General features: G+C 52.1%; 1 long non-coding RNA gene across 1 annotated transcript; it reads right to left on the bottom strand.

The window, feature by feature from the left end:
• Nucleotides 1–78,419: 78,419 nt before the first annotated feature.
• LOC141374888 (uncharacterized) lies at nt 78,420–117,103 on the bottom strand. Its single transcript, XR_012382059.1, has 6 exons — nt 116,953–117,103; nt 116,708–116,854; nt 112,354–112,483; nt 79,027–79,116; nt 78,672–78,799; nt 78,420–78,571 (listed from the first exon to the last, which is right to left on the bottom strand). It is a non-coding gene; the product is annotated as an uncharacterized lncRNA (long non-coding RNA).
• Nucleotides 117,104–142,899: the final 25,796 nt, after the last annotated feature.

Here is a 142,899-nt window from a genome sequence, read left to right as displayed (position 1 = left end):
TCCTGTCAAAAGGGAAGAGCAGCTACTCAGCAACAGCTGCTTGGCACCCGGCGTGGCCCAGTCTTCTGATTTGTCTAGAGAAGCCAGAAATGCAGGGTGTGTGCCTGCGTCTGTGTATGTGCATGCGTGTGAGCGAGTGTGTGTGTGCCAAAGAAATAGAGAGGGGGGAGGGAGGGGTTGAGCTTTCAGACACCGACTGGAGGCTGAGAAAGCTTTGCTGCTGGCAAGATGGAGGCCTGGGGCCCCCCAGCACCCTCTGCACGAGACACGCCTCCCTCCCCCCACCCCACCCCCTCGCAGGGACTAAGTGTAGGATTCAGCCGTCTGTGACCCCGGTGGCTGGAAGCATCAGGAGCCCAGCATGTGACTGAGGGGCCTAGTCACTATACTGAACGGGCCAGCTTCTCTGTTCCAGGTGCCTGTCACTGTTCCTGTTTAATTCTTGCTGGAGGCCGTGGAGACAGCTGTGGTGCCTCCCTTTCCACAGCTGCAAAGGCTGAGCTCAGAGAGGTGCAGTGGCTGTGCAGGGTCACACAGCTCACAAGCAGTCCTGCGACGCCATGCTGAGCCTTCGGGGTGATGGGGACCAGACCCTCTTCGGGGAGGGAAGCAGAGCTCAGAGCAGTGATTTGCCTCAAGTTACCCAGGAGTGAGGCAGCAAAGGACTCTCGGCTGTGGATGCTCGTTTCCTTTCCCTGGCTGCCCCTGCTTGCTCAGTCCCTGCACAACAAGCCTCATCCCCCCCACCCCCACACTCCCCCGGCAGGGCCTCCCCTCGACTTTACAGCGAGACTTTCATGAAGCACATAATCACCTGCTAACTTATCTTCTAGCTAAGCCTGAACTTTGGTCCCCCCAGGTTCTGCAGCCGGGCCCACCTGCCCCGCATTGCTGGCAGGCTGGGAAGGACTTATACCACGGCAATCTCCCTGAGCTCAGGGCTTCTGCAGATATGTAATGACACATGCAGCCGCAAGTTAGGCTGGAGCACATCTGCCCAGCGTGGCCTGGGGAAGATCTTTGTCTTGAGGCCTCAGTGGCCACAGGCAACCCTTCCCAATGGAGACCATGGTGCCCCAGGGGGGGCCTCGGAGTCACTGCTCTGTGCCCCCCACAAAAGGCTAGACCTTGAAGTCCCTGCTGGGGTGGATGGACTGCTATGTGCCTTTTCGCTCTTGTAAAGTGGGCATCAGGGCCCTGACCTGTGAAGAAGTCTCCCTGCAGTCCAGGCCTCCCTAATTTCTTTTTCCAGCCCCCTTCCCCCTCCCCGTCTCCATTCAAACCTGCTCTGGATCAGCTGCAGGAATCCCCTAAACTCACACCCACAGAGGTACAAAGCACTGAAAATGGCTTACAGGCTGCCCTTCCCAGAGTCACTTGCATTGCAAAAAATGCTATGGTCACTTTACCCAAAAGGGTGATGTCTCAGGCATCAGCAACTGGGAATTTTGAAGATCGCCTGAGATATTTTCAAATCCTACCCCAGATTTTTGTAGTGTCTGTCCCGACAGGCCCCTTTGGCAAATGATTATTTATCCTTTCATACATCACCAGTTTTTGAAGCCTTTGAATTCACTTGAAAAACAACCTACCCTAAAAACAACTTTGGATAAAGTTTAACTGTCTTGCTTTCATTATTTAAGGGGGTTGGCATGTCCTAGCCATCATTCACAAGGCTTCTGATTGGCAGAACTCTGAGTAAAAGGGACACCCCATACTTGGTTGAGGCACAGTTAGCTACGGTAGGAGCCTCCTTGAGTCTGATGGCTGTGTCAGGAGCAGGGGAATCAAGCAGCCCCGTTTCTGAGCCAACGAGCCCTGCCACTGTCTGTGGATACGCAAGCCCACCTGCGGAGGACCTGGACCATGTTGTTTCAAGAGAATAGTGTTGATTAGTTCCCAGGTCAGACCATAAAAGCTCTTTGAATCCCAAAGCATTGGTTCTACAATACTTTGCTCATTCATTTCTCACTCACTCATTTACTCACTTACTAAGCGCCTACCATATATAGTGGTGTACTAATTAGGTTTGTGGGACCGTTAGTATGACATAGACCCAGGATGACAGTGGCTCAAACAAGACAGAAGATTAGCTCTCTGTCATGGTTAATTGTATGTGTCAACTTGATGGGGCTAAGGGATGCCCACAGGGCTGGAAAAACATGAGTTCTGGGTGTGTCTGTGAGGGTGTTTCCAGAAGAGATTAGTATTTGATTCAGTAGACTGAGTGAAGAAGATTGCCCTCACCAAAGCGAGCAGGCGTCACCCAATTCACTGAGGGCCAGGAAAGAACAAAAAGGTGGAGGAAGGGCAAATTTGCCCCTGTGTGAACTGGGACACCCATTTTCTCCTGTTCTTGGACATGAATGTTCCTGGTTCTCAGGACTTCAGACTCGGATTGGGACTTACACCATCGGCTCCCCTGGTTCTCTGGACTTGGACTGGAACTACACTACCAGCTACCTTGGATCTCCAGCTTGTGGGTGGCAGATGGTGGTACTGCTTGGCTCCCATAATCATGTGAGCCAATTCCTAGAATCAATTTCCTCATATATGTATGTCCGTTTGGTTCTGTCTCTCTGGAGGCCCCTGACAAATACATTCTCCCTTACCAAAGCTCCACCTGGTATGGTGCTCAGCCCCCTCCACCTGATGCTGGGCATTTCTGGAGTGAAATCCCTGTTTGCATGATCCAAAATGGCAGCCCACCTCACACCTGTCTTCCAAGCTGGGGAGGAGGTGAAGGAGGAAGGGCACGGCCAACAGTCGTACACATCATGACCACTCATATCCCATTGGCCAGAACTTGGACTCAGGGCCATACCCAGCTGCAAGGGAGGCGGGGAAATGTGGTCTTCATTTTGGGTGAACATAGGCCAGCCAAACATCGGTGGTCTGTCACTTTGAGAGAGAAGGAGAGGATAAACCTCGGGGGACTACGAGTAGGCTCTGACAAAGCTGGTTGATAAAACAGTCACGCTCCTGCCCCAGGGGAACTCATAACCAGAGTTGAGATGGATGTGAACTGACAAATGACCCCAAGAGTTAATGGTGCCCACTCTGGTGAGGAGTACTAAGGATCGCACAGGGAGCTCTAACAGGGGACCAGGGCAGGCTCCTCTGAGGAAGGGACAGCAGGGCACAGACCCGAAGGATGACCAGCTACAAGAAAGGGGGAAAAGCTGGGAAGCAGTAAGGCGGATCTGCCGGGCAGAAATGAGCAGATCCGCCAACATTAGCAACCTGTGGCCGGCAGGAAGGTAGGTGGTACTTAGGAGGACTAGCAAGAGGGCTGCTGTGGCTGGAGCCCCGTGAGCGATGGGGATGGGGGGGTGAGAGGGGTCAAGCAGACAGGCAGGGCCTTGTAACCCAGGCGGGGTGTTTCTTTCCAGGGCAGCGGGAAGCCCCTGGAACGTTTGGTGGAGGGAGTGACACAGCTGCCCTGCAGTTTCTGGTCATTCCAGTAGATTGCCTGGTGTCTCTGGAAGTGGGGATCCTGGAGCTCAGCAAAGGTTCCAGGGGTGGAGGGGGGAAAGCAGTCCCACTGGTGGTGGAGATAGGGTGCGGACAGAGAGGCTTGCTGGGTGCCATGACGCCCTAGGCTTCTTGTGCCAAATTAGAATCACAGAGGTTGGATTTGCGAAAATGGAGAGAGTATTAGCCCAACTTCTCTGTGGTCCAGGCAAGGAGGCTGAGCACAGAGAGGGAAAGGGGCTCAGCCAGGTCACCCAGCAGGGTGGTGGCAAAGCTGCAGCCAGAATTGACTCCTCCTGACATCCTGGGTGGTGGCAGGGCCGAGGGAGGCTGGTTGGGCTGGGGTCACTGGGTAGAACGGGTGTCACCTAGCCCCTGGGAACTACCTGTCAGAAGCAGCACCAGAAATTTAAATCTGCTAATTAATTTCTAATGCCAGCCCTAAGCCATAAAACTCAAACCACACGCTGAGCTGCCCACAGTTGCCTGACAGCTGGCCTGTCTGATCCTGGCTGTCTGCTCACAATTGGTATATTAATGGCACACCACCAGCAGATTAACATGGTGACCGGGCACCCAGCAACTTGATGCCACCAGCTGGGATCACTAAAGCTGTCAGTCTCTCCCAGCTGCTAAAGTGCCTGGGCACCCCCATTTCCCCAACCCTGGGAGAGAGAACAGTCCTGTGCCCAGCACGGGGTAGGTCTTCATTCAGCCACCATGTGATGCCACTGGTTTAGCATGAGATACAGGAGAGGAAGCAGAGAAGCATGGCCGAGAAGGCGGTGCTCAAGATTTCAGGGTTAGCACAGGGCTTGAGAATCAGTGGGGCTCATGGGCATTCATCATCTGAGCCAAAGCCCTCATTGCCCAGTCAAAGAACTGGGTTCAGAGAGGTAGGAGCTATGCCCAAGGTCACACAGCACAGGGCTAGAGCTCTGACTCCCTCCCTGTCAATCTAATGCTTTTCCTGTTGTACCACATTGAGGATGTTCCTTTTCCATCATCAGTACTAATCTGAGTATCTCTTTCATTTGTTTGCTTTGTTAATTACCATCTCCTAAACACCTGCTGAGCACCAGACTGTGCTAGGCGCTGAGGTGCAGGAAGCAATCATATGGAAAGGACTAGGAGCATGAACAGAGCCATTCACCAAGGTTAGTACAATATACACTAGTGAACAGGGAGAGGGGAGGACTGGTGGCAGGGAAGATAACTCAGGAGGGATGAGCCATCATGTGCGTTGCATTAGATGGAGTTGGAGAACACTATAGTAACAACATAAGCAAGGCATTCTCCCCCTTGTAAAATTCCATGGCTAGTGTGGCGATTTTGATCTGTAAAGATCTCGGGGACCCAGGCTCCTTGCACCCTCTGCATCACTATCCCTAGAGAAAAGGCCTGGTCCTCAAGGGCCAAGATGGTGACTAGAGCTCCAGCCACCACATCTGCATTCCAGGCAGCAGGATGGAAGGACAAAGAGGAAGGAGGCAAACATATGTTTCTTGTTACAAGAAAGTTCAGTGTCAAGAACAAGGAAGGACTGAGATTTTACCCAACAAGTAAGCCTGCCACCGTTTTATGAAGGCTGGCAGAAGATGCTGGAATCATGGGTCAGAGACAAAGGACTTTATTACTCACAGCACAACAAGCTGCATGAACATCAGCATATTTGCATCATCTGCTCTTGTCCCCAAGTCCCCCGGGGTGGGGGGCAATGTGGATGGGTCCGTACGGATGCAGCACAGGCAGTGAGATGCATTACACAAAGGGAAAGCTGAGCTTAGGGAACCCAGATCTTTTATAATGGGTAGTAAGCCCATATCTGCTCTTTGCTCCACTGGAGACACTTCATCTTCCAAGACGATTCTCAATAAATATCCTGGAAAAATAGTCCCAAACAAAGGACAGTCTGTGCCTCACTCACAAGATGTGAGAGATGTGAGCAACCCATGGGGAAATTATCTCCCAATGCATGGCAGCTTTAATTATGACAGCCCCAAAGTGGAGACAGCCCAGGGTCAATCAACAGGGAAAGATGTATGTTCACACAGTGGACTACCGCTCACCAATTAAAAGAAACTACTGATAACTGCAGTAACAGGGATGATCCTCAAAAACGTTGTGCTGACCGAAACACATCAGACACAAAAGAGTACATACTCTATGATCATTTTTTAAATGAAATTCTAAACCAGGAAAAGCTAATAGTCAGGGAAAAAATCAGAACAATGGCTGCCTAGCAATGGGGAGAAGGTCAAGGATTGCCCGGGATGGGGTATGGGGAAACTTTTCTGGAGTGGTGATTCTTATCTTGATGCATTTGTCAAGACTCACTAAGGGCACACTTAAAATTTGTTCATTTCATTATAGGTGAATTGCGCATCAAAATATCATAAACAAATATACACTGAAGTATTTGGAGGGAAGTACACTAGTGTCTGCAATTTACTGCATACCGAGTAAAAAATAGGATTGTTAATGGTTAGATAGAAGGATGGATGGATAAATGATAAATCAAGCACCCCGTAGAATGTAAGAGATGGATATGTAGGTGTTCACTGAATAATTCTTCCAATTTTTCTATATATTCAAAAATTGTTATGATACAACTGCTTTGTTGGGGAAAAAAATAAGTGGCAGCAGTCTTATACCAGCTGTCCTTTAAGAAGCTTCTCAGAAGCTGCCACATGACACATCTGCTTTCATGCTATTGACCTGAACTTAGTCACATGGCCATATCCAGTTGCAAGGGAGCTTGGGAAATGTAGTCTTTGTTCCAGGTAAACATGAGTCCGGGTAACACTTCTAATAGTAAGAAAAAAAAGAGAGAATGGATATTAAAGATCAACCAGCAGCCCATACAGCATCTTTGTATGAATTAGGAAAAGCACCCCTTCCCTAGGCTCCTGGGCCCCGTTCCCCGGTGCAGCTAGGCCAGCAGAGCAGGGCCGGCTTCACCTGTCCCTGCCCCCCAGGCCACGTGTCCTCGAGCAGGCGTTATCCACATAGCATACACTTGCAGCATGCAGCATAAAGTCCGGCAACTTTATTTTAAAAAAAGGAAAAAAAAAGCTGGCTACTTAACTAAATGCGTTTACATTTATCTCAGAAATCCCTTGAGAACCAAAATGGATCTGTTTCTGTGTTGGTTTGACTTCCCATAAGAAAGCTATATTTGAGTATCAGCAGGATGGTTTACCGGTTTGCTTAGTCCGTGCCTTTGCCTCTGGACCCCTATGCAGGGGAAGAGAGCCCACAGACATTTGGAGAAATGATTTCTTTTTAGGAAAGTAGCCATTTTGTCCTCCTGAGGGCTCTGAGTTTGTCTAATGGCGAGCTGCTTGTTTCGTGATGAAGCAGTTTCGACGTGGATGCTGCCACCATAGAATAAAGAGCTCCCCCCAAAGTCTCTCAAAGAGCAAGCAGATGCCTCAGACATGGAGCTGTCACCCCACTAGGGAACTTTCTTTGGCAGAGCCAGGAACCTGCTATTCCATGTGCGCTCCCACTAGTTCCTCAGAGCGGCAAATCCCAGACCAGACCTCCGTGGGCCAGCAAGGTTTAGCATTGTGGGAAATCAATCCCCATAGCAGAGGCTGAAAGAACCGAGCCGTAGATTTTTTGATGTTTCTGGAACATGTTGGAGGCAAAAGATGAGACTTTGCAAACGGACACATTTGATGAGCATTGCATAATCCAGGGCAGAGCCTAAGCAGTAATGTCGTCAAACGGCTCTCCCTATCGTGCGTGGATGATTCATGTCTGGGCTACACATGGAATTGGAGCTGCCTGGGATTTCTGTGGAAGGCCTGGGGTAACCCTATGCTTGGCTTGTTTGAGGCCAGAAAGGCCAGGTTGCTCTGCCCCTTGCTAAGAAGCAGAGCAGGAAGCTCTGAAACATGGAGTATGGATGTACATGGGGGGTAGTGAGGTCCAGCATCCTGTGTCACCTGAGAACCCTCCTCCCTTCCTCTTTGACACCTGCTGCCCTAGAGGGAGGGACGGACACTCAGAGCTCTTAGAGAGCTGCCGCTGTCTGCTGAGGGTTCTTCCATTCATCAGACTGAGCGGGTCGGAAACTTAAGTGTCATCCTTCACTTCTGTCTTTCTGGGTCAATCCAGAATCTGACACTTGTACCATGGCTTCAGAAAGACCAGACCCATCTATTGCCAGGTATTGTCATGGTCCCCTACCTGGTCTCCCAAATTCTATCTTTGTCCCTCTACAACCTGGTCTCCACACACAATCAGAGTCACTGTGAAGAAAACCCTATATGAGGTGTCACCCACCTGCTCTAAAATGCTCCTCAGGCTTAATGACTTAGCAGAGCCAAGTTTAAACTTTGAACCATGGTCGGTGAGGTCCTTCTCAATCCTGGCTGCCATCAGAATCACCTGGAGGCTCCACAGCTCCCAATAGCCAGGCTGTCCCCCAGACTCAGCGACTCCCGGGTGCAGCCAGGACTGGAGCCAGCACCCCCAGCGCCCACCCCAGCTACTCTGCCTTGTGTCCTTTGCTCTCCCTTTGCTCCCACACACCAGCCTCACCCACCTCCTTGTGCTCTGCCTCAAAGCCACTGTCTGCCTGGACGGCTCCCTCACTTCCTTCAGGTGTCTGCTCAAATGTCACCTCCTCAGAGAGGCCAGCGCATCACCTTCTCATCCTGATCCTTTTCCCAAAAGGTGCTCTCACTACAGGAGGGCTGGGCGTCTCCTGCTGTGTTCCACAGCCCGGAGTCCAGAAGACTGCGGGCACACAGTAGACACCCAATTACGTTTCTTGTATGCGGGGAAAAATGAGTAAGGATTATAACTCTACCTAGACTAACAGAACTTTGCCTTAGAGGCAATTTTCCCCAGTAGAAGGGAGCTGTCTAATTAAAGAACAAAGGGCTAGGAACTGTACCACAGTGGTTAAGCGCCCGGTCAGGACCACATCTGCTTACCCGAGTGAAAGTCTTCATCTCTGCCTCCGGCTCTTCAGCTGTACAATGGGAATAATTGGATTTGCTTCTTAGTGTGATCTTGAAGATTAAATGCAGTAATAGAGGTGAAGTTTTGCCTCCATTCAAGGCTCAGTAGCATAATTATGGCTCAGGAACTTGTAAGCTCCAATCTGGAGCATTTAAGAGTTAACTATTCTCCGATTACCTGATTTCTGTACTAGTGAACTCTTACCATGACCAACGAGGAAAGGAGGCCCAGAGTAGGGCGGTGCGGGGCCCGAGGGTGCACAGCCCCCCGACTCCAGGGCGAGAGCCGACACCAGGCCCCCAGCACGGGCCCGCCTCGCCAGCTCCGCAGGTCAAAGCGACAGGCGCCAGCGACCCCGCCCGAGGGCGGCCGAGGGCAAGACCCTGCCCGCGGGGCGGCTTTGTGAGCCGCCTGATTTCCATTTCCCCAGATAAACACGCGGCGGGGGCCGCGACCTCGCTGCATAGCAAATGCCTCGGCTCCCCGCCCCGCGTGGGGCCCGCGAATGAGCTGATTTACTCCTATTTTGCATATTAATTGATCTAAACGCCACCCGTTCTGGGAACAATTAAGAGGCCCTCTGGCGCCCGGGGCCTCGGCGGCGGCGAAGTGGCGGGCGCCCCCTCGGGGCTGCGGGGCTGGCGGGCGGGGGGCGCGGGGCGCGCGGAGGTTCGAACGGGACAGGCGGCGCGGGAGACGCGGGGCCGCGGACCAGGCAGGGGCGCGGGCTGGGCAGGAGGTGCGGGGGGCTCGGGACTCCGGAGTTTGGGGGCTGTGGGCAGGGCAGGGGGCTCAGGAGACGCGAGGCCGCGGGCCGGGGAGGGGACACAGGTGGGTAGTGGCGCGGGGGTCGCGGGCCCTCACCAATGCTGCACGCGGGCCCAAACCAGCCTTTGTGAGGGCGCCCGGGGCGGGGGGGGGGGGCTGTCCATGCAGACAGAACCCCCGTGCGCGCCTTACTCTCCCACCCTGCCACAAAGACGCCCCGAAGCTGCCCAGGGCAAGGTGGAGGGACTGGGGCGCACCACCCCGCACCGTCGCAGACGACAGGCCTTTATATTTAGCTCTGCCAATGGGTTGTCTTTAAGACCCTTGCTTTTCCGATGGGGTTGATGGACTCGGCTGACGGGTGGAATCTGCCTTCTGCCTGCCAGGTCAGCGGCCCATGCGACTTTCTCTTGGATGTGCTGGAGCCAGGGCAGGGGCTCAGCAGCTACACCATTACTTTTTCCAGACCTTTCCACACCCCTGCGTGGGAGCCCTGGAGCTGCGACTGCCAAAGCTGTCAGCCCCCCAGGCTGACCAGCCACCCTTTAGCACCGGGGCCATCAGGCTATCTGCAGGCCGGCAGTGGAAAGGAGCTCAGAGGAAGTGGGCATCCACAGAACCCGTGTGCCTCACAACACCTACCTTCCCCAGTGCCCCCTCCCCCCTCTCCTGGGGCTGGAAACCAAGCAGTGCCCCTTGACTCTCTGCCCTGACACCCTGACACCCATGGCTCTCACCTCATCCCTACCCACACATTCACAAACCACTCTGACTTCTCTCAAGTTCCACGGCCTCTGCCATGTCCCACCAGAACAGGTACCCGGAACTTTCTTGTGCTCGCTGCCACTCTGGCCCTGTGGTCTCCTTCCCACCCAGGTGCTAGGGGCAGCCTTTCAAGAAGTAAATCAGATCCAGTCACTGCACCCCTCCATCCCATATCCGCAGCCCCTTTGAAGCCTTCCCTTTGCACTCAAAATCTATGGGCCTTTTCATTCCCCGGTGGGAATCAGCCTCCTTGCTGTCCTTCAGCCTCTACAAGCATATTCCAAACCTCTTTTGGGAGAGAATATTTAAGAGGAAATCTGAAGGAAGGCATGAGGGAGAACCAGCCAGCTAAAGAGTCAGGGGAACAGTGTCTCAGGCAGAAGGAACAGTAAGTGCAAGGGCCCTGGGGCAAAGAAGATCTTGGCCACTTCTGGGATGGCCCAAGGCCTCTATGGCTTGGTGTGCAAGCCAGCACAATGACAGGAAAGGATCAGAGATGGGCAATGGCCAGGTCTCTCAGGTAAGGAGTTGGGATATTAAGCAGGAGTGTGACCTGGTCTGGTTTACATGTTCATGAGCATTTGTCCACCTGAGTGAGAATCTTGGGGCACTTCCTCAGTTCCTCCTCCAATAGGAACTCTCTCTCTCTCTCTCTCTCTCTCTCTCTCACACACACACACACACACACACACATACACAAAGCCACACCTCCAATTTGTCCTCAAGTCCTGTGGATTCAAGCCCCAACTTCCTTCTGGCCAAGCCTCTCCTGTCTGTCACCCCTGCCATGACTTCTTGCCTGAGTGACTGCAACAGCCTAGGAACTGCCCCTACCACCACGTTCCCTGCCCCCGCCCACTGCAGCCTCACGGCCTTACCCCCACTCCTGGACTCAGGGCTCACCAGCCCCTACTCCCCTTCACTTGCTCTGGTCACTGGTACTATTGCAGCCCCTGTGCCCCATTCTCAGAACAAAGGACAGTGGCTCAGTTGACAGTTCCATCCATGTAGGAATGAGGGCCCAGTGCTACCAGACATTTAGACATTTCAGGGGAAGTCTGAAATCGAGAGTTTTTGGTGAAATCTCCAAGTTGAAAAATAGTAGATCAAGACTAAAAATGTTTTAACACAGAGAGAACCAAACAAATTACATGTAGCAAATCTAGCCCAGGCCTTCCTGTTGGCGGCCACTAGTATGGCATCTAGTACAGAATCTGACAATCGATCTGTTATTCAGTCAACACTCCACAAGTTGGGACTGCTCAGTCTCGCCTGCTGTTAAGCTAGAAGCTCAATAGATGATTGTTCCCATATCCCCTGTTTTCTTCTGGCACTTTAAGGATTTCATGATTTCATTTAAATTTTTGTTTGATTCATGTGGAATTTATTTTGGTGTTACATGCGAAGTGAAGATCTAAATTAATTTCTTTTACAGATGGGTAGCCAATTGTCCCAGTAATACGGATAAATCCTGTTTTTTAAAATGCCAACTTGATCACATAGTAACTTACTATATATATTCAGTGATTTCCTATATTTACTGAATTATATGTCTATTCATGGACTTGTACCATAGTTTAGTTATTTTAGCTGTGTAATAGATTTAAAATATATGTAAATGTCTGATAGGGTTATCTCTGCTGCTTGCATTTCTTTTTCAAATTTGTCCTGGAAAATCATGTTTGTATATTTTTCCATTTCAACTTTAGAATCAACTTATCTAGTTCCATGAGAAACCCTGTTGGTGTTTTTGTTGTGATTGTGTTGATGTGTAGATTAACTTAGGGAGAACTGACATCCTTATAATGTTGAATCTTTTTATCCAAGAATGTGGTATAACTTCACATTTGTATCCTTCGGTAGCATTCAAAAAGTGCTCTTTACATAGACTTTGCACATTTTTAAAAAAGCTTATTTCTTAAGCTGCTTTTGCAAATGGAGTCTCTTATCCATTCTATTTTAGGACCAGTTGTTGTCTTTATATCTGAAGGCTATCGATAATAGAATACTAATTTTGTATGCTGTTACTTTACTCAAATATTTCCTCATTTTCAGTATTTTTTTCAGTTGATTCATATGAGTTTCCCAGGTAAAGGGTCAAATCGTCTCCAAACAGTGATAGGATACTGCTTCCTCTCCAATCTGATACCTCTTTCCTGTTGCATTGACTGGTCTCCAGAAGAGTGGTGATCATATGGCAGTGTTTGGCCTTGGGTTAAAATACATAACTGTCAATTTATGGCATTATCCGTCTAGTCTAACTTATTAAAAGCTTTTTTTAAAAAAATTAGAATAAATATTGAATTTTATTAAATAATTTTTTAGATCATCACATAATAATGATCAAGAACCAGAATGGCACTAGACTTGTTAACTTCAACCCAGAACACCACATGCCAATAGAGAACTTCAGAATTCTGGAGGAAGATTATTTCCAACCAAGATTTATGCATCCAGCCAAACTGTCAATCAATTATCCCAAAACTGAACTTCCATATGCAGTTTCCAAGGAAGCGACTGGCATACATATTACAACAAAACTAAGGGAGAAAACCAAGAAAGAAGCTGGCTTAAGAGCTAAGAAACAAGGAACCAAGAGAGGGGGTGAAGGGAATTTCTAGGATAATAATGAAAGGAAATTTCAGGACTACTACACAGCCCAAAGAGCAACTGGTCCAGGTTGGAGCAGGAGGACAGAGAGCTTCAAGAGAAAAATAGAATTGATAGGCTACCAAATGTGTTTGAAGGTATTGCTAGAAATTTAGACATATTTGTGGGAAGAATTAGTGATATTACTAATTTAATGATATTAGTAACTTAACTAGTCAAAAACTAACTAAATGAAAACTGAGGTGATTACAAACTCCAGGGAAAACAAAAAACCTGTAGAAGACAACACCTATAACCACTATATAGTATTTTGTTAGTTGTGAATAACATATATGTAGCTATGACAGTGTAAAAACTGAGTGCTGATTTAGCCAACTGTGATAGAACTATCTAGAAAGGAAAAGTGTGGGTGTGGGTGTGGTGTCTAGTGGAGCATAGGTGGTCTTCTATAGGAGGAAGCCAGTAAGTAATATCTTAAAAAATAATGGTCAAGAATGATATTTAAAAATATGAAAGTAAATGTCAGAAGGAATATCTAAAAATGTTGAAAGTAGTTGCCTCTGCGGAGGGGGCGAGGTGGTGAGTGAAGGGGCAGGACTTCTGCTTCTCATTATCAGCTTTGTGCTACCATTTGACTTTTAAAATTTTCTGTGTAAATATTTTGATAAAAATAGAAATTTAGTTTTTAAATCTTTGTGTGTATATTACCTAAAGGTGCCCTTTTGTACCACCTCTGCTCTCAGTAAAATAAGCTGTCCAAAATTTGGACAGACCAAGATGCCAATCCCAGCTCTGCAGATTGCTAGCTGTGTGGCCCTGGGCAAGTAGCTCAGTCTCTCTGAGCCTCCATTTTTTGCATTGGAAATTTGAGATAATTTTTGTATCTACATCATATAGTTACTGAGAGGATAAAATGAGACCACTTCTGGGCCGGGCACATAGAAGCATCCAATAAAAGGTGTTTGCTTTTATGGTTATTGTTTCAATTTTACTTCTTGAATTCTTAAATGATTAACAGTGGGCAACTTGCATAACTTCTCTGAGCTTCTGAGGTAAATAAGATAATGGATGTAGAGGACCTGGCGTCTTATCTCTCTAAAACTCCAATTTCTCCTTTTTAAAATGGGAAAATCATTTTAGGGTTTTGTAAGACTGAAAGGAAATGACCTAGCTAAAGTCTCTAGCACAGTACCAAGGACATATTTATTCACTTTAAAAGCTAGCTAATGTCTAGGGCAAGCAACTTTTTTAAATCATAAAAGTTAAGTACACCTTAAACTTAAACGGTGATGTAAGTCAATTACATCTCAATAAAACTAAGAGTAAAATCACAAAGTGATGAGTATACAAAATTCGGAAAACATAGAGAAGTTTAAAAGAAAAAATCACCAGTAACTGCAATGTTTCCTGATGATATTTTTCACATCTATTTCATATTATCATATCCTTCAACATAGGCTAGATCATGCCGCATGGAAAACCATACAGAAATCTCAGTGGTTTAACAGCACAAAAGTTCATTTCTCCTCATACCCAGATCACAAGAGTCTGGGTGACTTGTAGGGGTGCTGTCCCCCGTATGGCGGCCCCTGTGACCTTCTGGGCCCCCTGCGTCCACCACGCCCCCATGGCTGCGGAGTGGACTGCCCGCAACTGAACACCAAGACGTCACCCGGAAGTGACGAATTACTTCCCTCACGTTTCATTGGCCAAAGCAAGTCACATGGCCATGCCTGACTCCAGAGGGTGAGGAAATGAACTCCTTCAGCGTGCCCGGACTTGGACGTGAGTCCGTACTGTGGGTGACTAGCGGTGATGCCTACCCCACACGTTACAGAATCGAGATCACATTGTGCCGAGGTTGGGTCGGCTGCTTTTGTCTCTTACCATTATTTCATGAACTAGTCTTTGAAAACGTGCGGCAAGCACGCAGATGGAATGAAACCACGCAATCGTGGTGACACGATTTCCCTTATCCTTTTTCCTCTTCTTCCTCTTCTTTTCCTAATTCAGGGCACTGTGTATAGGTGGCCGGGGTCCAGGCCCCAGATCTTCTCACGCCACCACTCTGAAATGCCTCCCCTTCCCCTCCTGGCCGATGTAGGCCAGGCAGGGCCTGGCCTGCCTTCCTGGGAAAGCAGGTGCGGTTCCGGGTTGTCGTGCCCTCCAGAAGTCACACGTTTGGAGGTGAGGCCAAGAGAACCTGCTGAACAACTGCCGGATTAACAACTCCACATGTGGGGTGCGGCTGCACGCGGCTCTGCTGGGGCCTCCTTGAGCAGACAGTCAGCCGGTGGTGTTAACGCGCAGTGTTAAAAGTGACACCAGAGTGGTGGAGGCGTCACTGTCAGCTGTTGCAAGAGATGACACCCGGGGCCTGCAGGGGTGGGTGAGAGCGCAGGAGCGGCAGCCCCTCCTCGCTTGGGTCCCAGGATCTGGGGGCCGGCGGGAAGAGGTCCAGGAGGAAGCGAGCTGGGCGGCCCACGGAAGGGGTGACTTTTTTATCCCCGGCATGCGCCGTGTGGGAAACTGAAGCCATGGGAATGGCGAGAAACGTGGGGAGGTCAAGAGGGTGACAGCAGGAAGGAAAGGAGGGGTCCTGGAGTCAAGAGGTCCGGCTCTGCGGAGGGCTGCTCAGTCGCGTTTCCTCCAACGACCTTTGGCCAGGTGCCCTCTCTGGTCATGCAGACAGCAGTTGTGATTTTCACAACAGAGGTGATAAACAAGGCCTAAGATTTATAATCCAGTTGTGCAAATGTTAGGGACACACTTCAAACACTTAAAGAGGAATGCGAAGTGCACTCTTGCCTGGTGTTGGGCCGTGAGGGCGATGGCCAGGGTCATTTTGATGAGGGCACAGAAATGTTCGGAATGGCCCCTTCATCCCCAGCTGCTACCATCGCCGGAAGCCCCAGAGAGGAGCTCTAGAGGGGAGAGCAAACAAGGAGCAGAGAAGGGAAGCAAGGGGAAGGAGAGTGCGTATTGGGTTCCCCAGTAGTGTGCGAATAGGGCAGGGCAGTCGCGTCGATCATTTTGCAGACGGAGAAACTGAGGCCCAGAGGGTCTAATTAGTCTCCTCTGCAACTGGAGCTAAGATCGTCCAGCCGCGTGCATCCCGCAGGAAGACCCGTATGCCTCTTCTCTCATAGGCCCTGGGGGTAGGTGTAAGATCTGACCCGTGTCCAGCTTCGGCGCCAAGTTTTCGTCGAAAGTGAAACTCAAGAATATTCACTCCCTTGAGTGTGAAACAAAACGACTCGCCTCTCGCTTTACGGTTTACAAAACACTCTTCTGTTTATTATCTCATTTTCTCCTCACCACAAACACATTATTACTGCCATTTTGCAATTGAGGAAACTGAGGCTCAGAGAAAGGACACAGTGCGTTCTTGGAGCTCCTTCCGGGTAGCTTGGAGCCCTGGCAGGCTGACCCCATTCCAGCCTCTTTTCCATCTCACGAGTGGCTCAGGACAACCCAGACGTTAGGTAATCTGCTTGCCCCGTCCCATGTCCCTGCCAACGTGCCCTGCACGAGCCCAGCGTGGGCTGATTGGACCAGGAGTGGGTTTAGAGGGAGTCGTCCATTGGCTGGCCCGCGGCCCATCAGATGTCGCCGTAGATCTGGCTCATTCTGCACCAGGAGGCCGGGGAGCTGGGCCCCTGAGGCCCAGATTGGAGGATGTGAGCCTGAAGTCTGCATGTTCCTGCTTCGGAGGTCCTCAAAGCTGCCCTCGTTTCTCCCTCCCCGCCCGCGGCGCAGCACTCCACACAGACCTTGGAATCTGTCACTCATAACCTTTCCCTTTCTCTACCCAAGGTTACCAGGGCTCTCTGCTCCGCAGGAGTCAGATCGCCCACCGCACCAGGGAAAGTCATCCTGCAGAATCCGGGGAGACTGAGTTCAGCTGCTCAGCCCCAGCAAGGCATCTTCTTCCCTTTGAGATGACACCTCTCTGGGGGGACACGGTGCCTGCCTACTGCACCCACCCTCTGGAGCTGCAAGAGCGGGATTCCTCCGCCCCACCCTGGTCTGTGCTGAGAGTTGGCATTTCCACCACTCCTGTGCTGCCTGCCCAGCGCCTGGCCTTGCGCACCCTGTGCCCTATAGCCTCCCTCGTCCTCACAAGCTCGGCCTTGAACTATTTCTTTCGACAAGTCCCACAAGCCTCCTTTCTGGGTTATACATTTAAGAAATGTGTGTGGAGTGTCCGTGGTGTGTCAGGCATACGTCCCTGAGCACACGTGGAGGTTCACCCCCACCTTCTGACTGCAGGACCTGTTTTCCTGTCAGCCTTGCCGCATGAGCAAGAGCCAGGCTTCTCTTGGGCCAGAGTTACCACCTGCTTCTTCACCTGTGCTAGCGGTCCTTCATCTGGCTTTGCTGTCCTTGTGGCTCTGGGTTAAAGGCCATGATCTCCATCGAATTCCTGGGAAGCTGGGGTTTGGTCCTTTTTGCTGCTGGGCTTTGGGTGTGTCCCAGCCCTATTAGCACAACCTGGACCTCTGGGAGATTGGGTCCGAGAAAATATGGCCATTCCAGAGAATTCTCCCGCTGTGGGCCTGGCATGGAGATGCCACTGGGAGAGTGGCATCCTGGGCGTCTGAGGCTGTTTTCGTAGCCTACAGATACTCCCATCTCCCCCAGCCTCACCACCTTCCCACAGATACCGCGTCCTTCCCTTCTCTCCCAAACAACCCTGACAGAGTGGTCTCCAGGGACAACTCCATCTTCACTCAGCAGCCCCAGTTCTGCCCCACTGTGCCTGCTTCCCACCTAACTGAACTGTCTCACCCCCAGGCAGCAGCTGCCACCCTCCCGTGGCCCTCCCCTTCCCCACAGTGGTCCCTCCCCGACTTCCCCTCAGGTCTGCGCAATCTCTCTCTCTCTCTCTCTCTCTCTCTCTCTCTCTCTCTCTCTCTCGGCCTCTGTGGTACTCCCCGAGCCTTACCCTCCCCTCACCACGTCTGAATCTTCCCCGGTAGTGCATCATGACCCCAATTTTCATGAGCTGCCTGCAGTCAGGTGGCTGGGAAATGGTAAGAGTGCCCTGCCCCCAGGCATCCCCACCCCCACACCTGACCAGCCATCCCCCGGAAATCACATGGGCCCTGGCGTTCCACTCCCCCGAGAGCCCAACACCTACCTCCCTGTGGTCTTTTTCTCCCACTGGGCCACACATCTTGAAGATGTTTCTGGACCAAATTTAAACCAAGATGTCATCTTTCACCTCCATGTGTCTGTCAGGATGAGTAAGGGTGCACATCTCATCGCACTGTGGTTCCTTTCTGCTATTTGTCCTTCCCCTTGGGTGGTTGCTTGTCTTCTCACAGCAGGAATGCTTTAGCATTTAAGGAAACTCACCCTTTGTCATGTGGGTTGCAAATATTTTTTTCAAGTTTTTTTTTTTTTTGTAGTGGGATTTTGATATAATATGCAGTTGAATTTTCACTGTTTATTTTTTGGCTTGACATTTACTGTCAATCCACTAGGCTTCCTTCTGCAGTATTCTTCTGGGCTTTTAGGGAGTGAAGGTTCCCCTCACCCTGCCCTCAGCCAAGCCCGTGGATGCATGTAGTCCATACTGGGCTTTGCCGGCCTTCCTGTGAGTGTTACCTCCAGCTTCCTCCAAAGGGGGGTGAACCTGACATGTGAGCCCCTCCTCCTGAGGATGCCCTGGTGTGGATGTAAGAAGGGGAGAGCGGGTGGCCCATCACTATCCATCTGTCCCACAGGGCAGAAGAGCAGGAGGTTTTAGGACATCCACGGGGACGAGGGGACTCTTCAGCCTGGTGGTGAGCCAAGGCTGGGGGAAGGGAGTAGAAGGAATTTGGGGGGGGTCTGGAGGCAGGAGAGATCCGTGCCAGGAGGAGAGCGAAGGACATTCCAGACAACAGTAAGAACAAAAGTGTGCAAGAGGATGGCTTATTTGGGGGACAATGCCTTGGCCCAGGACAAGTTCCTATGAGGGATGAAGGGGGCAGAGGGCAAGCTGGGGACACCAGAGTCACTCGATCAGCTGCAGGAGCGATAATGATGCTTACAGCGGCAAGAGCAGCTATGCTCCTTCCCACGTGTGTGTGTGTGTGTGTGTGTGTGTGTGTGTGTGTGTGCAGGCTCCAGGGTCCCCGGGGTCCCGACAGCAGGGAAGGGCGAGGGCGGGTCCCTGGCGCGGTCTGGTGATGCCCTAATTAAGCTGCGGGGACATTTCCCAGCCCAACTGTCACCCGCGCGCGGTGCAAGCCAGGAATGCATATTCCCCAAGCGCCAACAGAAGGAAGTTCTTCAAGAGAACGGAGCCCGAGGGCGTGAAGGGAAAACAAGCCCTGTTCACACGCAGGCAGCGCATCCGCTCGGCACAGGCCGGAGGAGGCGGAAGCGCCCGCTGCGGGGTCGGGGTGCCACGGACCCCGCGCGCAGATGCTGAGCCGCCCCGACCTGGAGGCTCTTTTCCTGCCCGGTTCGCGCCCCTCCGCGCGGCCCTCTCGGGGACCCCGGCGCGAGCCACCCCCTTCGAGGTCGTGGCAGACATACCCCTGGACCTCCCTCCTTGCTGGAGCATTCTTGCTGTCCAGCCCCCCCCCCCTCCCCCCGCAGCTCCTGGTCCCCCAAATACCCTCTCCTTCTGTCTCTGTGACCATGTGACCTCGAGCAAGTCACTCCCCCTCTGGGGGCTTGTGCTTCCTTCTTTGAAAAATCGGGTTAATAACCAACATTCCCCGCTGGCAGCCAGGATTGAAGGAGATACTCATGTATTACCGGCTCTCAGCCTGACTCGCAAATGAGAGATTTGAGCGGTGGAGAGCTGAAAAGATGTCTTAAAAGGAATTTCTCCTTTTCCTGCTTCAGAGAGTTTGCCTTCTCTTCCTTCCTCCACATGCAGCAGTGGCTACAGGATTCTCCAACAGGGGGGCATCATATGGCGCGCTCTGCCTAACCCCCTCCGCAGTTCCCTTCACCCACAAAACGGCCATCCGGGTCCTTGGCTTCGGCTTCTGGACACCTGTGCCCCAGCCAGGTCCAGATCTGGTGGTTCCAGGACCAGCCACGTTGCTCTGCCCACCTACCCTCCCAGCTGGTGCTCCCGCAGAGGCTTTAGTGAAGCGGGTGAGAGCGTGTTCTTGGGGGCCAGGTTGTTTGGAGTTGATCCTAACTTGATGGTCCCAGTAGCACCTGGCCCCTTGTAAGCTTACACTGTTTTTCACTCCGCCCCCAGCCTGCTTCCTCTAGCTCACTGCCCTCTCTCTTTACCTGTCAGTCTTTCCCCTTGATGGTGAGCTCCTGGAGCAGATAGCAAGCCTCCTTCAGGCTGCTTCCCCAGCATCTCACACAGTGCCTGGCGCACAGTAGGTGCCCAGTGAATTTAACTGACAATGCAAATGGCGGCCTCGGTGGTGTGGGTGAGCAGCCCCCAGGAGACCCTCTTTGCAAAGATAACCAACGTCTAGAAAGCCTGAAGTTCTACCATCAGTCAGTTCTTTGGACAGGACTGGTTCCATAATTTGCAGAACCTTCAACCACTGAAAATGTGGGCCCTTCGTTAAAGAGTTAAAGATTTCAAGATGGCAACAATCCAGAGCCTTAAATGGAGCACAGGGTCCTTCTAAGCCCTACTGCAGAGGGCACACACCCGTGAAGCCGCCCTGCCTCTGGGTCTTGGAGGTTAGATGCCCCAAGTGTCTCCTATTAAAATATTCCCACTGCCCCACCCCAGCCTAGGGAAGGGTAGGCGATGCTTGCAATGTGGTCATGCTCAGCTGAAGTACAGCATTTCCCTTGTAAGGAAAGAGCTTCTGAAAATCCTCGAATCAGTGGGCGAGGATGTGGCCATTCTTCCAGACAGGCTGATGAAAGTCTGATTAAAAACAAAAACAAGACCCTAAGTAGATTCTCTTTCAGGGTGACTCACAAGCTTCTCAGGCCCTTGCCCTGCCCATTGTCTTGCTAATCAGGCCTTTCTTCTGTTCCCTGATTATTTATTGAGCGCTCAGTGTGTGCAGGCAGAGGCCTGGGGGATACAGCAGTGGCCAGGGGCCGTGAAACCCCTGCCCTCCTAGGGCTGGCACTGTAGTGCGGAAGACAGACAATAAATCTAAATAATGGCACAAGTATACACTATAATGTCAGGTAGCGCTGAGGGCTATCTGGTAAAAAAAAAAAAAAAGTCAGGTTAAAGGGACAGAAAGTGGGGTGGGTGTAATGGTAGATGGGGTGGTGAGGAAAGGCCTCCCTGAGGAGGTGCCTTTGAGCAGAGACCAGAATGAGGGGAAGGGCAAGCCACACCCTGGTCTGGGGGTAGGGTGTTCTGAACTTCGGAATAGCAAGTGCAAAGGCCCTGAGGCAGGACTGTGACTGGCAAGAGCAGTGAGGGGACAGATGTGGGGAGTGTGGGAGGAGATGAGATCAGAGAGGTCATGGGGACTCGGAGCAGGCAGGGGCTTGTAGGCTCCAAGAGGAGTTTGGATCTGATACCAACTGTCCAGAGGGCAAGAGCTCATTAGTGTAACTGACAGCAGAGGTGACTCCCAATCTACTTTCCCTGGCATCCTGAGCTCCAGTACTTCGGCAGCCTCTCAGGAGCCATGGCAAGATGCAGGGAACACAGGAAATGAGAGGGCAGTGGGTTTAAATCTCTGTTCTGTGGGCACTGCTTTGGGACTTGGGTCCGATGCTTGAAGTCTTTGAATCTCAGACTCCTTTTTTGCACCCTCCAGCTTTGTCGGGAGGGCTAAGGATGTAAGGCACCTAGTGGGCAGCCTGGCGTACAGTAGGCACTCAGGGGTGCTTAGTAAGCATTAGCTAGAATGATTACCCTTTTTACCTTTTCCAGAGGGTTCACAATTGATTTTAATCACGGCATCTCTAGAATTCCAATGTCTCCGCCCTCTTGAGGAACAATAGTATTTTGTTATGTGCATTGTCTTTGAGTTTCCTTCCCGAGGGAGGAAAGGAAAGGAATTTAATACCAACCCCCCCTTTTCCCCCCCCCCCCCCCCCCCCCCCCCCGCCCCCGCACCTAGGGCTCCTAAATCCACATCATCTCCTGGCAAACCCTCAAGGCCGGGTGTGGGCACTGTTGTTCCATTTCATGGGTAAGGAAGCTGAGGCTTAGAGGGGCTCAGGGAGGTAGTAACATAGCTAGTCAATGACAGACCTGTGGTCAGCCCGGTGAAGCTGAAGGTCAGTTGGCTGCTCCTCCCACAGTTTTCCTGGGAAGGAACCTCAAGGGCCAAGGGTTATGGGCACAGCTGGGCTCAGACCCCGGCGCCCAGTGCCGGGGTCTGAATCCTGCCTGTGCTTCTGCTGGGGAGGTTACTGAGACTACGGTCTAACTGCTACGTGCCTCACTTTCCTTTTCTGTAAAATGGGAAGAGTAACAGTCCCTCCCCTGTAGGGTTATTGTGAGAAAGAAATGAGAACCAGTGTGTAACACTTAGGACCATCCCTGCCTGGCACACGGTCATCACTCAAATAAAATTAACTACTGTATTATTGGAAAGCCACAACCCCGTGTTTTCTTAGTAGTGCTTTCTGAATCAGACCCTCCAAGCTTATCCTTCCCTAGGGTGCCCCAAAGGCAGGGAACTGGGTGCACGTTAGGCGGCAGGGTCCCCCTCCAGTGAGCACAAGTGGCCACCGCAGTATGCCCCACCCCACATGCTCTTCTGCACTGGGCCCTTACATTCCCCTGGGCCAAGAGGGAAAGTTGGGTTCTCACACAGGGTCTGACCTGAGGTGAGGGGAGGCTCCACTTGGGGCTGCCTTTGGGGATCCCTCTGGGATAGCCCCCAGACCATAAGGTAAGTCCAGGGTCTGTTCTGATTTTCACACGTCCCCAGATCAACAGCATTGCTCTCGTTTCAGAGTTGGGCACACGGAGGCCTCTGAAGGTCAAAGGCCTTGCTGAAGTCTGCACAGCTTGCTGCGGGCAGAGGCAACAGTTTCAATCTGAGCTCCGCTGGGCTGAAGGAACCTCAGAAACTCTATGCCCAGACCTCTCCTTGTTCAGGTTGCGGAAGCTCAGGGTGGGAAGGAAACTTGCCTACAGACCTGCAACAGGTCAGAGATGCAGCCAAGACCCCTGACCCCTAGCAAGGGCTCCCCCCGTACCCCTTCCCTGCCCCATGCAATCCCTCTAGTGGGCATGCCTACCTCCAACAGAGACCTTGGTTCCTAGAATGTAGCCTGCCAGTCCCTCGCTGATGGCTGGTTTGTCCATGGGTTCAGATAAGTGTGTCACCGGCCGCCCCCCCTCTGTCCCTTGACCCCAGGGTCCCAGCTTTGAGACCTGCGTCCCACGCTTGGCCTGGCCCAGAGTTTGCTATGGTGCTTCTGTACTTTGTATTCTGCTTATCTCCTCGCAGCGTCAATATTTGCTATTGAAATGAATATTATTTGACTGTGTTTGAGGTTTTGCATTTTGCCCCAGATTTTGGGCCCTGGAAGGGAGACTCTGGGGTCAGGGAGGTGGCCTGGAGCTCCCAGCAGCCCCTGGGACCACAGAGTGGTCTAGGGCAGTGAGGAAATCTGCCTAGGATTCTCCCTACCAACTCTTTTTCTCACTGCTTCATCCATATTGTTAGACGCACACGCTCTTACTCATGTTCACTTCTAAGTCATCAAAAACCATTCCTGAGTGCCAGCCTCTTGCCGGGTACCTCTAGGTCTGGAAAGTGTAGGGATGCGTCAGCACGGTGTGTGGCAAACTCTTGCCAAAACTTACTCCCCTATCTCCAGCCGCTCCCTTCCTCCCCCTGCAAGATTATAGCTCCCAGGTCCACTGCAGTTAGATATGGTCAAGTGGTGAGTTTGGGCCAAAAGAACGTCATCAGAAGAGATGAATGCCATTTCCTGGGCCTGTCTCAAAATCATCTCCCACATTCCTTCTCTTCTCTGCCTTCCTGCTGGAATCAAAAGATCCCACTGGAGAGCTCCGAGGCCACGCCAGCCGAGATGGCAGCCACTAGATGGCTGTGACTATTTAAATTTAAATGGGTGCAAATGAAGTCCGATTAAAAGTTCAGTTTTCTCGACTGCACTAGCCACATTTCAAAATGTTCACTAGCTAAATGTACACAGACATCTCAGAAGGCCCCAGTGGAGGGTGCTGCTCCAAGACCCCAGGATCCTGAATGACCATGTGGAAGGCTACCCACCAACTAGAGATATCCATGTGGAGCTATGTGTGCGAGTAAGCAACTTTTACTGGGTTCAGATTAGCGGGGAGTGTTTGTTATTTACTTGACTAATACATATCTTTTGGCCTGGAGGAGCTTTCCATCTAGCAGAGAGGAGCAGATCATAAACATTCCTGTGCGGTGCAGGGATGCCAAAACAGAGAGACGTGGAGGCTGCAAGAGCCCGGGGCCTGGAAATGAGGAAGGAAGGTCGGAGAAGGTGGGCCAGGCAGAGGGAGAAGGGTGAGGCATTTTGCCTCTGTTTCTCCTCCTTGCTTCTTAAAGCCCTCCTCTCCCTCCTCCCCGCTCTCTCCCTTCTCTGGGCAGACATCATCACCCTGATCCTCCTTGGGAGGATCCTCCTCTCAGTGCCTGTCCTCTGGGGGGAGGGGGGAGCTGATTTCTTTGGAAAGGGAGAGGTGTGTCTGAGGCCGTGGAGACTGAGCAGGCCTGCAACATGCAGTCTGCAGGAACTAGAGCCTAAGGCTCCATGCTTTCTCTGAAGGTGGGAAGTAAGCCTGGAACTGGGGCTGGGCATCCTCACCACTTGGAGAGAGGAGAGCCTTCTGGAGACAGATGGTAACACAAAGGGAAATCAAACCAAGAAACGAAGAGCGATTGATTCCCATGACTCTGTATGCCTGAAAGCAGGTAACCTTGGGCTTCTCGGTTAAGTGAGCTCATAAATGCCCTTGGAGACTTATGCAAGTTTGAGATGACAGCTGTGACTTCTACACGCTTCCTTTTATCTAGATCTTTGCTCAGGTAGAGCTCTGAAAAACTCACTGATGTAGTGGTGCCAATTCATTCAAGACACCCCACTGGAATAAGTCTGATCAGAGTCATAGGCTAAGCCATGGAGTTCATGGTTTCAGCAATGATCAGTAGTAGTTGAGGGGGATGCTGGGCGTTATTTTCAGGATAGGGGGCTTTATTTTGTCCACACATAGGTGAGAGGGAGAAGGGCATCCTGGGCCCTCGGCCAGCCTACTGATCATTAGCAGAAGGGAAAGACGAGACAGACCCCAAGATGGGGTGGAGCGAACAGAAAACTCAGAGATAAAGCCAAGATTTCCTAAGTCTCTGAAGTCTGCCAAAGAGAGGCGGTCCTTACATTGGCCATCAGTCTCAGGCCAGTGTGGGGACAGTGGCCTGTAGTGAGGGATATCCCTTTCACCTCCAGGTCTCTGGGGCCCAGAGCCCACAGCCTCTGGGTCTGGGTTTCCTCCCTGAGGAAAGATTGAGCTCCCTCTTCCTCTCACGCAAGGCCCCAGGATCTCAGGGATGTGGGATGTGAGGGAAGACTAATGTGGAAGGCAGGAGGCAGAAGGCCAAGGCCCAGGCCCAGGTAGGCCACAAACCTGTGGGCAATCTTAGCATACAGCTCAGGGCTCCACGCTCTGGTCCACTAAAACAAGTGTTTTTTGTTTTTTTAAACTAATTAAGTTTTAGTTTTTTGTTGTTGTTGTTAAAGATTTTATTTATTTGACAGAGAGAGACACAGCAAGAGAGGGAACACAAGCAGGGGGAGTGGGAGAGGGAGAAGCAGGCTTCCCGCTGAGCAGGGAGCCCGATGCGGGGCTCGATCCCAGGACCCTGGGATCATGACCTGAGCCGAAGGCAGACGCTTAACGACTGAGCCACCCAGGTGCCCCTGTTTTTTTAAACTAATTTAGTTTTGTATCTTTTTACTGTTATACCAGCCAGGCTAACAGTAGGAAACAGATTATGCACTCAAAGTAGAAAGATCTGAGAGTTTAAAAAAGGAATATTTACAAAGTTAAGGCCAAGGTGTAGGTCACCACGAGGGATCGACTTCCACCTCTAGGCCTCATCGAACTCCAAGCTGCCAGAGGTTTGGGACTGTTCAAAGCCCCTACATCCCTCACTGTAGGTTTCAGGGACATAACACAGGACTCAAAGCCTTGGGTTTCTTCTCCCTGAGTTCAACCAGCAGATTGATTTAACGACAATCGTCCCCCAGCAAAGACTGGCTAAGATAGAATCCAAGCAGCAACAGGAAAACCCCCAGAAGAGACTGTCCTGTGCTTTCAGGAGAGGGCCTACTAGCAGGCCAGCTGCTCAGCAGCTCAGCATAGTGGAAGGAGGCTGAGCCCGACATGGCCTGGGAGCTGGAAGCACCAGAGACTCGGCCTGCAGGAGCCAGAGGTGGTTGGTCCCAGGATTGCTCCACTTCGTCCAGCAGGTCAGGGCCAGAAGGGCGCCAGGAGCACTGGGTCCAGTTCCCGCAGGCGCAGACAGACAGAGATGAAGGTGATGGAGTGGCAGGCCAGGGCTTTCTTGCAATCACCCTGGGATTCCTCCATCATCTGGAGAACACATTTAACGACAACTGGACACAAGTTCTGAAGCCAGATGCCTCTTTTCAGTGTCTCTGTCTTCTTACCTGTAAAATGGGGATAATAGCAAAATCTACCTTCAAAGTCTAAATGAATTAATGAGTAGAAGGTTTTCCGGGCAGGCTGGTACATATTGAGGCCTCAGTGTATTTCAGATAATTGACAACAGGTTCTGGACTAACCCTGTGACCCGCACCAACTCAGTGAAGCCCCGAACAGCTTCGGGTCTGCCTGGTTCCAAAGCCTAAAGTCCCTGTCCCAGCTCCTTTCCTCCTGGGAGCCTACTCCACACTCAGGTCTGTGTGATGCATCCGTCCGTTCTAGGCTGATCTTTGCTCTAAAACTGTTGGCTGTTTTCTCTTGCGAGACAATCTGGTGCCATGGAAGGAACCTCCATTTTCTCAGCTGAAAAACTGACTTGTTATGAAAAGAAATACATTAGTGTATTACAGCTTGCCAGGCACCAAAAAGGTCGACCGCCTTTCCTTCCCCTGGAGGGATTCCTGCAGAATCTCTGCACAGCTGTGCATCCCCTAATGCACTTGATCATCAGATTCCCATGTGGTGCTGATTAAAAAAAATACAGATTCCTGGGCCCTGCCCCACCTTCCCGAGTCAGGTTAGGGTGGGGCCCTGCAGTCTGCATTGTGTTTCAACACCTGTGGTCACCTGGCAGCCAGCCAGCTGGCCCCTGTGTCTCCAGGCTTGGGGGGGGCAGGGAAGGCTTTGGCTGGGTCTAGAGAGCAGTGTGTGTGTAGGGAACAGTGACAAAGCCCAGCCTTGGAATCACACAGCCCTGGGCTGAACCTGGGCTGAGCCTTGCGATGGCTGGATGACCTGGGGCAAGTCACTTCACCTCCACCGGAGCCTCGCTTTCCTCCTGCATCAAATGCACGTAGAAGCACCAACCCAGCAAGGCTGCAGGGCAGCTCCTCGGCCAGTTAAAATGGAACGAGGTGCGCAGTGCCTGGCACCGAGTTCCCGGCAGCGCCCTTCGCTTCTCCCTGCAGTGACCAGGAGGACTGGAAAGACAGTGATTTCCCCAAAGGTAGGGCTTTCAGCCCAGGTGCCCCTGGCCTGCTGGCACAGGAGGGGTTAACGATGCCCGCGTCCGAGGAACAATAAGTGGCCCACGGTGGAAATGCTGAACTGCGCTGATGGGGCTGACAGGGGCTATTTTCGGAGCCCAACCGCACGGCGTAATAGGATTGGAGCGGAGGCAAGCGTGACCAGAGCCGATGTTCTCAGCTACCGAGGCAACGGCCAGCCGGCTGCGCCAAACAAAACACTCTGCTCCTTCTTCCCGCCCCGCCCCCCCCCCCATGGGTTTTATCTTGACCTTCACACAGGCCACCCTGTTTGGCAGCAAGAAAAAGATTGCTTTTGATTTCCTAACTGTGGTGCGCTTCAGACGCACTGCTCCCCCACCCTTTGGCTCCAGCTTGAAGTCCATAGCACAGTGGGGAAACTGAGGCAGGAGGGGCCGAGCGGGTCTTTGTAGAGTGGTCTGGGTGGGAGATGACTGTCTCACTTCCCCTGTCCTCCCTCAGTGTCCAGCAGGTTGGGGGTGGGAATGGGGGTTGCTCAGGAGCCCCGTGCTTCCTCTTTGTCATATCCAGGCCCTCGTGGTCTTATTCTTCTATTAACACCCCTGCTTGGCAGAGGCTGCCTTTCTGCCCTTGCACACCTGGGGACAGTGTCCACCAGCCTTAACCTTGCCACACCCACCAAAGCTTGCTGGGAAGGGGAAGGCATGGAAGGCTCCTGCCTTCAGGGCCCTAATGGTCTAGATGGGATTTAAAACCCACCAAGAGGAAGGAAGGCAAGGGGCATCTCTATAGGTGCCCAGCGGTAAGGGGTGCAGGGACACCCCCTTGAGGCCCCTGGCCTGCACTAGGAGTTTCATCTCTTAATCCTCACACCTTGCAACACAGGGCTTCCTGTTCCCCTTGTCACAGGCCTTTGGCCACTTACTAAGAAGTGACAGGGTTCCTTCGCCCTTTCCTCCAGGGGCCAGGAGACCCTTGGGCTCAGAGGGGGCTCCGGGGACCTCCCCAGTGGCAGATTTCCATATACAAGCGTCCCTCCTAGCCACGATTTCAAGTCCCCGTCGTCAACTGTGGTCCTGGAGCAGATGATCCTCGTTCTGATAATGCATCAGAGAGCCAACAGTAGCCTCACGCTCCGTCACAATGCCTCTGTCATTCTCACGTCACCTCATCCCGTAGGCATTTTGTCATCCCAGAGCTACACAAGCGGAAGGGTCAGTACAGTAAGATATTTTGAGAGCGACCACATTCACATAACTTTTATTACAGTATATGGCTATAATTGTTCTATTGTATTGTTAATGATGGTTGTCAATCTGACCTTGCCTAATGGGGAAATTAAACTTTATCAGAGGCTCGTGTATATAGGAAAAGGCATAGTATATACAGAGTTTGGTATGCTCTGTGGTTTCAGGCAGACACTGGGGCTCTTGGGACACAGCTCCCTTGAATAAGCGGGGACGACTGTGTCATGAAATAACACATTTAGATAAGTGGGACTGTACATGTTTTTTTTCTTCTTTTCCTCCTATGTGACCTTCCCGGTAGTCTGCCAGAGGCACCCAGAGCCTGGGGGAGGATGAGGGTTGAAACAAGGCACAAAGAGAAAGTGAGCACGAAGCCGGACTAGATCTCCGAGCCCACAGCCCAGGAGTTCTGAGAGTCAGGCTTCTCTGCAGGAGAAAAGGTTTTCCAAGTTCTGCACGTTGTCCTTTATGTATCACATGCAACGCCTGCAGAGGTCCCAAGAGTGAGCTTTACTCCCAGCTGATGTAGGGTAGAGAGGACACAGAATGGGACAAGAAGGGGAGCTTGAGCCAGACAAGAGGGACAAGGGGGGTGGGGGGTGGGGTTTGTGGCTGAGAATGCTGTTGGGTTCCACAGGAGCCCGTACCACTGGCAGCCCAGGCTGGACCCCAGAGGAGAGAGAAAAAAGAAACTCTGTTGGTCAGAGGGGATGCTGAGTGACGCTGCTCCCTCCCCTATCCCCTGTGCTTCTGGAACCTGGGACCCAACCTCCAGAGCCCGTGCGTGCTTGCTGCCCCCAGAGTAGAAATGCCAGTGCATGCAGGCTCAGAAAGTGCTAGAAGGGCCTCAACTAGCACCCCAGGCTCCTAGGCTTTCAGCTGTGTGGAAGGGAATCAGAAGGGAGCTGAGAGTGGCTGGTGAACTTGCCAAGGGGTCAGCCCTATAACCAAGAACTGCGGAACAGCCAGCTATGCTGGGGGTCATCAGAGGGTGTTAGCTAGACCTCCAGGAAGCAGCTCCATGGAGTGGGGCCTGAGCAGCAGGGCCCAGAGCAATCCCCCTGCAAGACTTAGATGCAGTGAACAGAGCACGGGATCCCTGGCCACAGAACCGGAGGGCTTGTTGCGAGCAAGATGGCTCATCCCGCCCTCCCCCCCACCCCAGGACCCTGGAGACCAGAGGGCCTTGAAGGCAGGGCCACCTCCCCTGCAGCCTAGCAAAGGGAGGAGGAGTGGCCTCTGGAAAGCAGAGACAGCCCTGCAGTGTCTCTGACCTTTGAAAAGGCAGGTACTTAGCTGAGGGATGAAATGCACTTGAACTAGGAAGTTAACCCTCACTTGCCCAGCAAGATGAGGTCAGGTGGGGTGTTGTGTGTGTGTGTGTGTGTGTGTGTGTGTGTGTGTGTGCGCGCGCGCGCGCGCATCCTGTCGGGAATTGTGTACATTTGGAGACCCTGCCCCAGCGTGTGTCGGCCAAGGGCAGCCCTGCAGGGCTGGGTCTCTCCTGCAGACAGTGTGGCCGTAGCAGCTGGGCCTGAGGTCCCCCCAGAGTTATCTCTGAGGGGCAGGTTTGCAGAGCAAACGAAGAATGTAAACAGGATTGCAGGAGGATTAAGGCCTTTGGGCAAACAAAGTTCCCCAGCCCCCGGGGGCTCCCCTGGAAGCACCTATTGACAGGCAAACCAAGGATGCGCTAATTTATCCTTTCACTGGGGCCCAGCCACTGGGGACCCTTGCCCCTCCCCAGTGTCCTCGGGCTGGCTCACTAGTTAACCTTGATAAAGCTGGGCACAGAGTTCTGCCCTTTCTGTCCCCCCCTCCACATCCCTCCCCCATGGTGACAATGAATTAATGAGGTAGCCATGTGACTCTCCCGCCTCTGTTTAATATGCGACAGAGGTCAGAGTCACTGAAGCCCGTGTTGTCCGGGCTTGTCCAGAGAGGGAAGAAATGGCTGATCTGGGGTTTTATGTTTCTATTAATACCTGAGCACAAACGCATTGTGACTCAGCCTCGTCCTGCCCCGGTGCCCAGGGTCCGGCTCCCTCCCTCCCCCAGCCCAGGACCTGACCCCAAGGGTCCCGAAGTCGGGGGGGGAGAGGAGGAAGGGAGTACTGGAGGGTCCAAGCAGGTGTCCGGTCCAGCGGCCCACTGAGGCAGAACCTCAGGAGTGGGTCCGCAAACCAGCGTTTTAAGAAGCAGTCCTGATGACGTTTCTAGTTGGATGACAGAGTTTAGGAACGACTGGCTCAGTTCGTATGGGATATCCAGATTCAGTGGGTGAATGTTGACTGACCACATGCAAGAAGGAATGACCCAGCCCTCCAGTCTTGCTCTGTGGCATTTAGAGCCAACTCCGCCATTGAGCAGTCTGGTGACCTTGAACCAGGCCCTATACCTTCCCTCACATATGGAATGGCCTTTGGGGGAGGTTTAATGAGATACTCCACTTAAAAAACTTGCAGAGCACCTGACACAAGAGCACAGAGTAGGAGTAAGGGAGGAGAGATATATATAAGCCTCTTTATGAAGGAGTGATTCACATCCGATAAAATTCACCTGTTTGAAATGCACAATTCAATGAGTGCAATATATTTTATGACATGCAGTTTTATTAGCCTAATAGAATTGGTATTAAATTTCCTTCCCCTCTGCCCAGGTTGTCCTAGGTGGGAGCCATGGGAGCCAGGCTGCCGCATATCAAGGTTGAACACTCTTCTTCACATGGAAGCGTGTGTGATCCTGATGGCTGGCTTCTGCTTGTCCTAGCCACGGCTCTCATAAACACCCTGGCTTCCTGCCGCCTTCCTATGCTAGTAGGACCACAGCAGCTGGCCAGGCTCAGTTTGAGGGCTGTGGGTCACCATGGCTGAGCAGGTGTCTATGCCCACACCCTGTGGTCCTCAGATGGCTCTCGGGGACTAAATGGGTTGCAGGGACAGGGATGCACCTCCCTCCACCTCCAGCTCTCCAGCCATCCTGCCTTGACCCTGATCCTGAGGGGGAGCATGAAGGGTCCTGCCCTCTTACTGGGGCTCCTTCATACGGTATCTGGACTACAGAGGAGAATTCTGTGAGAACCTGGAGCCAGAAGAGATGGGAGGGGGTGTCGGGGCATCAGGGCCATCGTGCTGCCCGGCACTCCTTCTGGCAAGCCTGAGCTGAGCTATTTTTGTTTCAAGATGTCCTTCAGCAGCTAAAAAAGTCTGTTCTTCCCTCCTTTTCTTGGGACCTAATCTGAGTTGACCACACTCACTGGTCTGGCTCTGGAGTTTGTTGGCCTGCTCTTCCATATCTGTATGCGGGCCATGTGTGTCCGTGTAGGGATGTGTGCATGTACCTGTAGGACTATATATATGTGCATGCTGCACATATGCAGGAATGTGTGCAACACGCATGCGCTTTACGTATCTGAATGCGCGAAAGTACACATGCGCCAAGATCCTGTTGGTTTCCAACGTGCGGGCAGGCATGTGCTCCAATACATGCGTGTATGCATGTGGATATGCAAGGGCGTGTGTACAAGACGATTCTAGTTAAACGAATTCTTCAACAATGCTAGGTGAGTAACCACAGCTGTCAGATCAGGGTTCAGAAATGCCGACCTCCCAAGACCAGGCATGAGACTCTGCTTTGCTGCATCATCTCTTCTAATCATAACAACCTGACAATGCATTATTAGCTTTTTACAGATGAGGAGTCCAAGGCTCAGGGAATAGTAACTTAAAGTAGCAGAACCGGATCTGACTGGTTCCACAGTCTTTGCCTTGTGTTACTCCATGTTGTCTGCCTACCATGATTGGAAATACACACACACACACACACACACACACACACACACACTGCACATTTTAATAGCTCACAACCAGGGCCAGTGCGTTGCTTTTATTTTCTGTGAGGAATGTAGTTTTTGCTGGGGAGGTCACTGAAGGACTGGCCTTGGGTGCAAATGCTCAACTCAGACAACTTGCCCAAAAGGGTAGACAGGCAGATGGACATTAAGGCCCTTGGGGCAGCATCCGGCAGAGGCTCCCCGATGAGAATGAGTGGACTGTGTCCCTTTACCACAGGACAAGTTAGACCCCTACTTTAAGGACCCCAAGTCTAGCCCTGAATCCTTGGCAAGAGGACAGCCCCATGTAGGAGCCAGATGGAAAGGCTCCCCTTGCCCTTGCCTGCTCTCTACCAGCCTTGGGGAGACCCTGTTGTGCCCTGGCAGTCCCCCTGTCACCCAGACTTAAGCAGCCTCAGGAAGGGAGGGACAGAGGGAGGCCCTCCACTGGGAAGCCCTTTGGAAAATAAACATCTGTGCTTTGTGCCTGTTGAACCAAAGAGATTTGTCAGTTGCTTAAACCATCCTTCTCTCTTGTTGACCATAGGATATATTAGCCCTGGAAATGGTGGGGGGCTATAAGCTGGCTTCAGGAGCCCCTTTCGAAGAGGTGTCAGGTCATCCAAGTCATAAATCAGTGTGTGATGAGGCTTGCACTCAGGCCCTGGTTCCCCATGATCACAGTGGGCCAGAGCAGGAGTCCCAGGCTCCAGGGAGGGGGCTCTTTGCACACCACCTCCCTGAAGACTCTCAATTATCCTATGAGAAGGGGGCTTTCTGCCCACTTTAGGCGTGGAGCGGTGCCTCACTTGGCAAAGACAATGCAGAATGGGGGGAGGGGCTTAAGCCCCTCTCATTTCCCCACCTCTTGCTGCCTCTGTGTTCTGCTGCTGGGAGACACAGTTCTCCATCATCTGGAGGTCCCTGGGGAATGCCTCGAAGTGTCCTTGCTATCCTGCAGCTCAGCAATAAACCTTTGGCTTCTCCAGCCCCCCAGCCTCCTCACTCCTCAGACACACCCCAGGGCTGCAGTTCTGAGTCACTTTGGCTGGGCAGGAAGCCCAAGTCCACACCTATGCAAGGGGCTCAGGATGGGGGTCAAGAACCCTGAGATCTGGAAGGGCTCTGTCACCAAGCAGCTGGTCACCTTGGGCAATGCCTCCACTACTCCCTGGGGTCCCAGGTACCTTGGCTACACACCCATCAAGTCTAGGCGAAAATAACCACTGGCTTTGTATTCAGGGCTCACAGAGCCCAGATTCATCTCTTATTCTGAAACCCTCTGGAGGGCAGTCACTGTTCCAATCCTGGTCTCCCCTCCTCAGAAGTGCCTGTTTGGGTCCACTGGGCAACAGACACTGAGACGGGGCTAGCACTGCAAGGGGTTTATGAGGAGTAAAGGCCTGTGAAAGACAAAAGGTGGCAGGAGCAGAATGGAGCATGAGAGCTTCAGACCCACATGCCCGCATGATCTATACCGAGATGTGGAGCGAAGACCGCCCCCCAGAGTGGCCCGGTGCTGGGCAGGAACAGCCAGCCCCTAGACCCTCCCCCTGCCCCCTTCAGTACCTGGCCGGGGTGCCCCGGAAGTGCACGGCCTTGACCCGGAAGCAGAGGTGGGTCACGAAGGCGCTGCCCTGGAGGCCCGAGTCCCTGTGTGCTCCCGCAGCTGAAGGGCAGGCTCTTTCCGGAAAGGAGGTGAAAGAGGCACCTCCGTGGCTGCCACACCAGCCCTGTGACCCAGGGCATGCAATTAACATCTCTGACTTCAGCGCTGTTGTGGCCCAGCCGTGAATCTGTCGCAGCGTTGTTGGAGACCCCATTTACAAGGCCGTAGCGAAGCGGCTGCTACGTGCAGGTTATGGGTTGTGGTCACTGCTGTTATCGCCTTGGTTTTTTAATCCTTACTGGTGTGATTTCTCCCTGGGCTGTTGAGATTTAAGTCCTGGAGGGAAGCTTTCACTCCTGCTTTCTCACCCTGGACCATTGTTGGGGCGATAAGGGGCTCTCACCAACAATCTGAATTGTGAGGGAGGTAGAGGCAGCAGTGGCCATGCCTGGTCTTTGTCTCCATCCACAGGAGTGAGCCTCGTGTGATGGAAAATAATTCTGGATCTGTGGTGTTACGAGACTCTCCCCCGCCAAATTCCTATGTTGAAGTCCTAACCTAACCTCCATCACCTCAGAATGTAACTCTATTTGGAGAGAGGATCTTTAAAAAGGTAAATTAAAACAAGTCATTAAGGTGGTCCTAACCCAATGTGCCTGGTATCTTATAAGAAGAGGACATTAGGACACAGACATCTCCCAAGAGAAGATGGTGTGATCACTCAGGGAAGATGCCCACATCTATAAGCCAAGGAGAGAGGCTTGGAACAAATCCTTCCCTCATGGGGCTCTCAAAAGGAATCAACTCAGCCGACGCCTTGACCTCAGACTTCCTGCCTCCAAAACTGTGAGATGATAAATCTCTGTTGTATAAGCCACCCGATCTGTGGCGCTTTGCTATGGCAGCCGGGGCTGACCAATACGTGTGGTGACAAGGCATCAGTTAGAGTGCTTTCAGCTGCAGGTAACAAGACACCTGACAGACTGGCTTGACCCAGAGATATTTAATTACGTCATATAGCGGGAAACATAAAAGAGATGATTCCACAGTGTTTCAAGGCTCCTGCCTCTTCCCAGGTATACACTCTGCCTCCCCAGTGGGTCTTTTGTTCTTTGGGCTACTTTGGATAGGTCGTCTGGGAGGGCCTCTCTGAGGAGATGACACTTGACCACGTCTTGCAGATTGAGAAGATGCCAGCCCTGGGCAGAGCTGGAGGAGGACCTGCTCTCATCGTCAGGAAGCCAGCAACCATGTCGCCCTTGGAGCTGGGGCTCGGACACTATTGGCCACTGACTTGGACTCCCAGCCCAAGGACACCTGGTCCAATGCCTGCCTTCAGGCAGTGCCAGGCGTCCATCCAGCAGAGACAGCTCATTATATTCCACTGTTTTCCATTCCTGGCAACATCAGTTGAAGGATATGCAAATAAGAAAATCAACTGAATTTGTTTCACAAAGAACGACATTTAATCAGCACAATAAATCCTTACATATATAGTCTTTGGCAGCATAAAATGACAGTTAATGGAGAGAGAAAGGGTCGAAGGAAAAGCGTGAAGGGCAGAGAAGAAGAACAGAGAGAGAGAACTTTGGTTGTAGTAGGACAAACAAAGAGCCAAAGGGTCTTGAGACCTGAGGTTGTTTGTTCGTTCGTTCGTTCATTCATTTTTTCATTCAAATAGTTCTTGAGAGCCTACCAGGTCGTAGGTATGATGATATGACACTGAGAACCTGGGTGGGGGTGATCCAAACAGATATTGCTCCTGCCTACCGGGGACTTCCAATGCACCAGGGGGAGGAGGACAGTCACGAAACAACCTCAGAGACAAGCATGTGGTTACAGGCAATGATAAATGCTATGAGGAGGGCAGGAAGAAAGCCTTCCTCCTAAGTTCAGCAGGATGAGTGGGAGTTAACTAGACAAAGACACTGGGATTGAAGGGTGGTGGTTCTGACGCAAGGAAGAGCTCCTGCAGAGGCCCTGAGGGAGGAGGAAGCATGGCTCCCCCAGACGTGAAGGAAGGCCAGTGAGGTTATCGCACAGAGGTGGAGCGGGAGGGTAGAAGGAGGTGTGGTGGGAGAGCTAGGCGGGGCCAGATCACATAAGATCTGCTGCGGACTGGTGAGGAGCTTGGATCTGGATGGAAGTCCAGGATTAGAATTTTACATTTTAATATTACTTTGGTGTCTGGTGAGGAATGGAGCAGGTAAGGATGGGATGGAGGCACAGGCTAGCTGAGAGCCCCTTGAGCTTGTCTAGGCAAGAGATGATGGTGGCTTAGACTAGGAAAGGATTCTAGACCTCAGCACTGTTGACATTCTGGGCTGGATGTGGGGCCCACTGTGGTGCGGACTGTCCTGTATGTTGTAGGATGGTTAGCAGCATCCCTGGCCTCTACCCACAAGAGGCCAATAGCACCCTCCACAGATCATGACAACCAAAAAGGTCTCCCGACTTTGCCAAATGTCCTTCGAGGAACAAGAACTTTGGACTAGGGGAATGATGGAGAAATGGAGAGAAGTGGATGGCTCGACAGCAAGGTGGGGCGGGGGGGCAGGTGAATGGGCAGCCGAGCATGCAGGGTGCGAGAGAGGAGGGTGCCGAGGATGACTCTCAGACAACTGGATGGATGTTGCTGTTCGCTGACCTGCAGGACAAGGAGAGAGAGTCCATTGTGTAGTGGGAAGGGGAGTGGAGCACAACTGGGTTCTACTGTGAACCAGTGATGAGACCTCAAGCGTATTATTTCTTTTAACTTGGTCTCAGTTTTCCCACCTTCAAAATACAAGGTTTGTACTAGGTCTAGAATAGCAAGTATGTAAAGGTGCCACGTGTCCTTCCTGCACCGGAGGCAAATATGACTAATCAATTACGGTTCTCTGAGCCTGGAAGCTTCTTCACACAGTGCTCTGGACAACTACCAGTGGAGGCCTGGCATGAGAGACAAAACCTGTTTGCCATCCCTGAACTTGAAACTCATTTCAGTCCCTTCCAACTTGCCCAGTGTTGGCTCCTTCTTGGTAACCAAAGTAGACTTGATAAATTGTGAGCCACAGTGTCTGAGTAGGAGTGGGGACTCCCCACTGTCAGGCCAAATACTGATCTTACTATGTCATCCCCCCCATGGGTAGAGCAGCAAAACGGGAATTCTCCACTTATGCTCTTTGTTGCGCAAATGCAACGGGGCTGCGGAAGTCTCTAGTGGCAGGCTCCTGGAAGGCCCTGAAACTGACCCTGTCTCTCAGAGCCTTTGCCACTGTCCCCCCCCCCCTTGCTTGCGGTGTCTCTGAAATTGTCTGCCTGTCTCAGTCTCCATGTGGCCCGCATCCCCCTTCACCGCATTCATGCACTCTGTTGCTGTCCCCCACCAGATTGTAGCACACAGCATGGAAGTAGATGTTTTATTGTTTTTTTCACTTTTATTCAAGAACACTTCATGCTTTCTGTTAGTGCTTTAAAAGGCAGATGCATGAAATGTGAATTTTTAAATATTTGTCTTCCTTCCAATTCCAATGATGTAGCAAACCCGCCATTAGAATAACCCTACTCCTACCGTGGGTAGAATTGTGCCCCCGAAAGATCTGGTCAAGTCCTAACCTCCCTGGACCTGTGCATGTGATTTTATTTGGAAATAAGGTCTTTGCAGCTGTAGTCCCATTAAGATGAGGCGACAGTGGATTAGAGTGGGCCCTAAGCCAGTCACTTGTGTCCTTGTACGAAGGGGGAAATTTGGACACAGACGCAGGTGGAGAACACCAGCGATGATGAAGGCACAGTTAGAGTGATGTGTCCACAAGCCAAGGATGGTCAGCGACTGTTGGCAACCACCGGACGCCGGAGAGAGGCACCCTCAGCCCTCAAAAGAAGCCAACCCCGTGACACCTTGATTTCAGACTGGTGGCCCCCAGAACTGTAAGAGAACGAAAATCTCTGTGGTTCCAAACCCCCCAGTTTGTGGTAATTTGTTAGGGTAGCCCCGGGAAAAGAATACAACCCCCACCCCTGATTCCGTGGGAATGAGGCTACCATTTATATCCGCGTTGCCTATGGATTTTTTTCTCTTGGGTTCAGAGACTCTCAGTGGAGAAACAGGTCTCCCACCTTCACCTCCTTGCCCTTGGGTCTGGACTAGACACCTGCTTCTCAGCCTCCCGGGCTCCTGAATGAGAGGCGTGGGGAGGGGTCTGTGCCTCGTGGGCCCGGCCCCGTGGTAGCCAGTCTCCAGGATCGTCTCAATGACCTTGGCCTCCTGGGGTTCCCACTATCGTGGGAATGTGTTCAACCCTGCACCTGGCCGACTTAGTTCCCTTGCCTCATCCTTATTCCAGGCCCGCTGGATTCTGTCTGTATTTCAAATGCCGACCTTTTGTTCATCATGGATGTTTTTACATTAATTTTGATTTTTCAAAATATTACTTAACCTGCGGTGCTGGTTTTTTTTTTTTTTTTTTTTTTTTTTAGCATCCCTTACATTTTGCCCACGAGGCGAGGCCTCCCTTTGCCTTGCCTGGCCCTGGCCCCTTCATGCTGCAACAGCGTGGACTACGTGATGGATGGAATAAGTCGGAAGTGTGTCACTTTTGAAGCTAGGTCACAGAAGACACTTTGGCTTTTGCTGGGTCTCTTAGGTCCCTCGCTCTTGGTGGAAGCTGGCTGCCCTTCAGTGAGGACCCTAGCAGCCCTGTGGAGAGGTGGGCGGGATGGGAACCGAGGCCTCCCACCAATGGCCAGCACCAGTGCGCCAGGCATGTGAGGGGCCACGTTGGAAGCAGCTCCTCCCGCCCCAGGTATGCCCCGCCAACATATTCATGCCACCTCATGACAGACACCATGCTGGAGCCATCAGCCAAGTTCCTTCCGAATTGCTGGCTCACAGAAACCGTGAGAGATACTACATGGATATTGGTGCTTCAAGCCACTAAGTTTTGGAGTGAGTTATCAGACAGCATTATTGACAAGTACAGTCCTCTACTTCAGTGTCTATGGCATCCTTCTCCCTCCCCTTCCTGCCAGCTCCTAGTGGTCCTTCAGAATGCCTTACTTCATGTGCTGCCACTTCCAGGAAGCCTTCCTGAATGCCTCCAACTAGGTTGAGCACCCCTTACACTCTACTCTCCAGCTGCAGTGATCTATCTGTCATTCCTAGAAAGACCTTTCTCTACCCCCTACCCCACCCCCAGCCTCTGTACTCGCTGCTCTCCGTGGATGGACTGTTGCTCCCGTTTGCTTCTCCTTCTTTCAGACTCAGCTCAGACATCACCTCCTCCAGGGAGCCTTCTCTGACCCCTGGGTAGGTTAGCCAGCCTCCTGCGGGCCTCCCAAGCACCCGGTGCCGACATCATCACTTATGTTAGGGTTCTGTGATGCTGCCGTCCCGAGTGACCTCAAGCTGTGGGAGGGTGGGAAGCATGTCTTCTCGTCCAATACCTACCACAGGCCAGTGAGTGTGGGGCTGGGCGGGGGCAGGTATCGGGGAATCATGACAAGAGGTGGTTGAGGTCTCTGCGGCAGCGATTCCCAAACCTGGTGGGGTATCAGAGCCAGCTGCTGCATTTTTCAGAGGTAGAGATTATGGTGTTGGAGAGAGAGATGTCTGCCTCCAAGGACAGACACCATGGACACCAGCCAGAGTTCAGGGTCAGTTTGGCACCACGAAAGACAGAACAGCTACAGCAGGATGAGAAACCCAGAGCTGCAAAGTCAGCAGCGACAGCATAATTCTTGGTGTCGGGCGAGGGGGCAGGTGGGGACAATGGCAGACTGGCGAGATGCGCCCCTGCCAGCTCCCGGCACAAAGGTCACTTCCTCAAGAAGGTGTGCGTGGACCCGGGCTGGATCAGGGCGGTGACCCCGTTAGGAGCTCTCTAGCACGTAGCACTCCTCCCTTGAAGGGCTTACTATTATTGCAATTAGCACATTTCCCGTATGATCCGAGTCAGCCTCCTGGACAGATGGAGAATTTCTCAAGGGCAAGACCGTGCCCGTGTCCCCAGGACCTAACCATGCCTGGCACTTCGGGGATGCTCTATTTCTATTTGTCAAGGGAGTGGCTAATTGAATAATGTTACAACCGAACTTGCAGGGCGATGTGATGGAAGAAGGGAGGTAATTGTGTGTGAAAATAAATGAGTGTTGTATATGTTACACAAAAAGATCACTGGATGGAAGAAGAAGACAGCGAGTGAACCAGTACGTCGATGGCGTGGGCCACCTGCTCGGGCAGAGTGTAGGCTCTCCCCAGGGAGGAGCTGCAAGGGGTTTACTTCTTCTGTTTCTGAATCCGAGTGTGTCAGACCTATGCGGGAGGCCCTTCCCTATTTTGCCAGCCCCAGAAGAGAGCAGAGTTTTCCTTGCAAAGCCACTAGCACCTACGATGTGCCTGCTCGTGTACTGGAACCTCACCTCACTCTGCGTCACTTACAGGCAAGGAAACAGAGAGGATGGGCTCCCCGTCCCAGTCGCTTCTCACCGCACGGTGAGTGTGTCTGAGCATCCGGCAGCTTCTCCCCTTCCCCAGCCCCTCGCCCACCACCTACCTACCTGCAAGGGTAGGCCCAGGAGCCAGAGGAGCCTCCTGGGGGCCCCTGTTGTGCCCCCTACCCCCAGTAGGTGCTACGTGGAAGAGACTCTTTGCTCCCAGAGGGTGAAGGTCAGATCAGACTCTGGCCAAGGGCCCCGGCATTTCTGGCCCAGTTTTGCCTGGGGAAGCCAACTGTGCCGAAGGTCAGGATGTCTGTGGGGGCAGAGTGGGAAAGTTAACATTCCCAAGGGACTCTAAGCAACAGGATTTCCTGACCTGGGACTATTGCCTTTCTCACATTATGTGGCCAGATTGACTTCCTGCTATTATTAACGCTACGAACATGATGAAGACATTTATTTAAGAGAAACAAGGGAAGGACTTTGAGGAGGCAAGTAGGATCATGGAACTTTCTATGTTTGGAGGGCTGGGACTCCAGCATTGGCTCTACCTTCCTGGGCCATCAGCTGGAGCAAGGAACTTCACGCCTGGGAGCAGCCTCAGTTTCCTTTTCTGTAACAGGCGGGGAAGGTGGGTGGTAAAAATGTTGCACCAGAACTCACAGAATTGCTAGTGGGTGAAGTGAGGAAATTTATGGGGGAAGTGTTTTGCAAACTGGAAGGTACCATCAGAGGCTTCATCATCAGTTTTTTTTTTTTAGAAGATTTTATTTATTTGAGAGAGAGAGAGAGAGGGAGAGAGCACAAGCCGGGGGAGGGGCGGAGGAAGAGGGAGAAGCGGGCTCCCCGCTGAGCAGGGAGCCCAATGCGGGGCTCGATCCCAGGACCCTGAGATCATGACCTGAGCTGAAGGCAGCCGCTTAACTGACTGAGCCCCCCAGGCGCCCCCATCATCAGTTTTGATGCCCTCCAACAATGTGGTACTGCAAGCAGACCTTTCTCAGCTAAAGAGTCCTCAGTGGTTCCAGGAAAAAATCCCCCTCCGCGGCCAAGTCCAGGCCGCTGGTAGGCGGGCCACCTGCTCCCACATGCACCTCCCACTGGCTCTGGTCCAGTGGCGCTCTGCCCCTTGGTCCTCTCCACTCTTCTGCTTCTGTACTTCTTTGTGCTGGGAGTTCCTCCCTGTTCTCTGCGGCATTTTTCTGCATCCTATAACCCCATGGTTCTCCATGTATGGTCATGAGGCAGCGGCTGGGTACTTGTTAGAAATGCAGATTCTCGAGGTCCTATCCCAGACGTATTAAAGCAGACCCTCTGAGCGTGGGGCCCAGAAATCCGTGTTTACACAAGCCCTCCAGGGGGTTCCGATGCACATACAAGCTTCAGCATCACCGGATGGCCTGTCTCTGCATCTGGGCTGTGAGCTCCCTGCTGGCCGGGACTGAGTGCCATTTAGTGGCTCCCAGAACCTGGCACACAGAGGTCACGAGTGACCATGACATGGCCTCAGGGAATCCCCGTGCACCGCTGAGAACTGGGACTAGTGCCTCACAGACGTGGCCTCACCTTCCCACCAGCACATCGGGGCTCCCAACATCTCCCCCCCTTCCCTTCCTTCCCATGGCCCTCTCCCTAAATGCTCACAAAACCTCAAGGCCCCCTGTCTGGCCTTTTCCAGAAAGCCTCCTCTGAGTCCTAGAGTGGCCTGGTCTGCCTCCATTTCCCTCCACAGCCACTGTCTGAAATTCTGGACACCACTCTGGGCTCATACCTGTCCCACCCTCAACAAGGTTGCCCTGAAACAGAGGGTCCCTTCTGCCTGCATCCTTCATGCAAAATTTTGCCCCGCCCTGGTTTGTGTTCCCAGGAGCCCTATTGCTACAGGCTATCGGCTTCTGCAGCCAGTGTGGACTCACCGGGCAGCCTTACAAGGCTCGTCAAGGTGGGTAGGTCTGTGAGTGCTTGTGCCGACATTCACACCACTCTCCTGCTTTCCTGACCTGAGGATAAAGAAAAAGAAGACCTTCAACAAGCCGCAGAGTTTTGTCCCCCAGCTGCTCTGAGCCTCCTGGATGCAACTGCGGGGTGTGCAGTGGTGGTGTGCTGGAAAGACCCTGCCGGGCCACTCTGGCCTCTGCCTAACCCACGACTTCCCAAGGATTCGCTTTTATCTGCCTGCCCTTGCTGGTGCAGCGGATGGGTCCCTGACTCCTTCTCTCCAGCCTTGGATGGGAGCCAGCCTCATGCGGCCAGGCTGCCTGGGTCTGAATCCTAGCTGTGCTGCCCAGGACGAGCTACTCAGCCGTTTCGTGCCTCGGTTTGCTCACCTGTACAATGGGCCCGTGTAGTAACGCTTAGCTCTTAAGGCTGTTGTGCAGACAAAATCAGAGAGGACCTGCGAAGGGCAAAATGTAGAAGTCCCATGGAGGAGTCCCCAAAGCTCTTGGTCAGGAGGTGATGGTACCTTCTCCCCCGGGGAGCCCAGGGAGGGAAGAAAGGAGCTGGGGAGTGGAGGGCTGGGTTGGCCCCAGGACTGGCCTCCTCTTCAGCCTCCCCCCAGCCACCACCAGATCCCAAATCCAGCATCACACACGACTGTAAGTGGGTTGTGGGACCAGAATTTCTAACCTTTCTGGCTGCAGGTATGAGGACCCGATTTAGTGAGAAACAAAATGTTTGCTCCTTTTTTGTGCTTTCTCAGTTTCCATTGTCTGAGAGCAAACAACTTCAGCAGTGCCTTAGAATTTGTCCTCCATCCATTACGCCAGCCTCTGTGTGCGTTTGAGAAGTATTCAGACATGTGCGGGTGAGACAGATCTCTTCAGCTTGCAGACGATGCATGGTGCCCTGATGGCTTCTCTGGCAGACCCCCTACCCAGGTGCCTCTAGGCTGGGGACCAGTCGGGTCTCCAACAAAGAAGTGTTACTATAAACCTGGCTCTCCCTTACATTGTGCCCAGCAGGTAGTAAGATAAGCCCATTTCACAGATAAGAACACAGAGGCACTGAGCGCTAACTGCCCAAGACACAAAGCTGGTGATTAGTAGAGCATGGGTGAGGTCTGGGTGTCCCCAAAGCCCATGTTTTCCCCCTACTCCCCTCTTCCAGGCAACAGCAAGTGACTATTAATCTTGTCTCCCCAGCTGAGGAGTGGGAACTCCAGAGCAGCAGGGAAGTATCAACTATGGGCGATCAGTTAACATTCCCAGAGTAGCTAGAATGTCAGGTGCTTCTCCATCTGTTACCTCATTTACTCCCTCGGGCATTCAGTCAATTGTCCTATATTACGGAGGAGAAAATCAACTCCCAGAGAGGTTGAGGAACCTGCCCAAGGCCACACAGCCAGGAAGTGGCAGGGCTTGGGCCCAAATCCAGGGCTGCCTATCCCAGGGCCTAAGACGGAGGGACTATGAGTAGCTATCTTGAGCCATAAAATACCCCTCATGACATGGTGGGTATCAGAGAGCAAATTTTAAAACCCCTAATTGCTCGCCCCAGAGCTGGTCCACATTGGGACAAATAATCTGTCTCCACATAGAAAAACCTTAGGGTCTCGGGGTTGAAGACAGTGTGGGCAGGAGAGTGCTTTTTCTTCTTAATCTCCACCGAAAAGTAATTTTTAATGTGCCAAATATTGCATACTCAATCCAGTACACAGGTTTATTATGCAGAAGGCCAGTGTGTCCTTATCAGGCATTATCTTTTTGCAACAAGAAAGAGAGCAAACCCAGTAAGCATTCCCCCCAGGAGCTAGGAATGTAATTGTCTCATGTGACTTGTAATCGGTGAAGGCCTTGTCCTAACTCCTCAGCTCACCACATGGCTCCTCCTTGTCTCTTGGGGACAGTCGTCCCTGTGGAATTCTGCTCAGCACAGATGGGTCAATACGCAAATAGAGGGTTTTTGTTGCTTGAGAGCGTTTTGTTTTCTGCGCCGCTGTTCCTAGGAAGAGCTGGAACTATCCTGCTTTGCATCTGTCTCTGATTCCAAATACCTCTGGAGCAACTCAGAATCCAATGCTTCGACTTGGGGGCAAGTAGAGGGAGAAAGTGGGGAGAGCTTGGTGCCAGGCAGAAATCCTCCACCCTTCCTGTTGTGTGCCTCCAAGCAAGTTACTCAACCACGCTTATCCTTGGTCTCCTCTTCTGCAAAATGGGGAGAGTCAGGGTTCATTCAGGCGGGTCGGGGCCTGTGATCCCTAACACAGAGCCTGGCACACGGTAGGTGCTCTGTGGTCCTTCTTGAGAAGCTGCGGATCTAAAGAATGGCCACAGAGAAGGATGGCATGGTGCATGCCCCCAGGTGCCCTCGATGGCTGCTCAGGCAGCTAAGTGTTCCTTGTGGGGCATTGCTTTGATCAAACCACTTCCCTTCTCAAAAGTGCTCAGCGGCTTCCTGGCTCGCCTGAATGCAATCCAGATTCTTCAGCCCGGCCGCTAAGACCCTCATTTCCCAAAATGCCTTTTCCACCAACTGTTCTACTCTCCAAAAGCCACTTAATAAATGTTTAAAGAAAGAGCGAATACGATGAATCTAGCATTGTGTAGCTAAAAATCTTGGCCCTGTTCCCGAGAAGCTCATAAGCTAATTGGGAACAAGACTTAAGATACTTTCAGAAAGAGAGGAAATAGTTCTTTATTTTATATTTTAGTCAAGGGACTGATTCAGATCCCAAATTCTGGTCCTGATGCCACCCTAAACGTCCTGAGGACCTGCTCCGATGTGACATTTGGGGGATGCCCCTTTGGTTAAGCAGCAAGTGGGTCCTCTAAGTCGCTAATCGAAACAGCCAGGCCAGGAGGGTACTGGCAGTCTGACAAGGAAGCCGTGTCACCCCAGAAACACTGCAAGTGCCTCCATCACCTTGATCTATGCCCCACCCTTTGTCAACAGGCAAAGAGAATGTCAGAAATCATGTGTTTTGTGTTTTTTTGGCGAGAACAGTTGCCCGTTCACCAGCATGACGACGTAAGAAATAAGCTTTCGTTGGTTAAAGTCAAGGTTTTCCAGACGGGCCAATTTGGCTGCCTTATTTAGAGACACGTCCCAGCCAGGCTGCATGAACGGGGGGATCTGGAGCTTGGCCTGCAGTGCTGGTGCTCGAAGCTTGATACCTCCCCCGAGAGTCCTCGGGGCAGTTGTCCACCTCTTGGGAGGATTTCCATGGCCTGCCTGGAAGGATTCTGAAAACAGTGGAATCCTGCCCAGGAATTTGTGATTACTGTAAGTAAACTCAGGCAGGTGGTGGTGGGTGCCCTTCAAAAAGACAGAGAGTTGAGATTCCTGATGTACTCAAGAGTTTGTGCTCAGACCGTTGGGGGCTCCTCAGGAATGGAAGCTGGTTTTCTGAATGCCTCTGTGTGGAGGGATTTGGACTGAGACTTGCTTCCATTGCAACCTGATCATGAGGTTGGGGGGAAGGAGCTAACCAGCACTGACCCCAAACTTTACAGGGGCTACTCTCATCTACTTCAACTAGCCTAGGAGTAGTGTATGACTGGGGTCTTACTTAGGTCAGTCTGTTTTCAACAGGGCCCTCTCTTAACCATCATTTGCAGGGCATTTCCTGTAGGCTAGTCTATCCTGGACTCTGTGCTCCCTCTTTCTGTGGGTGGTAGATGTGAGTACCTTTATGATATTTGGGCATGAGAAATACAATTAAATCTGTTTCAACACTCCCTACTCACAAAACCTGGCAGAAATTGCAATATCAGTCATTCGTTATTCCCTCTTTACTCTCTATCTGTATATTAGGGGGCTTGGAGGTCCCCCAAGAAGCCATGGCCGGTAGTGCTACTTTGCTGCGTGGGCGGCACTGGGACCGCCCTGTGCCACTGTGGGAGGCATCTTTGCGGGTATAGCTGCCAGTCCGACTTCCTGTCCGGGGGACATCGCCCCTCCTTGGCGGGGGGAGCATCTCCTTCTGGTGGCCACACCTCCTCTGAGCTAGCCAATCAGGGAGACCTCATGCGAGCCATTGGGCTTCCATGCATGTAACCTGAAGTCCCGGATGTGAGGGCAGCCATTTCCACAGCAGGTAGTGCCACCTGCAGGTTTCTGCGTTTGCCAGACCCGGTTCCCATGGTCAGCTTGGTTTTTGTCCCTCTCCTCCTTCTTCATGGGCCATCTGGAACTGGCCAAGCCCTCTCACTCACTTGGCATACCAAAGCCTCCACTCCTTCTCTCTTTAGGACACTATAATATAATTCTTGTTGGGCCCCGAACTCCAAAAGCCCTTCAACTCATAGGGTGACAAAAGCCAGAGCTTGAGGCTCAGGTGCCTGGCTGCCCCAGAAAGCAATTCACTGACAGTAAATAGGCTAAGACAGCCACAAATTTCTCAGCAACTCATCCATTACCTTGGAGTCCTCATTTAAGCTCAGAGCAAAGCCCTGAGAAGATGATGCTAATGATCATCGCTCCCATTTACAGAAGGGAAAATGGACTTAGGAGGATTAAGTCATTGCCATTCGGCTAGTGAGTGATGGACCACCAAGCTGAATTCCAGGATCAAAGTACAGGCAAGCTGAGCTAATTCAGCGAAGCCCAGGCCTGCGGGTCAGCATCTCCCTTGAGCTGGGCAGCCCAGGTTTGCAGGCGAAGTCCGCCCTGTAGGCACTGGACACATTTATGCTCAGCCTCAGGCCCCCTGGTGTATGAGGAAGTAAACCTGATCTGGAGGCACCTTCTCCTGGGGCCCAGCAGTCATAAATGAGCCGTCGGGTCTCCAGCTCCCAGTCTGAAAGGTGGCACCCCAAATAACTCTATCTCTGGGATATCAAAGCCGGCAAATGACCCTAGAAACAGCTCTTGACAGCAGACCTGCATAAAAGCATCTCCTGGGGGTGGGGGTGCATCCCTCCAGGTTCCACTTACCTTGGACAGCATCCTTTAATGGCAGTATGTCATTTTTAGTAGTTTCTGCCTCTCCAGCAGTGAGGGACCTTCCTAGAGGGGACGCCTTGGGTCCCACCTGGTCTGCGTTCTGAGACAAGGAGGTGAGGAAGGAAGCTTTCTCCTACCCCCAGCAGACCTGGCTGTTTCATTTAATCTCCAGCCTGTTTTGTCTACTGTCCCTCCCCAGCAGGGTTTAATCTCAGAGTTAAAACCACCAAAAGCAACTGTTTCTTTCCTCCTGTGATGGCTAGGCTGGCGGGGTAAGGCATCACCATGCAAATTCGTTTGGCCCCAGGGCCGTAAGGCATAAAAGGCATTTAGAGAGCACATGAGTCAATTTCCATCAAGCCTTTGGACAGTGATGTAACCACCACTTGTCAGGCTCCCCAGCCCCAGCAGCCCTGATCCCCCAGAGCGGACATCTGGAGCAGGGATTGACAAGGGGATTCCAGAGCCCGGCCCTGCCTCCCGCCCACTGCAGCCCAGCACGGCCGCTGCCGCCAACAAGGACACGCAGTGTCTTTCTGCACATTCCCACGTACGCACCCCCTCCTCGCCCCCCTCTCAGCTCATGCCTGCATTTCCGGCAGTGTGAATTCTGACAGCTCGGGCGGGTGTCGGCCTCACTGGTACATTCCTCGCTCCACCTCGCTGCCTAAAGCACCTCCCTGTTCCGGAGCCTTCCCGCAGCGCTCCCCACCCCCACCTCCCAGCCTAGAGGGGCAAGAAACCTCGTGGGGGTCATGCTGTGTCTCCGTCCCAGGGAGGCCCTGCAAAATGGCACGCCCGCGCCACACCCTCTTGCCGAATTTACTGGACTTTTAAACACATTTATTTACTGTTTTATCTACACCACACCAAACATCTGGAGGGAAACTCGGGGAAAACCCAAGAATTTAAATGTTGTTCTGCACTGTACTTTCAAAAACCAAATCAGGGAAACTTCACATCTTTAGCCAGCTGCTTGGTGGTATATAGACCTAAGCCAGCATACAATCTGGTGAAGGTTGTGTGTCGTTGTCCTGTCCAGGTCTCATCAAACGTGATCACCATGTTTGTGACTCTCCTAAAGCTTTCAAGATGATGTCATCCATAAGGCAGGAAGACCCGCCCACTCCACAATTAGTTCAGTCACTCTTCCGACCAGGTGTGACTCCCTTTTGTCTGCTAAAGGGAAAGGCAATTAAAAGTAATGGAAAACTGAGGGGCACCTGGGTGGCTTAGTCGGTTGGGTGTCTGCCTTTGACTCAGGTCATGATCCTGGGGTCCTGGGATGGAGCCCTGCGTCTGGCTCCCTGCTCAGCAGAGAGTCCGCTTCTCCCTCTCCCTCTGCCTCTGCCACTCCCCTGCTTGTGCTCTCTCTCTCTCTCTCTCTGTCAAATAAATAAATAGAATCTTAAAAAAAAATAATGGAAAACTGGAAGATCGGACCATTGTAAAGATGAAATTTTAATATCTTAAGGGATCAGTTACTTGGATTAGATACTTTCAAAGACATACTTCTCAGCAAATGAGGTCTTCTTTCTTCCTTCCACATTTTTTTTTTTTTTTTTTTTTACTTAAGTTCTAATGTCAGGCACTAAAAGTTGGTTCTGGAATACAGTATAACACCTGCCTCCTTCCTGAAGAGCTTGGGGTCAAGTGGGATCGGCTCCCATTGAACAGAGAATCACACCCAAGTGTGAAAAGCCCAGGGAGGTAAAAGTGCGGGAAGGCCCTAGAGGTGTACAAATTGTGACTTGAAACCTAGGAATGGCTGGTGAGTAATGCCATCCCTGCTCAAGAGGCCCAGTGCCAGTGCTAGTGAAGGTTCCAAGATGTCAGCCTCCCTCCTCATCAGCCAGCATGAAGCCCCACCGCTAACCAGGCCTTCTCTTCTTTCCCCTAACTCTGCCAGGAGAATTCCCACCTTTTCATCTTTGGTGAAGCCCCTCCTGCTGCTCAGGATGCCCTCTTTCCATCTCTGCCTATTCAAACCCTGCCCGTCCTTCACGCGGAGCCTCCCCTGCATCCGAGCTGTGCACTCACACAAGTGTCCCCTTACAGAAGGGCCCCATGCTGGGTTTCATGCTCTGCTGCTGCCATCTTGAAATTCTTAATCATCTTATCTTTGAGCCTGTGTTTTGTATGTGAGGTCCAATGGGACAATGGAGCATGCTCATGAGCAGAGGAGAAAGGGACAATGGGGATGCATGTATATACAGTGTGTGTGATGCCCCATGAGCATGGGATTCCGTGGGCCCGTAATTTATGGGCGCTCAGCAACTCTCAGCACGAGCACAAGATAAGTGTATTATGGGCACTGATAGCCCCGAAAGGTCATGCTTTCCGTTTGGACCTGAACTTGTTTCCAATGCAGAAAGAAGGCCCTGGTGTTCTAGGAATCGGGACCAACTGAGGAGCCCAATCACATGCTTTCTCACTCTGTTCCTTTCCTGTACCAGCCAACCACTGATACTGGCCGTGATGCCCAAGGGAAGGGGAAAGATAAGGCAGCCCGCAGTTCCTTTTCCTTCCGGGCTTGCCTTTCTCAGCAGGAAGCTAAAGGTAGAGCGTGTTGGTGGAATAACAAGAAATGAAGTAGGGGTGCCTGGGTGGCTCAGTCGGCAGAGCATCTCAGCTCAGAAGGCAGAGCATCTGCCTTCGGCTCAGGTCATGATCTCACGGTCCTGGGATCGAGTCCTGTATCGGGCTCCCGGCTCAGCGGGGAGTCTGCTTCTCCCTCTGCCTCTACCCCCCACCCCCTGTGCTTGCTCTCTCTCTCTCAAATAAACAAAATCTTAAAAAAAAAAAAAAAAGAAGTAAAAAGAGTTGAGTTAATGGCGGGCTGCCTCACCGCTGTCCTGGTAAGAACAAAATACACATGCATATCCTAGCTATGAAACACAGTCTGGTGATTTGGTGATTCTGCCTGTGAGTTCATGTTCTTATATTTACGTGTACAACTGGCATTGCCCAGTACAAAGGTGAACGTATGATGTATGCAAATGCTTTAAAATTTTTACTTTTATTTACTTAGGATGACATTAAATAGCAAGCAATCACCCTGACAAGTTGAGAGAGAAACCACAGGAGGGAAAAGTTTTGCATTTTAGTGTGTCTGGTGACACTATTTCCTGCCTTTTAAGCGGGGGACCCCCATTTCCACTTTGCACTGGGCCCCGCGCTTGCATTTGCAGCCAGCCCTGCTTCAAAGCGCATTCGAGGGATCCCCTCTGGAACTGCTTCCGCCTGCAGTCATTGCTCTAGGCCCCAGCAACAAGAATTTTCGCTGCTGCAGTGACCGACATCCCTTTCATTCTGCGAGATGCTCTTGTCCTCCCCTCGTTGTCTTTTTCTAATGACATTGCACTACCTCACGGGACTGTCAGGAGGCACAGATGGGTTCTGTAACTGGAAAGCTCTGGAAGAGGTCTTTGTTGGATTTAATTGGCATTGTACACAGTAGGTACTCAATAAATGCTTGTTGCATGCCATTGATTGAACCTTAAGGCCCCTGAGTCCAGGGACGGCATCTTGCACTTTGGGGCATTTTTTGCAGCGCTTGTGTGGAACAAGACACGCTGAGTGTTTGTTTACTGATGAAGAGCTGCTTTCAGCGTGTTGCTCAGGAGATGCCTACTCCGTGGATAGCGCAAGGCACATTCTAGCTCTCTCGCTGGTCTCCGCGAATTAAGTGGTCTAAGCTAGGTCAATCAGTGTGAACATCAGGCTGTTACTGGGAATAGGAGGAGACAGACCCTCTCTCTCTCTGGTCCAGGGGTGTGAGGAGATGTGGCATGGGTTGCGGCAGTCATTCCTGATACCCCGCCAGCCCGAGCCAAGGGAGCAAGCTGGCACACTATAGGAGGAAGGACAAAGGGAAGGATGAAGAACAGCACCAGAGCTTAAAGCCATTGTGAGTCACTGGATCCACCTGTACCTGAAGCCTACCTGGCTATGGGAATTTTCATTTAGGTGAACCCACAAATTCCCCTTCTCAAATATGTTATTACTGAAGCCAGTCTGATTGGTCATCTCTGTCCCTTGCAATATTGATGGGACTGACAAACACAACAGAAAAGTGAAGAGAATAATTTAAGGACACACAAAGACAGGCCTAGAACCTGAGTGTCCTGCCTCCCCGCTCAGGAACCATGGCGGTAGCCCTGCCATAATGCCCCCAGCTGTCAGGGCCAGACAGGGCAGGTCTGAGTCTTCCCTGTGACACCACACTGGTTCCCACTTAGAATCATGACAGCAAGTGGTGTGCCCCCAGGCAGGGCATCCGCAGACAATAACGCCACCGACAGTGGACCCTGAGACTTCATGAGGCCACCAGGAGGGAGTGCGGGTGGCAGCGCACTGTGGTTAGCTCAGGATAGTCTGTACTCAATAAACTCCCAGGGATGGATCATAGCGGGCCACAGCCCAGCTCTCTCATTCCTGCCCTGTGAGCACAGCACAGTGCGGGGGGGGGGGGGGGCCACTGGCCTTTGGCCTCCTGAGGCTTAAAGGAGCTAGGTCAGCCACTCACCTTATGTTTGGGCATATGAGGCTCCATAGGTACAAGATGCAGACCCTCGGCTGCACCAGCCCTGCTCCCCTCCAGGCTGCTGTGTCCCCACGTCCAACAACCTCCTTCAGGTGTTGAGGATCAGGGACCCAGGGTCCTGCAGTCCCCTTGCCAAGCTGGGTGCTTTGGGCAGGTGCAAAGGAGGAAAGGAAGAGCTTGTGAGTCCTATATGATTTCTCAAGGCTCCCTGGAGGGGTCTCTTCCTGAAGACCTCCTGATGAGGTGGCCAGATGAGGGAGCCTAGGGAGAAAGGTAACAGTGTGCGGAGCCGGTCGCTGAGCTCGTCCCCATGGGCAGCTGCCGGGGCTCTAAGGCAGCAGAAAAAGAATGAACTCGGAGCGCTGCAGAGTCAGGAATGGGCCTGTGAGCACACAGAGCCCAGGTGGGACCAGGAGGGTGGGCGGGGGGGCTGGGAGAGGCAAGGGGGAGGAGGTGGGAAGGCACACAGATGGTGGAGGGGGGTAGGTCCACCTCTCTAGGCATTCCTGCGGGAGACCTTGCAGGAGGAGACCCTGTGGGGGCCCCGGGCTTGGTTTGGCAGGTTGAAGACCCCTGGCCAGGCTGATGAAGGGGGTCTCTCCCCAACACAGGGAGCTTGCAGAGCCAACAGCCCTGTGAAGAGGGTCTGGATTTTGATGACAGGCAGGCTGGCAGGGCCCGGCGCAGTAGCCTAGAGCTCCCAAGGCTTGGTCCTGGAGGCTCAAGGCAGATGCGATGGTCCCAGGAGGCTTTCCTTATGGTTAGAAACGATATCCTTGGGTCTTTTTGACCAGTCCCTTGGTCAAGTTACCTAACCTCCCTGAGGCTCAGTTTCCTCTTCTGTGAAATGGGTATGTAACCTGAGAGCATTGCTTTTGGTCTCCACTGAGATCACGGGTCTGGCACAGAGAAGCACCTTCAAATGTAAGGCTCCTGCCCCCTCGTTACCCAGCTTCCTGTGTGCCCCTCTGGTTTTCTCTAGTTCTTCACCTACTCTGCCTACACGCATTGCCTGCCTTGGGCTTAATGGAGCAATGCAGGGAAATGAAGCCCACATGTCCATCAGCAGGCACTAAATCTCCCCAGAAGACATTCCTTACTGCAGCAGTAATGCTGCCGGCTCTGGGGAAGGGATTACACCATAGGGCAGGCTCCCCATCCCGGGAGGCTTAAAGGGCCAGCTCCTGGACTCCCTGCTCCAGCTGGGGTGGTCCTTGCGGTGACAGCGGGCCTCGCCTTACGTGGGCGCAGGCGTGTCAGCAACAACAGAAAGAAACAGGCAGCGACCCCACATGGAGAGAGCAGTCCGTGGGTTAGGGCACCAGGGCCCAGGCTCTTTACTCCACTTCTCTCAATTCACAATCTGGCTACTGCTCGCCTGTGTGGCCTTGGGCAACGTCCTCCCGCCCCGTCTGCCTCAGACCGCTCACTACAAAACGTGGCTGGGGATCCCATCTGCCTCCCAGGTCTGAGCATCATCTCGTTGCTCCCGCTCCGTTCGCTGACGTCCAACTGCCAGTGGAGAAACAGACTGAATCTCCGGCTTACTTCAGCTGCTCTATCAGTGGTCACTGCGGGGCAGTTGCTCTGGGCACCAGGCAGGACGTGGGATGGCTGGGCCCCAAGCATCTGGGGGGCCTGACCACTGAGCCGGCCAGTCCCGCCCACCAGCCGTACTCTGACGGCTGGTCCAGGCAGTGGTCCGGCCAGCCTCCCCGGGGCAGTTCGGTCACAAATAGAGGGCTGCACCAGAGCTGATCTTTGTTGAGCCCCACCAGCTGAGGAAGGCCCCTCACCCCCAATCACCAGCTCTGCCAGCATCCCGCTTTGGAGAAGAAGAACCCGAGGATCAGAGAGGCTCTGTGCCTGCCCCAGGCAGGGGCGGGGGGTAGGGTGTGGGTGCCAGGAGTTAAGCTCGGCTGACTTTGAGGCTGGTATTTCTCCTCTCCAGCCCAGATGTGTGGCTCAGTCTAACGCGTTCCTCACACCCAGAAAAAGAACAAAAGAATTCAACACAGGGCCCGTCCTCTGGGCTGCAAAGCATGGCACTTTTATTTATGATGACCAGCTGACCAAGATCAAAATGACCAGTGGAAGAAGCCAGTCTCTCATGGATCACTTTGTCATCAGATCTTTCCAGAGAAGAGAGTGTTTATCTGTCGGAGTGGGGGACAGGCTCTCTCTTCCTTCTGCAATGACTTCTGAAATTATTGGGGGATTTAATACAGTAAAATCCTGAAGAGTATCAATTGCGTTTAATTACTGAAGACCTTGGTCTTTCCCCTTTTTGCTTGCTGTTGGGCTTACTGCCTCTTGTTGTTTCTTGAAGACCCGATAGGGAGGAATCATGAAAATAAGGTGCCCCTATTAGAGAAAATATAGGAAATACAGAAAAATGGGGGCGGGGAACGCTTTACCTACCACCCACACATAACTAGCAATCTGTTTGTGTTTTCCCCTGTATCAGCCTCTGATTCATTTTTCAGCTTCCCTATGAGGCTCCTGAAGAGTTGGTTAAGGTGCAACCTGTGCCCTCAAACAGCTCTGGGTGTGCATTGGTGTACGGGTTTTTCTTTTGCTTGCAGTTTCAGTCACTTCCTGGGCACCACATCGGGTGTCCTCGGCCACCACGAGGGACACCAGTTCCGGGCCAGCTTCTGGAAGCCTCATACCGGAGAGCGTGGCCTCTGTTAGACAGCGCTGCTCCTTGTCCTGTTCTGCGTTTGCACACGCGCAACCCAGAACTGCAGCGTGTTCTGTCCTCGGGTCACCCTTGACCAGTGGAGATGGAAGCATGGACAAATGGTCCTCCTTTCCTCTCTGGGGTGGACCTTTCTAGGACACATTTTATAAGGCTCTGATGGGTGGAGCACCAGTGGCCCACGGCAATGATCAGCCTCAGACCGTGTTCTTGAATTGGCTCTCCCCTTTCCCTGTCGCTCCCTCTGGATCCTTCCCTGTAGCCCCTGGCAAGAGCTCCCCAATAAACCACCTGCATGCCAACCTTTGGCTCTGTTCCCAGGGAGTCCAGGTTAAGTCAGCGAGCGATATGCCACTTTTGCTTGAAAAACATTTAAAAATTTTTAATGTGTTCCTTTAGCTTCTGTAACTCTAGCTTCGGTAAGGACTGAATACCGCCCACAGTGATCATACAATATCAGGATCACATTTGATTCCTCTTTATCAACAAAACATAGAAGAAATGATGAGGGAAATCTCCATTACCAACATCAGTAAAGTCTATTTGCCTTTTTCACTGATTTATTGAAGGCTTAGCTTGGGAGAATGATCTGAGACGTCAACTTTTTGTGTTGAAATAATTTTAGATTTATAGGAGTGCAAAGAAAATGTAGAGAGCTCTTATTATAGACAATGCTTTGAATGGCTTTTCCTGTTTCACACTGTAACATGGTTTTCCATGTGCAGTGGGAGGCCGTGCCCACCACCGGCCCGTTGTGGTAAACCCCAGACCCCAGCCACCTACCTGTCTTCAAAGGACAAGGACGTGCGCCCACGTGCAGGCTCCGACAGCAAGTGGGAGTCTGGTGGGGGGCCTCCTGGGCTTCCTTGATCTTCAGAGAGGAAGACCTTATTCTTCCTTGGGGCACGCTTGTGTCTAAAGGTGAGCCTTGGAGCAGCTTGGAACAGACCAACTGCTTGAGGGACCGACAGGGTCATCTGAGCGGAGAGCTGGAGGAAACGGGGGTTTGCATGACCCTGCCTCTGACTCTGTGCGATAGCACAGTTTCCTGCTGTATTCAGACCATTCCAACTGTATACGGTATTGTTGGAAATCCTTTGTAAGCATCATCTGAATGGCTGCCTGATAGTCCAGCTAATGAATGTGTCTTAATTTATTTAACTCAACCCCTCTTAAAGACATTTAGGTGGCTTTCCATGGTTCACTATTAGAGGTGATGCTATGGTAAGCATCTTTGTGTGCAAAGCTTGTCCTGTATTTCATGATCCCTGTATGAACTACTGGTTATAAAACAGTTTAAGCCTCTTGACACACATGGTCAAACTGCTAACAGAATGACACTCCACCAGCCAAACACAGGAGTGTAACTAATCTCAACAGCACTGGCTTTTCTCAGGTTTTTAAAAGCCCCTGCTTCTTTGGTCATTGAGAAACAGAAGAATATCGGGGCGCCTGGGTGGCTCAGTCGGTTAAGCGGCCAACTCCCGATTGCAGCTCAGGTCATGATCTCAGGGTGGTGAGATCGAGCCCCGCTTTGGGCTCCACAATGGGCGTGGAGCCTGCTTAAGACTCTCTACTCCCCCTTCGCCCCCCCAAAAAAGAAAAGAAACAGAAGAGTATCAATTGCGTTTAATTACTGAAGACCTTGGTCTTTCCCCTTTTTGCTTGCTGTTGGGCTTACTGCCTCTTGTTGTTTCTTGAAGACCCGATAGGGAGGAATCTTAGTCCCTATGAGATGCTGATCCCCAAGTGAGGGCTGGCCCACCTTTCTCCCCCTTCTGTGCTGCCTTTCCTTCTCCATGTGATTCCACACAGCTCCTCAACCTAACACCGCCCCTCCCCCCCGCCCCTGCACACACACACACACACTTTCTCCCAGGCCCTGCCTGTGTCCCACACCAGAGGCAGGGGTAGAAGCAGCTTCATCTTTCTGCCAACTCCTGCCAAAAGCCTTGTGCAGAGAAGGATTCTGATGCCATGTCTCTGCTCCTTGGAAAAGCCCTCGGTGATTTGTGATGACGCTGTGGTGACAGAAAGAAGGATGGCCACGCATACACCACATATTTGTCTTCCTTCTGTGGGGTCCTGCTCACAGCTCTGTTGCCAAGCTCCTCCCAAATCAGACCCCAAGAGATGTGTCCAGAACAAATCACTCCGGGTAGTGTCTCCCAGGCTTTTTACTGTGTGCAGTCTCTGTGGCATTGGGATATAAGGACACAGCTCAGGGGCCTGCGGAGTCAGGTTGTCGTGGGGGCCCGTGAGCAGGTCCTAAGGAGAGGATGGAAGGTGCCAACCCCAGTGATGTGGAGCGCTTTGTGAAGCCCTTTGCAAGATCACGGGCTTTGCAATCAGGCAGCTTGGGGTTTGAGTCCCCACTTTTTTTTCCTCTATGGTGTGAGCTCTTGCTCTGTGCTTCTCTCTGAAAAATCCTGGTGTGTCTGTAACCCCCTGGGACCATGGCCGTCTTGTGCAAGCTTAGAGGGGCTGCACGGTGGGCCCTTGGTGCGTCCCCATCCTGTTTAAAGGGTGGCTGTGCCTGGCGTGCAGTAGGCACTCAACAGGCGAGGTTCTCTCCCTTCCTGGTGAAGCCTGTTTGGGACCGTTATGTATAGGAAAGCACTCAGCAAGTGGTCAAGATCATCATCAACGTTAAGTATTTGTAGAATTAGTCACAATACGTTTTAAGGACAGTTGGATCCCGCAATAACCGATCTTAGCTTCACTGAGCTAGTCGTTCTGGTGACGTTTCCATTCACTGAGCATCTACCCTGTTCTGGGCCCCTGCAGGTGCTTTACAGGCATAATTTTGCTCACTGTCCCAACAACCCTAGGAAAGGGATGTTTTCACCCCATTTTCTAGATGATGAGGTTGGGGTACAGAGGATAAGCCACCTGCCATGGGCACTCAGGGGTCAGGGAGCCTGCGTTGGGGCCCAGCCCATGGGACAGAGCCCGCGTTTTTCCAGTTTTGTCTTAGGTGGGCCAAGGTTCTCCTGGAAAGCCGTTCTGGCACCCTCTCCTCATTGCTCCCTGAAGACTGGCTCCCCAAACCTGGGATCACTGTCCATCTGCCTCAGTTCTTCTCTGGAAGGAGGTTGGAAATCATCTTTCTGGGACAACCCCTTGGCGCTTCCTGATGCTCACCGGGCCCCACTGGCCAAACTCAGTTGCTCATTATTGCCCAGTGGCTTGAAGGCCCAGGGGGGTTGGCTGCTGGGTGGGCACGGTGCAGTTTTGGAAGCTCCCGTCATAGCCTATGGCACACTGGAGGTCCTGAAGACCCCTTTCACAGCATGGCATCAGGCTCTCCCCTGTGCTGACACCTGCTGGCTGGGGGAGATGCTCATCCAGTTCCCAGAGGTTCTGGGGTCTTGGCCTCCCCTTGCATGTGTGTTGAGGAGGATCTGGGTAAAGCTTGAAGGGTCCAGGTCATGGATGTGACCAAGGAAGCACCTTGGTGCTGGGGAAGGGTTGCTGCTCAGTGGCCACACCCCAGTCTACCCCCCAAAAGCCTACTATGTGAACCAGCATCAGATGGGGAGCACCAGCCTGTGTTAGAGCACTAGAGGCGGACTCCCCACCAATTACTGTCTCCTCAGTTTGGGGCCCTGGGCCTGGGGCACAGAAGGGTCAGAAAGTAAATGCACCAGGAATGAGGAGGGTGTGGAGGGTAGAGTCCCAGACATGCTCCCATGGATGTTTTTTGAGTGGTGACAAGGGGAGTGGCCTTGTCAGCCCTCCCTTAGGCCTTTGAGCCAGCCCAGCTGCAGCGTACAGCTGCTGGGACCGCCTCTGGGACAGCTGTTGGGCCACCCCACAGCCCTGGTGGTCTCAATAACTCCCATGCTGCTCTCAGCTAACAGTCCTTGAGGCTTAGCTCTGTGACCTTAGGGGCCTTCATGCCTTGGAGCTGCCCATGGGTCCCCTGGTGTCAACTGTGCCTTTCTTCTGTGAGCCTTGACAGGTTGCCCGGATGCCTGGAGAGATCCCAATCTCACCTTTGTTCTGGCACCCCCAACCGCATTGCTTGGCTGATCCTCTCTGGCTGGGCCATGTGGCAGAAATGGCAGTACCCCGAGTCCATGGGCTGATGTGGCATTATTCATTCATTCATGCCTAGACCTTTTCTGAGCCCCATGGAGTGCTGGGCAGATGAGGTGCTGGGGATGCCAATGTGAACAAGGCCAGTCCATGCGCCCAAGGAGCTCACATCACATTCAAGTCTGAGATGGTGCCAGTCAAGCCAAAGCCACTTTGAAGCCTGTCGGTGCTCCATCTGGGAGGATGGGCCCTGAGCTGGGGAACAGGACTCGGGGTAGGTGGGATTTCAGCCTCCACTCTCACTTCACCCCTCTACTGGCCCAAGCTGCAGGGCCAGACATGCATGAGCAGGGATGGAGCTATGTGGACAGTTCAGGGAACAGAGGGAACCCAGGGCTGCAGACTGTGAGGACTCCTCAGTTCCCAACCCACCACCATAGACCCAAGATGGCCAGAGCTGGAAGGGCTCAGAGAAACTGCGCTGCCCACTTCTGTAATTACAGCTCGGGAAACTGAGCCACACAGAGAGGAAGATCACATGGACAGTTAGGATCCAGAGATCCAACTTCCATCCAGGGCTGCTCCCACTTATCTGGGTTGCACACTGGGACAAAAGCACAGCCTCAGGGAGGTGGGTGAAACACGAAGGGAGGAAAGCAGAGACAAAGACCAAGAGGAAAGAAGGAAGCCACACTTCCTTCCCAGCGGCAGCCATGGGAAGGCCAGTCCCCAGCCCATTCACCATCAGGGTCCTAGGGGATTATGTCCTGCTCTCTTCACGAAGCCCTGGGGAGTCTAGCCCTCTGGAGGCCTTCAGGTGTCACCTTGAACTTCTAAGGGCAGAAGCCATATCATAGCCCCGTTCTTGGGCAATGAGGTGGAGGGCAGGATACCAGGCACAGCTCCCAGCTTCCCCTATGATAAGGAAGTGTCTCCAGCCTTGGAAAATCCCAGGGTCACTTGGGGGCACTTCAGGCTTCAGAATGATGCCTCCAGCCAATGGATAGTCAAATGCCCACCGCTGCCCTCCTCCCGAGGAGCAGAGGGGAGGGGCTGGCTTGTGAGCCAGACAGGAGGGACAGCCAGCTGCCACATGATTTCGGCAGGGCCCCATTATGATGGACAAGCTGTGTCCCTCCCCAGCCCCTGGGAGACTTCATCTTGTCATCATCATCATCATCACCAGCAGCAGTCGGAGAGGGAACTCAGCCACTAAAAATGCCACGGAGCCAAGTGGCCTCCACGAATCTACTCCAAGCCCCCTTGCTGCTTTGGGGCCCAATGGGAACTCTAAAGGACTGGCATTCCTTACCCCTCACATGGAATTCTACTCCCTTGCTCCCCGAAGTGAGGCCCAGTGAGGTCCAGTCACAGCATGAGCACCACCTGGGAACATCTGGGAAATGTGCATGGTCAGGCCCCACCCGGAGCAGCTGAATCAGAAGCTGCATTTAATGGGAATCTGTGCACCTTGAGTAAACTTGTTATGTCAAGCAGCTTTAGATTTACCAAAATGCTGTGAACAGAGTACAGAGTGTTCCCATGTACCCCACACCCAGTCACCCCCCATTGTGGTTCTGAGGACATGAGCATTTAAGGAACCCTGCTCTTCTCCCTGCTTCCTGTCTCTCCGGGTCCCCCATCTATTCCCCTCCCAACCCCATGGCTGAAGCCAACAATAGCTTATCAGAGTCCCCCTGCCCCACCCCCTTGGGAACTTAGTGATGTCATAGGGTACTTTGAGAGGCTCAGGGTATGAAGCATCTATTCCGTCCCTGACACATGGTCATACGCTTCACAAACATTATTTTGTAATCCTCAAAACATCTTTATGAGGCAGGCACTGTTAACCCATTTCAAGGATGAGGAACTGATACACAGAGAGGTTAAAGCAAAGCCTGGATTCGAACTCAGAGCTGCCTGCCTGTAAGCCAGTGGCCTCCCCATCCAAATTGTCTCAGGGAACCATATTTTTCCTGGATGGCTGCAGGCAGGCCTGGTTCCAGGAACTCTGGCCCAGCCAGCTGCAAGTTTCCCAATCAGCCCTCCCCTGGGATTTTCTGGTCTGCAGGGCTTTGAGGGAGAAGCTGGCCCCTGGGAGACACAAAAGGTCAAGGAGTGATCTCAACTACACACAATCCCGGGTGGCTGCCCAAACTCACGTGCCTACAAATACCAGACGCTCGTCTAGCTGCCTGGGCAGGACTTCTTCAGCCTAGATGGACAGAATGTTCTGGCAGGGGCGGACTCTGGAAGAGGCTTCACAGCCACCCAGCTGACTGAGATGTGTCTTCCTTTGGGGAAGGGTCGGGGGGAGGCTGGGAGTCCAAGTCACCGGAAAGAGAAGGAACCCCCTAAAGAAGGCCTCTGGCTGTTTGAGGACCTTACCAAGTTCATTTCTTCCAGGAAGCCTTCCTAAATGGAGGCCAACCCCCACCATTCATGGGTTTGTTTGTTCATCCACCTTTAGGGGAGTCCACTGACCTCAAGGACAAGGAGGCATCTGGTGGGTGGTTCCACCACTCACCAGGTCCACAGCCTTGAACATGTTATGTTGGCTTGCTGACTCTCAGTTTCTGCACCTACAGGGATTGGTGGGATTACAGTATCTCCTAACTTGCTGTGGCTCAACCACACCCCGACTTTGTGATTCTTCTTACTGTAAATAAGACCACAGAGTAGCCACAAAAATTCATGTTCATAAATTCTTTAAAATCTAATAAGGGCATGTAGAGAACTTGAACTGACAATATGGCAGACTGAATTAATGTGAAACTCCCCTTCTGATACAAACATAGAGAAATGTTGCATACGAGCTAACATTTTAAAAAATAATTTAAATACAGAGCTGACCTTAAGGAGATGGGAACTCCCAGTGCCAGTAACAAATAAAGAACACAAGCCAGGAACATTGGTCAGCTGGGGTTGGTGTTGCAGCTGCCCATGGCCATTTCCAGCCCAGTTAGAGCCTAGTGGGGTTGGGGACTGGGGTTTAATGCCCATGTGGGGATAGAAGAAATGGCCTGGGACCTGTGGAGGTGGGAAGGGAGACCTTTGCAAAAAGCTAAGACACTTGAAAGGCAGCCCCCATCTCTGAAAGTGGGACTAGAGAGCTCTGTCCACTAGCTCAGAAGAGGAAAGGAGGTGTGTCCCCTCTGCTCAGGGCTCTGAATGAGATTAGAAAAGCCTCCTGTGACAAATCAAAAGTTCAAGCTTGTGCCAGTTGGAGGTGTAGGGCTTAAAGGCATAGCAGTAGGCAGCCTCAAGCAAGAACCCCAAGATGAGAAATTAACACAAAACCTATCAACAGACCGAGGGAACCCCGTGAGGCCCTAGAATGAAAAACTGAACCACGCTGCAGAGCCATTCTGCCACCTGGAATAGCGGGACTCCCTCAGAAGATACAATCCCTGCTGAAGATGAGCTTACAATAAACAAGCTGAAGCTTCCAGGGAGGCAAACCTGGCAAAGGTGAGCCCACAGATACTGCAGATGGGAAGGTTTGCACCCCTAGAATAGGAACAAGGGAAGAGTATGAGGTAGACTACAAAAGAAGAGTGCTTCAGATAGTCACAGATAAAAGGACAAGAAAAATTAATGAAGCCCTAGACACTATTACAAAAAAGGGAAAAGCATGAACTTTTGCTAATGGACCTCTGCAAGAAGTTCTGCAAATGGAAGGTACAGTCAGTCATTGAAATTAAAGACAGTTGAATGACCACAACTGAAAAGAGAATTGGCAAACTGGAAGAAAAAAAAAAAGTGTTATGGGTGGAAAAATTTTTATTGCATGGAAACCTGATCAGATTCAGGGAATCCATATGTCTCTAAATTATAAGCTAAGCAAGAAAAATGTGGCTGTGTGTGTGTGTGTGTGTGTGTGTATTGGGAGAGGAGATATGCATGTAAGTGTGAGTGTGTAAGTGTGCATGTTGGGGAGGAACACGTGTGAGTGTGCACGTGTATGTGCATGCACTGGGGGGCACAGGTAACATGGACACAGTGGTGTGAGTCTGTTCTGTTCAGAGATGGCTGTCATGTCCTTGCTTTTAGATTATGTCTTATCTGGTAGAAAATTTTTCAGCGTGTTTTACAATTTAGGTGACCAACTTCAAGTATTTTTGACCATTCTATCAAATCTCCAGCAATTACATTTGCCCCCCTCTGGGATGTCAGGACCCCACGTTGGGACATTGGGGGCATGCAGGGACCCTGTTAAAGGCTTGCCCATGTTCGCACATGTGAGGAGGGAGCCTGGGCTGGAGGGCACCGCTGGCTGAGAGAGCAGTGAGCACATCAGAAAGGCACCCCTGTGGCTCCTGGCTCTGCATGCTTCCCCTGTACTCCACCCTCTCCATCTCTCATCTTTTCCTCATCATTTGAACAACCACGGAAAAAGGACTTGGGGAGCTTGCTAAGGGAGAAGCAGCCATTGTGCTCCCTGTCTCCCCACTCATGATTCAGCCCTGCCCTGCACAATCCTCCAAAGGAAAAAAACTTTTTTTCTTCTGAACTAAGCAAACAATATAGCCAAGTTATTGTGCCTTTTTAAAGTACTGAAGAACAAGCTTTGTAACACATCAAAGGAAAACATTTTCACCGTGAGCAAAATGCATCCCTTCCAAAGAGCATGGAGAAGAACCCTGACCTTCGTGGCAGCATGGATAGCAGTCAGGTGCACCCTTATGCTTGGTGACTGAATGCCTGTATGACCTTGGGTAAGTTACTGACAAATGGAGATACAAAGTAGTGCCCACCTCCTGGGGTTGAGGATTAAATGCAATAAAGCCTGTAAAACACTGGTGTGAAACTTGAAGCTGTCTTGTTGGTGTTCTTGTTATATTAACATCATTGTGGCTGGCCTTGTTCTCCAGCACTGCATTTGGCTGCCAGCTGGGGGAGGGCACCCGCCATCACCACCACTCTGCTGGGCTGTGCCCAGGATTTCAGGTGATGTGTGCACCATGCCTGCTCAGTGGTTGGCCAGGCATTGCTCACAGGGTGCACCGCACTAGCCCCGTGACAGCCATTCACTTCTCTTGGACCTCCTGGCTGCCAGAGCACTGTTTAAACCCATGAATCATGTCACTGCCCTCTCCCCACCCCAAACCTTCAAAGGCTTTCCAACCCACTTTGAATAGAATCCAATCTACTTCCCAGAGCCTACAAGAGATGAGCCAGCCTCTCTCTCTAACTCTTGCTCTTCTTTCCTCGCCCACCACAGCCACACTCAACCTCAGGGCCTTTCCACGTGTTATTCCTCAACATAACTCTTTGCAAACTTGACCCTCTTCTTCCTGGTTTTTCCTTGAAAAGGTCTTCATTGACCACTCTAACTAAACCCTTTCCCATCCAACCTGTATTAACTGACTCAGTAGCCTATTTCTTTCCTTTAAAGCCCTGGCCACAGTGTAATCGTGCATTGTCAGTTTATGTGCTTGCTTTCCTTCTTCCTCACAGGACTGTGCATTTTCGTTAGGGAAGGGACCATGTCTGCTGTATTGTCACCTAACGCAGCACCTGACGCATAATGGGGATCAACAATCTGGGGTCAGAGAACACTGAGTTAAAAACAAAACAAAATATTTTGTAAGTTCAGGCGCCTGGGTGGCTCAGTTGGTTGGGCGACTGCCTTCAGCTCAGGTCATGATCCCGGAGTCCTGGGATCGAGTCCCTCATCAGGCTCCCTTGCTCAGTGGGGAGTCTGCTTCTCCCTCTAGCCCTACCCCCTCTTGTGCTCTCTCTTTCTCACTCTCTCTCTCAAATAAATAAAAGAAATTTTTTTTAAATACTGTGTAAGTTCAAGTTTGGAAATAATTGAGAGATTAAAATTCTGGCAGATGGTGATAAAAATACCAGTTTAACATCATACTCAACAGTGAAAAACTAAAAGCATTTCATCTAAGATCAGGACAAGACAAAGATGTCTATTCTCCACTCTTATTCAACATAGTACTGGAAGTCCTACCCACAGCAATCAGACAAGAAAAAGAAATAAAAGGAATCCCAATTGGAAAGGAAGAAATAAAACTCGCTATTTGCAAATAGATGACATGATACCATATATGGAAAACCTTAAAGACGCCCCCAAAAAACTATCGGAACTAATACATGAATTCAGTAAAGTTGCAAAATACAAAATTAATATACAGAAATCTATTGCATTTCTCTACACTAATAACAAAGTAGCAAAAAGATAAACTGAGAAAGCAATCCCATTTACAATTGCACCAAAAAGAATAAAATACCCAGGAATAAATATAACCAAGGAGGTGAAAGACCTATACTCTGAAAACAATAAGACATTGATGAAAGAAATTGAAGGCAACACAAATAGAAAGATATAACATTGCTCATGAATTGGAAGAATTAATAATGTTAAAATGTCCACACTACTCAAAGCCACCTACAGATTCAATGCAATCTCTATCAAAATAACAATAACGTCACAGAACTAGAACAAATAATCCTGGAATTTGTATGAAACCACAAAAACCCCAAATAGCCAAAACAATCTTGAAAAAGAAAAACAAAGTGTTTTGCTCCCAGATTTCAGGTTATACTACAAAGCTACAGTACTCAAAACAGTATAGTCCTGGCACAAAAATAGACATATAGATCAACGGAACAGAATAGAGAGCACAGAAATAAACCCATGCCTATAGGGTCAATTAATCTAAGACAAAGGAGGCAAGAATATACAATGGAGAAAAGACAGTCTTTTCACCAAATGGTGTCGGAAAAACTGGACAGCTACATCCTCAGGAATGAAACCAGACCACTTTCTTGCACCATACACACAAAAAACGCCCCCTCAAAATGGATTAAAGACCTAAATGTGAGACCTGAAGTCATAAACCTCCTAAAAGAAAACAGGTAGTAATCTCTTGCATATCAGCCTTAGCAACGTATTTATGGATCTGTCTCCTCAGGCCAGGGAAACAAAAGCAAAAATAAAGTATTGGGACTATACCAAAAGAAAAAGCTTTTGCACAGCAAAGGAGAATGCCAATAAACAAAAGATCAAGAAACTGAATTGGATAAGATAGTTGTAAATGACATATCTGATAAGGGTTAATATCCAAAATATATAAAGAACTTACACACTCAATAGCAAAAAAAACCTCCCAAATAATCTCCCAAATAATCTGATTTAAAAATGGACAGAGGACCTGAATAGACATTTTTTCAAGGAAGACATACAGTTGGTCAACAGACCCATGAAAGAATATTCGACATCACTCATCAACAGGGAAATGCAAATCAAAACAAAAGGAGATACCACCTCACACCAATCAGAATGGCTAGTATCAAAAAGACAAGACATAACAAGTGTCAGAGAGGATGAGAGAGAAAGGAACCCTCATGCACTGTTGGTGGGAATGCAAGCTGGTGCAGCCACTGTGGAAAACAGCATGGCAGTTCCTCAAAAACTTAAGAATAGACACCGTACAATCCAAGAATTCCACTACTGGGTATTTACCCAAAGAAAATGAAAAAAAATTAATTTGAAAAGATACATGCACCCCTATAGTTGCAGCATTATTCACAATAGCCAAGATAGAGAAGCCACCTAAGTGTCCATCAACTGATGAATGGATAAAGAAGGTGTGGTATATATACATAATGGAATATCACTCAACCATCAAAAGGAAGGAAATCTTGCCATTTGCAACGATGTGGATGGACCTAAAGGGTGTTAGGCTAACTGAAATAAGTTAGACAAAGACAAATACCACACAATTTCACTTATATGTAGACTCTAAAAAAAAAAAAAAAAAACCAACAGAAATGAACAAATAAACAAAACAACAGAAACAGACTCAAAAATACAGAGAACAAATTTGTGGTTGCCAGAAGGGAGGTGGGGGGTAGGAATAGGTGAAGGGGATTAAGAGGTGTACGCTTCCAGTTATAAAATAAATCAGTCATGGCCGTGACAAGTGCAGTGTAGGGAATACTGTCGATAATACAGTAATAATGCTGTCATGTGACCGAAGGCGACTACACTTACCTTGGCGAGCACTCAGTAATGAAGAGAACCGGGGAATTGCTATATTGTACACCTGAAACTAATGTAACACTGTAGGTCAACTGTACCTCAGTAATAAAAAATAAAGAGGTGGACCGGAGCTTGTGGTTGTGGTTAGTTGTGTGGTAGCAATGGAATTGAGCCCAAACTGGGCTCACCGCCCCCCTCCCCACCACATCGTTGGTGGCTCTGGAAAGCTCAGCCAAGTGCTGAGTATGTGTTTCTTGTGGATGGGCCGCCTCCTTCCTGTGCATTCTACCTTCCCGACACACAAGAAGTAGATGCTGGATAAAATACAGGAAGCCTAAGGAGACTTGAGTTCAGTAGAAGTAAGACATTAGCAAACAGAGCAGTAGGTTGATTTAGGGAAGCATGAGGGACGCCAGGAGGGCCTCCTGGAGGAGGTGCCATGTGTGTCCAAGAGGGAAGAGAGCTGGCCAAGGTGACCTTGACCCATAGAGACCCAGCGTCTGGCCCTTAGGCCCTCCCTCAGGGCCAAGAACAAGGCGCAGTGTGACCTGGTCCCAGTCTCAGTCACCACCTGAGAGTCCCCAGGGTGTCCAGAGATTGCAGAGGGCAAAGGACTAGCAGTGTTTGGGAATGAGTCCCCTCCCTGCCCCCAGCAGCTGGGGGATCAGCCACATCTCCTCTCTTTTCCAAGCGGGATATTCCAGAGAGATTAGGCTCCGGGATTAGGGGATTGAATCGTGGGCAGGCTGGAAGAGCTAAAGGTACAGTACCAAAAGAAAAAAAAAAAAAAAGCTAAGCTGGGACAAGGGGACCGTACCAGGGCCGTGCACAGACACTGCAGGGGGACGTGGGGCCCCGGAGGGCTGCCGGGAGGTGACAGCCTATCACAAAGACAAAAAGGGGCACATCGGCGTCCACGGAGCCCCATGTGTCCACATGGTTATATGCAGTGTTTGTGTATAGAGGAATTTAGAGTAGACACACTGTGTATTTATGAAGACACACACACGTACACATAACATGTACACACATACCTGACCCTCAAGTGTGTATTTATAGACAAATCTCACAGAGTACACGGGAACATATGCTTTGTGTGTATTGGTGTGTGTGAGGTACATTCAAGCACATGTACCCCAAGATGACATGTCTAGTTATATACATGGCATGCGCCTGCTGTAAGTGTACGTGTATAGCCACACTCACCCAACACGAGTGTGCACATGCATGGTGCTTCTATGCAGACTTCGTAGTGAGGTACACATATACATACCCACATAGGATGTCACTCTTTGCTGTGTGTATACTCCGCAAATGGTACACCTACGTATCAGGTGTGTGTATGTGAACCCCCTCCGGCGCCTCATGGGTGTCCCCATACATTTGTGACCTAAAATCAATCCAGAAAGGAAGATAAACTGGAATCTACCCATTCCCTGAGAAGTACTGCAGGAGTCTAGTCTCCCCTCCCTCCCACAGGGAGCACACATGATTTATACGAACAATTGTAAACAACGAATCTTCCCTCTTCGGGAGCTGCTGGCTTAAATACGCAGGTTCCCTTCTAGGAGCAGGTGATGGCGTCACAGCCAGAAGGAACAATGCGTCCCCAATGGGACCCTGGACAAGACGGAAGCTCAGGTCTATAGTAGGAAGCAGCCCTTCGTCCGAGAAAGGGACTTTCTGCTCTCGGATGTTCTAGTATCACACCCAGCAGGGAAACAAGGTCACCAGGCCACAAGTCTTGGCTGCCAAGCCTGGGGACTCCCTGCTCTTGTCTCCTCTCCGCGGCCCCCGACCTGACCTCCAGGGCCTTCTTATTTAGCAGCAACTGATGTCCATGTTCCCCGTGGACACGCATCAGACGGCAGGAAAGCGGGACAGCCATGTCCACGCATGGGAGTGGCCCCCGGAGGCAGCAATGTCAGCTTCTCTGGAAGACAGATGGGCATCATGCTTCTCATCCAGACTTCAGGACTGTTGGAAAACCCAACCACAGCCCTTAGTTCTTTCTAAGACAGTTTCTATAGCTGCATTGTTCGGGGAGACACCCTGAGCCAGTGCTGAGCCCTGCTCACTGGGAGGGACCCCAGGATAACAGCTCAGAGGATGGACATGGCCCGATGGGCTTAGCCTGCTGTCTGGCCTGGGTCCTGCCTCCTTTGCCACTTCTTAGCCTGTCACTTTAGCTTTTCTGGGTCCTACTTCTCCAATGACACCTGTCTCAGACGGTGGGTGGAGAAATTAATAGCATTACTATGTTGAAAGTGACTTCTTCCTAGACTGTAAATTCCTCCATATATGCCATGTGATGACAGAGACATCAGAGACAGAACCACCTAATCTTCCAGATATGATTTTCTGCCTTCTAAAAATTTGATTTGGGGACGTAAGAGGATATGGCAGATCATTATATAAACGGCCCCTATCAATCCCACTTCGTGGTATACATGCCCCTGTGCCCCTCCCCGCCATCCCCGACCTTGACTCCAGACTTGGCCATGTGATTTGTCTGGTTAGGAGACATCATCCGGCATGATGCCGCGGAAGATCGCTAAGCACTTGTACACCGGGGCTTGCACTCTTGGAAAGAAAGCAGGGCTATGTAAGGAAGTATGACTATCCCGCTGGAGGGGCCAGAGACAGCAGAATCAGGTGCTCCAGCCAACAGCCTTAGGTAGATGCCAGACAGGTGAGTAAGGCCATCGAGGACCATCGGCTCCGTTGAGCCTCTAGATGACTGAAGCTGCAGGATGGAGCCCAGTGAGACCTGCCCCAGCTGCGGGATCATGAGAAAACCAGTGCTTTTAAGTCACTAAGTTTGGGGCAGTTTGCTAGTTGGCAATAGTGACTGATATACAGGGCATTCGAGGCACAGACGTGCCTGTATTCTGCCCAGAGTCAGAGAGGAAGGTAGTGGGCGAGTTAAGTGTAGGACTCGAGCACCCAGGATTCCTCTTGCCTTCCCCAGTCCCCGTGTCTATTTACAGCTTGAAATTTCAAGGGCCCAGGAGGAAAGTATTGGTTTGGGAGGGGCCTCAGAATGGTACCTGTAAGGAAGAGTGAATGACATTGGTATTCCAGAATACTGGAAAGGGGGAAGGGCTTACAAGGTAGGTAGAGGGGTTCAGAAGGGCCAGAGGGGAATTTTCCCCTCAGAAAGGAAACCAGCATGCAAGGGGCTCGAGCTGTGGGGTCAGAGGGAAGGGGTCAAAGCCTGACTGCCCTTTCCTTCATATGCTCCTTCGGGCAAGTTGCTTAATCTAGGGAGCCTCAGTTTCCACATCTGTAACATAGGCAGAGCTGTGCCCGGCTAGCGGAGATGCCCTGCCCCACTCCAAGGCTAGGGAGCATGCAGGAAATTCTCCTTCTCTGCTAGGACCTGAGCACCTCCCTTGTGGGGCTTTCAGAGCAGGCTGTGTGGCAGCCAGTTCTCCCGGGGTCTTGCAAAGATTTGGAGTGTTTGGACCAAGTTGGTGTCATGGGGCTCAGGGTCTCCTGAAGGTGAACCTGGGTGAGGAGGAGGGAGGTCGGAGGGGGAGGAGAGACCCTGCCCTGGGGCCTGTTTTCTGTCTATTCATGCAGAGTGCCTGGTTTAAAGGCAGCTACATCCCCTCGAAGGTGTCATTGATCCTGGGACCCCGGACTCTTGTCAGTGAGACCCCGCAGCCACACCCTCTTCACCTTCGATGGCTGCCCTGTGGCCAAGAGGTCAAACACGCACATCAGAAGGCTGCACTTCCCCCAGATGAGCCCGCCCTGAGGTCCCCTGTCAGCCACACCAGAGCCTTTGGCCAGGCCTGGAGGAGGAGAGCAGATCCCTGGCCCCTCCTGAGACCCGGACTCTGCACAGCCTCACGCGTCCCATGGGTGGATCCGCCAGCCCTAAATGAGCACCTCTGCTGGAAGCTTCCTTCCTAGTCTGCTGTCATTCGTTTTGTTATTATGTTGGCCTCCCAGGGCTGCTCTAACAAAGTGCTCTCACAGTGCTGAAGGCCTGAAGTCCAAAATCAAGTTGTGGGCGGGTCCTGCTCCCTCGAGGCTCTGGGCAGAACACTTGCTTGCTTCTTACCAGCTTCTAGTGTGGCCACTGCTCCCTGGCATTCTCTCCTCTGTCCTCACATGGTCGTCTCCTGGTGTGCCTGTCTCTTTGTCTCTGTCCCCTTTTCATACACCAGTCTTTATTTTCTTAAAGATGTATTTATTTGAGAGTGAGCCAGTACAGCAGGGAGGGGCAGAAGGAGAGGGAGAGAGAGAATCTCAAGCAGACTCCACGCTGAGCAGAGAGCCTGATGCGGGGCTCGATCTTGCCACCCTGAGATCATGACCTGAGCCGAAGCCAAGAGTCAGATGCCTAGCCAACTGTGCCACCTAGGCACCCCTCAAACACCTTTCTTATTGGCTTAGGGCCCACCTCACTCCAGTTGTTTTTACTTGACTACATCAGCAAAGACCCTGTTTCCTCAAACAGGTTCCATTCACAGGTACCAGAGGTTAGGTCTTCAGCATACCTTTACAGAGGACACAACTCCACCCACAGTAAATAATATGTTGAGCGCTGCCATATGACAAGTCTAATAACAGTGATACCATCATCCTTATAAGGTACTTACTTGTACCGGGGACCATTCTAAGAATTTTATGATTATTAATCAACTGAAACCCTTGCCACAAGCCTATGAGTAAGTGTGATTGTCATCTTCTCTTTACAGTTGGGGAAACTGAGGCACGGGGGAGTGATCAATGGCCAAAGTCACAGAGCCAAGCGGGGTAGCTGGGCCAACCTAACCGTCACCCTCAGCTGTTCATCTCGTGGTCTGGCCACAGGTTTTTGACATTATGAATTACACAGGCTGGCCCTGTGGTTTTCCCACTGCTTCCTCTGCAGAGTTTCTGACATTTTATGCACTGGATATGGGGGGTGTGAGGCATAGACCCCACGCTTGATCTCAGAGTCTGTTCATGGTCAAGTCAGAGGGAAACTGAGGCCACAGAGTGAGTTGGCCCAGGGCCAGGGCTGGGTCCCAGGCCTCACCGCCCACCCCACCCCCCCTCAGGGCAGGTTCTTCCCAGGACCACTCTCCCCACCCCCCATGTCACTTGCTCCTAGAGAGGACGGTCACCAACCGCGGACAGGCATCATTTTCGACAAGCCTCTTGAATGGAGACAGGAAGAAGCAGTTTGGGGAGAGCCCGCTCTGGAGGTCAGGGCCACCTTTGGGGGTGGAATTGCCCAAGCTTTGCCCATCTCTCGCTGTGGCCGCCCCCACTGCCATGCCAGATGTCTCCGGGAGATAGGCCTGCGGTCAGCCTCCAGGCCAGGGCAGGGCTGATCTGCTGCCCTCCCCTCGGACAGGGATTTCACACCCAGGAAAATAATTTCCTGGTAAGGAGATTAGAAGGCATCGCCCGCTTTCGGGAACAGGATGGGGCCCGAGTGAGGCAGGAGAGGAACAGCGGGTGAGGCTGGGGGGCAGGCGGGGGCGCGGGAGGAAATGTCACTGTCAATCAGGGCGCTGACCCATCTAATCCAGCCTCCCAGCTCTCCTGATCCCAGGGACAGATGCCGGGTAAAAAGGTGCAAACTCGGCGGGCCGGGCCCTCCCCGCAGGCCTGCAATACGGGCCCCTCTGTGGAGAGCCAGCTTAATCTCGCCAAGAGCTAAGCTGTCCAAAAGGCGCTCTCGGCCTTCTCCCGCGCCTCGTGTGCGGGGCCTGGTACAAGATGCCAGGCACAGCGGATTCCCTTCAGTCAGGGGACTCACGCCCTTGGTGGGGCTGTGACGAGGGTCGGGGCAAGACCCTGAGGGTCTTGGGGCACTCTGTGATGTCACCCGGGGCCTTGTGCCAGTCTCTGGCCTTACCCATTCATTCATTCATTCATTCATTCATTCATTCATTCACACAAGCTTTTACTCATCTGAGGATCAGAGGGGCTCCTGGTCCTGACAAGGCTTGGTATGTAGCTGCTTAGGGATTACACCTCCGCCATCCATCCATCTGTCCATCATCCGTCTGTCCATCCATTTCACTCTGGGCTCCCAGGGTGGCCAGGCACGGATGCACAGAGCAGTGGCAGCAAGCCCCGCCCCCGTCCTACGCAGACTCTGTGGAACTTTAACCCGGGATGAAAGGGGCTCTTGACCAGGAGCTCTTCTCCATTTGGTCCTCTTCACTCACATGCCACGCAGGACTTTAATTAAATTCACTCCACCAAGAAACCACTTGGGCCCCTGGAGATGCCAGGACGAAGTGGCTGGGTTGGCCTTGCCCACTAGGTACTTGTTCAAAAGAAGAAGCCACCTAGAAGCCCAGCAGAATGTGGAGGGCAGCAGTGACAAGCCACAAGGGGTGGAGGAGGGAGAGATGCCCTGGCCACCAGGGCCCAGCCCTTTGATGTTCTTTTGGATTCGCCAGGAGGTTCGTTCATGGTATCATTTGGGGAAAAGGCTGCGGTAAGGCATCTCGGGGACCCTGGAGCAGAGTCATGGAGCGTTCGGTGGCAAGGAGTGAGACACAGGCTCTGAGGACTGTGGGGACACTGGTAGGAACAGATGGGGTTGCATTTGAATTTGAGACCATCTGGGAAAACTCCAGATGCGGAAGTGCTGTACATATCAGTGACGGTCGGTGTATATATCCCCGTGTATGTATTTGCTTGCAGCACAACTGTGAAGTCAGTGCCTTGTGTTCAGTCTAGTTCAATCCAATCCAATACCTCACACGCTGTCTGTGTTACTCTGGGCAAGAGAATGCCATTCTCCGGGGGCTCCCAGGGACAGCAGTAGACAGTGCTGGAAGACTGCCTTGCCAGCATCACTACGGAGTAGCAGTTAGGGTCGCAAACTCCGCCACTGGGCTTCCTGGGAGCAAATCCTGGCTCTACCACTTACTAGCTGAGTGACCTTGGGCACATTTTCTTAACTTCTCTTTGCCTCAGTTTGTCTATCCATAAAATGGGAATAAGATGATTTGGGTCATTTGGGCTGTTCACAAATAGTCTAGTCCTTCTTTGGGACACATGACAGGATCGTACTTTATCTACTTTTTTTTTTTTTGGCAGTATATTCTTTTAACATAATTGGAATATTCACAAAAGTGATCTTGTTTCCCTACCTACTTTAGGTTTTTTTTTTTTCCCTACCTACTTTGAATTTAGGTGTAGCTTTGTGACTTTCTTTAGCCAATAAAAAATGTAAGTGATTTGCCACATTCTCTGAACCACCACCACTCTCATGGTGACCATGAAAAGCAGACGCTCCCGCTGACCCGAGTTGGACATGCAGCATATGCAAGAAATAAACCTTTGGTGTTCTAAGCTACTGAGAGGTTGCGATTGTTTGTTGCCATGACATAACCCAGCCCAAACTGACAGGTACTTTGTGCTGCTGTGGACTGAATTATGTCCCCTCAAAATTCATATGTTGAAGCCCTAACCCCCAGTGTGATCGTATATGGAGGTGAGGCATTTGGGGAGGTAATTAGGTTCAGATGAAGTCATGAGGATGGGGCCTCATGATGCGATTAGTGCCTTTCTAAGAAGAGACACCGGAAAGCTTGCTCTCCCTCTCCTTCCGTGTACAAACAAAGAAGAGGTCAGGCGGCACCCAGCAAGATGGCGGCAGTCCGCAAGCCAGGAGAGTTCTCAACAGAACCTGACGATGCTGGGCACCCTGATCATGGAGAAGACAAATCTGTGTTGTTTGAGCCACCCAGTCTATGGTTTATTACACCAAACCATGCAGACTAAGACAAGTACCTTTCTCACAGTGGTGTTGTGAGGATTAAATGGGTTATATACGAAGTGCTTACAGAGGTGCTGGTACATAGCAAAATATAAGCATCCATTGCTACTATCATTTGCCATGGGCCATGGAATGGTCCTGGGTAACTGGAACAAAGGTGAAGTTTGTGTCTTTATCTCTTCCCCATGTTTCCCACTCCCATTTCCTGGAAACTTTATTCATTCATACAATCAATCGTGCATCCTTCCTGCCAACATTTGCTAAGGGTTCACTTTGTTCCAGGCCCAAGAGTTCCATTCACGCATTTGGCAGACATTTCCAGAGGCCTCAGAGGTTAACCAGGCCTGGACCCTGCTCCCAAGGTGCTCATAGTGGAGGGAGGGACGCAGACAATGACAGCTCAGATGAGCATCCTCAGATGGAGCTGGGAGAACCCCATGGAGGCTGCCCAATCTTGCAACATTTGAGGGACTCCCTGAAGGAGGAGGCACTTGTTCTAAGCCACGAGGACCAGTGGGACTTATCTGGACAAAAGCAGTCATAAGGAGCACTCCAGGCAGAGGGCAAGGAGTGGGCAAAGCCAAGGAAGGGAGCAGGACATAAGTGACCTGCCCCGGCCCACAGACCCCGATACTCCGGCAGTCCCTGAGCCCACATAAGAAGCCCCAGCAGGGTCCTGGTGGGCAGCAGTCCCTTTTCTCCCACACCCACACCCCTCCAGCCTGGGGCAGTGGCCATGACCGCTTCTGTTACAGCCCACGCAGGTGACCTTCATAGGATACCGGGACTTAAGGCTGTCATCACATGGCTCATTTTCACCAGGTTCCCCATGCAGCCAGGGAGAATGATGTGGAGTCAGGCCCTTGAGGGGGGTCACTGGGCCATCAGCAGACTCTTCTGGACAACCCACACCTCCAAGCAACCTCTGTCAGCCCAGTGGCTTCTCAAAGCTTCCCAGGATGGATTCCCTCCAGAATGGCTGGTGCTGGGGATGCAGGGAGGAAACCGAGGCGGGGGACGGACAGGGGGGAAAGGCAGGTTTTTGAGGGCATTCCCGGGTCTATCTCTGGGATGCAGCAGACCCCTCCACACCAGAGATAGGGGAGGGCAACCAGGATGAAGTTTGTAGCCTCTCCAAGGCTCAGTTTCCCCATCTGTAAATTAACAGCGCTTATTCCCCTATGGGGATGTTGGACTTTTAATTTTTTTTTTTTTTTTTAAGTAGGCTCCATGCCCAGTGTGGAGCTCCATGTGGGGCTTGAACTCATGACCCAAAGATCAAGACCTGAACTGAGATCAAGAGTCTGACCCTTCACCGACTGAGCCACCCAGGCACCCTGGGAGATGTCGCAGTTTCAAACTAAGAAAATGGCTGTCAAATGTGCAGTGTGATGTCTGGCCTCTAGCTGTTCTCAGGGATTTCCTCTCCCATTCCTCACCACCACTTTACCCTCTTCTGCTGATCTCCCTCCTCTGTCACAAACCGGCTGCTTCCAGGGACCAGGATGCAACAGCACCTGAGCGCGTAGGTGGGGCTGGGGATGAGAGCGTGGGGATCGAGGGCCCGCTCAGCATTTTCATCCCCTGGCCACCTGTGAGGCTCATTTCCCCTTCGTCGGCTTCGTTTCAGCACCTGAGAAACTGGAGAAAGAGGATTGAGCTGGCCCGTTCCTGACATCCCTTCGGGCTGTAAGAGAAATAAATATTGGTTGTGGGTCCTGGGGCATGCAGCCTCCCACCAGGCCATCAAAGAGACCTATTCCACAGGATGAGGTCCTTATTTGTCCAAACATACCCATTCCCCCTCCCCATTGCAGCAGGTCACCTGGATTGAAGACTTTGTGTCCCAGCTTCCCTCACAGCAAAATATGACACAAAATTAACTTCTGGCTGATGGAAGTGCCATGTGGCAGCTTCTGGGAATTTATCTTAAGAGACAGCTGTGTACTCTTACCCCTTCTCTATCCGTTCTTTTTTCCAGAAGGCTGGAATGTGGGGATGACCAGAATGGCCATTTGGGGGTGAAGTCCTTAGGAACGGAGGCCACGCAGGGCAAAGCAACAAGCTAGAAGGAGCCTGGGCCTCTGGGGGCTTCATGGAGACAGCCACCAAGGCAGCCCAGATGGCCTGTCTCTGGACTGTTTTACAGCAAAGAAATCAGGTTTTATTTCCCTTAAGCGTTGTTATTTTGGTCTCTGTTACTTGCAGCCAAAACTTAAAAATTACCGGGGGAAATTCTGCATAATCTGTATATAAAGCACATGATGTGTGAAAACAGGGGGCACCCAGAGCCTTGCTTATACGCAAGTGGCTTGCCACTCTCTCATTTCTCCACACAACTGATGAGGTCCCTTGAAAAATCCAAATGGGCCTCACACAGGTGAGTACGCATGCGCGAAGTGTTTGTTTTGGTCTCCTGAGGACCCAAATATTCTGAACTAAACAGAGAAAGCACTCTCCCAGGGTGTGAGTACAATCCAGATTTCCTAACTGCAGCTTTCCTGAGCTATCCAAGAAGTTAACTCAGCTACCCTGTAGTGCGGGGTTGCGGGATGGGGGTGGGGGGTGGTGCTGAGGGCATGCAGGCCCCCTCCTTTGATTTGCATTGTAGATGACCCAGAGCCCTAGCTGGCCCCTCCAGGCTAATGCTGAGCATTAGTTCTGAACCACATGTGTGCACAGCAAAGACAGAGTGTCTATTAACAGGGACGATGATTGGCGATTCATGTATTAAGGTCATGTTTATACTTCCATTGTCAACGGTGGTCATTATTTATTTGAAAGGAGGGCTCTCTCCTTTACTGGGCATCACAACTATGAGTTACAGCATGTGGAAGGCTTAATAATTTTCATATGGTGGGGACTGGAGCAGAGAGGGCTGAGGCTCCCTGTGGCAGCCAGGAGAAGGGCCATCCCACAAGGGGCTGGCCCACATCACAGATGGGGGAGCACATCCATGAGACAGGGGAGGGGATGGTCAGGGAGCACCTGGTGGCCTCAGATGGAGCTCCAGCTTCTTGGCCCAGACAAATGACCTCCCACGATATCAGGGGAATTTGCAGATGTGAACTCAGACCCTCCTTCAGGAATCTTGGAGAAATCATGGAGAGCTGGAGGCGGGATACGTGACCAAATTTGTCATCCCCCAAATGGGAAGCAAGTGCATTTTGAGCAAGTACTGCTGGCAGAAGGCAGTGTGGTGTTGGGGAAAGAGAGCAGGGTTTGGAACTAGAAAGAGGTGGGATAGAATCTCTACTGGTTTGTGTGCCTTGAGTAAGTCCTTTAGCCTCACTCTCCTTATCTGTGAAATGGGGATAATAACACATACCCTACGGGCTGATGTTGAGAGTTGCATGAGATTTTCCAAGAGGGCCAAATGCAATGCAGCTGACCCTTGGACAACGCCGGGGTTCAGGCCGCCAACCCCCTGCACAGTTGAAAATCTGCATATAACCCTTGACTGCCTCCAAACCTTAACTACTAATAGCCTACTATTGACTGGAAGCCTTACCAATAACATAAACAGTCTATTAACACATATTTTGTAAGTTCTATGTATTGTATGCTCTATTCCTGCAATAAAGTAAGCTAGAGAAAAGAAAATGTTATTAAGGCAATCATAAGGTGGCAGAAGGGGGGGGGCGGCACCTGGGTGACTCAGTTGGTAAAGCATCCTACTCTTGGTTTCAGCTCAGGTCGTGATCTCAGGGTCGTGGGATCAAGCCCCGGGCCGGACTCTGCACTCCGCACGGAGTCTGCTTGTCTCTTTCCCTCTGCTCCTCCCCCTGGGCGCTCGCTTTCTCTCTCTCTCTCTCTCTCTCAAATAATAAATAAGTAAAATCTTAAGAAAATCATAAGGAAGAGAAAATACATTTACAGTACTGCGCTGTATTTATGAAAAAGAAATCTGCGTATTAGTGGACCCGGGCAATTCAATGCGTTGTTCAAGGGTCTACTGCATTGCTTTCCTTCTCCTTCCTCTATAAGCCAGCCACATTCTCTTCCAAACCACGGAGAAGGGTTTGGAAAGAGTCTAGAAGGAATGTGCTTCTCCGGAGAAAAGATCATGTCAAATTCAGCCCTTTCTCTCTCATGGACATAAGAGCTTCAGAGGTCAGAAGAAGTGGCCAGCGGAAAGGCGGTTTATTTTAAACATGTATTTCCAAGAGTCTCTCGTGTCAGAGGCGCTGGAATCAGTGACAGTATCCACCTGGATTGTTCACGGGCTCTGCTGGGCTGGGCTCATGGAGCAGAGCGAGTCGGGAAGGGCCGCGGCGATGTTGGAACAGGTCATTGGACTTTCAACTGGTTCAATAGTTATATTCAAAGGGTAATGACCGGTGGCCTCGGATCAGCCCAGTGGAGGTCTCCAGCAGAGCGAGACAGAGCTCTTGTTAGTGTGATCTGCTCCTGCTTGGAGCAGTATTATCAATGCATTCAATAAAGAATGAGAAAATCTGGGATGGCCTGGATAGCTCAGTCGGTTAAGCGTCTGCCTTTGGCCCAGGTCATGACCGGGATCGAGCTCCGCATTGGGCTCCCTGCACAGGGGGGAGCCTGCTTCTCCCTCTGCCTCTGCCTGCCGCTCCCCCTCTCTGTCAAATAAATAAATAAAATCTTAAAAAAAAAAAAAGAATGAGAAAATCTGCTTATCAAATTCAGGTGACAGAAAAAGCTACTCAGGAGGAGACAAGAATTACTAAGAATTTTACAAACATACTTTAGCCGAATCCTCACAACCACCGTCTGAGGCTTGGGAAATTTTTATTATTCTCATATCACGCTTGAGGAAGCTGGGGTTTAGACGGGGGATGTGACTCACCCAAGGCCACACAGCTGGAAAGTAGTGGGGCCCGAACTTGAACGGAGGTCCAACGGAGTTTGGCCTGATGTGTTTGCAATTCCCAAGAACCTGGAGAAGAAGGTAAGAAAGGGGTCCTTCCAGACTCCATTCATTCTTTCATCCAACCAATATTCGGAAAACACCCAGTACCGCTTGGACACATTCTAGGTCCTGCTGATACAGAGGAAACAGTAGTATCCAGAGGAATCCTGCCCTAAAAGCCCAGGGACTGGACTAGAGGAGGCGAACAATAATTAAAAAAAAAAAAAAAAATACACAGGAAGGTGAATTAGGTAATTTTAGGAAAAGTGACACCATAGCCAAAAACATTTACTGAGTGTCAGATATTGTTCTAAATTCAACAATCTTGTGAGGTAGGTGCTATCATTACTTCTACCAGACAGATAAGGGAAACTGAGGCACAGAGAGCTTGAGTGCCCAAAGTCACAAGACTTTGGGCACTCTAAAGGGGCAGTTAGGGTTAGGGTTAGGGGCAACCCTAACCCTAACCCTAACCCTAAGGGGGGGCCTTTACCTTCAGAGCCTGCACAATGCCCGGCTTGGTGTTCTGACGAGCACAGGGCGAGGAAGGGCACTGGCTGGAGGGGGTCAGGGCGGACCAACCTGATGCTAAGTAAGGTGGTCAGGGAAGGCCACTCCATGGCTGTGACATCTGAGCCTGAAGGAGGAGCCCTGAGCCGTGCGAAGGCTGAGAAACAGAAAGAGGCCCAGAGTGGCTGAACCTGACCAAGCCAGGGGTCAGAGGGCAGGGCCAGGTGGTTGCAGGCTTTGTATGTCGTAGCAAAGAGTTTGGACTCTTCCCTACTGTGAGAAGTCCAGGCAGAGGTTTACTCAGGAGAAAGTGACCAAGGTCCGTTCTCCGTGGAGTCTGGCCCTCCAAGGGTGGCCCTGGAGCCTGAGGCACACAGTTTGTGAATGGGACACGGGACTTGATAGCCCTCCGAGCACCCACCTTGGGCCAGCTCCACTGCTTGGTACTGCCGCATCTTCCCGAACCTTCTCTACTTTCCCTACTTGCACTCAAAAGCTCAGGACCCTACCCAGGCCTGCTGGGGACAACCCAGGGCTTAGCCTGGCCTTCTGAGGACTCGCTGTGTGCTGTGGATTTCCCCCGGGCCTGGAGGACACACGGAGGTCCCAGCTCACATACTCAGGGGTCTGCTTGATCCATTAGCACAAGTAATTGAACCCACCAAGACAGGATTTCCCAGTAAGAAGTATGAGGGCTGCGCTTGGATTCAGGAGACCAATCAGAAGAGTTGGGGAGGAGGGTGAGCTGGGGAGATGGGGATCTAGGGAGGGGGAGAGTAGGGAGGTGGCAAGCTGGGAGAAGGGCAAGCCAGGGAGGCCGGAGAGTCAGGGCGGGGGGAGGGGCACAGGGAGGGATGAGAGCTGAAGAGCAGAGAGGCAGGAAGGGGCAAATAAGGAGGTGGGAGGGGGCGCTTGGGAAGGAGAGGGAGCCAGAGAGGAAGGGAAGGAAGAGAAAGGACAACCAAGGAGGAAGGTGAGCTGTGGAGGAAGAAGAGTCCAGGGGAGGAGGAAGAATCAAGGAGAAGGGGAGCTGGCTCAGTAGAGGCAGTTCAAGGAAAGAGGACTCAGGAATTAGAAGGGCAACTGCACTCTTGGGGTGAGCCAACTGAATGGTGACAGGGTGCCTAGGCCAGGCTCCTGCTTATTCATGTGCTTCCTTGTTTCCACTCGTCCCCACTCCATAAAAGCTCCTGGAGCAGGCGCTCTGCGGCCTTGTGACCGGCATGGCCTGGAGAAGGGCTGGCAGGGAGTGGGCACAGGTACGTCTACGTTGGAGGAGGGAAGCCTGTGAGCGGTGGTGTCCCGCTGCAGGGAGCTCTGGCCATGGCAGCTCATGATTGTTGGGGCATCTCTGTCCAGAGCAGCTTCAAGAAGGGCCCTGGTGCTGTTGGAGCATCAGCCGAGAGCAGCTGGGGGGTCAGGACATCTGCTGTGGGGAAGCCTATACGGGAATAACTCCAGAGGGCAGAAGGAGAGCTATTTCAGTACTTTACAGGAAGAATGTTCAAACAATCTGGCACACGCTGAAATGGGCTGGTTTGTGAAGCAGGGAGCACTCTGTCGTGGGGGATGTTCAGGTAGAGAACGAGAGATCACAGAGAACCCGTGAGGGAAGCTTCTGCGTTCCACAGACACTGAGCGCCCACTGGGTGCGAGGCTCTGGGCAGGGTGCCGGGAGCCCCGGGAAGAATCAGACCCAGCCTGGCCCTCAGGAAGCTACACTGCTGTGGCAGACATCCACCAGGGACGCCAACATGCCGGAAGTGTGATCTGTGTGATGACAGAGGTCACCGCCGAACAAGGGGGAAAAAAGATGGGACAAAACAGACAGGGTTTTGCCTAGCCGCTACACGGCCAGAGGGGATTGTGCTCCTGTTGCTCCAGACTAGGACCCTCCCGCGCAGGTGCGGCCAGGCAGGAAGGCCAGCAGAGCGGGCACTCCCAGAAGCCCAGCAGGGCTGCAGCCCTGGGTGTCCACGCATCTAGTCACCGGTCGAGGGGCCTTCGGTCACCAGCTGCAGGGGACTGAGCCCACCACAAAACCAGAGCTGCTGCAGCATTCTTGAAAAACACTTCCCATGAAAACATGCAATGGGGTATGAAACCCGCATGTATCATCATAAGACGTTTTCAACCTCACATTTGTCAGTGGAAGACAAGGAGCAGTTTTCAGGTTCTTAAAATATAGTTTCAACCATTGTAAGATGGTTTTACATTTTCGTCAGCTATTTGTGTGAATAGTGCTTCTCATCGAAGGGGGCTATGACGACGTTGTCATTAAAGACCGCTGGTGGGTTTCCTGCATTTGGGCAATGCGCTACGGTCACAGAAGCCCTCACCACTGTGCGAAGCTGGGCCATGGGGAGACAGGACCTCTCCCTACGATGTCTGCAATTTTTTTTTTTTTTTGGTGAGGCTATAATTAATTTCAAATTAAAAAATTAAAAAAAAATAAACCTCTTGCTCCAGCATCACATGCAGACACATTAAGCATTAAACCTGACACAAAAACAAGTTTTGTTATGGAAGCAGCTGTTTCTCATTTAATTAATTTTTGAAGGAAGGCTTTTGGAAGCTTATTTAAATTGGTTATTTATTTATAGTCTGCTCCCTTATACATTTTATTTTCCTAGCATACTTTTATAAAATAGAGGAAAAAACATAATTTTTTTAGGGGTCTTTTGTTTTTTGTTTTTTGCCCTCTGGCATCTTTAGTGTCTCCAAAGTGCCCATGAATGGCTTACTTTCTATGTGGGCTCCAACTTGGAAAAGGGTGGGGCTGCTGTCCAGGAGGTGGGACCTGTGAGTGCCTGGGGGAGTTACCAGAGCTCCCAGTGGAGGTTCCCAGGAGCTAAAGGGCGGGGCAGCCGGCAGAGGCGGGGCCGGGTGGGCTGGGGTCCCTGAAGTGAAAGGTGGGCGGCGTTGGGACAATGGTGAGAAGGGGAAAGGGAGGGCTGAGCCAGGGTCAGCATAGTCAGGGGCAGCCGGGAGGAGAGATTTGCAGCCGAAAGGTGGGCTGCCCCTCGGAGGAGCTCTTGGACACTCTTCTGACCAGCAGAGTGCCAAAAAAGGAATGGCCGAGAAAGAATGGCCTTTCTGCCCTGGAAGAGTCAGCCTTGCACCCCGGTCTCATTCCCAGCACTCCAGGGGGGCAGCTGAGGGCCCGGGGCTGCAGGGAGCCCAGCAGCCCGCCTGCTCCCCTCTGCACCCACAATAACCGGCTGCCACAGCCCCAGCCGAAAACACAGTGCCCATCCTGAAGGCATGACAGGGACCTTGAGGGCACGGCCTGCTCCTGCTGCCGGCTCTTCGGTGCACGGGGCCTGGAGCAGGCCGTCCCCGGCGGGTGGGGAAGGCTCGGGACACCCCGTGGCCCCTGGCAGGGCCTCTTGCCAGGGGGCCTGTGTGTTCAGTCGACGACGCCGAGAACATGTCTGTCTGACGAGTCCCCGGCCTTCACCCGAGCCTGGGGTCTGAATGGAAACATTATCACAATTTAATTACCTTTCACAAACGCAGCCTGAGAAACCCCACTTCTTGACCACAATGCCAACCTCGGCTGGAGCCAGGGGTGAGCGGAAGTTGTGCCCTCCCCTGGGGGCCAGGGGAGAGCCCCTGAGGAGATGCACACACTTTAATGAAGTTTAAAAAGTGACCCACGGGCCCCTGACCCACATGGGGCCGCGCGGGGTCTCCCCCAGCCAGGGATGGCAAACGCCGGAGCCAGGCACACAGGTTGTGTTTGGACCGGCTCGAGGGCTGGGTTTTTTTCTCTCCTTTCTTCCTTCCTTCCTTTCTTTCATTCTTTCTTCTTTTCTTCCTTCCTTCCTTCCTTTCTTTCTTTTCTTTTCTTTTCTTTCTTTTTTTTTTTTTTTAATAAAACGGGTGATAAAGGGTCCTGCCAGGAACCATTGTCTTCCACAGTCTAAAGTGTTTGAAATTAATTTATCCGCTTAGGATGGTGTATAAATTTCTCATTACGAGTGTCAGTGATGAACAAGAAACCATTCCAAGAAATGTCTCGGGCCCTTGCCAAGCCGCGGGCCCTGGGTCCCTCGCGGAGCCGGTGCCGGCGACAAAGGGTTTCACACAGTCAGGAGTGTTAACTATGCATGCTTTCGCGTTGCCCGGGCTCAGCCAAATGCCCTGTGAGAACGACACGTCCACACCCGGTTTTATTATTCCACACAGATGCCGGCTTGTTGTGTATTTCCAGCTTTATGGAACATAATGTGGGGTGTTGGGGGGTTTTGTTGTTGTTGGGCATGTGCTTTTTTACTTTACCTCTCCCTGGCCCCTTCTTTCGGTGACCCACCCCCATCTGCCCCCCAAAAAGGCTGGGGCAGGGGGAAGCGGGGGGCAGCGGGGAAGGTTCTTGGAAGGGCTTCGGATAAGGTGGGGGAGGGGATGAAATGAATTGAGTCTCTTTGAGGTGTGTGTGTTGGGGGGAGGGTGTGGAAACTAAAGAGAGGAAAGGGGAAGGGAGGGGGAGGTTAAGCCCTGGGAAAAAAATGGCACCCCTTGGCCCAGGCCGAGCCCGACTGCCAGCGACACTGGGGCGGGCAGCAGGCGGAGAGAGGCACGGCCCCACCATGCTGCCAGCCATGCTCGTGGCTGCCCTGGCACCCCAGGAGACTCAGCTCCAGAGGGATCCCCAGGGCGCTCCTGCCATGTGTCACCCTCTAGTCCCAAATGCAAATGGCAACCCAAGACCCCAAGGGCTGAAGAGGCCACGGGGCTGAGACTCAGGCCCAGGCCCCCGATGGTGTGGTTGGCCCAGGCTCCTGCCCCCTCAGCGGCTGGGGCAGCCTTCTCTCTCCTCCCACCGAAGCCCAGCCAGGAGCCCCAGGGTGAGGGTTGAGGCCACTTTGCCTGCTCTGGTCTGCCCTGTCTGTGGGCTTTTGCCACAGACTTCTCCTCAGGAACCTCGGGCAGGTCTTCTCCCACTAGGAGAGCAAGGCCCAGAGGGAAACAGGGAGCCAAGCCCCAGGAGCTCGGCCTGGGCATCATGGGTTCTAGTTATGGCTCAGCAGAGGTTGGCTTTTCCAGGGGTCACTGGGTTGGGGACAAAGCTCAGACCTAACACAGCAGGGCAGGAGGGCTGGCTTGGGAGTCAGAAGACCCCATTGGAATCTAGCCTCTGTCACCATCTTCTTGGGCGACCGAGGCCCAGTCCTGCCCCCCTCTGAACCTCTGTGCCCTCCTCTGTACATAGAGAGCTGGGCCCAGGGATTTCTATGTAGCCTCTGGCTATGGGCTCCAGGATGGAGAAGAGGGGTGGGCTGTGCTGGCCGCTGATGCTTTTGACACTGACTGTAGATTCTGCAGCCCAGGAAGGCTTGTGGGGTTGGGCCAGGTGCTGAGGCCTACCTAGCTCAGGAGGGAGCCCTGCAGGGGACGCTGCCTGCGGAGGCCACCCCAGCCCCCGAGATATGTATGGCCCCTTTCTGAACACAGCGCTTTCTTCTTTGGGGATCCTGGCCAGAAGGGGTAGGCATGCTTAGACCAGAGGGCCACCTCGCAGAACCACCAGTCTCAGCTGACACGCTCGCTCCCAGCCTCTGTGTGCCTGGCTGCTGAGGGCAGAGCCTCTTGGAATGGCTGATTGGGATGCCTGGCAAGTCACCGGCCCTGGGCGGTGGGCCAGCCCACAGTCCCTGCGGAGGTGGCCTCATTAAAGGCCTCATGGTCCAGTGGGCAGGGCATCAGACTGGACATCTGGAGGCTTGGGGCCTGGTCCAGCTTGCTGCTGCTTTGCTGGGTGACCTTAAGCAGATTACTTGGCCTCTCAGTGCCCCATCTGCCCCCTGCCTCCTCCCTGTCTGGCAAGGCTTTCTGGAGGGAATATTAATGGGGCGGCTCACAGAAGCCCGGATTCGACAGCACCTCGCTTTTAGCCAGGCCAGCCATGCCAGGGGTTGGCAGGGACATGAAGGAACCCTTCCTTCTGAAACCCTCTGAGAACCTCATCCCAGCATTGCTTCCTCAGGCTGCCACAGGCCTGGCTGGGAGGCAAAGCTCTGAGGTGCATCCCAGAGCAGGAAGGGCCCCCTCTTGCAGGTGGGGAAACCGAGGTCAGGAAGGGCAGCCTGGTGGTGGCTTTGCTGGGCTGGGAGCCAGGGCATCCAATCTCCGGGTCCTTCTATTTCTCCCTTGGGCTCTTCACTCCAGCCTCCCCTTCCTGCCACGGTCGCCACAATAGAGCTCTCCACCCAAGGATCTAACCCTGTCAATCCCTGTGTCAGCCCCTTCCATGACCTCCCATCATCTGGGTGATCGAGCGCCTCAGCCAGCACCCCAACCTCCTTCTCTGCAGCCTCCTCCATGGCTTTCCTCTAGCCATGCCCAACCCAGGCTCCGGCCCTTGACAACTAGTGCCATCCCTGCCAGCCAGGGGGGGGCCTCCTCTGCTGGTCTCTTGGGGGAACTGATGGCCCTTCATGACTGCAGCATCACATCCCTTCTGCAGGACACATGTTCCAAGCTGCCCCCCCCCAAAGACACTTTGGTCTTGCAGCATGCAGGCCCATCTCCATCAGAGCACTGCCCACCTGGATAATGGGGGCCTACAGGGCGGGACCTGCCTTTTTTTTTTTTTAAAGATTTTATTTATTTATTTGAGAGAGAGAGAATGAGAGAGAGAGAGCATGAGAGGGAAGAGGGTCAGAGGGAGAAGCAGACTCCCCGCTGAGCAGGGAGCCCGATGCGGGACTCGATCCCGGGACTCCAGGATCGTGACCTGAGCCGAAGGCAGTCGTTAACCAACTGAGCCACCCAGGCGCCCGGGACCTGCCTTTCCGTCCTGTTGGGGCCCCAGGATAGGCCCAGGGCTTGGCACGTAGTAGGTGCTCAGTAGATGTGAGCTGAATGAAGACTGAGAGGTCAAAGCCAGCATCCTGATGCGTTAGCCCCCTACCCTCCTCTCCTCCCCTCCGGTCAGTCCTTCATTTACAATCTTTGTCCCAGGAGCCAGGACTCATCAGGGCCCTCACGATGCCCTGCGGCTGCACCCCACTCCCCCACCCCAGCACCGCAGGGCCAGCCCAAGCTTTTCTTTTTAGTTGTCTGAGCCCCAGGCTCTTCATCCTAACAATCCTTCCCACTCATTGCGCCTTACCTTGCACGAAGTATATAGCTACATATCCCTGAAACAACCCTGCAGCTCAGTTTACAGCAGAGAAACTGAGGCGCAGGTATACTAAGTGGCTTCTGAGGGATCACACAGCTGGGAGAGGCAGGACCTAAATTAAAGCTCATGTTCCTCTCCCCACCAACACCCACTCTCCTCCAAGTCCTGCCATGGGGACTCGCTTAGAGGCATGGAGTCAGCCGAGTTGCCAAGGGCCAATAAGAAATTTCCTGGGTGGCCCTTTCCCATTGGCATTGGTATTTTAACCAGAGTCTTCAGAGCTTACCACAAAGTGGGCTTGATGATGGGATTCCGACAGCATTATTGTCTGATATTAACACGATTTCTCTCCCTGTATCTCAACAACATACACAATGGACTTGTGAAGGTTAACCCTTCTTCCTGTCTTTCCCCACTATTGCTCTAATTATTTTTTGTATCTTTTTAACTAAGCCTTCTAAGGGCTGTGGCTTGGGGCAAGAGCCAGAAATGAAATGTTAAATAAAATCCTGAAGGCTTTAAGATACCCGTTCTCCTCCAAATGACCTATACATTCAACACAATTCCCGTCAAAGCCCTTGTAGGATTTTTTAAAAAAAAATAGAAATTGACAAACGGGTTCTAAAATTTTTATGGAGAAACAAGGGACTGGAAGAGCCAAAAAAGATTTGAAAAAGAGCAAAGTGGAAGGATTTGAAGAATTACTAAAAAGCTTCAATAGTCAAGACAATGTGTTATTGACAAAAGACACAGACCAATGGAAGATAGAGAAATAGTAACACAGAGATATGGTCAATTGATTTTTGACAAAGATTTAGGCAATTTAATCTTTTCAACACATGGTGCTGGGACAATTGGACCTCAAAATTAAAAAAAAAAAAACAAATCTGGACCTTTATTCATCGTATACAAAAATCGACTCAAAATAGATAACAGACCTTAACATAAAACCTAAACCTATAAAACTTCTAGAAGAAAGCCTTAGAGAAAATGTTTGCGACCTTGCATTAAGCAGACATGTCTTAAGATATATCACCAAAGCACAATCTATAAAAGAAAAAAAAACCTGATAAATTGGATTTCATCAAAATTAAAAACCTCTGCTTTGGGAAAATTCCCAAGGCTCCAATGGCAGCCATGGGAGCTGAGCCTCCCTGCCTCCGGAATGGTGGGAGGTGGCTGGGAAGCCCAATGAGTCAGAGGTGGATGAGAGCAGCAGCGGAGGGCCAGAAAGATGGTAGGCAGGCATGTGTGGGCTAGGACTGGCTGCAAACCCCTCCCAGGAACGGCGCACAAGCTAAGTCACCTTCAGCGTGTCCCTTAACCTCCCTATACCCACGGCTTCTCATCCATAAAATAGCTGCATCTGGAAAAGTTGCTTTGAGAAACAAATGAGATATGAAAGTACACACTCAACAGTTGCGAATTCCTTTCTCTTTCCCTCCCTCTCCTCAGAGAGGATATACACCAGTTGAGGAGACAGAATAAATAAATGTGAAAGCACCAGAAAATTTCTAAATGAAGGAATTACCGAAAGGACAGACCAGGAAAGTGAGCCTCTGATCTATCTCCCTGCTATTTGATGTCCTCCCACAAAAATCCCGGAGCCAGCCCAAAGCTCTGAACGTGGATGGTTCAGCAACGAAATCTTGTTTGGTTCAAGAATCGATATTAAAATGATGCGTGGCGGTGTACCTGGGTGGCTCAGTTGGTTAAGAGTCTGATTTGAGCTCAGGTCATGACCTCCGGGTCCTAGGATCGAGCCCTGAATCGGGCTCCTGGCTCAGAGGGGAGTCTGCTTCTCCCTCTGCCTACCCCGCACCCACTCATGCTAGCTCTCTCTCAAATAAATAAATAAAATCTTTTTAAAACATTAAAAAATAAAATAAAATGATGCATGGGTTAGTAGATCCAGTGCAATTACCTTTAGGTCAGGAAATTGTATATTCTAGAAAGTATTTGATGCAAAGAGATACAAGAAAATCCTTGGTCTCAGAGGGTAAATGATCCATGGTATGTGAATGTCAGTTACACAGAACACTCCATCCTCAAAGCAAGCTGCAAGATTAGAGTGTTTCAGCTCAAGGAGTGGGGAAGTTAGAAGCATCACGGACGGGTCCACGGGTAGGGTATTTGGCAGGTTTTACCTCGGCCAGGAGCATGGGTCAGTAGCCAGGAGAAAAGGGGGAGCAACATCATCAGCTATCTTATAACTGAACAGTGCGTTTAAAGGGCAGGGGGGCCCTGGACTTCTCCCTTCAACTCAACAAGCATGGATTGAATTCCTCTGTTCCAGGTTCTGAGCCCAACACTGCGAATAAACAGAGACCTAACCAAAACCAGGATAGGGGATGTCCTGAAGGAGCTCCCCAAAATAGGCCTGTGGAAGGGGGATTCCAATCTGGTCAGCCCATCCTTGTACTGGCATTCTGGCTGAGATGCATCATCAGGGGCACCTGGGTGGCTCAGTCGGCAAAGCATCTGCCTTCAGCTCAGGTCGTGATCCCGGGGTCCTGGGATCGAGCCCCATGTCGAGCTCCCTGCTCAGCCGGGAGCCTGCTTCTCCCTCTCCCTCTGCCTCTCCCCTTACCCTCTGTGTCTCCCCTCTCCCTCTGCTTCTCCCCTCTGCCTCTCCCCACTGCTCATGCTTGCTCTCTCTCTCAAATAAATAAATACATTTTTTTTTAATGAAATGGATCATCAGTTCAGTGTCCGTAAAAGTACCTGGAACCTGATTATGTCACTCCCCTGCTAATGTCCTTCAACGGGTCCCCACTACTATTTCATTACTGGAGTGAAATCCAAGCTGACAAGGCCTGAGAACTCTAGCCCCTGCCTACCTCCCCATTTCCTTCCCAACCGCCCCCTCAATCTCAGCTCAGGTAAACTGGGGTTTTTCTCCACATTCCGATCTCTTTACCACCTTCGGAACATCCCCACCTGATTTCCCAACACCTGCACACCTCCAGGTCAACCTTCATGTCTCAGCTTCATTGTGGCCAATTGGGGGGGGGGCGGCATGGTGACCCCTGGGTGAGCTGAGCCCCTCCCCTGTTGTACACACACGGTGTGGTCAACTTCTTCACGGCAGTTAGCACAAGTGTAACTAGATATGCACTGTGTGATCACGTGTCTAACTCCCATCTCCTCTGATGAACTGAAGCCTCCATGAACGTGGGGACCAGGCCTCTCTCCTTCATAGCTCTCGCTCCAATATGGAGAGAGAGACTGCAGTTCATCTACACAGCTGGCTCAAGCCTGGCCGCAGCCAGGGAAGAGTTGCTGAGTCTGGTTGCTGCTGTGTCCAGAGTCTTCTCGTTCAAGGACAGTGAGACCCCTCAGCCTCCAGGCTCCATACTGGTCCAGAATTCCTTCCTCCCTGTCTTCCCTTGTCCACTGCCCAGCTTCTGCCCCTCCCTCACCCTGTGGCCTGGAAGGTCACACCCTGTGTTAGTGCCGTGGTGGCCATATGCAGAGTCTCTGTCTCAGATTGTTCTCACCTCCCCTTGTTGGGTTTGTATCCACCGTTTTCTGGAGTAGCTTTACTTCCCCACCTGTGGCTTGGCCCTGCCCCCATGGTGGCTTTGCTGGCTGCTCACCAGATCAAGTTTTACTGCAGAGCCTTTATGACCACAGATAGCTCAAAGTGAGGCAGAGGGATGGACTCCCCGATGGGGGTCTGAGTGGCAGGCCCTGATCCCTGTGTTCCTTTAGCAGTACAGTGGAAAGGGGGGATTCCAAAGTTACATTGTGTGCATGAAGACTGCATCCTCACTGAGGACCCTGAGGCCAATCTTAATCTTAACACAGACACAGCCCCCGTCTCTATGCAAAAGGAGCCCCCTCGAGGGGGTGGGTGGAAGGTGGAAGAGGAGCACCTGACTGAGAGCTAGCTCTTCCTAGGTGGCAGTCCTTCTCCTTCCTTTGAACACCCTGATGGTGTAGGCAGGCCAGCCTTATATTCTCAGGTTACAGGCACAAGGGTGAAAAGCACGCAGTCTCCAGACTCCCAGCAGTGGGCTCTTTTCAGGGGTAAAGTGCTCCCAAGGGTGCACTCATCAAGCCTCTTCAGGGTTGGAGAGCACAGCAGGGAGACCGTAATCCAGCGCTGCTGAATGGGAACACTCCTGTCAAGAGGCTGGGGACACGGATGGCACCGTGAGGATGGACCCCGCGTGCAAACACAGCTACTCTCCTGGATTTGCCCCACCTGGGGGCCCCAGACCACGCGGACCCCGAGTCGCTCGCCGAGCTGGGGTAGCTGGGGGCAGATTGGCGTCCTTGCGCTGCTCCTGGGCACCACGGCGGGCACATCAAGTCACAGCACGTCCGCCTTATTTGCCAATCTGTTGACTGTGCCCCCTGGCCCTCAAGTCCCTATTCATTGGGCGGTAAACATGTTACCTAGCAACCGAGTGTCAATATCAACAAAGGCGCGGATGAAGTTGTTAATCTGGCCAGAGTGACAGCGGGCCCGGCGCTCTGCCTGGCTTCTCTACTCATTGTCTGCCACTTAGACTGGCCCACGAGGATATCTATGCTCAAAAGACCCCACATCTCCCTCCACTATGAAAATTAAATGAAGTGTGCGTCTCAGGCAGGGAAAAGGCACCGGCATTGGTCTGCCTGGGGATCTTGTTTTTCTTTTCTCCAACCCGGTGGCCTGTGGGCTAGAGTGCTTCCCCTGAGGGCAGTGACCGCTGCTAATTTACAGGAACAATGTGGACACTTCAGGGCCCGGCTGCACACCCGAAGGGACATGCCTGTCATTTGTCCTGTTCGCGGGACTCCAGGTGGGGCTTGGAGGGCACAGCTGGCTCTGAGATTCAGCCCTGCGCCGGGCTCGGGCCCGGGCCCCAGGTGGTCCCTGTGGAACAGGATCAGGCCAAGTGCATGGCGGGAGGCCTTCGAGGGTGGTTGGGGACACAGCAGGTCCCTCCTCCCCGGAGCTTGGATTCCAGGGGAAACAGCCCATAAACCAATAAAGAAATGGGTCCATCACGCAGGTACCTGGGGAAAGAGCGTTTCGCGAGGCAGGTTGGCAAATGCAACGTCCTGAGGATGGGAGGAGTTTTGTGTTTTTAAGGAGCTGCGGGAAGACCTCAGTGTCTGTCTGTCTGCCTGGAAAGAGGGGGCTGGCATGAGGTAGGAGGGAGGTCTCAGAGGACACAGCCCTCTTGCAAGGCCTGGAGGTCCAGGGCCAGGACCTCGGGGTTTATCTAAGGGGGATGGGGAGCCAGTGTGGAGTTTCCATTTTTCAGGGTGACTTGGTCTAATTTCCACTGCAGCCGCTTTGTGGAGAAGGGAATGCGGCAGCCCGGTGTGGGCAGAAACCAGTTAGGAGGCTCCAGGAGAGGCCAGGTAAGAAATGCTAGAGGGTCAGTTCTGTCCCCGGGAGGCGCCCCCTGCAGCTGTTGGTGAAGGAGTGGAGAGAACATGAGGGGGCGTCTAGCCTGGCTGGGGCTTGGGCTCAGGAGGCTGAAGGGAGCGTCCAAGAGCCGAGCTCCAGGCTTGGCATTGGAAGAGCTCCTCCCCTCTAAGAACCCGTTCCTCATGGGCTAGCCCTGCTCCTCTTTGCTCTGTTTACCCTCCAGAACACTAGGAGGACAGACAGCACTTCCAGGTGTGAGGACCGCAGGTTTGGAGTCTGGCCAAACTGGGTTCTAAGCCTGATGGCACCGTTTATTAGCTGTGTGACCTTGGGCAAGCCATTCAACCTCCCTGGGCCTCAACTTTTTTCTTCTTTAACATGGGCTAATGGCATTTACCTCAAATGATGCTCAATCAATGCTTCATTATTTGTCCAGCAAGCATTTTTTTTTTTTTTAGTGCCAGGCACTGTGCAAGCTATTGAGGTGAGTTAGACCTGGCCCTTTTTCTCTTGGGGGCAAGAAGACTTCTGGCTCATCAGGAACAATTGCAGCCCAGGGAGTCATGCCCTCAGAAAGCCTTGGCATCCCTGGTCTTTCCCCACGGAGCAGGGGGCGGTGCAGAAGTGAGGGGGTCTTGTAGGGTGGTGGTAGGGTAGAGCAGAAGGGGGGCGGGGCTGGGGTTCAGAGACCTAGGTTTTAGGAGGCCCTTGCCCTGATTTGCTCGGTGACCGTGGGCAAGTCCTTCTTCCTCTGGGTCTTGGTTTCTGCACCTGGAAAATGAAGAAATGGTCCTAGATGGTCTTCAACTTCCTTCCGGCCCTTGAAGCTACAGGGAGAAGGACCCTCCACCTTGGTCCTGAGGCCAGAGCTAGGCAGTTATAGGCTTGGGCTCACCGAGGCAAGGCAGTTTCAGGACAGCCTTTCAGAACACATCCCACAAATCTGGGGTTCCCTCGGGCGACAGATTCTGGGAGCCGAGGCCCTGCCAAGGCTCACTGATCACCGACGGACGCCATCCCTCACTGTTTTCTTTGATTCTTCTGATTACTTAAAGGAAGCAATGGGGCCCACGTGCTCTGAAGATCTCTTGAGTTCCTGCTCATCTCCACCTTCAGTGAGGAGAACACAGCATCAGGATGATGCCTTGAGAAGGGAGAACGTCGAGGCAGAATTTAATAACAATACTTTTCTTGCCTTGTGTATAGGTGTATGTTACCTTATTAGTTTCCCATATAGAGTAAGGACATAAAGTTTCTTTTATTTTTTTGGTTTATCTTTTAAAGATTTTATTGTTAAGTAATCTCTACGCTCAATGTGGCACTCAAACTCACAACCCCGAGATCAAGGCTCGCACGCTTCACTGACTGAGCCAACCAGGCGCCCCGTAAAGTTTCTTTTTAAAAATAAATTAATTTAATAAACAAGGCAAGACCATTTTGAGACAAAAAAATTGTGTCGAACCATATGCAATCACCGATAATGGAGCACTTTTCATTGCAAAAATGTCAATTTTGTATGTTTCAACTTGCTATAAAGTAGTGATGATATCAGCTAGCATTTATTGAGGGCTTACTTTGACCAGGAGCTGCTCTAAGAGCTTTGCAAGGAGGATCTCACAGAGTCCCCGGGGTAAATAGAGTACGTGGGAAGCACTGCAATTGATTATCTACCAAATCCCAGTAGCTTCATGACCTTGGGAAACTCCTTCCACTGTTCGCGGAGAGGTGGGTCCCGAGCCTGTGGCCCTTCCTCATCTCTGGTTCCATAGCCCATGATCCATCCCTTGGCATATTTACTGAGCAGCTAATACAGAAAGCACTGACTGACAAGGCTGTGGTTGGGGACTGGGGAGGAGGGATAGGATTCTAGCACAATGTTGTCCCAGCATCAGGGGAGAGAAGCGAGGAGGCAGGCATGTGACGTGGGGCCAGTGGCCAGACGGCCCCTATTGTGCAGCCTATAGAGGGGAGGCATCATCATGGGCACAGCTGACGGGAAGGCTGCCCTGAGAATCCACTGCCCCTAGAGCCCCTTAAAGGCCAAGACTCGGCCATATTCCCCAGTGCAGGGCTGATGGGCACAGGTGCCCAGAGAGGAGGAGAGGTGGGGATTGGTCGTTCTGCATGTGGCCAGGGAGGACACAGAGGGCCAAGCAGGGGCGGGACTGGAGACAAGACTGGGGAAGCAGGTCCCGAAGCACATTTCCCTTGCAGTTATGAGACACACACGGAGCTTCTGGATGCCCTCCCAGCCCTAGCCTGGGCACATGAGGCAGAGATAGTCCCAAGGTCAGCACAGACGGGACAACTGTACCCAGGAGCGCTGATGCCCAGCAGTGTGCACTTGGAGAGGGGCCCCTGTCCTTACCACCCTCTCCCCAGGGCTCCTGCTCAGACCGGGTCAAGGCACGTGAAGCCAGTGGGAGCTCCATGGTATGGCGTGGTGAGACACAGACAAGGCGTCCAAGATCCCTCAGTGGGCCATAGTGGTGGGCGGGTCTTACAAAGTTGGCCCCAAAGGATAAATGTGATTCGGGAGATGCCAGGGAGACTAGAAATCAGGCGGGTGATGAGGATAAAGGTGGAAGTGAGCTGGTCTGACTCCCAAGTCAGTCAAATACAAGCTTTCCCTTTGTGTGTGTTACCTCCTCACGCTGCCCCCCAAGGAAGAATGGCCAGAAGGTGACCCGCATACAAACCAGTGGGAAAACACAAACAGAACATTTAAAGCCAGAATCTCTCCCAGTATCAGAGAGGACTTTAGAGAGACCCGGGGTGGGGAGGGTGGGAGGTTGTCTAGAGAGGGAAACAGTAAATTGCAGACCCTCGGGCTGTAGCCACGGTCAGCAGCAAATGGGGCTCTGTGGGTCTGAGAGCTGAAACAGGTGCAGGACAGCAGGAGAGATGGTGGTTAGCTCCCTGAGGAACAGGTGCAGCCTCATTTCCCTCGTGCATCCGATGGGGCTACTATCACTGGCCTTGCCCAAGACTGAGGAGTCTGAGGACCAGGAATCAAATCTGCCCCATCTTCCCCCTTGCCCTGGGGTAAAGCAGGGTGCTGCCCATGGCTGGGGGAAAGCGAGGCTTGCAAGGGCAGCTTCTTGGAGGTGCCCAGGGCCAGGAGCGCCACGGAGGGGCAGGCTGGGCAGTGCAGGGCCTGCAGAGAGGGGAGGGGACAGGGGCCGGGATGGCAACTCTCCTGTCCCCACGGCTACTGTTTAATTTACTGAGTCCCATAGAGAAGGAGAAGGGCAGGCAAGAAGGGAGAGACAGGAGGAAGGGACAGACAGAAAGGAAGAGAGATGCCAGGATGGGGAGGTCAGAGGGGAGTCAGAAAGACGGAGGGAGGAGGCAGGTGGGAGTTGGCAGGACACGGTGGGGACAGCAGTGTGCTAAGGGCACAAAAGATACGTATTTTCATAAGGTGGAGTGTGGGGGCTGTCACCCCCTCCTTCCTCCCCCCCATGGCCAACTTGGGCTGGGAGACCCTTGAAGGGGACTCTGTGGGGACACTGTTCCCTTCCCTTGTGAACAGAACTGAATGGAGATTGCCTATAGCTGCCACTCCGTCTGGCTCAGGCCCAGGCTGTTCCTCAGCATGACCCCCAGAGCAAGCCCACCCCGCTGCAAGGTGCCAGTGTGCCCCTCGCAAGGCCTTGGAGCCCTGCTTTCTGGTTTATTCTATTGGGGCCTCTATTCTGAGCTCTGTCCCTATCTGCCTGGGTCAGATGTGCCCAAGGGGCCCAGTGCCTGCCTCCGAGGACCCCTCCCTGGCTGTGACTGTCCTTAACTCTGGCTGCTCCTGCCTGCCACTCTCTGTCCTCTCCCCACTCCCTTCCTGGCTGGCTGATGAGTTGGGGGATCCTCTAGTTGCTCCCCAGATACTTAAGTGATTAACTATATTCCCATATATTACTTGCCCTGGAGCATGGGTAAGTGCTCAACAAGTGTTAGCTATTAGCTGTATTTTTTTTTTTTTTTTTTAGTTTCTTGACTCTTGAGTGCTGCTGTGGTTTGCTCATCTTTTAAAATGAGATTAATGCAACATCAAGTACCTCCTGATGTGCGGCACCGAGCAGGGCACAGCCTCCCTTATGTGGTTCACAAAATAACACAATTTGAATTTAAACATGAGGAACATAAGACAAGACCACACTGAGAGACATCTGTGCAAAATAACTGGTCAGAACCTCTCAAAAGTGTCCCGCTCATGAAAACCAAGGAACGACAAAGAGAGGGGCCATCTCATACTGGAGGGTTCTAAGGACACATGAGCGCGAAATGCAGAGTGGGATCCTGCGGGAGAGCCTGCAACTGAAAAAGGATGTTAGTGGGAAACTTGCAAAATGTAAATAAGGGCCGTAGGTTACTTAGCAGGGTCTTACCTCTGTCCGTGTCCTGGTTTTGGTCATCCTACCAGGGTCCACAGGGCATTTGCATTAGGGAAAGCGATAAAGGGCATGGGGGAACTTTTAAGACTATTTTGCCAGAGTTTTCAACTCTGAAATTATTTCAATATAAAAAGTTTAAAAATAGGATTACGGAGAGTAGCGTTCCTCTAGGTTGTTAGGAAGAATGTAAAAGTGAGTAAGAGTAAAGCTCATAGAGCGGGTCACCTGTCAGTTGATGAGTCCCACAAACCAGCATGAAGGTGTGCGGGACGATGGGGCTGTGACGGTGGAGCCACAGGGACTGGGCTTGTGTGTAATGTCCTTGTAGCCCCTGTCCCCGGGATTGGTCAGCTTTTGTCTGCAGGGTGGCAGAGAATTAGGCTGGGAGAACAGCATTGACAAAGGCCAGGGCAGATAAGAGCCAGGGCATGAGAGGGAACAACCCACTGCCGTAAGCACGGGCCCTGAGGATGGGGAGCGGGGAGGGGCCGGGCTTGTCCGTGGTCACCGGACAATCCAGGGGCCGAAGTGAGCCTGCAATCCCGGCGGGCCTCAGTTCCCCGCCCTCCGCACTCCATCACACCATATTCCCAAACGCAGCTGAACGTAAACTCTAAAGACAGTCCGTTCTTGCAAAAACGGGCTTTGCACCTAACATTAAGGATTTTTTTGTAAGGAAGAGAAAGCGTATAGCTTCTAACTCTGTTGTGTGGGATTTGGTGGTCTTGAGACAAGTGTCAATCTGCCAGCTTTCTTTTTTTTTTTTAATATTTTATTTATTTATTTTTGTGTGAGAGAGAAAGTGAGCACAAGTTGGGGGGAAGGGCAGAGGGAGAAGCAGACTCCCCACTGAGCAGGGAGCCCAGCTCAGGGCTCAGTCGCAGGACCCTGGGATCATGACCTGAGCCGAAGGCAGACGCTTAACTGACTGAGCCACCCAGGCACTTAACCGTTTACTGACTGAGCCACCCAGGCACCCTCAATCTGAATCTGCCAACCTTAAGAAGGAAAGGTACTCAGGGGGTTTTCACTATGAAAAGCTGAGCATGTGGCAGGCACCTAGCAATGCATCCCCCAGCACTGGCCACAAGTGCCAACACATTTCACACCGTCTTTGCACCTAGCCCACGGGGTGGGCTCCAGCAGATGCCTCAGCCCCCGTCTTGCAGACTGAACAATGGGGACCTGAATGCTAGAGTAGTCCAGAGGGTGCTTCGTGCTCAGGCCAGCGCTCAGCCTGCCGGGATAAGTTGGGGGAGTGTGAGGGTGGTGGGAAAGGGCTTCCATGCTCTTCACCCACAGGAGAGTGGTGAAGAGGAAGGAGAACGGGCCATTTCATCAAAGTCTGCGGACCTCTCATTGATTTCTCAGTAGGAAATTGGAACTCTACTACAAAGATCTCCCTTGTGGGGCAATGCTGAGCACGACGGGTGATATTTGTGAGGTCCCTGCCCCAATGTCATGCACATAGTAGACCCTGAATGGAAGTCTTCCTTTCCACTCATCCTTAGGGAAGGGCACCCTGTAAGCATGGCCAAGGTGAACAAGCTCCAGATTCTGAACCAGCATCATTACTTCCTTCATGTCCCCTCCACAGCCAGCCTGCCCTGGAGTGACTAGAGTCTCAACCACTGGGCAGATGGTTTTACTCACGTTAACACCCACATAACACTTTCTATGTGCCAGGCACCAGACCACAGTCTTCCCACATGCGAACTCCTTTATTCTTCACAACTCCCCTAGGAAGTGGGGATTGCATCAGCCCATTTCACAGATGCACAGATAGCAAATGGTGAGCTTGCAAGGCGAACCCAGATGTGACACCTCGTGTCTGCTCTCAGCCGCTGCTGTCCACCTGCTGCTAGCCAAGGATGGTAGTGTCCTCACTGTTACGGTGTGAATTGAGACTCCCAAAAAGATACAACGAAGTCCCAATCCCCCAGTACCTCGGAATAGTGTTATGCCGACGTAGTCAATGTGAGGTCATTAGGGTGGGCCCTAATCCAGTGTGACTGGCGTTCTTATAAGAAGGGGAAATTTGGACTCGGAGATGTGTGCACAGGGAGAACACCACGGGAAAATGAAAGCAGAGATCGGGCCGACGTATCTACAAGCCAAGGAACATCAAATATTACCAGCAAACTACCAGAAGCTAAGAGAGAGGCAGGGAACAGAGTCTCCCTATAGCCCTCAGAAGGAACCAACCCTGCCCACACCCTGATCTCAGACTTCTGGCCTCCGAAACAGTGAGACAGTATGTTTCTGTTGTGTAAGCTACCCACTTTGTGGTACTCGGTCATGAAGGCTCTAGCAAACTAAAGCAATCACCGTAGTCTTTCTATGGCATTTCCCGAAGCAATTCCCCATTACTCGAGAGATGCTACAAAAATTCCAGCCTGTTAAATGGACTCATAATCTTTTTGGTGTTCTAGACAGGCGGTTCTTAACCAGAGGCCATTCAGGCAATGTCTGGAGACATCTTTGATTGTCACAACTGGGTACTATTGGCATCTAGTGGGTAGAGGCCAGGGATGCCACGGCACACGGGACGGTCTCTGCCACCAAGAACTATCTAGCCCCAAACATCAATAGTACCAAGACTGAAAATCCTTTTGACCATAGGACAGATACTGTGGATCCTCTCCTAAGAAAAATGTCCATCTGCTAACACACTCGTACATTCACTCAACTCACACACTCACATTTTTTACCCCACACCATTCTGTATCCAACCTCAGGGGCATATACAGTCCCAAAGTCCTTCCATGCATACTAGGTTGAGAACCCCTGTTGCTTTGTAGGTAAAGAGTGATGCTAATATAGTTAGGAACCAACATTTTCAGCATAACAGCAAAGAGATACAAATATAAGATAGTGTAGGCAAAGTTAAAAATCCTGTACCCTGAAACCTGAATTGGAAATATCAGGGGCGCCCGGGTGGCTCAGTCATTAAGCATCTGCCTTTGGCTCAGGTCATGATCCCAGGGTCCTGGGATCAAGCCCCGCATGGGGCTCCCTGCTCGGCGGGAAGCCTGTTTCTCCCTCTCCCACTCCCCCTGCTTGGTTCCTTCTTTCACTATCTCTCTCTGTCACATAAATAAATAAAATCTTAAAAAAAATATCAAAAGCAACTTACAATGTGTTTTCCCTTTCATAAAGAAATAGGTCCCTCCTAGGCCTGTTCACTGAAAAGCCCTGTAAGTAACACCAGCTCAGAAGCAGGAGTGCTATAGCTCCAGACTGGGGTCTCCAAAGAACCAGGGAGCCTGGGAGACATGGATGATTCTAGGACTGAGGTAAGGCAAATATAAGGTGAGCTACACCATCTTGTCATACGAAAAAGCAAGGAAGTTGTCTCAAATTTCTACGGTTGTTTTAGAAGGAACCAATTCAAAATGGTTGTAGTTGGCCAATGATGGGAAGATTTTATTGTCAAAAATAATAATGACGATAATAGATCGAAATAAACCAAATATGGAGTTCATAATATTTTTTAAAACTCATTTGTTGCCTTTGGAGGATGCTAGGGAACCAACACATTATTTTTTCAAAACTTTTTAAAATTATTATTTTAAAAGAGAAAGGATCAAACATTTATCCTGCCTTTGCTGTACAAACGTCAGTCCAGGGAAATCATGAATGAGGGAAAGAGTGTTATAGACACATTTCACCTAGAAAATGCACAAGAATAATAGAATATTACCACGTTGCAAACCATAATGAAATAATGGGCCACTGAAAGGCTGATGCTGGGAAGTTTACAATGGATGCGCTGGCCTACAGCATCTGGACACACAGATCAGCTGCAACTTCACAGCAAGAGAGGATCAGATGGGCGCCTCAGGATGCAGCAGGAAGCACACGTACCACTCCTCGGAGGATATTGTGAAAAACTAAACCCGAATCTGGCCAAGCTTCTGGGTCTGACTCTGTGTTGATAGGAAATACAGGCGGGAAGGGTTGTGTGGGCCAAGAACATGGAGACGCAATCAGCGATCAGCCAGACCCAGAACGTACATGGGGAACTCTAGGGGCAAAGGGGCCAGGGTTCGGGTGTTTTTTGTTTTTGTTTTCTTTAACAAATAGCATTAGAGGAAAAGGCCGAGGGGAGGACAGTGTAACCGATTAAAGAGACACGGGGGACGTATCAAGCCAGAGCAATGCGCGGAGCCTGTCTGAATCCTGATTTGAATACTTGGTTGTAAAAGACATTTAGGAGACATTAGGGGAAATTTCAATGCATAGATACTACATGACATTAAAATCTTCCTGTTGGGGCGCCTGGGTGGCCCAGTCAGTTAAGCGTCTGCCTTCGGCTCAGGTCATGATCTCAGGGTCCTGGGATCGAGCCCTGCATTGGGCTCCCTGTTCAGCGGAGAGTCTGCTTCTCCCTCTCCCTCTGCTGCTCCCCCTGCTTGTGCTCTCTCACTTTCTCGCTCTCTCTCTCTCAAATAAATAAATAAAACCTTTTTTTTTTAAAAACTTCTTGTTAATATTTTTGATTTGATAATGACGGCGTTGAGAATTTTGAAAGAGAGCCTCTTTCTTTTAGAGATGCAGACTGAGGTATGTACGGGTGAAAAGACCCAACAGGTGGTGGAAGCTGGGGCTGGCCCCAGTGGATAATTGTTAATGCTGAGTGACAGGTGCAGAGTGTTTGTTTTAAATTGCTTTCTCTGGGGCCCCTGGGTGGCTCAGTCAGTTAAGCGTCCTGCTCTTGGTTTTGGCTCAGGTCATGATCTCAGGGTCATGAGATCGAGCCCTGTGTCAGGCTCTGCGCTCAACATGGAACCTGCTGAGATACTCTTTCCCTCTCCCTCTGCCCCTCCCTCCCCCCATGGGCTCGCGCTCTCTCTCTCTCTCTCTCAAATTGTTCTCTCTGCTATTGTGTATGCCTGAACATTTTACAATAAACCGTCTCTCACAGGGACCACTGGGCGACATCCTGAGCGTGGGCACCAACTCCGCCAGGGTTCTTACCCACTCTTGCTGGGGTCTTGGTGGCTCACACAGGCTTCCTGGGACATGGCATCCCCAGCCTAGGATTGGTTGTTGGGGGGGGGGGGCGGTTTCAGCCAGGAAGACTTCCTGGAAGAAGTGGTGCCTGACCAGAGACCTATGTGAGTGTTTCCCAATGGGAGGAGATGGGAAAGGTGGGCTCTCAGGCAGGGGGGCTCATCACAGACCCCAGGGGAGACCTTGGCAAAAGTGCACACGAGAGGTGCGCAGGGAGGTGGGGACACACGGCACACGCACTGGAAAGGTGGGGTCGATGCAACCCGGGGAGGGGCCAGATGCGGCTGTGGAAAAGCAAGAGGAGTCAGGGAGGCTCCATGGTGCTGGAGAGGCAGATGAGCGCTGGAGGTGCTCATCACTCGGGGAGGGCTTCATGGGGGGGTGGACTTAAGACCAGGGGCAGAATAGGTATCCTGAAAGTTGGTGCAGAGAAGTCGGTCTGGAGCCCAGTTTCTAAACACTGTCTCCTAGACTTTTCCCACCATCGTGCTCTGCCTCCCCTTGCTACAAAGACTGTGATGTTTCCATACATTGATGATTCTCCTTTCACTCCTGAGGATGCTGAAGAAAAAAAGCGAAGCAGGATGTAGAGGTTTCCGAGTGAAGCTAAGAGCGCATCTAGAGGGGTAGGAAGGAGATGTGTATCTTCTGGGCTAAATTAGAGGTAGCCAAGCATCCCCGGTGGGGCAGACATTCAACAGTACAACAGAACAAACCTGAAGAAAGGGTCCTTCTCATAGGGACAGGCATAGTGTTATTTTGTGGCTTACATGTACATTTCCTGAAGGACTAGTGAAATTGCACGTCTTTCCCTGGGCTGATTTGCCATCCATACAGCTTCTTTGGTGACATATTTGTTCGAAGCTTTTACCCATTTTGGGGGGCTCATTCGTAGGGAATAGGACTTAGTCTTGTGCCATTGTGATATTGGCTGTAGCTTTTCTGGAGATGCTTTTTTGTCAGACTGAGGGCCTTCCCCTCTGTTCCCAGTTCGCTGAGAGTCTTATCATGAATGGGGGCTGGATTTTGTCGTGTGTATTTTCTGCATCTAATGAGATGATCCCATCCTTGTCGTGTTTAGTCAGTTAATATGGTGAATTTCATTGACTGATTTTCTAAGATTAAGCTACCTTGCGTCCCTGTGACAAGCCCCATTGGGCCGTGGTAGGTTTCTTTTTTCCTATGTTGTTGAATTAAATTCTATGAAAATTTTGCATTTATGTTCACGGAGGATAAGTCTGAAGTCTTCTTTCCTTGTAGGGTCTCCATCTAGTTTTTATATCAGAGTAATGCTGGCCTCAGAGCATGAGCTGAAAATGAGCACTTTCATTTTCTGGAAGAGTTTGTGTCGAATTGGTATTATGGTCCTCCTTAAATTTCGGTCACAGCAAGATCACTTGCTGAGCACACCACCATGACCATCATGAGTCCTGCCATGTCCACACCCTCTATCCACGCCCACACTTTTCTTAAATAGACTTACTTTTTTAAAAACCCCAGTATTTTCTAAGGAAACTTCATATCCCCACCCTAAACAGAAGCTCGTGACATTTGCCCTCTCTCTCGGCCTGACACTTTACAGTCACCTCACCCCAGCCCCAAGCCCCCTGGGCTGGACTCACAGGGAAGTCTCCTTTCCACCCGTTCAGGTTCAAGTTCAACTACAGGTTGAACTATAAGTGTTCAGGTTGAACTCCGAGTGTTCCATGTGGCGGACCACACAAGGGAGAGAAGTGGCCCAGAAACCGCCTCCCTCCATGCCCATCATGCAGAGGGCAGGGGCGGCTACTGAGACAGAAGTTGTGGATTGCTAAAATTGTCCTGTGCACACAAGCAGTAGGTGTAGCAAGCTCTGAGAATCACTGACCTAGTCCAACACCTCCATCCCCAGAGGAGGCAGCCGAGACCGAGCATGGCAGAGCAACCTGCCGAAAAAGCACAGGAATGAGTGGCCAAGGTGCAGTTGGAAGCCTGTCACCTAACTCCTGCCCAGAGCTTTGCGTGTTGATGACTCTTGTTGTCCCTTGCATCCGTCTTGCCCTTGCCCTTCTCTGTGCCCCGGGAAGATGCTCTCTGTGGAGCACTTCCCCCAGGCTCCTGGCCCCCTGGCTCCCATCTGGATTTCCACTGGGAAGCCTGGCAGGGTACTGGACAGCAGCCGGGAAAGAGAGGTCGGGGGATCCTGCTTGCCCTCTTTTGTTTTGTTCCAAGACTGGCTGTGCCCCTGTGAACTCCAGCTTCTGCGGAGCTCTATATCTCTAGCTTTGAACCCAGCGCCCGGGCCTTGGGGTGGTAACAGCTCCTGCAGTGGCCAACCCCTGGGTGCCTTCCATCCCTCGTAGCTCCCTGAACTCGATGACATTTCTGCGAACGGTCCCTTCATTTAGAAGTCTCCTTACAAATCCCAGCCCAGTATTTCCTGTCAGATACATGCAGGAGCTCCCTCCCTGACTCTCCCCTACCACCTATCCCCATCCTTGAAACCTCAGGCCCCAGAGAAATCCCCCGAAGTCCCTGGGTCACAGATTATTGGATGCACGTAGCATTTCTTGTTGGCACCATTTGCGCCTGAATGAAGAGGAGACCCATCTGCACATGGCTAACTTAGGCAGACCCAGGAGAGGCTCCTTGAATGGAGACCTTGTCTTGGCCCCTCCGGGTGCCTAACCCACCCCAGACAGGCTGAGCTCACAGAGGCAGGGGGGTGTCAGGGGCAATGGAACTCAAGTGACTTGAGCAGAAGGAAAAGGAGCATTGCCCTCAAGAGGGCTCCTTCACATTAGGGGCAAAAGCAAAGACAATTCCAAATCCAGTCCTCTGGGAACCTCTGCAAACATACCAGGTTCCAAGAATAAGAAGGCTCTGTTAGCCACGGCATATACATCCAAACCAAACAACCAACAGCCCATAGCACCTCCATGTGAACTTCTATCTGAAAAGGGATTCTTGATCTTGATATGAAAAACAGGTACACACACACACACACACACACACACACACACTCACACACACTCACACAGAGCCAAAGACTAGATTTGAAGTTAGCCCATGATTTGTATAAGGAACCTGAGGGATAAAAGGGAAATAAAGACATTAAGTCTTCAGAAAGATGTGGCACACAACAGAGGGCTTGCTGGGTGTTACCTATTTGTTCTGGGACCCAGGATTTGCCCCCTGGGATGACACTGTAGGTCAGGAGACAACATCACCATGCCGGAGGACCCAGAGGCAGAGCTGACCCGGGTGACCCGCATGGTGGCCTGAGCCCATACCTCCCGACCAGGCAGGGAGGCAGCCTGAGCCCCAGTGGATCACAGCCCAGTATACGAGACTGGCTGGCAAGTAGGAATGTTTCTAGGGGTCCAGCTGGATCGGCAAGCCCCGGAACAGCATGTTAGGTATTAACTCTTCTTTCGGGAAGTCACCAGGCAGGCATTTGTTTACCCACCAGCTTGAGGAGTTTCAGAAGGGGTAGGAAGGGAAGAGAACCAATATTTATTGAGGGCCGGCCATGGGCCTGGCTGTGCACTGAGGCTTTATAGCTTTGTTGACTTCACCTGAGGTCCTCAGGCTCTGGCTGAGGCTGTGAAGGGTGATGATGATGGTGATAATGAGATCTCTCAGTCTACTTTCAAAAACTACTGTATCTTACTTGGCATTCACGAGGATCTCTGCTGTAGGAATGACAACACCTGATGAGAACATAGAGGCCCAGGGGAATGAAGCGATTTGCCCACATAGGCTTAAATGTTGAATGCTGAAGCCAGAGCCCGAACTCTGATGCCTGACTCCACATCTGTGGTTCTTATCATCCCCAGCTCCCCAGCTCCCGGTGCGAGAAGGGGCTCATCACATCTGGTGGGATAACTTGAGGCTCAGCTGATCTAGGGAGCGGGACAGAGCATCTGAGGCAGAAGGCCAAGGGGACTGGCCTTCACCGAGAACCATCCGGTGCTGGGCACTGAGCTTCGGCATTGCTGCCTGGAGCCAGAGGGCTGGCGGTCGGCGAAGGAAAGGTGACGGGGTTGCTACCGCCTGGGTATTTCCACCTGGACTCTTCCGCCAGGGGGCGCTCCCCCCAGAGGGGCACCTTAGCGATGGGGGGGGGGGTTCCTGATGTCACAGTGTAGCCCTGATACTTTCACTTCCCCGGTGTTGGTGTGCGGTTTCTAAACGATCCGTTTTCACATGAAATCACAGCTCCAGGAGCACAAGCACGGGCTCAGGCTGGGAACTATTGTATCCTCAGCATGTGACTACGGATGGCCCCTTTCCTATGGTGACAATCAGATGTCACCATCACTGTGAAGTGTCAGCGCCACTCCTGGTGCTTGGGCAATGCAGAGAAACAGTAGCTCCTGCTCTGGCCCATTCCTTGGGCTCCCAGAGTGTGGTCTCAGAGAGGAGCCCCACCCCATCTGACAGTGAGCTGGCCCCACACCTCGAGACAGCCTTCTCAACCTGTAGTTCCATCGGTGGTCTGGGGCATGGGGGTGGTGCCAGGCCAAGCCCAGGGAATAGGGGAGGACAGTTCCTGAGTCCTCGGGGGTTCTGGGCTATGGTGGCTCCTTGCTCAAGCCAGGCCCAGAGCAGAGAGCAAGGGGAAGTCTCCGGAAGAATGCAGTGGGCCAGGGCCTCATTCTGGGCTCCAGGTGGGCCAGCTCAGTTCCTGGCCTCACAAAAGTCACCTGGCCAGGAAGAAAACCTGTCTGGCGAGCTGACAATGCCTGAAGGAGGAAGGAAGCCCACAGAATGGGGAAGTCACTGAGGACTCAAGCCAAATGCCAAAATAAAGTCATCAGCTAGGAAGGAAACCAGGTCACAGGCTGAGCAGTAGGGGCCTGGTCTGCACCTGATCACACATGCACACACACCACACTCCCCCCACCCCCTGCTATCTCTCTGGCTTTGGCCAGGATGAGGGGCAGGTGAAAAGTATTGATGTCAGGAGATCTCCTCAGACCCAGGATCTCTGGGGCTTGGCTGGAAGGATGTGTGGGGAAGAGGCAGGTATTGGGGGTGGGGGAGAGTGCATAAGCAAGTATGTGCATGGGGCTATAGGAATTGGGGGTTCCCAGAGCTCAAAGCTGGTGATGACGTGGGGAGGGACATGGAAGCCCAAGGCAGAGGGTGCTGGCCGATTCCAGGCTTTATAAAGACCACCCTGACAGCAAGGAAGATCAACCATCTCCTCTGCAAGTGATGGACTGTTTGAGAGCTCAGCATGTCAAAGGTCACAGAAATGTCTCTCACCTGGCAGTCAGCGTAGTCCAGGGCTTTGTGTCCCTCACTGGGACACATGGTGCTGGCCATTCTGCCCATGTGGCACATGGAAAACAGAGGTTCCCCGAAGTCAAGTCTAGGCTCATATCCAGAGCAAATGGCTGTGCTGGGATTCAAATTCTCAGAAGTTGCCCTCAGGGACCTCGTCTTTCCCACCATCCTGTCTTGGGGATGTGGGGACCTGATGTCAATGGATCAGGTAACACTGTACAAATGCCCACAGACCCAATGGACAGTGTTTACGGCTAAAGATGAGGCTGGGAGCTTCAGGAGGAAGGACCAGGAAAAGCATGGCCCCGGCCAGGTGAGCTTTCAACAGGCTGAGGGCTGGAGAAACGAGCAGGTAACGTACAAAAGGCAGCGAGAACAAGAGCGGGTAGTGCACCAATGGACACGGGAGCTCAGTGTGTGGCACAAAAGGACTTGGGAACTGCAAATTGTGCGGGCGACAGGAAGGAGATGGGTTTCACCCCTAACTCACTGGCGGACCTTGGGCATCTCTGTTTTCTCTGACTCCGTTTTGTGCTTTTAACTTCGGAAATCCGTGCCCCAGCTGACCAGCATTGCTCTCACTGAGTCAGCCCTTCAAGGTAGTGCTGATCGGCACGGCCTGACCCTTGGCTGTCGAGACCTCTCGGACCTGTTCCTCTGCCCCTCCTTGGCCAAGTCCCTGCTGTCAGCCATGGCCCACTGCCCGGGATTTTCTAAACCCTGTGACCACTTCCTGGATTCCAGAGCTTGGCTCTTCCGTGCCCTACCCCCCCAACCTTCTGGAATTTTAAGCCCCAGAATGCAAAGGTGGGGGGAGGGGGTGGGAAGAGGCGCCAACCCCCAGCCCTCATTGCTCAGCTCCCTCCTAATCACAGCCTCAGACCTGGCAAGTGCCGTGTAGAGAGAACCAGGGTGGCATCACAGAAAAAGCAATGACTTGGGGTCAGTCCTGGATCAAATACAGGCTCCGACACCCTCAGCTAGTCACTCACCCTCTCTGAGCCTGTTTCCTCATCTAAAAAATAGGGCCGGAAGCTTCTGCCCTTGAGGTTTCTTGGAAGATGGCGGAGATGATGCCAAGGTGAGGAAGCTGGACACGTCAAAGATGTTCTTCAGGAAATAGTGCCCTTGTCTGCACAGCAATGCCACCCCCACCCTGTGGGGACAAAGAGAGTGCTTGCCTGCACTTATCAAGTGCCTACAGTATGCACAGTTCAAGGGGCCACATTAACTATGCGATGATGCATTTTACATTTTATACGGCATTACCACTGTAGTATCGTTTGCTTTGGTAGAATGAAGTAGAACAGATAAAGATCATCCAAAATGGACCATAAAATGCAGTCCTACTGGCTCTCCCTCTAACAGAACCCACTGCTGGGTCTTCCATGGCCTAGCAAGTGAAGACGTAGCTTGTGTCCGGGGCCAGGGTGCATGAAGAATTTCTCCTCCTCGAGCTCTGGGACCCATGCAGCTTTGGGACCCCCACCCAGAGGACCCGACAGACAGACGGTGGGAGGGGCAAGTCGCTGCTGTGGGACAGACCGAATCTCCCCCCCCCGCCGCCATATGCATCGCGCTCTCTTTTGCTCCTGTATAGTTATGTACAGCATTCAATGCTCCTTCTCTAAGTAACAATTCTAGACTCAGAATTCAGCTTATCCAGTGGTTTCCACACTTTTTCCCCCTCCAATAAAGTTAACCCTAATGACCAATAAAGGAAACTTAAGTGTTGATCATTCTGGTTGAGGAACTAAGCCATGGGGGACCTTGGGTCCCTGCGCACTGTCCCTTCCTCAACCCCCGAGGGCCACAAAAGCCCTCAGGGTTCTGGGAAAACAGGCATGAAAATCTTTCAATAGCTGAGTAAACGAAGTCTTGTGATTTGTGCCCTCAAATGCCATGAAGTTGGTATTAGGACACTCTAATTGTTCTCTAATTGTTTCCTGGGTGCTCAGCTGATCTCTCTCATGAGATTGCAAAGTCGAGGTGGGCTACGTGTTTTCTCCTCCTCTGGTCTCCACTGAGCCCTGGTAAAATGTTTGCAAGCGTTCTCGGTTGTACTGACATGAATAAGACCAGAGCGCTGGGGCCAATGTCTCTCCTAGACAGCAAACCCTGTTGTCCCGGCCCAGTGGGCATGGTGGGGGTGGGCATGCTCAGAGGGCCCCAGGCCTATTCCAAAGTCCCAGGAATCTGCAGCTGCCAGAGAACCAGCACCTCCAAGGAAGGCCAGGCAGTGGGGTGTGCTGACCATGTCGGGTTCAGGCTGTCTGCAGAGTTAGGATAGGGTCCTTCAGGTATGGGTACAGAATCACAGGGCCAGGTGGATGCTCCGGCCTGATACAGTGGGGCTTCAGCATGGTCCAGGGACAGAGAACGTAACCCCCACTCAGGGCTGCCCATGAAGGAAGTGTCTCCCAAAGCCACCCCGGGTCATGCGCAGGGAACCAGCATCACTGGAGGGAGTACCTGTGGAGTCCAGATGCCAAGATCAGTGGGGATTCTCACATGTCTTAATCCATTCGTTTCCTTCACTGCCTCCAGGCTGATCATTTTTATTTTCCCCAGTTACAAACACAGAAAACGTTCGTAAACGTGTTCTTTTTCCATAGCAACCAACTAGTAAGTGAGGGAACCTCCACTGGAACCCAGTTTCCAGGACCCTGAAGTTCATGCTTTTCCCACTATGCCTATCATGTGGCCAACAGACGACCTAAGAGGGAGGCAGAGCAGTGCAAGGCTGGGGGGAGGGGAAGGCATAAAGGGACCTTTGAAGGTGGCTTTGGAGTCTAAACTCACCCCCTGAACTGCAGACGTGCTTTTGTCTCTGTCTGTACATACAGGGCAGGAAGCCACTCATAAGCCCCGTGGAGCATCACTGACATCTGAAGAAACTCAGAAACTGTTTGCAGAACCGGGCCTTCACAGAGGCTGAGCGAGCCTGGTTGCCTTAGAAAACTGGCCCATTTCCTATCGGATGTGTGGATAGAAGAACGAGCAGAAACGTAACCAGAAATGCCGAATGGCCTCTTCCCGGAGCAGGTTCTATTGGTCTCCTGCAGGCAGAACAATGAGCAAATTCCTCCTCTGGAGTCCTGTTTACTCTGCTGTGCTTCAGGCCCATCACCTGTTTGTTGAAACTAGATCCACTCACTTTCATTACTCATGAGAAGCTGTCAGAAGCTGAGAGTAAGCTCCACTGCTGGGTCAACACCGTCCCACGTGGACGCCCGGGGTCTCAGATGGACACTCGTGGGGGCTGAGTATGCAGCTAGAACACGCTCGCTCTGGATTTGCTGGTTCCTCGGGCCTTTCTGGCAAGGTGAATATGACTTCCATTTGTTCTCTGGCCTCCGGGGTGGCCCACACGTGTGCGAGTGTGCTCCCAGGCGTGTGCCGTGCCGGGGAGTTGTGGAGCATTGGCCTTTGCCATCCCCCATGCCATGTCCCAAGGGGGTCAGGTCATGGATGACTCAAGGCAGCAGGTGGTCTACAGTCAGTCTGTCTTGTGCACACTGGACCTCAAGCTGGTCAGGCGAGGAGCTGAGCCTGCGGTCGGGCTCTCCCGCGCCCGCCCTTGTCTCCTGTGGCCTCTCCCAGCCCTCCAGCATCTCCTGAGTCCCCACAGCCTTCTCATGTGCCCCAGCTGTCCCTTGCTGCCTGCCTGGCCTCGGGACAGCCAGCCCCCGAGACTACCTTGGTGCTTGGAGAGTACTGAGATCCCTGTCTTGGGAGGTGTTCAAATATGGATTGTTTCATGGCAGAAATGTAAGAGAAAGACCCCAGTGGCCAATGGAACACGGAGAAAGGCGATACTGGACAGGAAGACAAAGTCATCTACAACGCTGACATTCTCTGAGGAGAGTTTAAGGACCAAGGAAGAATTACTTTTGCCAGCAGCCTCGAGCCTCCAGTGGCCTGCCTACAAGCCAGAAGGCCTCAGGCTAGAGTTCTGGTCCTTTGCTCTGGGTCTTTCCCACCAGAGCTTCCACATAGGCAAGGCTCAGGTCTGCCCGTTCCATAACCAAGTGGTTCCAAGGAGAGGAGGGAGACGGCGCAGGTTCCTCTGATGGTGCAGAGACCCGGCCTCCAGTCCTCCCATGAGCAGTGGGGCCTGTGGGCAGCACAACTCCACTGGCAAACATGCACTGAGCCCTTCCTGCCACCATGTCACCTCCCGTAACTTCACAACAGCTCTCTGGGACAAGACCTGGCATCTGGCTAGAGCTCCGTAAATGATTTGTGGAGGGAATGGAACTGCTCACCAGAAGCAGCCCTGATGGTCCCATGAGGCTACATTCCCGCAAAGGCCTCAACTCTGCTCGATCCGAGCCTCTGCTAGATTTGCAGGAGGTGAGGGCTTCTTCACGCTCCTCTCCCTACACACGTCCGAGCTCCTTGGGGCACCTCCCTGGGGCCATGACTCCATCCACGCGCGGCTCACTGGCAGGGAGCCCCACCTGCCCCAGGCCAGTCCTGTCAGGGGCCCTCAGCCTCCTGCCTGGAGGTCATGTGGCTTCAAGTCTCTGCTGCTAAGAGTGACACGAGAATCCCACCGGCTTGCACGCAGCCCTCAGCCCTGAGCAGGAGACAGAAAGCACCCTGGCCTGTCAGTGGGCAAATATTTGTTGTGTGCCTACTCTTGGCTGGTGCCTGAGAGCTGGTGCCTCCAGAGCCCAAGCAGGGGGCTGTGTGCTGTTGAGGGGGGCCCCTCAGCAGCATCTCCTGGACTCTAAAGTGTGAAACTTTTAGTGGGCCAGCACTTTTACACACACACACACACACACACACACACGCACACACATACTCCAATATACTTTTTCCCTCAAGCAAGCCACTTGTCCTAAGGCACCTGGCTCTGCAGACATGTCCCTTTCGCCAAATGCTGCGTAAGGAATGGGCTCGCTCCTGGCTGTGAGCCTTGGGCTGACCAACTTCCCTGCCCTCCCTCCCCCACCTGTGCTGAGCTTCTTCTCAAGTGCCTCGCTGCCCTACCCGGAAGCCTGGCCTTGCTTGGGGTCACTGCAGAATATCTGATTTCTGTACCATCACCCCCCCTTCTAGGTTCACCCATGGCCTGCGATCCAGAAGGTGGATGAAGAACATCCAGCCCCTGGGTGCAGAAGGAGGGAGCCCCAGCTCAAACAGGCCTCAGGCCTGTGGGCCTGCCTGACCGGAATGCCCACTGCCTTTGTACGGGTCAAACGCAGAGTTTCAGGGTGGCAAAGAGAGACCTCATTTCTGCCTTTGGCAAGAAGAAAAATGGCTTCCCAAGAGAAGTCAGGCTCCTCCCAAAGGAGGAATCCCCAGTCCCGGCTGGGGCTGGGAAGAACAGTTTCCCACAGGTAATGTTCAGTGCTACTCAACTCATCAGCAGAAAGCTGAGAAGGAGCGCTTTGTCCAGGCTCCGGCTTGTGCCAGGCCCTCCAGACCCTAAGTCTCTAGCAAGCGGAGACTATGTCTGGTCCTCACAGTACCCAGCCTGGGGCTGGCATCCAGGGGCACCTACCCGAGCCTCGCTAGCACAAGCAGCTGGTCACACATGGTCACGCGTGCCAGCTCACACTCACCCCATCTTTTCGTTAACTTCATTATTCTGGAACTCATGGTTTTCAACCCTGGAAAACTTGTTTTGCTGTCTTCAGGCCGATTTCTTTCACTCCCGAGGGATTGCATCTCCATCCTGGAGCCTGGGCAGGCCTGGAAGTTTGCAGACAGGCAGGTGTCAGTGGGGATCCCGCCCCGTCTCATGTTCCCACCACCTGGGCTTAACTGCAGCCCAGCTTGTCTGTACACCCCTACCGAAGACATCAGTGAAGAGACGAAATCAGAGGGTGGGAATTTTCATAGAGGAAACAGTGGCCCAGCTGAAGAGCTCTTGGCACCAAGGCCTCGCAAAGCCCGGCAGGGACAGCAAGAGGAGTCGGGCCGCATAACTCCCCTTGCGTGCACATCGGAAAGGGGCAGGGGTCCGCAGAGAGATACTGTTGCACAGGTTGGCAGCCAGCAAAGAAAGGGACAGTGGCCAGATGGAGGGAGGTGGCCGGCTGAACCGCCACCCCACCTGCAGAGGGCCAGACCCTGGCCACAGGACAAGGCCTTCCAGTCTTTCCACCGGGAGGTCTCCCTGAGCGTGTCTCTGGGATCACCGGAGCACAGGAGGAACAAGGCCTCTCAGCTCACCAAGTAGTTGATAAAGGTCTTACTGAAATCATGAGGAAGGAGATTCAGAAGGGTTTCCAGCCAGGTAGGGGAGAGCCTTGGAAACCAACAACTATTACTGACTTACAATGTGGCCGATATCCCATAACTCTTATTGAGTGCGATGTCTTTGTTGGACTTGTTTTTTAATGAATGTGAAAATATTTATTATGCACGCAAAAACATGCTCAAGGGGCTATAAATTCATTCCCCTATCCATCCCCCCTCTCCCCCACAACCTTAAGCTCCTGAACTGGGAATTTCTCTGGGGAAGCTGCGGTGTGTGTGTGTTTCGAGGAGGGGGGGATGCTTAGGAAGACTAATAGAATGAGAGAGACAGCGCCTGCCTGTGTGTGAGGAGAGTCTCTGGGGAAGAAGGGAGGCAGCCAGAGTGTGGGGCGGGGGGGGGGGGTGGGCAAGGGCAAGATTGTTCTAGATAAAGTTTCTAGATAAAGGTTCCACCTGCCTGCGAGGGGGAAGGGAGGCCTGGAGCCCAGTGGGTACCCAGGAAGGGATGGGACAGGGTTGGGGAGGGAGGTAGGGGATGGAGGAGACAGGCCTCTTAAGTTCTGTGTCTGGTTCACTGTTCCCATAGTGTCTAGCACTGTGCCTGGCATAGGGCAGGCGCTGAATCAAATTCATCACATCAAATTCATCACAATCAAATCAAATTCCAGGTAAGTGACCTCACACCCAGGCAGGAATCCCTTGGAAGCTGGAACAGGGGAGTCACTTGGTGGGATTTGGGTCCTTAAAAGATCATTCTAATGGCTGAGTGGAGTAAAGGGTAAGAGTGGGCTCACTATGAGCCCACCAGAGGCAAAACCTCCAGAGGCTACTGCACCAGTCCAGGCAAGAGGCGATGGGGAGAAGTGGGCAGAGTCTAAAATATAGTGAAGAGGGAGGCCGGCAGGAGTGAGGACTGAGCCAAAACCCAGGCTCTGTGAAAACCTCCCAGAGATGCTTCAGGAAGTGAGCTGGCACCCATGGATGCTGAGCTGATGCGGAAAATTAACTAGAATTGCTGAAGAATTAGGGGCTGGTGCTCTGCAAACCCTGTGTGGGATGCTGCGTTTCTTGGGTTTGGGCCCAGGCTGTGTGACCTTGGCTAAGTGACTTTGCCTCTCTGAGACTCAGCTTTTATCACCTTGAAACACGCCGGAGGTACAGCAGAGGGTTCCCCACCTGTGCCCCCTAGGAAGGCTCAGCTGTGTGTTCTACCTCCCGTGAGTCAACAGCATCAGACTCCACGCTGGGCCACACAGAGCCCCTGAGGTAGCTGTCTCATCTCTGCCCAGCGGGGCCCAGGCTGCAGACGGGCCGCTCAGATTCCATGGTAAGCGCTGCCCAGGGAAATCGCCATACCCCGAAGCAGTTCCCGGCAGCGTGCTTCTAACGGTGACAAATTTGAAATAACTAAGGTGTCCAGCACCAGGAGAGGGTGGTATAGGTGCACTGCATGGAATAACATGCAGATTCTACACCTGCTGTTGGCACTGAACTTCTCATCGGGGTGGGGGGACGTGCTTCCGATGCGATGCTAGGGAGAAGACACGGCCCCCTAGCAGCGTCTACGGTACTCACTGAGAACGTGGACTTTGCAGTCAGAACCCCTCTCTGCCTCTTTCTTAACCACGTGTGAGCCTGGCTCTGTCAACCTCTTGACACTTCAACTTGTGCATCTAGAAAACCAAGTCACACCGCCTCCCTCCAAAGGCGAGAACAGGTAAACGAATGGTTTGGGGAAGCCCCGGGGACACTCAGGACCCAGTAAAGTCACAAGACAGCCACACAAACCATCAAATTCACGTGTGTGAAGGGCGGGGACGAGAGTACCCCGCGGTTGTCTCTGGCTAGATTGTTTCTCGTTGTTGCACTTCACTGTTTTATCTCCATTTTCTCTAAAGACCGTAATTGACCTTCAACATGGAGCCAAATCACTGTATTTCTCGTGTAACATATTTCTGGCAGAGGTCCCCCAGGCTCAGGCTGCTGTCCTGGCTCACCTCGGGCCCCTGTGGAGTCCAGTGAGGGGACGTGAGTGATTCGGTGACGCCCACCTGCTCCCCGCGATGACCCACAGCAGCGGCCCCCTCCCACGGAGGTCCCCGGAAGGAAGTGAGTAATGCGCCTGGGCACCGAGCTCGGGGCCGAGGCCAGACGCAGTACTCATCTCAGGTGTGGGCAGTGGAGGCAAACCTCCCGAGGGTTGCCTGCTTGCCGCTCACCTGGGATGACTAACCGTGCTGAAGCACCTCCAGGCTTCTGGCCCTTCCGGGTGGGCAGCAGGAGATGCCAGGGCCGGACCCCTGACGGATGCGCCAGCGGTTCCTCCCTGGAAACCTCTCTTCTACCGAGGCCAGCTAGCTCTGCCTGAAGACAACAACCCCTTCCCGTAACCACATCCCCAGTAGGGGGAACTATGCCCTGGCGGAATTAGAAAGTTGTCACAGGCCTGAATTGACCCCTGCCCCTGCCGTGTTAACTGTGTGGCCTTGGGCAAATCGCTTAACTTCTCTGTGCTCTTCTCCTCTTCTATCAAACGGGGGCCAAAGCGGGTGCTCCCCAACAAGGTTATTGAGAGAGCTGAATGAGACAGCATGCACAAAGGCAGGGCCCGCTCGTAGGAGGAACCCAAGACCATCCTCTCCTTCTCTCTGCTCTCCTTGGTAAAGCCTTTTCTCCCTTTGATGACAAGCCCTGGCTCCCCGGGTGGGCGCCCTAGGACCCAAGCTGAAGCTGCTCCCCCCACCAGAGCCTCGCTGGCTTGGGACCCCTTCCTCAGATACCAGGTGCTGGCGTGTCCTGCCACCAGAGTCAGATAGTGGATTGCATTGTACCACGGGTCTTGCCCACACATGACAGGAACCACAGCAGCATGAGTAATGGTGGGAGTTTGGGGCATGTGGCAAACAAGGGGACCCTAGGCCCTCCCTGAGCTCATGCACATTGACAGCTGCCTCTCCTGCCTGGGCCCCCAGACCCAGGAGGCCCCTGAGCCACTGGTGGGCACGAGGGGCTGGGGCAGAAGTCATAGAGAGGAAGGAGCACATGTCGAGTCAAGCCAGCTGGCCTTGAGCCCTTGCTCCACCACCTATAGGCTACGTGTCCTTGGACCATGGCCCCAGCTTGCCGAGTCCCCTCAACTGCCACAAGGATGAAGGACAGCAACTCACATGTTTGTTGCGAAATAAGGAGCTTCGTGGGAGGCAGTCAAGGAATAGTGCGATTAAGGTACAAAGGCGATCCGAGGTCAACCATTTGTCTGAAATCCTCTTTGAGGGACAAAAGGGGCTGATAAAACATGCCCATCCTGCTCAAGGTGCTTCATCAACCTCTCACTGTAGTTCAACCTCCCAAGCAAGGAGCTGCCATTACACTCTTTCCACGCCGGCAAAGGAAGCGTGGAGCTACCTCCTCGGGCCCTGGAGCTAGAAGCCTAGGAGGTAGGACTTGACCCTGGTTGGCCGACTCCTGAGCCTGGAACCCCTCCCCCTACGCCCACCCCATCACCCCCCACTCCTAGCCCAGCCTTCTCCAGCTGTTGTGCTGTGTGGCTTCCTGATGGGGCAGAGACAAGTTCTCCCGTGTCTCCGTAGGGCTCCCTGGGGGTTCATTTCGGCCGCCCCAGGGAAACATCCTGATGATCCCCGGAGGGTCAGGGAGCCTAGGGGAACAGAAGTGTGCAGAAAAGTATAGTGTTGGACACAGTCTTTCACTTACCCAGTCCCACCCTCAGAACGATTCGGGATTCAGTCATTCCTTTATTCTACCGACCAAGCAGGCTTTCAACTGGAGACTTGGAAGAGAGAAAATTCCAAGCGGCAGGCATGGCCCAGGCAAAGGTGTGGAGGCTGGCCAAGGCAAGATCTGTCCAGAGAAAGTGAGGAGACTAGGCTGAACAGAGCAGAGAACTCAAGAGCAGGGGATGTAGGCTCAGGCCAGGTTAAGGAGAGGGAAGGCTTTACCTACACATCTGTCCGGCTCCTTCTGCCTTGTCCCCACCAGCCCTCAGCGGCCCTGCCCAGTGCTGCTTCTCCCTTGGGGGTGAGGAGACACGTTTGTGGCACTTCTCAATATCCTCTCTTGGTCTCTTGGGCACCGATCAGCTCTCCACCTGTTCCCTGGTGGGGCTGGCTGCGTGATAAGAAATCCAGGAAGTTCAGCAAACGTGGAGAGCTTGGACATCCCTGTGCTCTGTGCCAGAATAAACAGGGCCTGGTGCAGGGCTGCAAAGGTCCCATCCCAGGGCAAACACTGCCCTTTGCCAAATAGGGAATTGTTTTTGCAAAGGCAGTGTGTGCGGCCGGTGGGTGGGAGGAGAGCATTTCCAGCAGGGCCCCTGACCACGCGGCCTCTCGGACTGTGATGTCATTTCTTACTAACCTGGCTCTGAGGGGGCTGGTGTGGGCAGCAAATGCAGGGGAGCCTCTTCCAGCCATTAATGAAGATACAAACGGTATTACAAAAGAAAATTTAAAAAAGAGTGAGTAATCTTCCTGTGGCCTCTCAGCAGAAAACATCATCTCACCTGATCTTAAAGGGGCCTGCGAAGTTGGCAGGGTTTAAGGGTGGCCCCACCGTGCACCGCAGGCAGGTCCTCTGTGAACCTCTGTCTCTTCATCTGTGACATGAGGATTGCAGCCCCTCCCCATGGGGGGCCCTGGGGTTCACTGAGACAAGAGCCTCCAGAGCCCTTAGCTGTGCACCTGGCCCGTAGAAGACTCTCAGGAAGCCACACTTCTGTCTCCAGCCTAGGGTGTCACACCAGCTGGGGGCACGGCAGCACCCCACAGATGGACCAAGCAAGCAAAAGTTACCTTTGCGCACTGCTATAAGCGTGCAAGAAAGCACGTTGCCTCTGACTACACACCCCACTGTACAATGTCCACATGCAGGCGAGCGGCTTGTGTGTGAAGGTCCCAGCTTCAGCGGGTGCGTCATACATCACGAGCAGCTGCTTTGTAAACTGCAATAAAGCAATTTAATGCTAATGATGAAATCTATGCCCTACAGTGCTCCTTATTAATAGGAACTAAATGTATTTCAGGTAACAAAATAGTGAGTAATGTGGGCAATAAACACAGCATGCAAACCTGGCCCGCGGTGGGATTGACGTGATAGGGTGTTCTCTGGCTCACGCCGGCCCCTCGAGAAAGACCCACGCTCGTTTCAGCAATCAGTCATCCCCGGAGAGGGCCCAGGTTACTGAATCACTGCACGTATGGCTGGAAAGGCGGGCACCGCGGGTGACGACTCACCTTATGAGCCACTGCCGTGTCCCCCACAGCTTTTCAGTCGCTGAGGATTGGAAAAGTCTCTCCGTTCACTCGATACACTCACACACGGTCCTGCTCACCGCACACTTTTTATTCACTTCCTCTGCACAGGAGCCCCTGCCCACAGCCTGACACCTTCGTTTGTCCGCGACCCCCCTGGAGCTACAGCTCTACCCAAACCCATGGCGGCACACACCCGCCGTCACGTGCGTAGCTGGGCCCAGGGAGAGAGGCCTCTCGAGCACACCCATGCATGTGCACCCATGAGCCCAGCAGGCACACCAGGTACACAGCCTGTTGGAGCCCAGCTGGGGGAGACAGGATGGCCAGAGTCACGACAGTGCCATGCTCCCTGTTTTCCCCCAAACGTTGCAGCCAGCCTCCGCTCCCACCACGGACTCCGGGCCAGCCCAAAAGACTCCAACCCTTCCAGGCCTTTGCCCACGCTGTTCAGGGCCCTTCCGTCTTCTGAAGTCTTAATCATGGCCTCGGTGAAACAAGGGCCTCTGCAGAGCTCCCTCGGTAAGAAAAGCCTGGGTTATGTTGCAGTCACGATTAGTCCCCAATTCCTGAGTGCTTTTGACAAGAGCTGGGACACAGGATTTCGTGGACACCCAGCATCGCCCTTGCCAGTCAGCGATCCTCTCCTGTCTTGGCCTTGCTTACACAGCCCCTCTGGAGCCGCAGATGAGCTCTGAAAGGGCAGGAGGCGGCCGTGAGCCTCTCTGCCCAGCAGGTGCCTGGCGCATAGCAGAGGCCTGGGAAAGTTTGCAGGAAGGGAGAGAGAAAGGAAGATATGAATGAATTTGGCAAGATCAGGAGATGTGTGAGAACAGAAAAAGCAAGAGAGAAAGTAGGCAGACGCTAACGAATCGAGAGGCAATCTCAGCAGGTGCAGTCAATCGGGAAGCGAACTGCCCGGCAGTGGCGGGTTCAGGGGGAAGCCTGGGCACTTCACGCCCAGACTTGGAGGAATGGTGAGGAATGGTGAGTGGGAGTACCCCGTGGTTGCAAGGGTGGGAGGAGGCAGGAGACAGAAGGCGCTAGTCTGAGCTGGGTCCTGTGCTAGGTACCATCAGAGCAGGGAGTCCCCAACAACCTTGCAAGCAGCACCACGGAGATGAGGAGATGGGGTCTGAGGAAGGACACATCCCTGATCCAAGTTCACACAGCTGGACAGTGGCTGGGCAGGAATTTACAGCCCTGTTTGGCTGGTTCTGAAACCAGCTGCCATCCCAGGACACCCAGCTCCATGCCAAGCTTTGCCACAATTGCAGTCAGCTCAGTGTCCCCACCTCTTAAGGTCTCAGGTCCTTTATCTGTAAAGCCAAGAAGTGCGTCTGGGTGACCTCCAACTCCCTTTCAGCTCCAGCCTCCTGGGGTCCTTGGGCAGATCTAGTTAATCAGGACCGGCTTCCTGGAGGGATGGGGGGTCTGAACTTCTTCCCACTGACAACAGACATACAGTTCCTTTTCTGTTGCCAAGAGACAATCCAGGGCAAGGAGGGAGAGGCCCATGGCAGAGATGACTCCATGCGCCAAAAATGAGAATCACAGCAGCCCACAAGATTGTGCAAGCTGCCCGCAAGGCTGCCAGTCGGCCTTGGCCCGGAGGAGGGCTGTTTACACTCCCCGAGTATGTGCTTGCAGTCAACTCTGTTGCTGAGTGCACAGCCCTTAGGGCTGCCAGGAGTGTCTATGTGGCGACAACAGGAATGGGCCTCGCCAGGCCCTTTATCCCAGATACCAGACACCTGTTTGTTCGTTCATTCATTCGTTCATTCATTCATTCATTCATGTACTTGATCATTCCCTGAGTGTTTGCCAGGCATTGTGCAAGCACCAGGGATATGGAGGTAAACAAGACAATGTCTTGATGAGTCTCTAGGACCTGAGAACCTCGAAGAACAGTGAGGCACTAAATATAGATAATGACCCTCCCAGCAAGGTTGGTGCAACAGTAAAGGTATGTGCCTGGAGGTCAGGGAACACAGGGCAGGGGACTTTGGTATCTTCCTATGGAAAATATTTAACTAATAGTTTAAAAAAAATCAAAACAAGATAATAACTTTATACCCAGTTACCTTTAAAAACATTTTTTTTCTCGTGAATGTAGATAGGTGAGAATGTCACATTCGGTTTTCTTTAAATTCCACTGGAGGCCTCAGTCGTTTTGAGAACTCCCTGTCTGCTAGGGCCGTGCAAAGGTCCTGGGGTTTGTACAAATACCAGTCCTCCCAGAGGGCACGCCCTTTGATATCCAATGGCTGCTGCTGTATGCCTGGTTGGAGGCTCAGGACACTGGGGTATGGCTGTGACTTCAGTTTTTCTGGACAGTGAGCTTTGGAAAATCACAGCGATGTCCTAGGGTGTGGCTATGTAGGGGGCCAAGTTCCCACCCCTGGGACTTGAGGCCCCTTTGCAGGTGCTAGGAACTCCCCCCCTTCCTTCTTACAATTCCTCCCACTGTTTTACTGTGACTGCCTGCATGTTTTCCCTCTTGAGCTTTCTTTTTTACAAAAACAACAACAAAAAACAAAACAAAACAAGAACAGGAAAAAATGTTGCCTTCAAGCAGCTTCCCGTTGTGGCCTACAAATGCCCCCTGGGATTCGGGAGTAGGGAGGGGGTCTGACTACACACCTGGCGACACTGAGAGGGGAAAATACAAGGGAGAAAACCCAAAATCCTATTTCAAAAAATTATGTCTTGTGCCGTTATCTGTCTACTTTCATCATTTCTTTAGCATATATTTCTAGAAATCAAGCCAAAAGATCAACACGTTTTAAAGAATATTTTTCAAGTTGCTTTTCTAAAGGTTTACACCAATTCACCCTCCCCTAACTGTGTGCCTGCATTGCCTCTTTTTTCTTTTTAAGATTTTATTTATTTAACAGAAAGAGAGAGAGAGTGACCACAAGCAGGGGAACCGCCAGGCAGAGGGAGAAGCAGGCTCTCCGCTGAGCAGGGAGCCTGACGCGGGACTCGATCCCAGCACCCTGGGATCATGACCTGAGCCAATGCTTAACGGAGGGAGCCACCCAGGCGCCCCTAGCATTTCCTTTTTCACTGCCCCATCACCAGCACCAAGTCTAAGGGCTGGTTTGCTTTTTCTTTTAATCTTTGACAGTTTTCTAAATTAAAGGATTTTATTTTCAATATCATTGCATTTCTTTGATTACTCATGCCACTCGTTGATTTTAAAAGTATAATTTTATTTTCTACGCTCCTTTTAAAGAAACAAGTTTCTGGGAAAGCGTGGGGGACAGCCCCTAGAGGTGCCTCAGATTTTGCTGAGGTCGCTTCTAATGCATCCTTGCGGATGTCCTACCTCACCTGGGGCAACTTCCCCACCTCGTCTGACTGCGGAATTCCAACTGGCGCTTCCAGACCCTACACGCATCGCCCCACTTCCAGAAACTTAACCGGGTCTCCCTCCTCCCGTGGGTTGCCCGAGAGCCTGGTTCATACCTGGGCTCTTCCATCCACCACCTTGTGTGCCGTGGAGGGAAGGCTGGCCTGTTGTGGGCCTCGCTGAGCCTCAGGTTCCTCCACGGCAGGTAGGATCATGCCTGTTGCTTGAGGTTGGAATGAGCAAGAAACAAGATAAAGTCTAGAAAGTGCCCAGCAAGCACTTGGCACTTGGTACATGGTCAGTGAATTTTAGTTATTATATTGTTACTATTGCTATTATTATTCTCCTTCTGTCTCTGAAAGGCAAGGGAGCGGCTTTTATCTCTGCATCTTTGGTTGCTGGCCCAGAATGTCAAAGTAAATCAATCAAAGCGCTTATTGAGTAAAGCATTTCTCTGCCCTTGGCACCGGCTTGCCGTCTGTAAGACCGGGATGTGAGGGGCACTATCTCCTCTGGCAGGCAACTGATCGCATGGTTGGACACCTGTCCCCTGGCCCCGCACCGCACCCTGACCCGGTTGGCGGCGGGGCATGTACACTCAGGATTTTGCATTCCCAGCATCCCTTGCTTCCAGGAGTGGCCACGTGACCCGCTTCTGGCCAATGAGACGCCAGCAGAGCGCTCCCGGGAGACCCTCTACTTTCCCCGATGGAGCCGAGGCAGCCGTCTTGCCACCTTGAGGTGGTCAGTAGGATTTTATGTGCTGAGGATGTGTGGAAAGCTGGAAAGAGCCCAGTCCTTGTTGGCATCACCAGCAGCTGACCAAGACCAGAAACGACCCATGTCCAGAATTCTTAAGTCGTTAGAAAAATAAAATTCCGTTTGTTTAAGCTACAGTCAGTTGAGTTTGCTGTTCAGTGAAGCCAAAGGCATTTCTGAGACCTACAAGCTTGCTTTAAGACGTTCATCAAATGTTACAACCCTTCCCTGTCTCTCCTTCTTGTTCCTTGCTTCCCTTCAAGAAGGAAAGCTGAGGAGTCCCAGAACACACTGCTTCAGGTAGGCACCTGCCACCTTCTCTACCCCAACGAGGGGCTGGGAGTCACGGAAGCCCTGAACGCCGAGATGAGACACACACTGCCCGGCAGTGCGGCCAAGAAAAGGGTGGGTGCGAAGGCACCCGCTGGGCACCCGGGGCTCACCCTGTGAAGGCGCACCCAGCTCCCCACTGCCCAAGGAAAAGGGCTGCCTCTGGCAGCATCCCAAGGAGGTGAGACCGGGCTCCCACGTCTTTGACTCTTCCAGATCCCACCAGCTCTTTGCAGGGAATGAAGAGCCTGCCCTTAATAAGGCCTGGGAACTAATGTTTACTGAGTATCTACTATGTACTAGGTCCTTTTCATTTCGAGAGAGCCTTTGATATAGGACTTTTCCCCATTTATAAAGGAGGAAGCCCAAGGACAGGGGGCCAAATAGCTCTCCCAAGGTCACACCCCCAGGAAGTGGGAGAATTTGGGTCCCCTCCCAGAGATAACCCCACAATGTGATATGTTATTTCAGAGGCTATTTTATTTGCTGTCTCGCATACAAGCGCTATTCATTCCCAGCTGAGTGCCTTTGTCCTGGCTCTGCCTGCCCCCTCCCCGAATACCTTCCCCACTCTGTTGGCATCTGGTTCCAGCTTCCAGACTGGCCTCCTTCCCCTCTAATCATAAGTCACTGCCACTTCTTGAGAGCACACAGCAGTATTTTGCAACAGGCCTAAGAGATGGGTGTCTTCATCCCTGCTTTCCAAATGGGGAAACTGAGCCTCAGAGAAGCGCAGCTGCCCCCCCCCCCCCCGCCCCGAGACACACACACACACACACACACACACACACACACACACACAGCCAGGACACAGAGCCAGCTCTGCCAGGGGCAGTGTCCACAGAAGAGCCCGGGACAGGCCACAGGGGTTGTATCCAGGTGAAGGTCAGGCCTCCCGAAACGCCTGGTCTGGCCCTTTCTCTCCCCCCCCCCCACGGTTGGCCCTGCAAATTGGCTTTGACCTTTCTTGCCCCTGCCTCTGAGCTTCTCCCCATTCACTGCGAAACCACAAAGGGAGAAAGAGGGCGGGCTCGAGCGAAGGGCCCCTCCCGCCCGGGCCCCGGGGCCACGCCCCCTCGGGCGCAGGAGGCCTCCAGTATCTGTTTGCACAGTTGGGGCGCTTGCTCTGCACCCCACCTCCGGAAGAAAAGCACCACGAGGTCATCTGTTTACTCTGGGATTAGCGGCTCCCAGCGGGAGCTCTTTTCCTCGGAGATGAAAAGAAAGCGGACAATCTGTCAGGTAAACAGGCGACATTGTTCCCCACGATGTCAGGGCCCCTTTGTGGGCCGGCCTTTGAGGTCCGTGGCTCCCTCTCGCAGGGAGAGCGCCTACTCAAAGGAAATGAGAGGCCCTGGCTGGCGTGCAGGTCGCCTGCTGCAGTTTAAGCGAGGACAAAGGGCTCGGACAGTTGCTGATTCGCCTCCACAGCCCTCTCTGCACTTGCCTCTCCGTGTGGGTCCCTTGATGAGTCCAGCCAGCTGGGCATGCAGCCACTGTCACAGATGGGGAAACCGAGGCTGGCGGCAGCCTCCCCCCAAACAGAAGAGTACTCCTGGCATTCCAGGAGGTGTCCGCTGGAAGGAAAGTAGGGCCACTAGTCCAAAAGCCTCACTCTTCAGATGGGGGGGTAGCGGGAGGCAAGAGAATTAGTGGAGCGTGATTTCTAGACTCGGTATCTCTGGTGGATGGGGGGGGCACTTGGGAGCCATATAACCACCTTCATCAATAAACTGTTCAGTTTTATAGATGCTTGGAATATTTAAACAGCTGGACAGGGCTGGTCATGGTTGTGCCTGCTCCGTCTGACACTTAGGTGACAAGGTATCATCTTTGGAAGGGAAGTGTGGAGGCCCGGCTCCCAGGTGTGTGCCTGGGAGTCAGGATGCCCAAGTTCCAGACAGGCTCTGCCCCCAGTTTCCTCTGTGGTCCCAGGCAAAGCACTTGCCCTCTCTGGGCTGCAGCTTCTTTGGTTCGTCAAACAAGACATAAGGTCCTCTCCATGGGCCCTTCCCCTGTGACAGCAGGGATGTCTGGGGAGGGCACAGGCCTCCATTTAGGAGGAGCAGATGGAGGAGGGTGAACAGCCCTTCTGGGAAGGAGGGGCCCGCTTGAACCCCATGCCCACCTCTGACACTCAGGGGGCCGGTGAGGCGGAGCGAGCGGGCACCCTGGGCCCAGTGGCAAGGCTCCAGGCAGTGTCCTGCCTTGGGAAGAGAGCACTGTCGTGAGGCCATAAGACCACAGGCCTCGGAGCATTGTGACCGGGTCCGGTTCCCAGCCTGTCACTCACCGGAAGCCCAACCTCAGGCAAGTGACGCAGCCTCGTGGCCTATGAAATGACACCCATGGGGCCTCAACCCCGCCCCGCCTGAGTCTCCTGGACGAAGGGGTCCCGAGTGAACAGGAGCTGGGCCGTACTTGCCACTGCCACCACCATTCGATCCTGCCCCCTTCCGGCCTCCCTCTCCCGGGCCACCCTGCCACTGGCCTGTCCCAGGAGAAGACTCATCCCCCCCGCCGTCCAGATGCCAGGTCAGTCTTCAGCCTGCAGGGGACAGAGCCACGGCATAGAATAATCTGATTACTCTCCGAAAGCACAGGAAGGGCTGAAAGAAGGCCGGGTGGAAAAAGGCCCAAAGCCCTGGCCTGACAGAGAGGCGTCTACCAACCACAGAACTGCCTCCAAGATGAGACCCGGCGCCGCCTGGACCTCGGCTTGGTCTCTCAAGGGTGGCAGTGGACCAGACACGTACCCAACCCCCCACTCCCACCCAGGCACTGGCTTTCAACCGGCCCTGAACCTAATATGCACCAGCAGGAAAGAAACTGGAGGCCAACATGTTCTCACCACACGATTCCAGGGTCCAGAGCCAGTCCCTGGTGACCCGGAGGGAGAGGGGATACCACCACTGAGCTCAGCCCCTCCTCTGAGGTTTCCCAGGACTGAATGAGGTCAAGCTCCCCGCCCCCTCCAACCACGGAGCTGTCCCTCCCAGGTCCCCCAGCTGAGCTGCGTATCAGCTGTGCGGCTCTGGGCAAGTGACTGGCTTTCTCTGAGGCTCATCTTACCATATAGACGGGCATTTGAGGGAATGGGTCTTTTGCTTGAGGAAACCCAGGCCTTCCATCAACCCTTCTCCCCTTTTTAAGACCAGCCCCCAAGGACCCCGGTTTTTCAGGAGTCCTAGTATTTGGGGAGATACTCAGATGCAGGTGCCAGAGAAGAAGTTTCTAGCTTCAGAGATATACTGCAAACACCACTGCTTCCTCATTTTCCTTTTTTTTCTTTTAAAGGCTGTCCTAGCGATCTGTTTTTATTTGATTCAACTGGATAAATGTGGTCCAAGGACTTTTTCGCGATGTGGATCCTCCTAGACCATTCCGCCACCTTGGTGCCCACCACCTTACGAGGCAGCTAATTCCATCGGTCCAACGTTTCTGACTTCTGGAAAGTGCTTCAGTTACCCAGACACTTGCCTGTCTTCCAGCAGCTTCTACCTGTCAGCCAGATCGCATGCCTGTGGGGGGTGGGAGGGCGGGCTCAGATCAGACCCACCGGGGTTTGCATACCAGCTGCTCCCCTAACCAGCGAAGATACACGGCCCACGTGATTTACCCTTCCTGTGCTTCAGTTCCCTTATCTGTAAAGCAGGGATAATAAGAGTCACTGCAGAAGATTGTTATGGGGTCCAAGTGAGATGACACAAGGAAAGCTTTTCGCTCAGTGCCCAGCACCATGGGAATTATTTGCTGCTCTGGCTATTTCTTCTTTTGTATCTGCAGTGCCTTGAAAAGAACTGAGGCCTCCCCTCACCTCGCTACCAACTTCTCTTCCCCAGACTGAGCAGATGCAACCCTTCCTTCGGTTATCCCCCTGTGACTGGGTCTTAGGCCCCGACACCCAGGCCAGCCTCCCCCAAATCCCCAAATGAGAAAACCTGGAGAAGGAGCAGGCCTCTTCTGATTTATAGCTGTCCAAAGGTGAGAAGAGCTGTCCCTGGAGGGAGTGAACTCCCCATCCCTGGGGGTATTCAAGGTGGATGACCATCCATCAGGAAGGTTACAGAGGGGGTTCCTGCACTGAGTGGGAAATTGAAGTAAATGGCATCAAAGATAGAAGCTCCTCACGATGACGAAACAAGAAATTCCTCCTTCATTCATTCAACCAGTATTGGTGTTGAGTACTTAGCTATGATTAGCTCTGTGCTGGCTACTCTCCTGGGTACAGTTCACACTAAGAGAAGGACCTAAGTTTTCGGGAAGTACTTCACAAAAACAGGGGCACTCTGAAGTCGCTCTTTGCCTCTCCTTTTGCCCTCTGTAAAATGGGCGGGATGGTAACAGTGCTTACCTCCCAGACCCAGCCTGCTGACAGCCAAGTGGCTTGGGCCGGGGTAGGCCATAGTGAAAGTGGGCTGAAGCTACCACCGTCCTTGTTGCTAGTAGTTCTAGGATGATGACTGTTCCTGAAATCCAGGGAATGTTTTTATTTTATCGCAGAAGACCCACACAGCTCGTTATGTATTAAATCAGGTCCCAAGAATTCGGCCCAGCTGAAAGCCTCACCCAGGGCAGCCAGGACTGGCTGGGGCTGGGACCGGAGACCAACAGCACACCAGTTCTTGGGCCACATCCAAAGCCAGCCAGGCAGCAGAGACAGGAGGTTTGCTGAATGGACGTCATCTGCCACCATCATTTCTCAGCAATGGCATCCAAGGGCCGGACGAAGCCGTTTTTCTCTGCTTTGTAGAAGAAAGGGTGGTTCTAACTCTGAACCCAACTGGGCGTTTCAAACTCGTTAGCGCCCCAGAAAATCTGATGTCAGCTGCCTTCTTGCTCTTCTTCCTGGTATTTCAAGTCACATGGTACCTACCTGTTGCCTGAACTGGGCACCACGGCGGTTATAGCCAAGAGGACTTCGGTCAGGTCTGGCTCTGTGCATGGTCCTTGGGGGGAGATAACGGTCTGACACTCAGACTCTTGGTGAGGTTTTGGGTCCCTAAGACGAGGCCAGAAGTGCTTGGGCTCCAAAGTCAGGCTACCTGGCTCCTGGTCCTGGTCCTGGCCCTGCCACTCATGAGCTATGTGACCTTAGGCAGATTACTTAACTTCCCTGAGCTTCCATTCCTCCTCTGTGAATTGGAGCCAATCAGTTCTATCTTTGAAAAACTGGGAGGACTCGAAGGAACCACTCACTGCCGGCCTGGAACACAGAAGACCCACTTCCCTCCCCAGAGCTTCCTCAAGGACTGAACCTGGAGCCGTGTTGTGCTTTCCACCTGCTAGAAGCATCATGTGTCTATCAGATGTGGGAGTGTGAACAGGCCCCAAGAGGACCCAGAAGAAAGGAGCAAGACTGAACTGAATCAGGCTAGGGCCTGGGGAGGCTGGCTTTTTGTGAAGGAGGGAAAAGGGGCATCGCTGCTGTGCACTTGACCTTTCAGGAACTTTCAAGAACCTTCCAGAGGCTTCAGGGGAGAGTCTGAGCTCTTGCTTGAGGAAAACAAGAGAAAGCTCAGAGAATGAATGGCCAAAGGAGTGGGCCAGTGAATCATTGAAGACATGCGTCACTGAGGATGGGCAGGGTCTGTGTGGAAGACCCAACAAGGTTTGGGGCCTTACGTGAGGACTGACGAGGATCAACGGTGCTCAGCTCGGAGGTTCACCATAAACAAGGAAGACCCAGTCCTTGCCCTTGGGAACTTGGGACTCAGGTACCAATTCAGTAGTCTGTTCTTGGCGAGTGTCAGCATTACCTGAGGATCTAACACAAATACAGCAGACCAAGACTCCCATTTCTGGAAAGATGGAGTAGATGTTCTTTCTTTCCATTCTACCCTCTGAGTACAACTAAAAGCCTTGAACATCACATATATAACTAACATAAGAGGACTCCGAAGAGTGGAGAGAAGAAGGTCAGCTGGCTGGGGGACCTTGGGACCCGAGGAACCACAGAGTGGCGAATTGGCCAAGTGCCTTTTTTTCTTTTGCTTCATATATACCAGATTTGGACCAAAAGAGTCAACAACCCAGAAACCCCAATGGACACAAACAAAAAACTGTCCCAACCAAAGCCTGCTCACTCTAACCACAAGACCAGGAAAGGGGCAGCCTAGCAAGACAGAAAACTTTTTTTTTTTTGAACTATGGTGAAATATACATAACCAAAAATATACCACCTTACCCACGTTTACAGTCGGATGGCCTCAAGCACATTCACAGTGCTGTGCAAGCACCACTGCCATCCTCCTCCGGAGCTCTTTCCCTCCTGCAAAACTGGAACTCTGTCCCCATTAAACAGCTCCTCATTCCTGCTACCCTCAGCCCTGGCAACTACCATTCCGTGTTCTGTCTCTCCGAATTTGACTACTTTAGGTACCTCACATAAATGGTATCCCACAGTATTTGTCCTGTGATGACCGGTTTATTTCACGTAGTGCATGAACCTCAAGGTTCATCCACATCATAGCGTGTGCCAGAATGTCCTCCTTTTTTAAGACTAAACACTGTCCCATTGTGTATATATCTACGCTACACCATCTATGCAGAGACATTTGATCTCTACATCAACAGCGGACACTCGGGATGTTTCCATGTTTTGGCTGTTGTAAGTAATGCTGCTATGAACACAGGTGTACAAATATCTCTTCAAGACCCTGCTTCCAGTTCTTTTATGTATATACCCAGAAGTGAAACTGCTGAATCATATGGTAATTCTACTTTTAGTTTTTTGAGCAAACATGATGCCGCATAGCAGCTGCACCATTTTACATTCCCTCTAGCAAAGCACAAGGTTCCAGTTTCTCTACATCATCTCCAGTGCTATTGTTGTTGTTGTTTTTAGTAGCAGTTGTCCTAATAGTTGTGAGATGGTATCTCATTGTGGTTTTGATTTGCATTTCCCTGATGAAGAGTGATGTTGAGCTTGTCTTTATTGGCCATTTGTCTATCTTCTTTGGAAATATGTCTGTTCAAATTCTTGTCCCATTTTTAAATCAGGTTGTTTGTTGTTATTGTTGAGTTGTAGGAATTCTTTAGGTATTCTGGATTATTAACTCCTCATCAGATATATGATCTGAAAATATCTTTTCCCATTCTGTGGGCTGCCTTAGCACTCTGTTGGTTGTGCCCTTTGAGGCTCAGAAGTGTTTCATTTCAATGAATTCCAATTTATCTATTTACTCTTTTGTTGCTGGTGCTTTTGGTGTCATATCTGAGAAACCACTGGTAAATTCAATGTCATGAAAATTTCCCCCTATGTTTTCCTATAAGAGTTTTACAGTTTTAGTTCTTACCCTTAGGTCTTTGCTATCCATTTGAAGTTCGTTTATATGTATGGTGTAAGATTCCAACTTCACTCTTTTATATCTGGATATCCAATTTTCTCAACACCATTTGTTGAAGACCATTTATTCCCCATTGAATGGTCTTGGCACCCTTGCTGAAAATCATTTGACCATGTATTTGACGGTTTATTAAGACAGAAAACTTTTAGTCAGTAACCACCCTGCTCTGGTCAAATGCCACAGGGGGAGGAAATGGCCCCACCACACTCCTGCCAGCAAAAGCCATGTGGGAGCCTAGATTTCCACTCAGGCCATGATGTGGAGCCCCATTACCTTGCTGGGTGGTGTCAGAGGGGAGCCAGAACTTTTAGTCCCCCATTGACACTTCCCCCACCTTTTTAAAAAAGATCTTTTATTCTTTTTAAGTAACCTCTATACCCAACATGGGACTCGAACTCACAACCCCAAGATCAAAAGTCATATGCTCTACCGACTGAGCCACCCACCACCACCACCCCCTGACCTTTTTCTTTTTCAGATTTTTTTTAAAACTTCCCCTTTGACTCATGGATTATTTTTTGATTTCTAGTTTGATTCCACTGGGGTCAGAGAAAACATTTTGTAGGATTTGAATTCTTTTAAATTTATTGAGTTTTTTTTGTTTTTTTTTTTTGTTTTTTTATGGTCCAGGATATGATCTATATCGATAGATGCTCCATGGGCACTTGAGCGAGTATTCTGCTGTTGAGTGGAGTGTTCAATCAGTTGGATCCTGGTGGTTGATGGTGTTGAGTTATTCTGTATCCTTGCTGATTTGTTGTCTAGTGATCAGTTAAGAGAGTATTGGACTCGCCAATGGCATTTGTAGATTTATCTACTTCTCCTTTTAGTTCTATCATTTTTCACTTCACGTATTTTGCAGTTCTGTTGTTTTGTGCATCCGCATTTAGGTTTGCTATGTCTTCTTGATGGATTGACTCTTTTATCATTACGTAATGTCCCTCTTTGTCTCCAAGAACTTTCTTTGCTCTAAAGCCTACTTTGATATTAAAATAGCCACTTCTGCTTTCCTTTGATTAATGCTTTCATGATTCATCCTTTTCAACCTTTCACTTTTGACTTACTTGTATCACTATATTTGAAGGGGATTTCTTCTAGACAACAGATGTTTTATAATCAACTCTGCCCATCTCTGTCTGTTAATTGGTATATTTAGATCTTTTAGATTTAATGTAATTGTTTATATTCAGGGCTTAAGTCTGCCATTTTATTTTTTGTTTTCTGTTTGTACTCTTTCTTTTTTTAAATTTTTCTAATTTCTTTTTCTTCCCTTCCTGTAGGTTACTTGAACATTTTTAGAATTCCATTTTGACTTATCTGTAGTGGTTTTGAGTATATTTTTTGTATAGCATTTTTAGTAGTTGCTCTGGAAGGATGGGGTCCAGAGAGGCTGGAGGTTTCTCTGCCTGTGCTCTGCCTGTCCCACCATCTTCTGTCTCTCTTCTCTGCATTGGCCAAATGGAAGTCCTTATGGCAGATCCTACTGACTCTTTACAGGTCTCCTGCTATTGCTTGGTTGAGGAGTTTTCTCTTGAACAGGGCCCCTGAGTGGCCTGTCACCTGCTGTTAGGCCTGGGCTTTGAGGAGGCCATGCCTTATCAGAGCCCCACCAAGGCCATTCTCCCTGGACTGGACAGGCCCTGATTTCCATGCCATCCTGGTGCAATTGCCATGCACTCATGATCTTACTCGCTTAATTATGGACTAGCCACACCTGAAATTGTTCTAGTAAGCAGTGTGACTGACTCTTGAATTGAGAGAATATGGCCGGCCAAGTGACCTTCTGAATTGCTGCCCATGTAAGGAGGAAGCTTTGTCATTTATAGGACAGAGTCATGTGCACAGGGACATGGTAGCCATTTGCTCAGCCACCTGTAAATGTCAGTCTGGGGAGAATGTCTCCCTTTCTCCATCTATAATAATCCATGCATGCATTCACTCAGTGATTCCACAGCACCTGTTCTGGGCTAGGCCTGCGAGGTCAGGAGGATTCAGAGGAAGTGAGTCCACAATCCAAGGCACACCTTGCCCACGCTTGCAGACCCACTTGAAGATATTCATGGGCAAATGTCCATGGCTGTGGACACTCAGATACTCATATATAGAAGGGAGCATTGGCTGGGGGTGAAGATAAGAGTGAAGTATAAAGGGATCTCTAAAGGAGGGCCACATGCTCACCTCTCTCATGATGATTTGCTGTCTTCCCTCCCAGTCATCTGCCAAGCTGAGGCCAGGTCTCCCCAGCTCACACCTCCCCAGCCCCCATACCCAGCAGATGGCATTTGCCTGTCCTTGCCTGTCCAAATATCCATAGGATAGCTAAGGAGAACCAGGTTCCCGGCCTCACTTGCTGTGCAATCCTGTTCCTGCTGCTATGTCTCTGAGCCTTCTAGATAACAAGAAGGGCTGGATTGGATACTCCTGAGACTAGAGCTCTGTGCAGAACAAATTCCCGCTAAAGTGTTGTGAGCTTAAAGTCACAGCTGGCAGGCAGGGACAGTGGGGCTGTCTTTTTAGAGACCCTTCCCCTGCCCTCTAATGAATGCAAGGACAGTGCTTAATCCTGAGGAGTTGGGAGGCAAGCTGCAAACCTAGTTCTCCACAGCCAGCTTGGCCTTTGCCTTCATTCATTCATGTTGTCCATCAAGCACAGTTTTGGGTTGGGGATATAGCAATTGACAAAGCAGAGTCTCGTAGTCTAGTAAGCAGTATATCCATTTCCGCATTCCTAGAATGAGAAGAGGTATAATGGGGAAGCATAACACATGGCAGTTAGGGAGCCTCCCTGGGGTGTCATTTCAACAGAGACCTGAAGGATAAACAGGAGTTAGCTGGGTGATGTCAGGAGAGCACAGGAAATTCACTCCAGGGAAAGGGAGCAGCATGTGCGAATGCCTGGAGACAAGATTGCTCCCTCTGGGGCAAGCCAACCGCCATGTTGTGAGGACACTCAAGCAGCCCTCTGAGAGGTCCATGTGGTGAGAATGGAAACTTCCTGCCCTGTCTCTCTCCTCCCTTCATGACAGAGTAGCTGCACCCCCAGGTATCCACTTCCTCACCTTCCACTCACTTCTCAAACCACTTGCTCTGATTTCTTGCTGTTCCCACACCCAGTCCACCAAAATGGCTCTGGCCAAGGCCCCCTGTGACCCTCTGGTTGCTAGGTCTGTTGGGCACTTTGTAATCCTCATTTACCCATCCCCTCAGTGACCTCCAACATGGCACCCCCACCCCCACCCACTGGAGACCCCTCTGCTGGTTCCATGAGGCCTCCGGTTCTCAGGCTTTCCCTAGGCCCCTCAGCACCCAACCCCTCAGCCTCCCTCTTTTCTCTGGTCTGTGCCTGTTATGGGCCACACTCTCCCACCCTTGATGCTGAGCACCTCAAGGCCATAAGCCAGCTCTGTCCTCATTCCTCGGCTCCAGACCTGCGCACCACCTGTCTGCTCAGTGACCCTCAATGGCCCTCCTTCAGACACCTGAACTTGTCGTCATCCCCTGAGATGTGCCTCACCACTTGGCTCCCAGGCTTGCTCAGTGGTGTCCCCTGGCTACTCTGCTGCCCCAAGCAGGAGTGGAGGGATCAGCACTGACTCCCCTTCCCCTTTACTCCCCACATCCAAGTTACCAAGCCCTGTCACCTTCCTTCACCCTTAGATTTCTTTCGGATCCTCTTGTCTCTACCTGTACTGCCACCCCATTAGGCCTCCAGGTCTCCCACCTGGGTGCCACAGGAGCCTCCTGACTGCCGTCTCTGCCTGCCCCCTTGCGCCTACCCAGATCCCAGTCCATCCCACACATCCCAGAGTGCCCTTCGTGAAACTGCACTGTGCCACACCTCTGCCTGACACCCCCCAGAGCTCCCCAGGGCTTGAGGTTTGAGCCCATCCTCCTCCCCTGGCTCACAAGGGCCTGCCTGGCCACAGCCTGCCCCCTCTCTGGCCTCGCCTGGACCACCCCCTCTCTCTGTTCACTCAACCACTGTGCTCATCTAACATTGCCTCTGTTATTGTGTAACAAATTCCCACCAAACTTGGTAGCTAAAACAACAATAAGCACTTATTACCTCACATGGTTTCTGAGAGATGGAATTCGGGAGTGGCTAAGCTAGGCTGCTCTGGCTCAGGGCATTTCATGAGACTCCAGTCCAGATGTCAGCTGGACTGTAGTCATCTGAAGGCATGAGTGGGGCTGGTGCATCCACATCTAATATGGCTCCCTCATGGGGAAGGCAGGGAAGGAGGAGGTGGCAGCTCAACACCGGGCACAGGTCTGGGGGGCTGGCTTCCCAGCAACAGGATGGACTCAGTGCTCTGAAGACATCCTCTACTTTGGGGAGGACCTTAGCACCTACCTGGAAGGTAAGAGGGGAAGGGGGCTCTTCTAAAGCTGCAAACCTAGTTCTCCACAGCCAGTGTGGACTTCCCAGTGTGGGGACTCCCAGGCTCCTCCCCATCCAGAGTCTCATTTCTGACCACACATACAAGTCTACAGCCTTTTAGTACCACCATTAGGAAGCCACCAGAGGACAGTCTAATTCCAGCCACCACGTTCCAGACCCCATTCTCTGCATCTTCCCCTGTGGGCTTAGGCCAGCCCCCTGCTCTCTGTGGGCCCTGGATTCCTGGAAGGGTTGGACCAATGACCAAACATTCCCATTGGCTCTAAAATGTAATTGTTGAATGGAACCTTCCTTACCCTTCATCCAGCCAGGCCCACGCCCATCTGAGCTCTGCCAAACAGCCCTGTTTTCCCTGAAACACCAAGCCCCCCACATCTCATTCTTTACCTCCTTCCCCTCCAGAGGCCAGTTACTGGGGTCCCACCTCCCCTCTCAGCTTCTAACCCCATATCCACACAGGCACAAAGTGTCCCCAGGGCACCCACTGGATGACAAACTGCTGCAAAACTGTGTTCGGACCCCTACAACTGAAACAAGTATTACTATCTTTATTTTACAGATAAGGAAAGCGAGACAATGTTTTATAAGCTGGAAATCAAAAAGCAAGGTGCCAACTGGAATATACCTACATAAGAGGAACCACAAGAGAAGAGATTATCCTGACCCACTTTGTGGTCTGAATGGGGTAACCTCTGCTAGGAAAGAGGCACCTTGGGGGTCTCTTCAAGCTGAGAGCAGCATCCCGACAGTACAATGAGTGACAGAGGGACTGGGGGTTCCAAACCTCTCCCTGTGGAGGGCCCCTCTGAACCAGGAGGGAAGGAGGGAGGAAGGAAGGGGAGGCCGTGGCCAGTGTGCACGGACTCGTCTGAATGATGGCGTCAGAGGTGTTAGGAAGTTCTGCCCTCTGATGCACACAGCAACCAACACTCGTCACTCATCCATCTCCCTGTGAGCACTGATTTCAGGGCACCACTCACTGCTTCCTTACAGGTCTTGGAGTCCAGTTCCAGACTCCTCAGCCCAAAGTTCCCGTGGGGGCTGGGGGAGGGCTCTGCTAGGAGCCACACATGTCCGGGTTGCCAGACTCATTTGGCAGTTGAGTGAACTGTAACTCAGAGATGCTTGGAAACTTGCCCAAGGTCACAGAGCTGATAATGGGCAGAGCTGCCTGACCCCAAAGCCCTTGCCCTTCCCAGAGCACCTACGGCCTGTTCCCATCTTGCTGCCATCAGCCTCCTGGCCTCACACACAGCATCCACCTCCCTGCCTGCCTTGCCAGGCCTCCCCCTGCCTTTCCCAGTCACCCCAATCTTCAAGCCCACTCCTTCAGGAAGCCCTCCCTGCCATTCGCAACAGATATCAGATACTGACCTCTGACACACACACATAACCCATCCCCGGAGGACACACAATTTCACACTATCGTCCAAGAGTTTCTCTGATTAAATTAGCCCCTGAACTCTACCCATTTCCTATAACAACAGTGGGCATATAGCAGACATGCAATAAATATTATTTCAACACGAATTAAATGTAACCCCTTTCTTCTGCTATTTTCCTGCACAAGGGACTTCAGACAGAAGCCAGGGCAGACACGGGGACAAAGAGTCTGTTTGGGGCTTCTGTCCCTTCCCTGACAGATACACATGAGCAGGCCAGCCAGGGCCCTCTTGTCTGAGAGGCCCAGGATGAGGGTTAGGTCCTTAGGGGCCCAAGGAGTAGGGCAGGAAGTCCGAAACACAGGTAGTATTCTGGAAACTCTACCCTAGTCCCACTACCTCCCAATTCTTACCTTTACTCTTCAGAGTACTGACAATTTCATCATTGTTGCGTTCTTATCAATTCTGGAAGCTTTGACCGTCTCAAGAGTCCTACAAGCTCTAAATGTCACCTCTTCTGGGAAGCCTACCCTAATTCCCAGGGGCCTAGGCTCCCCCGTCATCTGTAAATGCCTTCTTTCACATACTGGTCTGCATTCTGTCACACTCCCCATTCAGGGCCCCCAGGATGGCATCTGGCCCTCAGCAGACACTAAATATGGCAGTGTCAACATCACTTCTCCAAGACACTCCGAGGCTTCAAGGACAGATAGGGTTGGTGACCAGCAGAGAATGAGTCGCTGCTGCGCTCAGCTCTCCTCACCCAGCCTTGAGGTTTTGGGCAGGCCATCTGCTTGCCTGCCATCGCCTGCTCATGAGGGACTCCTCATCCTCCTGACCTCAGCCTGGGCATTGGGCCACACTCAGCAGGGGTGCCTGTGGGGGGGACCCAGGCTGTGGGTGGGCCCAGCATGGCGCCCGGAGTTTCCCTGAACAGGTCAACAGGCGGGAAGCAGGTGTTGAAACCTGCCAGTGGGGGCTGGAGCCCCGTGGGTTTGTCTTCACAACCAATCCGGGCAGTTTCTGTGCAGGGCACCTCGTCTCTTGGAATTGCACCCATTCGATGGGAGCTCTCATCCCCAAGGGCTGCTAAGAGAAAGGGTTCTGGGCAGTTCTACAGCCAAGGCTGGAGGCCCCTCCAAGCTGGGAGTTCCTACAGGCCAGTGCCCCACCTGAGCCATTCCACCTGCTCCCAACACAGCCCTGGGGAGCTCAGCAAAGGCTGGGCCAATGTTTTCCAGGAACCACTAAAGTTTTTAATTGATTACCAAAGTCATAAATATTCATTATGGAAAAGTTGGAAAACTTATTAACAGCAAAAATAAAATAATGTAAAATAAACATCACCTATAATTCCAATTCCACCAGCTACAGATGGGTACTTCTTCCATTCCGGAATGCTTCCTTTCAGGCTTTTCTGTGCCTTTATACTAAAAAAAAAAAAAAAAAAAAAAAAAGCGATTCTATTGAGCCCTGTTGATACCTGCCGGGCTGGCAAAGCTCTACGGGCTACTATGTCTCAAAGCCATTAAAAACTCCTCATGCTTTCTAATGACACCCAGAGCACAGCCATACCACAGGCCCTGATTTAGGGAACCCATCCCTTATTGTTGGGTATAGGGGTTGTTTCTAATTTTTCCCTAATGTACACAATCCTCCACGACAACTCCTGTAGCTATACCTTCGTGATCCTCCTCGGGGCAGATTAAGAGTTGAGAGACCCCGGAGCCCCTGGCAACATTTGGTGCACTCTCCCTGGCCCTCCCCCGAACAAGATGCACTATTAAATACGAGCAGTAAAAGAAGGTTCCAGACATCTGGCAAAGTTCTGGCTTTCCCCTGATGCATTACACCTCGTTTGAAGTATTAAATTCATTTTTAAACTTATTTTTTGCTCATTTGGAAGGGGATGCCCCCACTTGGCTGGCACCCCCAGCACATGCTAGGGCTTCCTGATGTCCCTGCCCAGCGATGACTCTCATCTTAGGGTAATTTTCGGGAAGAGAAGTATCAGGGTCAAGGGTTCTCCCACATGTGAGCTTTTTGGTCCCTGTGTCTGTCTGTTCTCGCTCACTATGGAATTCATGGCCTGTCACATACCTACACTTAGTAACTCTCTGGTGAGTGATTGATTATTGCCAAATGTCCCCAACCCCCCCCTTCCCCCTCACAAGCTGTACCATCGGAGCCGGTATGTGATTAAATGGACACACAATGGGTATGACCATCTTGGAAGCAGATGTCCCGGGCCTTCAGGAGGGTCTGAGCCTAGAGGATTTGGGGCAAGGGCAGACTGTCCCTGTCCCTGCGACTGGAAGGCAGTGCTCAGAGCGCCCCAGGCTACGGGGCTCGGAGACCAACACCCACAGAGGTGAGGGAGGCCAAACTGACCTGGCCACTGACTGGCATCTAACACCTCCATGGTGGCTCCATCTGGACCCCGGAGAGGACCCCAGCCGTCGCTACGACACACGGGGCACTCCAGGCCCTATTGAGGAACACAACTGGGGCACCTTCACACGGCAGTCAGCCCTGTGGAGGCCAGGCCCTCACCTACACTTCTGGCCTCACGCGTCACGCCCCCTCGAGAGTCCTCACTCAGATCCCCACCCAGAAGCCCTCCACATTCCTTGTCAGGGCCCACATCTAGCCAGTCTTCCCCCATCTGCCTCCTGGCATCCCACGCATGCTTCCACATCACTCCCTGCTCCCTGGAGCCTTCTTGAAGGCTCTCCTTCCCGGGCTCCGGGTCTGGGTCTCAGCCATGGCCCCTCCAACTGCATCCCTGGGAAGTATGCAGGTGTGTCTCTCCCTGAACTGGGACCCCTCTGGGAGCATGGCCACAGCTGGGTCCCCTGGCAAGGCCCTGGCACGAGGCTCAGTGGAGGAGTCTGACTGAAAGACCAAGAATGATGGAGGGGAGGGGAGCTGGGACTTGTTTTCCTGTGTTCTTCTCCCACACCATCGCAGTGACACAAAACCGGAAGCCCAGAAATGCAGTCAGAACTGGAGACTCAAGGACAGAGGGCTCTCAGGCATGAAGAAAGGCGAGGCGTTCCAGCGTGGGCAAAGCCATCACCAGGCCCCTTCCGGCACGAAGCCCGCGGTGCCCTGCGCCAGCATCAGCCCTCCCTCCCTTCTGAGAGCCGAACAGCCCCTCCCTTTAGGTGAGCCCTTGTCCCCACCATGGTCTCTGCCCATGTGGACACCCCACTCGGAACGCTGCCCACCCGCTGCCATGCCTCAACCCGGCACCGCGCTCAGCACCCGCCCACCGCAACATTCAGCAAATTCACTCATTAAGGAATCCTCGGAGGGCAGCCCCATTCCCACCTCTTCCGGGAAGCCACACTTGACTGCCTCAGCCTGCAGAGACTTCTTCCTCCTCCCGCCCCTCAGAGCAGCTATTCCTCACACCACACTCATGTGACATTACAAGTTTAAGGTGGTTTTTTTGTAAAATTTTCCTCCAAGGAATGCATGTGTGATCAGAACAACAGGACTGGACAGAGGGGAGGTTGAACTGTGATCCAGGGCCCTCAAAGCCTTGGGCCAATAAGTGGGGGGGGCTCTGGGCCAAAACCACCAAGCCTCTGTCTCCAACCAAGCACCCTGTGGCTGGCTGTCCTGGCACGCCCATGAGTTCCGATGAGGTGGCTCTGTGCAGCCGGGGCTACCCTGGGGAAGGCAACCTCCTGAGTTGTCTGCTGGCCACATAACCTGCCTCTGGACGAGGGAGTGGGGCCGGGGGAGTGGGGGCCGCGGATGCATCTCCACGTCCAGCACAAACAGGAAATGAAAATTTAAAAACAAACATGGAGCAATTTTAGCACTCAATTCAGGGATTGCTAAACTAGGGCTCACAGGCCGAATCTGGCCCGCTGCCTGTTTTGGAAAGGAAGTTTTATTGGGACATAGTCTCGCTCATTCTTTTTGGTATGTCTCCTGCTTATAGTTGCTTTGGCACTGCAACAGCAGGGGTGAGTCATCACAACAGAGATCATGGGGACCCCAAAGACTAAAATATTCACAATCTGGCCCTTTGTAGACAAAGGGTACCCCTGCTCTAGTTGATACTTTTGGGGATGGAAGTCTAGCTCATGGTGACTTCTTTGGGAGTTCATACACACACACACACGGGCAGGTGTGCACACATGCATATGGGCACACACACAGGGACCCCCGGGGTGGGGGTGGGGGGGCTGCATTCAGTGTTCCTCCGGCCACAGCTCATTGGTCTTGGAGAAAGCACCTGACCCACGCTGGACCAATCAAATTCTTTCTCACAGGAATTTGCAAGTGAACATCAGGTACATTTATGGGCTTGTTTGAAGAGAAAGACCCCGACTCCTCCTGTCCGGGTCTCCAGAGCAGGCCTGATTCTGACCCTTCCTGACACCGTCCACTTTCATACTAAAGTTGGCCACACTCTTCCCAGCATTGACTTCTAAAGATCCCATAAAGCTGGTATCAGCCTCGATGTCTTTAAATGAGGCTCCCAGCCAGACTGAGATAGAAAATCCATGCTTTCCCGCTGGCTGTGCACAGGCCCCTCCACTGGCTAAGTGCTTGGGAGAGAGACGCGGAGGCCGACCGCCCAGGAGGGATTGGACAGTTCAGGAAGTGGAAATGGGGGCCAGATGACCTGGCTGGGGTGTGTGGAGAAAGTCCCACCCTCCTGAGGAACTGAGGTCTCCCCGAGACCCAGCACTGCCTTGTCAGCTGTGTGAGTGAGCCACCCGGGAGCCAATCCTCCAGGCTCTCAAGCTTCCTGGTGACCCTAGCCCCTAGCCCCAGCCACCATCTTGATATAACCCCCTGAGAGACCTCAAAATAAGATACTCCCAAATTGCCAACCCACAGGAACTGTGAGCAGCATTCAATGTTGATTGTTCTGGAGTAATTTGTCACAGCAAGCTAACACACTGTACAGACCTGTCCATCCTCCAGCGTCCCTGTTTCAGAGAAGGCCATCCCCTCCTCCCCATCACAGAGTCTGCTTTTCTCTTCCGGGCTTCCAATCCGCTGTTTTCGACCCCAAAGTGTCTCTTGCTTTCGTCCTCTGTTCTCTGGTCCCTATTTCCACTTCCTGCCCTTCGCAGAGCACATACTGGATGACGAGGTACCTACCGTGTGGCCTGCTCTCCGTGCAGAGTTTGAGTTTTCATGGAATTGTCACAGCAACTGGATGCATAGGCCCGTTGTCCCCATTCTATAGCTGAGGGGGCCCAACACTCTGAGAAGCTCAAGAACTTGTCTGAGTCCCCCCAGCTGGCTAAGTAGGGAGTCACGTTAGGATTCAGGTTTGTCCTCTGTCCAAAGCCCAGAGTTCTAGAAGTAGTCCTTGCAGCCAGCTCCTGGCTTCTTGGATTCATCTTTCATGGCGCTGACAGATAACTGTCTAAAATGCACACCTAACCAGCTCCACCACCCTGCTCAAAAGCTACCGAAAGCCCCCTGACCCTCTTGTCACAGTCGTGTCCAGCCTTCAAAGTTCAGTTCAGAGGGCCCCTCCTCATGAAGCCACCTGACCCCTCTCCTTGACCACCCGGAACTTTTCTCCCAGCAGTAACCTGTTTGTTCTTGGTTTAGAGATCCCCCAGAGCCGACCACAGGCTCCTCACAAGAGGGCCCCCTAGGCCTGCCCAGTGTGCTCAGGCCCTGAAAGGGAATTTTCGTATGTGGGTGGAGTGATTGTAGTAGCATAATTAACAACTGAGCCTATGAGGGAATACGTACAGAAATCAGTGCTTCACTGAATCGGTAATAAATAGCTCTCCAAGTGAGTGATTGAAGTCATGAATGAATGATTGGTTGATTGAATAGGACATTGCCTAGATTCAGCCTCAAGGTCATTTATATAGATCTTTGTCAACAGTGAAATCTTTTATTAGATGTATACTCAGGGGTAATATTCAAAATATTTAACACCAGTACAGCATAGGCATCACCCACTCAAGGACAACCCCCTAGGGCTGCATCAGGACGGGCGCCTCCTGTTGGGCGCCTTTAAGTGCTGTATCCTGGCAAGGTTGGGGGTGGCAAACAAAGGCTCATTGCTGCTGCGGAACATGCGGAAGGACCAACATGGCTAGGGGAGAATAGGGCACTGGAGAAGTTTGGGCACAGCTCTTTACCAACTTTGCAGAAGGATCTCGGTGTAACACTGCCAAAGCCTGCTGGCTGGTGCAGCCCTACACACGGAGTTTTCCGAGCACACCCGTGGCCAGCCCTGGGCTGAGCCTGACATGCCCAACAAGCTCATTCCATCCTTAAAGAGCACCAAGAGGAGGGAGGGACTACCATTGTCCCATGTTACAGTGAGGAGTGAGGACATCAAGCGCAGGAGGTCAAGCTGTTTGTTCGAGGTCACACAGCGATAAAGTGGCTGCACCAGGACCTGATCCAGGTCTGCCCAGGTGTTCTCTAGGACATGCCCCGCCCCAGAGAAGTCGTGGGTCTCTGCCTTGCCAGTGTGAGGTGCTGGACATAGCTAGCAGGACTGCGTGATTTTCGGGGCCCGGGATTGGCTGAGGCCTTCACTAAGGAGGCGTGGCCGGAGGCAAGCCCCGCCCCTAGGGTCCTCCTCTCTAGAGCTGGGAGGCTAGCCCCCATTCTGAGCCACAGTCAGAGGACCGAGGGTGACTGTCAGGCATCCACCTGGCAACACGGCCCTCCAGGAGCAAGATCCTTTGGCAGGATAGGTCTCATGCCACACCCCACTCGCCACCGATCCGCCGTAGGACTTTGGACAAGAAGCCACCTCTTTGAGCTCATTTTCCTCGACCTCTTTGACGGGATCCGGACATATCCTGGCACTGTTTTAAATCTGTAGAGGTCCTGGACAGTACGCAAAGGCCGAGTGTGAAAACCGATGGTGGTCGGGGGTGGGCGGCGGGTGGGGAGCTTGGCTGGGTCCAGCCACCCACCCTGGGCTCACCCCCTACCCCAGAGCCTCCTGCCGCCTCTCCCAACCCCTCCAAGCTCTTCAGAAGGCGGAATAATTTCTCCTTCGTTTTCACTTTTAATCACAAAATAATTTTGGTGCCCAGAACCCTT

The sequence above is a fragment of the Callorhinus ursinus genome, unplaced genomic scaffold (genome assembly GCF_003265705.2).
Source record: "Callorhinus ursinus isolate GAN/ISIS: 27379988/994484 unplaced genomic scaffold, GSC_fseal_2.0 scaffold2, whole genome shotgun sequence".
NCBI classification, from domain to species: Eukaryota; Metazoa; Chordata; class Mammalia; order Carnivora; family Otariidae; genus Callorhinus; species Callorhinus ursinus.
The sequence above is the reverse complement of the archived record's forward strand: the minus strand, read 5'-3'. Positions and strand labels throughout refer to the sequence as shown.